This window comes from Grus americana, chromosome Z (assembly GCF_028858705.1).
Source record: "Grus americana isolate bGruAme1 chromosome Z, bGruAme1.mat, whole genome shotgun sequence".
Lineage (NCBI taxonomy): Eukaryota > Metazoa > Chordata > Aves > Gruiformes > Gruidae > Grus > Grus americana.
Window position 1 is genome coordinate 34,818,615 of NC_072891.1, and position 144,179 is coordinate 34,962,793.

Here is a 144,179-nt window from a genome sequence, read left to right on the forward strand (position 1 = left end):
TAGAGTATTAAAATTCTAAATATGTCTATTGCCAAGTCTCACATGACGAGAACAGTTATCTACTGAAGAGCCTTTCCCTTGAGCATTATTCCACCTTGTTTCTCTCTGTGAAACTGCATTCAGCTTTTGTGGTTAATTGATTTCTACTAAAGAGAGAAGAAACAAAACATAAACTTGCTGATTGCATCAGAGTGGTTTAACTTCCTTGGCTGAGACATCTCAAGTACAGAAATAAAACTGCTCCCTATGATAGTTCTCTTGCATGAGCATACTCTGATTTAGCTAGCTCTTTTACTTCTTTTCTGGTATCAATTTTCCTATCATAGACAAGTCTTCATAGTTTCTATTAAAGTACAAAACTTGATCAGTATTTCACAGAGGTAGTGAAGCTAGCCTGCTGGTTTTTTACTTAAAAGATGACAGTAACCCATTTGTGTAGTCATTTCAAACTACTCTAAAGGCTTCCCTGTGAAAATTTCAATTTCTATAAAAATTTCTTATTAAGTTCAAATAAGTATCCTCTGATGTGCAGATATTTTCCATATTCTTTTTTTTAGGGTAAAAAAGAAGATGTTGAGGCAGAAGTGTGACAGGGAAGAAAATGAGACAGATTCATCTTAGAACAACATAAAATATTTTAGAATTCATCAACACATTAAATTTCTGAATCATTCCATTTCAATGATTAATCTTGAAATTTAAGTTATTCTTTTTGCCATATTTTCCTATTATATTTCAGAATTCAATGTTAGCTTGTATAGTCTTCTGTCGAATTTCTTCAAGACAGGATAACAGTTTTCAAAGGGTGTTTTTTCTGTCTAACAATATCTTTACTGTCTCTCCCTAAGTCATGGAGGTTTTAATATCCCTATTTTATTTCAACACTTCTCACTAGTATGCAAACCACTCATTTCTTGAAGAAGGTGTCCAAGAATAGTCTGAAGTCTGTATCTACTGTGTCTGAGGTTTTCTGCTTTGCTCCACAGCCTTTTTTAAAGAGAATTTTCTCATAGATTTAAAAGCTACCCTTTTAAATTTCAGCATCTCTTTCCTGTATCCTTGAGTAGTCACAATCCATTGAGGTTTTTTATGTTTTTAAGAGAAGATGATTATAGTACCATAAAACAATGACATCTATTGAATGTTGCTCCTGAATACACCCAAAATTTTTCCAGCTCATAATTTGCAGCATACACATTTATGTGTTCTCTCTCCTTACATATTTCTATTCACTTCCTGTATTTTGTTTCTCCACTGGAGCTCTCTATCAAATTTGCATTGGCCTCTTGGGTAAAATGCTAACTCTTTTAAAGCCATTTCATTTTAGGGACCAAACACTTTAACAGCCTGTGATGAGCCGGTTCAGCTGTTTGTGTGAGTGCTCCTTGTGCTGTTTCCGTCAAAATAGGCTTAATTAGCAAAGATCTACTATTTCAAATTTTAAGGTTAAGCCAGTTTGCTTTGACAGGCATGGGTTAGTAAGTGATACATAAGCAGCACAGACAGGCAGATTGGCAACTTCTGCCACAGGACAGTGACCAGACCCTGAGGGAGAACTGGGGCAGCAGTTGTGTCAAATGAGGATGTTTGGTTTTAGAAAACAGCATCATCCAGTGCCAGAGAGAAATACCCATATTTTTTTAAAAGCATTGCTCTTGGTGACAACTCCTCCTATATCTTCCACATGCTTTCCGCTATATACCCATTAGAAATTCTTCCTTCTAAGCAGTTTTTGCTAAGTTTTCTTCATCCAGACTAAGGTTTTTCAGCCACAATTGCTTCTTTCAACACAGCATTGGAAATGGGAGCACAGCCTCAGTCCGCCTGCCTAAACGTACAGGAGCATGAGGCCAGGCCTGCCAAAGGCTGCCCCACCACACAGCAAGCAGGGACAGACCAGCCCGCAGCCACCCCAGGCAGGTCCAAGGTCTGACCAGGATGCCTGGTGCACAGCTGGGCAATGGCTTGGTACCAGCTGCAGCACAGCTCTGGCCAGGACATCAGGCAAGGGTCTGAGCCAAAAAGCAGCTCTCAAGACCCAGAGAAGGCTCTTCATACAGCTCTGTCTCACAGCTTCACTGTTTTGAACAGAAGTCTCGTCCAAAATTAACCCAGCTTTGCTGTATCAGAGCTGACCTTAAGTTTAAGTAGTTACACCCTTGGGGTGTGGAGGGCATTGTGGAGCTTGCTAGTGTAAACAAGGCTCTAACACAGATAATTTCAAAACAACCCCATACTCTTCTTAAGAGCTGCCTGTATTCTGGTGTCCTTGCCTCTGTGCTTTCTGGGGTATTTATACTACTTACATTCATGGACTATGGCATGAGAATAACTTCCCTATTTTTCCACCTCACAAATAAATTTGAAGACTTAAAACACTGCTAAGAAATAAAAATGGAAAAAATATGACTTTGATATATGCAAAAAGTAGGTTATTAGGGAAAGCTATACCTGCAAGACATTTTATAAAAATAAATAATATCTTAATGCACTGGTCTATTCTCTTCATATTTTCCTAAAGGTTAGTCCATTTTTCCATAATACACATTTTTCTTACACAAAAAAATATTGTAGTGATCCACATGTATTGTTCCTTGACAGCCATGATGGCATTTTCTACATCAAATACCAAAACGTCTGGCTTAGCAATGAAAGTAGGTTAGACAAGTTATACCTTAGGGTCACTTTGGTAAGAAACCTGAAGATGCAATTTATGGACAAGAAATGACAAGATACAGTGAACATCTACAGTTAGGTGTAACAATTCCTGTTTCATAAATGCTTAATTGTCACACAGAATATATTAAGCCTAGACAAATTTACTGAAGCATCTTAATTGAAGTTAAAAAAAAAAGTTTTTATGTACATTCACTCAGAGATCATCAGCTGAAAATATATTTACACACAAGCGATACAAATGAGAGAAGGCATATATAGGACACAAATACTAAACTCCTCCTCATTAGGTGGTTTTCACTGTCACAATAAAGCGGAACCAATGGATACTGCCTTGTATTTTTCTGAAGGCATGAAAGCTTCAATTATAATGCAAAAACCTTCGACCAAAAGTGCATCTTAATGAATGGCCTTTGATCTGATAAAAGGGTGGCTTATAAATGCTTAATACAAAAGTTATTAACACAAGATTTCAATACAAAGTCTTAATTATACCTGAGTGGCATTCACAACATTGTTGGGAATTCACACCATTTTTTCAGAGTATTTTATGCATTGGCATAAGTGTAGAAATACCATTGACAGCTTTGGTGCTATACTACAGTACATCTAAAAATTTCTAGCTCAGATGATACATTATTTTCCTGTCAGGCCTTTCCTCCACATCAGGAACCAATAATAGGTTTATACCAGCCACAACCATTTTTAGCCACAGAATCAACTTCTGTGATTATATACATGAGTGTATATAAACATATTGCAGCGTGTATATATATATATATTGCAGACATTACAAAGACATTTCCTCAGAAACATATGACTGTAACACCTAATAATAGTTTGATTAATAAAAATTACTACACTGTCTCCTTTGCAGATGGTGTTGAAGAAAACAAGACATGATTGGACTGAAAGCACAGTCCATAAGCAGTTAAAATGGTTGTGTGCAAAACTGATGTTTGTGTTACATCTATCATTTTTTCAGCATTTAAACATAATGGGTTATAGGAGAACCAGCTGAAGGTGTAATCATTTGTTGGTTACTGCTGGTTTTAACAAATATGTCTTCTTGTCGTGATAAATGTTATAGCTTCCACCTGAGCAAAGCACGCACTATAAACTTTTTCTAAATTATTGTAGATAAAAAAGACAGAAGAATACTCCTGAAATAATATGTTATAGTTCCTGTCCATTTGATGCCTAGCTCACTCCAGATTGATTGTGTACAAGGATTAATTTTAACATTCATCTTTGCAAATCTGTATTCCTCATCATGCAATTAGAAAGGAAAAAAATATATGTATTACAGTAAACTCTTTATTGTGAAGTATAATTACAGCCCCAAAGGTTGACTGCTGAGACATATTTCTGGAAGTAAACTACCTCCCTCTAGATCTGCCTGAGGTGTGCCAAAGCTAGGCAATGAGCTGATCTATTGAGAAGTTAGTTCAGCAATAGCATTTCCTTTTAACTAGTCCCTATTCGGCTTACATCACTGCTGTTAACCATCTCATACAAAAGAATGTCTGTTGCCTCAGAATGTTTAAGTAGGTTATTTCAACTGCACGTTAAATTCCAACAAGCATAAATCATGGCAAAGTGTTGACCTCTTTTGAGAGAAAAAAATATTTATGTTCATAGGGTCTGATTCTGTTTACTTCAATCACAGAAACACACCAACACGCACGAGGCTAAAGCAGGTTTCTCAGCATTCGAGTTTTGATGTCTCACCCAATCCTCCACAGCACTGTCAGGCTATTCCTTCAGTAAGTGTTGGGGGAAAGTGAGAAGACCGTGGGGAATGTGCATGTACAAATACTTGGGGGCGGGGGGGAAGTAACCATAACTTGTGCATTAGCATAAATAAGCTTAGAAGAAATACGTGACACTCTTCTCTCACTCCTGCCAGCATGGGCTAGGAGCTGTCACTCAGGGGAGCCATGAAGAACCTCGAGCTGCTGACAGGGTGGAATAACTCACACCAGCAGCTGAGGTCTGGGTGTCTTCAAGGACCTGATGTGGGCTTCTGACTTTTGCAAAAGAGTCAGTAAATCTCAGCCACCCACCAAGGAGTATTTGGAAGTAAAGGTTGTTTGAATTAATTAAGCACTGTTTTAGTGTAATTTGCTATTGTTGCAGAAGAGTACTGTAGTGACAGAGAAGCTTTAAAGCAGCAGGTCGTAATTCTAGAGCAGAAACTTAACTGAATTGTGGTGATTAATCTTAGATGAGGTCCTTTTCTATGTTGACTTCAATGGACCTCGAACCATAACCTGCTTTTCAATATTATTTAGACATATTCTACTTGAAGTAGATTTTTTAAAGATTAAAAGAGTCAAAAGTCAGGCCACTACACTCCTAGATAGTCAAATCAAAGCTAGGCTTAATTTTGGTGCAGCATATGTATTCGTAATTCCAACACATCTTTACAATATAGATGACAAGCATACTCTGTTATTCCAAGTGAAGCCATATGCAATGCAGACTTATTGTAAAACTCCCAATATACTATCTTCAAATGTCATTTTGAGCTTGGAACCACAAAACACTTTGCATTTAAATTAAATATTATTGCACAGGGACAAAACATATATTGAATATTTCTGGTTTATCATAGTAAAACTGTTAGGTTATGTGATAAAATAGCTTATTTGCACACAAAGAGAGGAACACAGAGGAAAAAAGACAGGTCAGGGAACCCAGATAACACCCCCACCCCCATGAAGAACCTCAGAGGCACCATGGGGGTATTGATACCCCAGCCAGAATACTCAGCCGCTTCCTGACACCTCCCAAGGGGTTCCAGGGAGCCTCTGCCCCAGAGACTGTGAGACACCCAGCACCGTGAGTCTGTGGGACGTCCACCACTGTGAGTGTGTGGAGGATCTCAGGGTCTCAACACAATCTGAGGGGTCACTGCCTGGGTGTGCTGGACACTTTGTGGAGTGCTGGAGGTGGCACAAGGCTTATTGTGGGATGTGTAGGGGAGGAACCGGAAGCAGAAGAGGTGGTCATCAGGGTAGTTTGAGGAGAAGCAAGCATGGGAAAAGAGAGGTGAAAGGGGATACAAGGGGCTGGAGGGGTGCGAGCAGGGGCTGGCCAGTGTGCTCATGGGGCCATGCCCTGCACCTGACTGACGCGGTCCGCCCTGTCTTCTGTCTGATCTCCATTTCTGTTTCCTGGTCGAGGGGCCCTGTGTGTGCGGAGGGGTGGGTGGTGGCTGCACGGGGGGGACCGTGGGTCAGGGTCTGTGCAGCCATGGGAGCCAGCACGGGCCCATGTGCCGGTGCGTGATCAGCAGCGAAGGTGCAGCCCGACCAGACTGGGAGTGGGGCGAGCGGCCCAGAGCGGCTGCGGGTGTTCCTGAGGGTGAGGCCCCCCGAGGGTTTGGGTGCGGAAGGGAATGGGGTCCAAGCCTAGTGCTGGAGGGGCTGTGGGGATGGGGGTCAGCTAAGAGACCTGCTGGTGGGTGTGCGGGGATGTGTGTGTGCATGCGAGTGTGCATGCGAGTGTGCATGCGAGTGAGAGAGACAGGAAGATCCAGGGGAAGTTACTGGACAGACTGCGTGTCTAAGCTCAGCTGCCAGGGCATTCACGCTCACACGTGTGTATGCGTGTGGCTGTTCAAGGAGCTCCGTAGCAGTGGCAAGGGTGGGTCTGTGTCCCCTGTGTTTGCATGTCCAGGAACCAGCATCTGGGGAGACTGGAATCCACGGGCAGCTATGGGGCAGACTGGGTTTCTGAGCCCCACTGCTGGAGAGATCCACCTTGTCCTTTATACGCACATGTATATACTCCTCCTAAATGACCCTGAGGGAAACAGGATGAGACCATAAGTGCTATTTGTGTGTGTCCGCAAGAGTGCTGTGGCTTCCAGCTGTGCTGGTCGGTCTATGTGTATATATGTATTGTATACATATGTTTCTGTGTGTGCTTACTGGGAGTACGTGGTCAGGCTCACCTCCAGCTGTCTGCCAGATTTGGCAAGGCCTAACAAAAACCACAGGCATGCAGAGTCTGTTGGTAGAATATTACATCTGAGACTTACATAAAATTGTATGACTAACTAATGTTTTGAATTTACATTTGTTTATAGCAGATGAAGAATTTTCTGATAGATTTCTTTTCAACAAGTTACATCAAATCTTAGACTGCCAAACTCCTTGACTAGCACAAGCCTTACAGTGCCCCCAGTTCCACAAGTGCCATTGTGGCTGTATGAAAACCAGAAAGTGCAGTTGCACTTAGGAGCTTCAGATGCAAATGCAAATGATTGTCATATCCTAACGTCACTTTAGGACAAAGTAAGGGTATGCACTGATGTGAAGGCCATGATTTTCAGGGAAAGGGGATTTGACTGTATGTTGCAGATGGAAGGAAACACGAACCGCAGACGCTCAGAGTCAGGATCCACACCCCGCTGTGATATACACCTACAACAGTGCTACATTCAAATTACAGCAGCAGCTTTCTTTCAAGAGTGCAAACTACCTAAATTTAAAGTATAGAGGAAAAAAATCCATTTTTTTCAGAAAAAGAATACCACTGGACCCCATTTTTTTTTCTTTTAAATGCCCTTTTTGATGAAGAAGAAACAGAATTATAGAAAGAAATGAAAGAACACATTCTTAAATACTCCAGTTTCCTTTGTGAAAGCATTGAGAAGCAGGGGGAAAAAAAACCACTAGAACAGCAGCAGCAGCTTCTTTTTCTCACTTGAACAGTCTTAACATCTATGTTAGTAGAAAGTGGATGAATAAATGTTAAAGCATAGGCATTCAACCTATGGGGAACAGCATATGTGGTACCACTAGGTATCAGGATATTGCATCACCTAAATGATCCTTTAGATGGAAAAGTGCCCACAAAGTCAAATTATTTAACAAGCAGAAAGATGAAGCCAAAAAGTAGAGAAATAATGGTGCATCTGCTAGGAAGCAAATGCAGTACCAGGGATGATATTGATGATGACTCCCCTAATTTATTTTGTAGAAAAAAATTTAAACTAAGAATGGAAAATTAGAATAGGATATGTCTATTTTTACCATATCACCCACCAACAAAATGTTGCCCTAGGCAGAGAGCATGCAGTTAGTAATTTTAGCCTGTTTGCTCATGGTTCAACCCAACTCATAGTCAGAGTTCACTTAAGGGTTGTAACTTCTATATATAATATATGTATGTATGTATATTTATAGATATGTATGTATATAAGCATATGCATGCATATGCACAAATATGTATATATAGATATATATATATACAGTGCACATATTACATAGATGTATATGTGTATTACCCACAGTGCTGTGTGGTTTATATATATAAATATGTATGCTTGTGCATAATGTTTTTTGTACACATCTATGGACACAATCATAAGAGAGACAAGCTGAGACAGATTCTTTTAAGAGAAATCCTACTGAAATGTCGGAAACTCCATACATTTTACCCTATACCACATGACTCAATCCTCATGTGACAATGGAAACAATTGTGCCTTTGTACATCCATTGCCAAAATCTAGCTGAGTCCACCAGTCCTGCAGTTATCATCCAAGAAGCCATACAATGTTGCACAAGGTAATGCATACAATGTTTAGTCTGCATTGGGTTGGACTATAGTACAATTTGTATTAAGTTCTTCCCCTAGTGATCATATGCTCTGTAGTCTTCCATTAGAAGCACGACAGAACTCTAGAAGAATTTTGCAGTATTTCCTCTGTAACATTTATGTTACCTACAGCTCTAGCAACTGGACCTATGATTGTTGCCTCATTTGAGGTTACAGTCATTATGCCTCCATGCTGATTTTGTGCATTTTCCTTACATTGATCACAGCAGCTTTCACAACTCTGGTTCCTTTAAAAGACAGTTTTCAAATGTAGGCAGTTGAGAACTAAATTACTAATTCAGTCTAAATCTGGACTAGTTTCCACTACAATTGTCCACAGAGCTGGTGTTAGAGGGTTTACAAAACCAAGTACCCCAACAGTATGGTTAGAATGTCCTTTTTTGTTGTATAGGCAGAAAGTGTGTGTTACACCAAATAAATTTGCAATGGTGTCTATCCCAAGGAACTCAGATTTTGAAAGCAGCAGGCTTGTGAAGAGGTAAACAGAAGTCATTTCAGTACAGATTAAAACAGTTTATCACAGGCAGCACAGCAGAGTTCCACATTCTATAAATGGTGTAGTATAATATTTTATAATACAAACATGTCTGGGACAGAAAAAAACCATCAGTTTCCTACCTACCTTCCCTATTAGATACTGTTACCATCTGCCTTGGACTCTGCTCTTCTTGATATATGGCAAGTATATGTAAGTCTTCTGTCCTAGTAGCTACCTAACCAAATACTTACTGACCTATATATCAATAAGATTCAACATTATTATCAGTAAAAGTCTACACTTACAGCAGAGGTCTATTGGATTTAACACTTAGAAGCTTTAATCTAATGAATTGTGTAATGTGAAACAGATTTTAAATCCTAAATACTTGCCAATATCTTCCACATTCTACATATTTTTATATGTATAGAGGATCTAAAAATGTATGAGTCAGTATGTGATTGTTAATGCCAAAATGCACTGGAAGCTAAGAGTTGGCCTATAAAACTTACTCATGTAAGTTAGCACTTACTTGAAAGGAGGGGCTTTAATGGAACTGCTTGCGTCAGTAAGAGCTTATCAGCGTGAGCTAGGGCTCCACAATCTGGCCTTTTAAAGAAAATTGCTTCTTTGAGTTTCAGGTGGCACATTATGCAAGCCTGTACTGCAGCACCTGCAGTGCATGATATAGAACAACATATGCTTGTCTTATGGCACCATTTATTTAGAAATAGCACACAACACATCTGATGCTAAAAAGAACAAAACAAATCAACACATTTGTTTTCAGAAAAAAGACAACTATACTAAGCCTGTGATTTTTTGGCTGAGGTTTTTGGGTTTTGATTTGGGTTTGGGGGTTTTTGGGGGTTGTTTGGGGTTTTTTTTGTTGGGGTTTTTTTTTTGGGGGGGGGGGGGCGGCAGCAGCAGGAGGGAGAGAATATGCTCCTTAAGTTTTTTTAGAACATTTGCTACAAAGCAATGCTTTAATCAAATCAAATAAAACATTTGGGTAAAATAAGATTATCTGAAAACTTTCAGCACATAATTAATGGTTATAAAACCAGATCTCTATGCTTCCCTGAGGTGTTAACATCAAAATTAGCAGCAGAAAATACTGTGTGCCTCTGCTTGAAACGCTGATTGTGACTGTCTTCTTTTTTCTGAAGTTAATTGTGGATGAAACCCAATCCATTTTATTTTGTGATCTCTAATGATGTCCTGTGATAAACATGGAAAGACCCAAAATCTTACAAAATCAGTATACAGACTCTTTAGAACTACTAGGCATATTGCCAGTGTGTAATTCAAGAAAGGGTAAAAAAGTATGTATGTGAATTATTCAGAACCAGGAGGAGAGAGGCCAGAAGTTATCTCTATTGCTGTTCATGAACCAAATCCTACAGCAATGTAAAGGCCAGCTGAGTTGGCAGAAGAAGGACCTAATATCCTAACACTGAAAGGTCTTTGGCATAAATGAACTGCGAAAAAAAAAAGCAGTCTGTATGTAGCAGTGAAACTGGCAACTTACAATACCTGACTCTTCTGGACATAAACCATCATTCATATATGTAGTGAAATGAAGCAAGGTAGTACTACCATGCAATTCAATAATCAATGAAACAACTTCATCAATTCTCATCTGGAAATACTGTAAGAAGCAGATTAAGGCTGAAGCAGGAGGGTTTGGAGACCCAACTGTGGCCTTGGTAGCTAATTATTAAGAGGTGAGAGCAAAGGGGACAGCCTAAAGGGCCAGGGGTGAAGATCTGCAGGGAGGGTTACATTCCCTTTGTTCTGTCTGGACTACATCCTTGGAAAGTCTAGCTGACTGCAGCCAACTCATATATTTGATTGCTTTCCCACATTTGATTTTCTTTAGAGTTCTTGACTCCAGGGTTCAGATGCCAGGACATAAAAGCTAGTTTTGTAAAGCACAGCCATAGCACCTCAGTTCAGCTTTACTTTAAGATAATTTTGGTGAGCTTTGGGCGAGTATCAGAGTTAAGACTATGCAACATCAGAAAAGAAGAAACAAAGGACTGGAGCTACTGAGTCAGCTGTAAGTCATAGCTCCAAGACTAAAGAGAAAAATACTGACATGAAAAGGTAAAAACACTGGAAAATGCAAAGCTGGAAGGGAGCAACACAGCAAGGTACAGATAAAGCTTATTTTGTCATCAAGAGGTCATAACTTCTCCAGCTGACTTGTAAATTCCTGACCAACAGGTCATGTCACTGAGTGCCTGCATGAGCGGTTATAAGCTTTCTAAGGCTTAATCCAATAGTAAGTCAGACCTTGTGAGCAATTAAAAAAAAAAAAGTGTGCTCCTGCATGCTCACTGACTTCAGTGTCATATAATTAAAGGTATCCAAACACAATCAGCTGGTACAGAAAAGGTTGACTCTACTGCCAACAAGATTAGCACCAAAAATTATTCGATGCATATATAGTGCAATATCTAATACATGTAAACAATTTACGGGCAGGGTTCATTTGGAGTTGCTTTGGGGTGCAAAATGTTTACCTCCATTGTTTTTTTTGCAAGAAATGTGTAATCTATGAAATCTATCATGTCATGGTCACTCAGCTGCGCTACTATTTTTAGGAAAGAAGGCCATCCTACCTTCCTTCCATCCTACCTTGTCTACCTTGTTCTGCAGTGTCAGAGCGTCTCAACTATATAGTACATCCATCTAAGCTAATATCCTTGCATATGCATGGCCTTGCAAAATGATTGTACTTTGTGACAATTGTTTCCCCACTTCAGCTATATACTTCACAATTTTCATGAATGGTAGCTGCTAGAAATTTCAAATACTTTTTTCTTCCCCTTGATAACTTTCATAGTTGTATTTCATGTTACATTACATACTTGTCAATGTCCTTCTGTTAGCAGCTATAATTCCAGCATCATCTTCACAAAGACGTTAAGACAGGTACATTATCTAGGAAATTTACCTGTGTCCTAGCATATCAAAGAGAGAATGAGCACACATTGGTGGTAGTTAACATTTTCAAAGTACATTTAAAAATTCCTAAGTTCTCATGAAGCTGAAGTTAAAGATTTGATAATTTTAACATACACACTCTGCTGTGGTAAGACTTTCAGAGAAAAAACATGAAAAGAATGTGTTATTTTTTTTTTTAAAGAGAAAGAGCAAAATATGTAAATTATATTAGGCATATTCCTCAAATATGCAGAATAATGCTTTGATTTATATGCACTCTTCAGACCTTTGAGTCTTCAGCTTTAACAGAAATGTGTTTTGTGTTTTATCTTTTTCAGAATGTTCTTAATGAAGAATCAAAGTCTTCACCTAAGAGCTTACCTGTAATAGTGCCCTTTCCACCAAAACCAGAATTATGTGTGTAAACAGCAGAATCTAAGAGCCTGATCCTCCACACTAAAATCAGTTGGCAAGTTGTTTTTTTGTTTCTGATAGTCTTTACATAATTCCAACTAGTAGGCCCCCACAATCAAAAGGAAGTATTGTAAATTGAAAGTCCTGCCCAAATATACACTCCAGACTGGACTGATCAGTAATCCAGTGTCCAAATACTGGGTTCAGAAACAGTCTTACTGTAGCTCACACAGACAATACAGCCATAATGAAGAGATGGAGAACTTTGCGTTACAGGAAGTGCTTTACCACTAATCAGTCCTGGCCCACAGATCAAAAGTGTGGAATACACTAATTAAGGAGAGTCTTTTCTGTTTCTTTTTCATGGTATTTAAATCACTTAAATACCATGTTAAAATTCATGATATTTAAACATTTATATTTCATGATATTTAAAACCTGGCATTTAGACCAGGTATAAAAACAAAATTAAGATATACTTGAATGTTTAAAGGCTCAGAAGTTTTCTAGGAAGTAAGAGAACAATGATCAATCTTGTATGAAATTTAATTCTCTTACTTTCATTAAGAGAGGCTCACAATGATTTGACATTTCAACCATAATATTGTATGAAATATAATATGAAGAAACTAACAGATGTAATCTCCTGCATATCTAAGGGAACAGGCATGAAAATGCTCTGATACAAAACATTTTTATTCTTATTTTCTTTCACTACCACAGGAAGGGTGAAGATCAAGGATTTAGCAAACAAATCAGATTTGGACTTTAGGAATGAATTTTACCTCTAAAGAGATGAAATTTCATACCAAAACCCCTTTACACTACATTTTCAGCAGTTTGGGGGACTTCTGAGAAGTATATCGAGATTACAGAACTCACCATTTTTAATTAATATGGTATTTAGCCACTGGAGATGGGAGCTGATACCACTGCAGAAGATCTTTGATCTCTTAAAGCATTGTATCACAGCTCAGCTTTTTAGTTCTTGTGAACTGTCTAAGCTAACAGTTTAGATGATCAATGTGATGAATAATGCTTTCCTATCATGTATTTAACTGTCTTTAATGAGAAAGAAAAAGGATCTTAATTTCTCATATTCAGAACTTTCATGACTCTTGACAGCAATGGTCAAGCTATCTGGCATCATTAATTCTACAGGTCTCTCTGTGGCACTAGCACTGAATTCAGATGTTCTCAGTATAGGGAAAAAAGGCATGGCTACAGTTTGGCAGGTGAGATCATATTTTGACATACAATTGTGTAAGTGCTGGAACAGTTCAATAACACCTAATGATGTGGTCAGTCTGAATTGGTGTCCCCTGTAATACACTGACAAATAACATTGGTCCTTACAGTAATGTCTTGTAGTAGTTGCTTATACCTGTTTCTAAAGCTTCATAAAATGAACAAATAGATATAGATTCTTATCTGAACCTGACAGATGAAGTTCTCTTTTAATGCTAACTGTGTGCAGCCTGCCACCAGGTGATGGATTAGCTGAGGTTCAGAAGCAGTATGCCATATCAGAGTTCCCAGTGCAGTGCAGTGTGAGATGACCTCTTGTAGAATTTAAAGTATGTAATAGTGAATGGTAAATTACAGTCTTTCTTTTCTCCTGTCCTTCCAGTTTAAGAAGAAGCCCCTGAAAAGAAACAGGTAGCAAACTATATGTGCAAATTTATACAATAATTGGAAAACAACAATCTTTACATTATTTTTATACCCTTCTGAAGCTCCTCAGCATTTCCCAAAAGAGCGAATGGATCATAGTATAAATAAGAACCAGACCTTAGGCATATCAAATTAACTTTTAATTTGTAAGGAACCCTGAAAGTAATGCTAATATGGCAGAAAATGAGAAAAAGAGCTGGACAATAATTGAGGAGGGTGTTTTGAACTGTCAGAAGGCAGATCCCTGCTGAATAACTTGCTAGTATAAGGGGGAGTGGGGAGGAAGGAGGTTGCTAATGCTTTGCTACTAATCCATTGACTTTTCTCTGAGATGGTGACTGCAGAGATTCACCTCTGTAAATTAAGAAAAGCTTTACAATCAGAAAACATCTTTGCATTGTTCTCTTCTTTCTCTGGACCCAATTGCTGTCAAATTTAATTATTATTTTTTCTATGCCATACTACATATTTTATAATATCCAAATCTTTCTGGGCTGCTCACAGCAAATGGAGGAGACAAGGCCACATAATATATTTCATTTTTAGTCTGAGGCATTGTAGGATTTACTTCTTGGGATTTGACACTCTGACAACGTCTTTCTGCAGCTTGGTTCAGATTTGAGATGCCCTCTTCAGTGGCTAAAATTCCGAAACCTGAATTTAACCAGTGCAGAGCAACACTGAACAGCCAGAGCCGGGGGGGGGGGGGGGGGGAGCGGAAGTTATGGCATTGTCTCCTGAAACTGAGTTATCCTGGAATATCTTGTTCTCAGATTTGCCTTGGTTTTTTTTTTTTAAATTAAAAAAAAAAAGAAAAAAAAGAAGCCACAATCCTGTGATGTCTTAAATGAAGCCCAAAGGAAGTCAGACAAACAGAACCCTCAACCATTTGCCTCTGCTGAGCATCGGAAGTCAGTCCCTAGAGAAGAACACTATAGTATCTTAATAAAGCTTGTGCCTCCAAAACTAGCAGTATGGCAAAACACTATTGCATTATTACAATGACCTCTTTATTTCCTGCCTGTTAACTGGAGCATGCATTTTGAAAAGAGCAACCAGAAGTCTTCTTTCCTTGCATTCTGTTTCCAGAAACTAATAATCCATGCTACATGGACACCACCAGTTCCCTTATACTCATTTGATGGTACCTTTTGTCTGCCATCTGTATAACACTAGAGTTCTTAAGAAATAGTTTATAGGGCACATATTTTTCTTCCACAACAGAAATATCACTAGCCTACATATCCTCTGTGGTGTCTAAGTACTTACTTTATGCTTCTGTGTGCTCCTCAGCTGTCAGCTAGATTCATAGCCCTTGCTAAACTTTGTCTAAAATCTTGTTCTAGCTTTCTTCAATATAAAAGCAAAAACCCTGTAGAAAAGCAGTCATTTGATGAGATGATGGTCACCTGATCATAAAAAAAAAAAAACAAACCAACAACAATTTGGGGGATTTCTTGGGGGTTTCTTTTTGGAAGTGGAGGTTCTCAGTTGCATGAACAATAAGGTATTTTCTTCTGAAATATATCATTTGGTGTGTGCTGCTCTGAAAATTTTGAGTTTTGTGTATTTAACTTTTTTGATTAATTTAGTGCTGTTGCAGCTTTTACATAGCACCCGTATACCTCAGAAGTGACCACGAGCATAGACCACGCACACACATACAGGCACAATCACACAATGCATTTTAATAGATCCCTGGCAACTGTTAGAAAATGGAAATCAGCCCAAAGTTTGACTGTAATGGACGGCAACATAGAGAATGGGATTATGTACCTCTGAGCACTGTAGCAATGTAAATGAACTAGATGCATATAATTTACAAGAAACACTGTCACAAATATCTCAGACCTTCCAGACTCCAGTCATTAAGCAGGGTTGGCTTGCTTTAGTTACCCAAAGAGAGACTCCTAGAAAGTCACAGTAGCTTGTAGTGTATGGTGCTAGTAGTGGAATGGTTCCCTCAGATTCAGCCTTCTTCTAGCCTTAGGTCTAATGTGCTACTTGTGATAAAGTCGTCATCTTCATGCAGAGAATCCATGAATATTTTTAATAAGAAGACCAGATCTCTTCATTATGTACATTAATCAGAAACACTTGACTAAATTCCAGTCCAAAAAAGTGGTTAAATATGGAAATGCAATATATTCCGGGCATACCATACGCAGGGTAGAAAATATGCAGAGAGTACTTGACAGTACAACTTGGAAGTCTGCATACCTAATACTATCAAATAAACCTTGAGTAAGGCACAGTATTAATTTCTGATCATTCTAATGTACTTTAATATCCCTATACATCAGTAAGTGTGCAAATAAACTTGATTTATAAATAGAAGTCAAGGCATTTGAAGCCAAAAAAGTATAAAACTTTATACATTGCCGAATATCCTAAAGTCAGCTTTACTGAATTTTCTTCATTGTCAAATGAACACACTCAGCCTACTATCAGTAAATGCAATAAAGCATTCCATTTTATCAGATAAGCAGTTCTTCTCACACTTCTTGCCAGAAACAGCTTTGCTTTAGTAACTGATTAAGTGATCTTCTGTGTACATTTGTAATGGACTTTGGGTGCTTTAAACTGAAGTATGATTCAAAATATATTATTTACATAATACAGGAAAATGGAGTGTTTTTCATCTTATTCTAGTACCTACTGAAGTGTTACACAAATTCCTGTTTTAGCATTTTATTTCCAAGCTGTTACTCATATTTCCTGTAGTTCCTCACCGTTTATCACGTGTATCGTATAAGTGGTTTTTTATTTGTTTGTTTGTTTGATTCTGAATACTGTCACTTGCTGTATACTTGAGAGGATTAAAAATGTTTACAGTTTATGTAGAGAAGAATCCACTCTTCTCTTAGAGTCATGTATTATAAGCATTGTTTTATCTAAATGCAACAGGTTTTTAATTAGTGTGATTACTACAGTTAATAAGGGGGTACAACCCCTCTCTTCAATCTATCTACTTGGGAAAAAACAATCCATTTGTGGTGTGTTACCTGATTCGTTGCTGTTATTTTCCACTTTATTGGGAGATAAAACAATCTCTTTGAGGCCAGACAAGTTGTCACTTCCAGTTACTGTGGGTGAGTATGATATGGCATGCAAAATTGCACACCATGTTGTTACAGCCAGAAAAATAATGGGTGTCACCACTGTAATTGCTGATAAAAATTCGGTGTGTGATACTTAAATCAATTACCTACCAAAGATGTCTTATGCCAGAGTACTATCGAGGAAGAATCTAATATAGCCTATTGACCCATAGTCAATCAACAGATATAAAGAATGATGAGACTTTAAGGAAATATATTATACAATCACAGTATATATTTGTGTGTTTAAATCCATACAATGACTTTTGAGGAGTGAAAATGGTGTTCGAAATTCATAGTAAATAGTAAAGGTGAAAAATGTCTTTCACTACATATGTGGTGATTACTTATTGCAATGATAACTTCAGTCATTGCAAGAAGAGGAAGATAATGCTACTTGTAAAAATGGAAATGGGTGGAAAAATCAGTGTGTGTGAGAGAAAAATATTTAAAATCCTGTAAAAAAATAATTTATGTGATTTTTAATGTTAAAAATCCAGAAGGTCATAATCAGCTCAAATGCTGAGAACACTGAAGAGAAAATAGAACAAGAAAGCAATCGGCTATAGGGGCCATTAACTGTGAGAAGAGAAGAAACTAACCCAAGAATGACTTAGTACATTTAGGGCAGCACAGAGCTCTGTGTGGGAAGCTGAGTGAAATGGCACAAAACTGTTACAGCAGATGAGATCACAAGGATGCTTTTTATTTATTTCTTACCCTTCTTTTCAGCCAAACCCTGAAAAGCTGGTTCAGGATGGAATCTGCACATGGTAGCAATAATGAAGACATAATCATATAGTGAACGGCAATCAGCAAGGGCCCAGATCAGATATGATTAAGTCAACAAATTTAATGTTATGATTGTGAAATGATGGGTACAAGGAGAGGAAAAGTAGTGGCTATTTGGCCCTTCTGAAGCAAGTGTTGAACTTGCTTTTGAACCAATGCATAAAAAGTAATCAGTCAGTCAGAGTGAGTGGCACAGTCTCCATTGACTACCAAGCTTCTGTACCTGGCATGGAGATGGGGAAGAAATAGGACAAAGATTTTTGAGATTGCTCCCTGGAAGGTTTGTGTAGTTCATATCAGCCCCTACCCTGGAGGAAAGTCTTAGTTTTGAGGCCTGAGATCAGACCCCTAAATTTCCATCATGTCCAGCTGAGGGGTCTATTCAACAGATTATGATAACGGTCCTTCTTGATGGCTTTCTGTCTCACCTCATCCTCATGAAGCGATCTACATAGACTGCTTAACCCTGAATTACAATGGAGCATTATATGGAAAATAGACACTTGCCTCACCACTGTGGACACTTCCATATGGAGGCAGTGCTGAGACTTAGCAGACTTCACCTCACACAAGATTTTTTTTGTAGTTAATAGCTCTCCTCAAATAAACTTCTTAACATGTGTTGAGATTACCACTCTTGACTTACAGAGTCACCTACAGGCAAAATATGTGGAGCCTCTTCAAAAAGCATTTACCTTCTTTCATCCATGTTCTTCAAAATGCTTGTAGTAGACACAAATCAAGGTGTTAGATTAAGCTGAATAAAAGGTTTTAATCCATGACTTTGAAAAGCCAGCTGAAAATAGATCATCGCTGAGCAGATTCAAAAACACTTCTACTCCTGATTTAATTCTATTCAGTGTTTTTTCACCAAAGCCATAGCAAAAGTTCTTGAATATGTGCAGATTGAGTTACCAGTTAATTTTGATATAGGTGCAATGGCAAACAGGAATGAAGACCAGTCAATTATTTATACAAATCTGATCACACTATAAATGAACAACAGTTTTTGAAAACAATGGATACAGAATACATACAGAAATGAAGAAATGCAGGTCACAACTATTGTATGGGAGAATATATTATGACAGAATATTGAAGAGCAGCTATTTGAAGGTATAGGTAAGATTAAATTCAATTTGCTAAGTGTACCTCACTAATCTTTAATATTTTGTGATCTTTTCATGCTATGGAATTATTTATTAAGTAAAATGAGTACACTTGTAAATGAAGAACATCTTTAAATCATTTTTTTGACCTGATATAAACCATCAGGTAATTTCAATTTTCCAGTATAGTTTTCTTTTTGACAGTCATACTTTCACTGTATTTGAAGCTAACTAGCATTGTTTCCTTTTGCTTTTCATTTGGAATAAGTTATTTCAGGATTACACTAATTTCCCAAATGGAATATCATACAAATGTCTACCCTACCTCACACAGAAGAAAACAAACAAACAAAAAACAAATAAACAAGCAAAAATTCCAATTTGGGGGTCATTATAAAGTTTCTTCTCCTGCACTGTCATACAATAAGTGCTAGAGAAAGAAAGACCAATAAATCACTGGTACCTATATTTCTAACATATATACTCAGCCAGCTGTCAGTACAGTAGGGAACCTCAGCTGAATTGACCTATTTCTTGCCTAGTGTAAAATTCCTGTCTCCTTTTCCACTAATTATACCTTTAGAGACTATTCATGTTTGCTAAATATATATATGTGTGTGTGCATTTATAACTCATCTTTTTTTTTTTTTGACCTTGTTACTGATACTGCACTTTTTTTTTTCTCATTTCTTTCTTTGTTTCTGTATAGACAAGTCTTTAGGCATCATTCAGAAAGTTCAGGATTCTATGAAAAAGAAGCAAGCAATTTGTGCCCCAATAGTTTAATACTTGTCAAATATGACATTTTTATTTCAGTTCATAATAACAGGATGTGTGTTTTTGATACAGTTCAGAGCACAAAGAAGAGCTAATATGTAACTACCAGAATCTAAGATTATAAATTAGATTCCTTTGTTATAATCTTAGTGTTTTCACTGATTTCAGTCTTACAACTGTTCATCCATAGTGTTGTATCTCACAAGGACAGAATAAGCTCATTTTTGAAAAATGCTTTGTGAGGCATTCACAGTCTAGCCCAGAATGAAAAGTCTTTAATGGTTATTTTAGTTTCAGAATAGCTGCATTTGAACACAATGCACCACAGAGGTGAAATGGAGGAGAAAGAGAATGAGCAGGAAATATGGTATGCTCTATAAAAGTGTGTGTTCTCAGGTCACAGTGTCTCTGTTTTTGTATAGAAGCATTTGTTTCTTCTTTCTTTTTTTCTTGTCCCATTTTAGAGATAAAATCTGTGTGGGACACAGTGCAGCAAGAGGGGAAGTAATTTTTTTTTCTTTTTCTTTTTTTTTTTTTTTTTTGAGAATGACAGTATATTTGTACCTGGTTCTGTAAGGAGGATGTGGGTGTGGGTTCAAACAGGCCCAATCTCATTTTTAAATAGGATCTGGGACAATGATATTCTCTATACTCCCCTTGGTATAAAAGTCATTCTTTTTGTCAGAAGATGCCTTTTCAAGGGAAACAGATGGCATGAGCTGAACTGCGTGGAAAAAGTGTTTGTGCTTTCTCACCGCACCTAGAAGCATTGCACCTAAGGTACAATGCTGCTGTAATTTGTGAGGGGGCAGAGCCCAAAGTAACCTCCTAAAGAGGGCCATGATTCTGCTTACTCGGCATGACAAATACCAACTGAAATTTCTACTGCAGCTCCTCTGCTGCTGCATGTTATTGGAACAATTTTTTTAGCAGTCATTTCTTTTATATAAGTGATTTTATAAATATCTTTCAACTCCTCTGGTGGTTTTTAAGTTCCTCAGAAGCCTACAAGAAACATATCTAAGTTCAACCAAAGAGGGACCTTCACAGGCCTTCCTGTACCTGATGCCTTCCACCAGACTCAATGGAAAGAGCACAGGGACCGAGACTACACACAGAAAAAATGTTTTATTGTCTTTAAGTCTCCCTCCAGCAGTGTCTGTATTTACTGAGCAGGTATGGAAACTGAGCCCTTGCCTCGATGCCAGCATTGGTACCAAGGTTGGCACCAAGTGAATTCTTGCAACTTCTGTGACAGAAACTGCATATGACATTTGCTTGCATTTGACTGCAGACTACGTGATGTGTTTGGAAAAAGGAAAATCTTTTGCCCTAGCGTTCACTGCTGCTCACTGAGTCAGGTGGAAATTTCTGCCAGGAAGCGAAGACTACATCTTTTCAGGTAGGACAGTGAGGCAGGCAGAGGGGAAGAAAGGGAAAGTGGGAAGGAGCTTCAGGCATGAATAAAGACAGTGAAACCCACTGTGCACCCAGGGTGACAGAAGAAGGAGGTTTTCCTGAGGACTTTCCTTCAACCCATGAGGATGCTATAAGGTGTTGGACTGGAAAGCATGACTAGAGGCAAAGACCAACCCCAGACGAATTTGGCAAGGGCAGATTTTTATCATCTACTTGTTTTATTTTCGTATATGTTAGCCAGTAATCTTATCTTCTTTGTTTGAAAGGTTATCCTGTTCTTGCCTTTGTCCTAATAATACATATCTTCAAGGCCTGAAAGCCATTTCTGTGCTTTTGGAGTGCTCATTTTCAGGAAAAAGTATCATAGAATCATAGAACAGTTTGGGTTGGAAGGGACCTTAAAGACCATGTCGTTCCAACCCCCCTGCCACGGGCAGGGACACCCTCCACTAGACCAGGTTGCCCAAAGCCCCATCCAACCTGGCCTTGAACGCCTCCAGGGAAGTGTAAGCAAATGTACTGCAAAGCTTTGCCTGTTAGGGTCCCATCTGCACTTGTAAATGCCATTTGCCTCTAAAAGTTTTCTATGTATATATGTGTTTACCTTTTTCTCTGAGCTGACAAGTTTCCTGTATTAGTGACCTACATAAGCAGTATCAATAACACTGTCACGTAGAAAAGCGGGTTTGACTCCATTGCCAAGCCTGGTTATTTGATACTCACACAGTAAAGTCTAGTCTTCTGTAAAATAATAGTTGAGAAACAACCATTATGCATTTCAAGGAGACCAGTAAAATTAATCCTGCTTGCAAAAATATATGGGTGTTGTCATGGAAAAACAAATGCCACAAGTAACACAATGAATGCCTTTCTTCTTCATCACACTTACTGGGTATAGTTCCATTTAGTCATGAGAACAAAAATTAACTTAAAACTAGAGGAATTTGGTTAACTTACTTTATTAGATCAAGAGCATCTCAGATTTTTCTGCGTCTCCAAAGAGAATTAGAAAGAAGCCAAAACAACAACAAAAAAATCTAGTTGTGGTCACCACAGTGGCAGTAAGTTCGCAAGGTCTCGTGGAAGGTTATGCTGTGCCTCATGAAAATGCCTACACACTTTTCCTTAAGATTGATTTTCTGTTAAAATGAGGAAGTATGATTTGAAGTGATTCATACATTAACTTGGGCCCTTAGTTTATTTAATCCAAATGAGCATTTTGACCTGGACCTTACTAGGATGCTGAAAGTTCTCCAGGCCTGACTAAGCAGTTCTGCCTATTGTAATAGTAAGTAATTTACATATTGAAACTACAGAGAAGGTTGTCTAGAATACAATGTCTTTTCATCTCTAAAGTGACAGTCTTAATAAGAAGTACATTCCATTGTCAATATTTTAATGTTTATCTGCCTTAATGTAAAATCAATACTTTTACATAAGCTAATTACTCTCAGTGTTAAGTTACAAATGTACTTCTCTATTGGCCTGGAAACAAAAGAAAACACAAGATAAAGCAGCTTGTTTACTAACATGAATTTTATCGAAGCTCCCCTCCAAGTAAAAAAATCCTCTAACATTGTTTGTATAGATATCTAGACACTTCTAGGAAAGGAGACAAATTAAATAGTTATCATAGTAATGATTTAAACTTATGTAAAGCCCGTCATCTAATGAGTTAACACAAGTCCATCTCTCTTGTTTGAGTTTATGAATACACGTTATTTTATTATCATCCAGTAACCATTAGGATATGTGCAATCATTCCTGTTGTTATAGCTGAGCTTCAAATAATTCATGTTGCTTTAAATCTAGTCACGTGTTCCTAGCTTACATATGCGATGTATGCACATATCATTTTGCATGATACTGAAATAAAACAATATCTACTATGAAGTTCCAACTTTTTCAGAGTAAATGAAATAAGATTAATTGTACACAATGCTAAATTTCTATTTAGGTTAAACCAGATTAAGAGAGTTCTGGGGTTTATTTCCAAATATCCATTTTTTCTTTAAATTAGCATAGACTGACCAGATGAAATTATAAGAGAAACTATGTGTAGGCAATAAAAAAATTCCCTTCAACAAATTTTGAACCAGTGGATGATAAAAATTATTTTTATTTTTAATACCAAATGGAAAGATCTTAGAAGTGAAGAAAAAAATGTTTTCTCTAGCTGCCACTATCTTATTTCTTTTTGCTAAACAACATTAATAGGATGCCCTTTACTGGTCACCGTTAGAAGCAATTACAACAAGGAAGCTAAAGAACACTGCCAAATGAAAAACTTGTCATTTTCAGATAATGAGATAGTATTTTATTTTTAATTTGTGCTACAGCACATCTTACAATCTCCAACCAAGATGGAAATTGAATTGTGCTAGGAATGTACAAGCACAAAGAAGATGCAGTCAGTGCCCTAGAAAGCCTAACAGCCTAAGCAGAGAAGTCAGACAAAGAGAAAGATAGAAAATCTACGTACTTAGGTGCTTCTTCTTGTGCATTTTTATTGCCCACCCCCCTTCTTTTTTAAACAGAAACAGGATTGATGTTGACAGTATGCCTTTCAAATACAGCAGTGTGATGAAACACTGAACCACTCATAACAGTGTGAAGTGAAAGAAAGACAGGATTGCCACTTACCATGGCAATAAGCAGGCAGTGTCACAGCAAAATAATATTTCTTCACTTACATACAGCATTTTTTTATTTGGTTATACGAAAATCAGGATGCACGTATGTTCAAAGGCTAAGAGCACAGACTTCAGTTAGTACAGAAGAAAAGATGATCCTTCTCCCTTAAGGATTTTCTCCCACCTGCAAGTACGGTTTCACCTCTACATATTGCTTTTTTCCTTCATGTATAAGTCCCAGCATTCCTGAAGAAAATAAACTTAATAGTGCTCCCTGTTTCTTTTTCTCTTCTTTTTTCTTCTTCTTCTTCCCTCTCCCCATCCCCCCACCCCCACCCCCCCAATATGGGTTATTTCAAAGCTCTGAGACATCTACAACAGATCTTTCTGGTAGTATCTACTTCATTATAGAAAGTGTATATGTCTTTCCTACATTTATTTTGAGGAAAGGCTGAAAATATCGACCCCCTCCATTCCGCTAGTGAGTTGTTAATCACAGGAATACTCCTGAATGCATGACTGAGTGGCTACTAATGGGAATAAAGGATTCACTGTCTGGCTGTATAAAAGTAGTATTACTATAGATTACTAGGAATGCATGGGAGCAAGTTGTTCATGAATCTTGTGCAGATATTTTACAAATTATTTACAAAGTAGTTTTCAATTAGTATATTTTGTGTGACACCCTGGTAATGCTACAGGAGCACAGGGTCAAATGCTTCTCTCTTACAGTGGTGTAAGTCAAGAGTAACTGGCATTGAATTCTGAGCGAAATCAACATATAGAAGAGCAAAATGAGGCCACATCATTACTAAAGCACCCTATAAAATGATCCTATTCTATTCACATGCAGAATGTGTACTTGTGAAACAAAAGATACAAAGGATATGTCTGCCTGTTGTGGGTAACATTGCAGGGCTGAGCACTGTGAGTTACTCTGGTGATTTAGATCATGGTAAATATACTCTCAAAAATATCAAGCTTAAATTATATAAGGTGTCTAACTGGACTGATTAAATGTGTTTTATACCCCTACAAAAGCTGGGGAATTTAAATCAATCACTAGGAAAAGCAAATAGATCAAGTGAGTGCCTTCCCATTAGCTCTGCAATGCTTGACAGAAATAGGACAGCAGAGAACAGTTTTTTCTTGGTGCACATGGGGTTCTGTTGATGTCATCTGAATTTTATTCTGCACTGCTTATGCACTGTTGCCTGGAGGAGCCCTGCAGTCTTGAGGTAAATACAGTAACTTATAGCTTTATCACTGAACATATTCCTGCCAGTCTATTATCAAGATAATGGGCTCTTTTCCAGGCAGTGGAGTAAGTTCCATCCGGATACTACCACAAAATTAACAGAATAAATAAAAAATGGGCAATGGGACTGTTGAGTTCACCCAGTATAGAATCATAGAATATCTCAAGTTGGAAGGGACCCGTAAAGATCATCAAGTGCAACTCCCTGCTCCTCGCAGGACTACCTAAAACTAAACTGTATGATGCTTCTTGAACTCTGACAGGCTTGGTGATGTGACCACTTCCCTGGGGAGCCTGTTTCAGTGACTGACCACCCGCTCAGTGAAGAACTTTTTCCCAATGTCCAATCTGAACTTCCTCTGATGCAGCTTCATTCCCTTTCTTTGTGTCCTGTTACTGGTCACCAGAGAGAGGAAATCCACATCTCCCTCTCTGCTGCCCCCCATTGAGGAAGTTGTAGGTGGTGATGAGGTCACTCAGCCTTCTCTTCTCCAAGGTGAACAAACCAAGTGACCTCAGCCACTCCTCATAAGTCTTGCCCTCGAGGCCTTTCATCTTCTTGGTCACCCTTCTCTGGGCACACTCCAATAGTACAGTGTAGAGTGGGACAATCATCTCCCTTGACCAGCTGGCAATGCTGTGCTTGATGCACCCCAGGACACAGTTGGTCCTTTTGGCTGCCAGGGCACACTGTTGACTCATATTCAACTTGCCATCAACTCAAACCCTCAAATATCTTTCCGTGGGGCTGCTCTACAGCCTCTTGTCCCCCAGTTTGTACGTATAACCAGGACTGACCCGGCCCAGGTGGAGAATCTGGCACTTATTGTTGTTAAATTTCATATGGCTGGTGATTGCCCAGCTCTCTAGTCTATCCAGATCTCTCTGTAAGGCCTCTCTACCCTCAAGGGAGTCCACAGCTACTCCTAATTTAGTATGTATTTCCAAACTATTAAAATTTCATTATAATAAAATAACAGCAAAGAAGAAAAGTATTTCAGTTTTCACGTTCGTGTTACATACCTCATTAATAGCTCTATGACATTTATAACCAGAGCTTACCTCATGCTAAACTGAATTACTGCCTACTAAACAGTCTTGCTTACATGCAATACAGTTCCTTGCTAGAAGCAGTTAGCAAAGAATTACAATATTTGCAGTTCTGTTTGAAGCAGCACTAAATTCACCTTACTGTATATGATTATATGTTCATATGTTTAAATCTGTGCTTGGTGCTATTGTTGTGGTTTAACCCCAGCCAGTAACTGAGCACCACGCAGCTGCTCACTCCCCCCCTTTCCCCCACAAGGGGATGGGGAGGAGAATGGAAAAAAAACTTGTGGGTTGAGATAAAGACAGTTTAATAGGATAACAAAGGAAGATAATAATAATAATGACAACAATAATAACAATAAGAATAACACAAGTGATACACAAATGCAATTGCACACCACATGTGAAAGAAAAAAACAGACAACCCACTTCCCAGTCTGTTTCCAAGCAGCAAATCTGGATCCCGGCTAGCTCCCCCAGTTCTATACGGAGCCTGACGTTCTATGGCAGGGAATGTCCCTTGGGCCAGCCTGGCTCAGCTGTCCTGGCTGTGCTCTCCCAGCTTCTTGTGCACCTGGCAGGGCGTGAGAAGCTGAAAAGTCCTTGACTTAGTGTAGACACTACAACTACCCAGCAACAACTAAACCATCAGTGTGTTATCAACATTATTCTCATCCTAAATCAAAACCACCAGCTACTAGAAAGAATATTAAATCTATCTCAGCTGAAACCAGGACAGCTATTTTGATGGTTTTCTAGATTTCTTTTCCTATTGTTGTCTTCCATACCTTCTGGTCTTTTAGCTGGATACCTAACTATTAGCCTTGCAAAATGTATTAGCTGGATGTCACTGGCCTGTGTAAATGTGGGTGTAGTAGCAGATTTGATCAGTCTGAGTTTACTTATTTGTGAAGTCAAAATATATACACAGCTTTTTTTTTGTGCTAGGCTCATACACTAAGAGCTGATCAGAAGCTCTGGATTTTTATTTTTATTCTGGTGAGAAGCAAAAAGTCAGTGAATTCTGAAGTCCAGGTATAAATTTTCAGAAGTATAATGAAGAAATTGCTGAGAAATCAGATCTCTTGGTCTCACATGTCTTTCCTAAACAATTTGCCGAACGCAATACTACACTTTCATAGTGGGTTCTTATATCTGTTTATTCTGGGATGCATTTTAAGCTCTCACCAGCTTTTTTCTCCAGTTCCTGATAGCCTTCAATCTCCACGAATCATTCCCTTTGGCCAAACTTCGTTATTGTTAGCTAGCCTCATTTGGAAAGTATACCCTGGCTGGGTGTAAGCAGCTGTGCTAGAGAATGTTTACTTTTTTTCTTTTTCTTTTTTTTTAATACAAAATGTCCCAAAAGGGATCCAGAATATGTCCAGAGCGAGTGATGACCTAACCACCAAAAGAAACACATAAAGTCATTTATCGTTATTCTGCTCAAATTAAACAAGTTGTCTTTTTAGCTGCCTTTTTCTTTGTTTTTTTTTAATTTTAATTTTTATTTTAAATTTTAAATCTGATTGAAAAATATGTCAGTGCCAGTGCAGCTTTTTCTCTCTTTCTATGCCTTATTTAGCTGACTCGTACCAAGCCCAAATCCCCTTCTCTTTAAACAATTTGAAGAGTATGTGGCTGAAATGAGAACAGTGTAAAGAAAACTGTGTTTCATTTTGCTATATGTGACAAAGTCAGAAATAGTTTTATTTATCTTTTTGTATGTGATATCACTATGAAGAAGAAATAGAAAGCCTTAGCAGCCACACAGAGAACACTTGATGACTTTACTTCACAGCTTCAGGATGGTAAAATTCAAACATTCAGTAGCTGAACCCATTCATAAAGGACGTTTTTAGCCAAAAAATTCATATAAATGTTTCCCTCTACCTTCATCAGCGTGTGCTTCAAAGTCATGTCTGGCACAGCAATAAAGCAGTACCTCTTTTGAATCTTAGAAATCAGAGCTTTTCTTCAAAATTATAACTAAATAAACATTGTCCACTTTGGCAAAAAGCAAATGGATGCTTTCCCCCCAATTAGTCTATTTCATGAAGAATAATTAGTAAAAGAGTTAGCACAGTGTGCAAAGTTTCAATTGCCTAAATATCAAACAATAAATAAGTTCGCCTGTTTAAAGCTCCACATCATTTCAAAACTTTTCTAGAAAGCTCCTTGGCTCTGAACTTTCTTCAGAGTCAGTCTCAGTGCCGGGAGGTGCTCGGCTTTCTGTTTCTTCTCTAATTTTTTCAGTGATGCTTCCATCCACAATTCCTCTCTCTTTCTCACATGCATACATACACCTATCTACTGGGGAAAAAAAAAACAAACAACAAACCACAAAAAACAACCCAAAACAACAAAAAACCCCACAACTAACAATAAAAAACCAAACACCCCTCCCTCCAGAGCCTAGCAAAGTCTTATGACCCACATACAAGTTTATTTTAGAAAGTGGCATGTGCCTGTGCTTTCAGTGATGGCTGCAACTTTTTGTAGAGGAATTCATAACTGGCTTGGTACAGCTATCTTCAAGGAAGGGTGATGGTTACTTTTACCTACTGCAGTGAGATTTTATCCAGCCTGCAATTTTACATATATCTAATATTCACTGTCAAGGTACTGTGCCATACTTCCCCACCCCATCCCCCCCGCAGATACTTCCACAGGTAATGTTAGAAGGCTTTTTTGGGTTGGTGGTTTGGTTTGGTTTTAAACATACATATATTTATAAGAATTTGTACTCAAGAAAATTATGACATGTACCATACTTGATTTATTACATTTATTCAAAAAATCAGAAAGAACAGGTAGCACCTACAAGCTCTCCAGACAGGGACAAATTTGAAAAATTGACACTTAGGCTGTGCTAGGTAAATATTAGTGACAGACACATAGAGACATGTGTTATGTAAAATATGCACTGACACAACAGAGCTAAGAAAAAAAAGGAAGTTAAGAAAATACAACCTTTTCTCTCTATCCACACATTTAAGAACAAAGTACAAAGAGAACACAAACTTGTATATACAAAATAAGCAGCTAGTCAAGTAACTTACCTCCTTTCACAGATACACTAAGAAAGAAACTTGCATACTTGGGTATAAAGTATAGCCCATATTCTTCTTTAAGGATTATTATTATTATTATTATTATTATTATTACAGGAGAATGCAACTAAAATAACTAAGATTCCCACTGCCATAAATACTAAACATAGGTAAACATTCCCAGCTCTGATACACATATAGCACAGGGAAAAGCATTCTCTGTCCTAATGAGTTTAGGCTGTAAAGCAATGGGGAAGTCAGTGGAGACAACAGGAGCATTATCCACATTTTACAGTCAGTAAATCAGAGCAGAAAGATTTGCAGACATTTGTCTACTCTGCACCCAGATGCTGCTGCCTTTGACATGGGGATTCAGGGTGAAAAATCTCATAATAAAGTAAGAAAGCTTGTTTCCCAACTGACAGCCAGGGCTTGAAACAGAGCATTCATTTAGTTTGCTAGGCTTCTATTGGATGTTGTTTAATAATGAGGATTTTGTACCACAGATGCTCTGTGAAACAGAACAGGAACAAAAACTACAGCATTTTCTTCATAAACTCTTTCTAACTACCATCAAAGAGCAATGATTCAAGCCCTGCCAGCCATGGCTGCACTTGAACTAATGACTTGGAAGTGAAAATACTCTGCAGTCTATTACTAATCTCCTGAGTCATCTGGGCTTTCAACCCTTTTTTTTAAAGCTATATTTACTGGGATCAGAACAGTTGCCCTTCTCAGAATAGATTTTATGCTGCAGCCCATAGTCCAGAGTTCAAGAGTCTTCCATTTATAAAAGAATAAGTCATAGTGTCCCTCTACCGTCACTGTCTGACAGCAGGGCAAAAAATTGTCTATCCAAATAACAGAATATAATTACAATTTCATTCTCCCATGTTAGATATCTCAGCTTTCTATGAATTCATGCATAAATACAAGTGCTTTCTATTTTATCTCTCTCTCCTTTTTTCACTGTTTAGTTACCTTTAAAAAAATATACAAGGCTTAGCTAAAAAAAAAAAAAAAAAAAAGTGCTAATTTTATATTACCATGTTAGTTACTGGAAGAAATGAAAAAATGAGTTATGAGAGAAATAAAGGCATACAAGAGAGGAAAAGACTATTTACATCAATAAATTGTGTTCATCACAGTTACCACCCATTTTAGGAAGTTAGTGTCAATTTATTTCACAGGACATATGGAATATGCTTTTCCATTTTCTGTCTTCTGCAATTCAGAACTATTATTTTTTCTCCCAGAGTATTTGAAATTGAGCATAACTGTGATATGCAGATTTAAAAGGCCCTCCTTATATCATGGTCTTCATGTCTGTTTTGAAAGTCATGCTGCACATTTTAAAGTGCACGGATGCGTGCTTGCGAAGTGTGCATGCGCGTGAGTGGTAACACACAAGCAAATTTCTGAATTCTGGTGCTGAAATTCAGCACTGAACTCAGAGTGGAATGGGGCACAGGTGCAGGGGTCACTTGCATATGTTCAGACAGCTTTTCTGTAGCAGAGAAGCAGTGAACAGAAGAAGTTTTGCTGCACTGTGCTTCACACAGCATATGCCAGATTCAGATTTTAATGCTAATGCAGAAAGAGGAATGCATTCTAGTCTCTAATAGTTATAATGGAGAATATGCTGTCATACTGAAAAGTTCCATGAAGAGGAAAAATAACATTGCCTACTCACAGCATGAACAGTCTGCTTGGCATGAGCCTGCCCCTGCTTCTAGAAATATCCAATTCTTACTAGGCACGTAGCAGACTCTGTAGTCTTAGCTCAGGCAACAGCAGTCTTGTATCATACTAACATGCTGTCATTTTATTTGTACATTTTTTTCCATGGTCATAACTGATATTTATCCTTACATAAGTTTGACAGGCACCTAGAAAAAAGCTGCACAGTTGCTAAGTGTTATCACAGCAATTGCTCTTCTCTTCTAGTAAGTACACTAACATATTGTGTTGGAGCACTGCTCCTTTGAGGGTTGGAGAAAGTTGCTAAAATCCAGAAATTGCAAAGACAGAGGAAAAAGTTTCTTTGTGTTTGTGTTTCCCAATGTTTCCAACTTTCACAGTATTACCACACTAGCAGTTGGTATATCTTAGATTGTCACTCAACTCTGAGTACTCGCACTATCATAACCTCAGTGCAAGTATTTCCTGGGCATATGTGAGCTGTTGTTTCTTTCTGTCTCTGGGTAGGTACAGCAGATATGGGTCTTTTTATTGAGAAGGTGTAGGACTCTCCCCCAGTTTTCTGTCACAGGTTTTGTCTGTTCTTCACAGAGAATAATGAAAAGGAGCTGGAGAATATTGAGCACACAAGTTACTTCACTTATATTTTCTCCCTCATGTACCAAACTGAGTCTTAATGGAGCCTTATGTTCCAACCTAGGCCTTCATCTTGGTAAACCAGATAAGATTTAAAGCACTTTTAAATACTGCTCAGAGTTTCTTTGTTCGGATGAAAAGGGGTAATAGATAAATAAGAGCTAGAATTAACTATGCAGTAAAGATATACGCTGTCTAGGAAAATCTACAGAAAGTGAGTTATTGTGTTAACTGAACCCCTAAGTGGTTTAAAAAATGCTTTTTCTATAAATATCTGTTAGTATAAACAAAGATTACTGTATCTTTTTTTCCTGACTTATTTTCAGCCTCAGGATATTTTAGTCATTTATAAAGCAGGTTAGAGCTCTAACTTTTATGTATGAATGCCTATTCAGCTGGAAAAAAATCTATTTGCAACTGAATTTTTTCCAAGAGTCACAACAATAATTTCCAGTGCATGAACATCATCATATCATGAGTGTAGTGACTCTCTAGCAATTAGAATTTTTTTAGAGAGACCGTATTCCTATGAAATTAAAAATTCCATTCAATGGAGTGGGAGGAAGGAAAAGGAAATTATGGTACAGTCTAGTATTTTGCAAATTTTCTGATAACCAAATTATGGCTCTTAATTTCTGTGGGGTCATTCTTTTAAGAACTTTATACTCGTAGACTGAATGGTAGCTTCTGTTTCTTGAAAAATGGATGTGACCAGGAGAACTGCTGTCATGTTTTGAAAGATCTGTACTTGAAAACCATTTAGATGTAAAGACTAGAAATTCCCCAAAGACTTTTAAAAGACTGAATGCAGATCTAATACGCCATCTCACAACGTTGAGCTCTTCTGGGGCCTTGAAAACATGCTATCCTGCAGGAACACGGCACGATATACAAAAATCAATGTAGAAAAAAGCCTTCTATATCTAGGAATATTTAGAGCAGGCAGTCCATACATACCTAATTAGAAGGAGACAAGGAGACATAAATGCATTCAGAGACACATCTACACTAGCTAAATCCTCTTTATTTTAAGTTACAGTTCAAACATTCTTACCTTATTTATTCACGCAATTACTCTGAATCTAAGCCTGGAATACAGTAATAAAAGAGAGTACATGGGTCGGTATAATTTATTGAGTCAGTTCTCAAGGTGTCTGGGAAGTCAGAAGCCTCATTCCAGTTAGCTTTTTCCCAGTCTTTCCTGTTACTCAAAGCAGTTTCATTTTTGGCAGCTGATTTTAAACTCCTTTTTAAGGCTGATTTTGTAAAACTTCTTCGATATTTTGTGGAGCTGCAATTTTATGAGAGACACAAATGCCACAAATGACAGATAGGGTATAATATTTTGACGGAAAGTATTGCTGGTACTAGGGTAAAACTTGTGTTACTGGATATTGAAACATATTCATATTTCCATTTCTCCTTAAACTACACCAAGTTCCTTAACAGTTTAATTAGATTAGTAAAACGTTATCCAGAGTATCCAAAATTATATACTTTGATTCCTTAAATACTTTTGTGCTCTTTTCTTCAGCTGTCTTACGATTTATATGCTGCACAGCATTTCTGGTGATTTGTCAGCTAAACTAAACCAAAGAAATCTTTACACAGACTCAGGACAGGCCTACAGGTCTTCTTCAAAAGCTTCTAATAATGAAAGCAGCAGGGAATGAAAAAGGACGGAGAAAGAAGATACATCGTTCTGTCCCAAATACCCAAGGAGACTTTCAAATAAAATCTTTTCATTTTGATGTTTGAAAAGAAGTTGGAAACTGTAACTACACAAGGCCAAACAGTAGAACAAAGATTGAAGTGTTTAAAGGTGGCATGTGCAATTCTGTGAGATGCTGCTGACAACTGACACAGTGCAAAGCAATGCAAGAAAAACACTATCAGTCAATCCTTTAGCAAGAGACTAATTTCTATGTTGATTCCTAACAAAATTGGGTTGGTGCTTCCTTTTACCACCTTCTTTAGCCAATTTTTTTTTCTTTAAAAATAGTAAACAGACCCTTAATAATAATAATAAAAAAAATAATCTTCTTGTAGTATCTTTTCTTAGAGTACACTTTCAAAGCTACCTTTAAAAACATTTCTGCTAATTTGGGAATATTGCATATTTTCAGCAGAAATGGATATTATGGATGTGGCATCCACTGGAGACCTGTTTCATTTGGAGATTTGGGGAAAGTTATATTTTGCTTTAATTTTTATATAATTTTTTGAGGTAAAATTGTTTTTCACTCTGTCCAACTTTCCTGTATAATCTCAAGTGCATGTTATTCTCACTGACTTCAACATACTGAATTCTCAAAAGAATCTGCCCTAGTGCACCAGAGCCAGGGGTTGTTATAATGTTATATATGGTGCACAGCCAGGAAGAAGGACATCTGCTGTCCAGGTAAGCAGTGTGTGCTCAAGAGGAATGAAAGAGCATTAATATATCTCCTACGATTATATGTCGCATGAAAATTATACACCCGTATCAAATTAATTCATGCAGATCTTCTGGGCAGATCATTTGCCTTTGGTAATAATATTCATTATAAATTAATTCCTGCTGATTTTTTCAAATGAGCCAATATTTAATTTAGTGTAAATGTTTGCATTTTATCTTAATATTGAAATTCATCCCTTAGAACTATCCTGCCTGATTTGTGCTCTTGGCTATATCTACCGTTATGATTATAGTGTGCAGCATGCTTAACAAGCAGTGCCACCTTTCTTACTACGGCTTTCTAGTGTAGCAAGGTGACCACTCGTTGTTTTCTTGGTAATTTAGCAAAAGTTTGGCATCCATGCTCCTGAAGAAGCATTGCAAGACTCACTTTTGAAACTTAAATATATGGCAGATTCCTTTTGTTTTTAATGGAGACATATTGCTACATGTAACTGAAATTCTAAACATGAGTGGAGAGCTGCATACTCTAAAGATATTTTCTCAGGAAAAAGGGGATTTAAGCCTTTTACCTGAACACTGATGATGTAATTATTAACAATTAGCAATCTGTCAATAAAGTTGCTATCATCAGGTTTCAGAAATAACTTTATTTAAGTGAATGACAGAAGACCACATGGTTTTTTTTTTTTGTCTGAAGACTCAGTATGGCAAATCTGTATCCATGTACGGCTGACATTTAGAGATTCTGAAACAAGAGTTTAATGGAACTGTGGCTTATGTTGCACAAGTAAATTGCAAGAATTGTGTGTATGGGGAGGGAAATAAAATGGTTCTTTTCCTGTAAAATACTTTGTATTCCAGTACTTTCAGAACATGTCTGGCATAAAATATTTCCTTCTGTAACTACGATAATAGATTTCATTTACTGTTGTTATTGTTGTAGGAAGATCTCAAACAGAACTAAGATGGAGAATATTAAATTACTTGAAATTTTGGTCCAAAATAGGACTTTGACATATGCATAACACAGCAGGATTTAAATGAATGTTTGAGCAAAATGCTGGTCTGAGAATTGCATGATATATAAATTGTCCTTTAAATCAGTGTTTTGAGTTACATGTTTTGAATACAACAAACTGGGATCATGACAGAAAATATAGGCTACAGTTTTCGTATATTGAAGAGTCCTAAGGAGCTCATGTACTCTATACCCTTCCCATAATAAATTTTGACTAGCCACTTATTTACAGCCTGAAGAGACCATACAGATCCATCAGCCTTCCTAGTCAGCTTGTCCAGTTTCTCTATCTGCTGCACTAAATAGCTTTCCTGGTATCTAATGGGAACTTATGTCGTTGCCTTTTAAGATCGTTAGTTCCTGTTCTTTTTTTTTTTCATGGATGTGAAACGATTGTGTTTTTATTTTATAAACTTGAAGACTTCTGTCCTCATCCCTCCCAGTCCTTTTTTAGACTAAAGCATTAGTTATTCTCACAGATCACATGTTCTTTCTAATGCTTTTCTCTGTACTCTTTCCAATTACTCTCTTGAAGTGCAGTGTCAGATGGGAAAAAAAAAATTCCATCTAATGCCTTACCAAAACTCAGTTGTGTTTTACAGGCTGTTCTGTCCTTCTCTAGTTTTGGTGGGGGTTTTTTCTGGTAACTGCATCTTTTCACTGAAATAATTATTCTGTGACTTTCCTGTTAGTGTATTAGCATCTTATCAACTTTACAGTGAATAAACTTTCAAATGTTTTGTTTAGATTCAGTAACATTCAGGAATTTGGGGGGGGAGGACCTATTGGAAACTTCATATAAAACCTCAAATCCAAGTGATTAAACTGGTTCAGTAAAGTTCACTGTAGATCCATTAATGTTACCCCAACAGAAATATAAATAGTCTGTATTTGTCTAGGCAGTATGTGTTAAAATAAACCTAGAATTTGTGTACCGGAGAATGACAATGCAGTAAATTAAAACTTTTTTTTTTTTTTTAGCCAAGGATATTGTAGTGAAAGAAGACCAATTTTCCTCATATAGGTAAGAAAAAATTCCATATAGTGTAATGTAACTGAAAATTATTTAGTTTTTTAAAAAATAATTTTAAAAATGTCATAAATTTTCATCTCTATGCCTGAATTCCAGTCAGAAAAACACTCAGCAAATGTTGTTGGTCTTAAATAAATTCTGACATGTTCATAAAAGAGATGAAACTGTGTTGTATCAATGGCTCCCAGCTACGAAACAACCTGTTACTTCATCTGAACAATACAATTGGGCTTCATTGAATTAATTTACTTTACTCCAGAGTACTGCTCACTTGTTTGACAACATTGAGTGAATCCAGGCTGCTGACTCATTTGTAAAATCTTCTGCTACTTTATTTAATCTTACTGCAATATTTGAGGGAAATTCAGCACTGTAATAAAGAGGAGCCTCTCCAGCAATGATGTGCACTGCTCATAGTCTTCTGACTTTTTCGTTTTCCAGAACAGACATGAAGGTGTGCATTTTCCCTTGGGGAACTGAGGGCCTTTGTATAATGGAGCAATAACAACATCCTCTCTTCCAAAGGGGGAAACTGGAATGTACTGCAGTGCTCAGGGGCAAATGAATCCCACTTAGCAACCAGTTTCAAACCATTTGGTTGTAGGGAGACAGAGGAAAAGGAGGAGGAACGAGTTGTACTGGTGTACAGGGCAGCACTTGCTGCCCATGGCTAATTCAATCAGCAAATTTATCTTTGGCACAAATCTGGACAGCAGGTATATAATACATGTCCCAGCCAGACCCTGGAAACAAGTAGATTTTACGATCCTTACTGTAACCCAGTGGATAATATTTGCCCCACAGCTATTTTTTTTTGCCTAATATAACATCTCACTTGATCTCAGCTGCTGTGATCAGTGTTGATGAAAATGAAATATATGTTGTTACTTTAATGAACGTAGAGGGAGCATGTGAACATAGCAGGAATAGTAGTTTGCTTACGACTCCAGGAGAAATTACTTTAATGGTATGGCCCAGAATACAGATGGCTAATCAATGAGCCAGAAAAACTAGTCTCCATTTCTGAATATGATACCTGTTTAGAGGTGAAAAATGGCCAGGCTGCCTTTCAAAGTTTTTTTTTGTTTGTTTGTTTTGGGACATTTCTGACACAGCTTCTATTGAAAGCAAAATGCCATCAAAAGTCATAATTTTAACACAGAAAACAGGGTAAAAAATGATGGTGGTGTCCTTCTAAAATGTTACTTTTCACTGAGGTAGTATTAAAGCATCTTTTTATATGGAAGTGTACTCATCCAGGCAGCATCAAGTGATGTGTTGAAATGAACCTGGAATCCATGTACTATAGAATTTCAGTATATTAAATAATTAAATATTAAATGTGGTAAAGTACTTCCAGTGTATGCAAACAGGGTCTCCCACTACGCACACAAGTGTACAGCTCCTTGGTTTTGGTTTTGGATTTTTTTTCTTTCTTTTTTTTTAATATGAGTGAACTTAAAGAACATGGTAAAAGATATGGTAAATAATTCTTAGTTTATGCAGTATCCTGGAAGCTGGTTTTGGTCATTAGAATGATGATGTAAAAGCATCTGATAAACACTCTACATTCAAGATTCCTGCTAGTGCACTATCAAGCTGTAAATTTTATGACTGAATTCTCTGAACTCTGATTCGCATCTCCTCTCTAGAGGGATTAACAAAACAACCTAGCAAAAGCTGGCCCAGCATCTTTTCCTGGACAATCTCAATATTATTGCAGTTTCTCAAGTCAATTCTTCATTCTAAGATGAGACTGACTTTCCTAGAGCGTCTCCATTGAAGGGCAGGGTTATGTGGAGGGTACTCAGTCACTTCCTTGATAAAGAACAGTTAAAATTGATCATTTTTTCACTCCCTTCTTTACTGACAAGTGCCATAAGAAAGTGAAGACATGTAGTTTATAGGAATATCTTTGCAGTGTGTAGTGCAGTCAGTGAGAACACTGATTCTCTCATTTTGCAATACAGGAAAGCATGATCAAAGAGCTGCTACTAGCAACAGGCCCAGTATCGTCTTTACCAAACATCTGAAATTACAGGAAATTTATACATATATTGAACTAGATGGTTTTTGCCAGCCATAGTCAGTAGTGTCTTGCAGCATTGTTACTTCTGTGATTAGCACTTTATTCCTATTCTTTCCATGTGAGAAGTTCCCTTCCCTCCCCTCCCCTTCCCTTCCCAGTGCCCTTTGAGGAGACTTTTTCCCCTTTTCTTAAAAATATCATGAAGATCTCCTGGCTCTTATGTTTTACTATAAAATCAGCTTTATCCACTCAGCTGCTACTGAGTAAAAAACTCTTGCTTCTTCTGCAGGTTATGTGTGTTAACAATTTGCAACATCCTTCTGTTTACAAATTACTTCCTGAAAGCTAAGAGAAATGAGAAAGAAATAAGTAAACAAGAAGGAAATAAGCTTATTTTGATGTAAAATATTAATGGAACAGATTATGTTTGTGGTACCTGTGGAAACAGTGTCTTGCTAGAAATAAAAGCATTTTCAATGCTTTCATCCTGCAGTCAAGCAAATGGGAGAACAAAAGTCTACACCAACAAATGGTATTCTGTAACTGAAGCATAGAAACACAGAGTCTTATAAAATACTCTGAAATTTGGAGTCTCTATTAGGGTCTGATTAGGCAATGAAGTAGAAAACATACATGGGCACAATCTGAATACAACTGAAAACCAAACCAAAAAAACAAGAAAGGGATTGAGTTACACTAACGTAGAGACAAAGTCACAAAGTTCTTTACTTTTTTTGTAATATACATTTGTACATATATATATATGTATAAGTTCATACATAAGGTTATACAAATATATGTACATATACGTGTGTGTACATACACATATATATGTGTGTATACAGATATATAGATATATATACTTGCACAGTTCTGAATTTGCCTGCCAGCAAGAAAGACCTCTGCTTGAAAAAACCACCATAATTGGGATAATAATTTTGTGTGTGTGTGTGTTAATGTGTGTGGTTTATATTTGCATCCATGGGGAAATATGATAGAACACATCAGAATCATATCATGGATGATGAATCATACACATTTTCATCTGATACATAATGCAATTCAATCTTTATTACCATTGTCACTATAATCAATACACACCAACTGCAAGTGACATATAGAGAGAGATCATTAGTATAATGAAGTGGATTTTGATCAGCAAAGCCACAGCAAGTGTCTCTCCATGCAGAGAAACTTCTTTAAAGTATCCAAGCAGGAAGAAAAAACATAACATCCAGGCAGTCAAATGGACAGATTGTTCATTCCAAGATATGAGTTTCTCTTCTCTACTTTGTCCATGTCCTCCTGGACTTCATAATAACCTTGAGAAATCAACCACATCATGCTGTGAAAGCCCCACTTCTGTTGTCTTACATCAGCTGTGAAATATTGATTTTTCTTGCAAAATAATGGTATTTTTGTAATTTTATACAAATTGGTCCTCTGCCACAGAAAATGTTCGTTTACCTAATAATATTGAAATTGTTGTAATAGATTCTCAATATTAAAAAAAAATAAATTATAATCTTATGAAAAATATTGAACAGCTTGAATAATAATTGTGCTATTAAGACAAGTCTACTCAGGTGACAACCAATTAACCAAGAATCTATAATTACAAAACAGCTCAAGTTTTCCTAGAGCTGTCAGTGCCCTGAGTGAAACTGCGCTTTGTAGGGTTTTGGCTGCATGTGCTCCAAGCCAACTCTTTGATATGATGCAGCCAATTCTCTTCACCTTATTCAGGTACTGTGGGGTACCAAAAGGTTGTGACTGGGGCTTCTGGTTCACCTTCTCTTCTGGAGCAGGACAATTTCGCTGTTTCCTGAAAAAGTCAATAAATCTTATAGCCTTTTTCATTTACAGACTTTAAAGTATTTTATGAAGAGCGTAATCCTCATTCCCTTTTTCATCTGGGCAAATAAAGGCAGATGAAATAACTTAGTCAAGGACAAAACTTGAACTAGTGGAAGAGAACTTTTTTCTCCCAAGTCCTCCTTTACATCTGTTAATATCTGTGGCATGGAGCTAATGACAGTTTGAGTAAATTTCAGAGGAGCGGTAATGGTCTTTCCTATTCTGCATCCTTGCATAGTGTTCTGAAGGAAAAAACTTCAGGAATGGCCCCTGAAGTATGCATAATATCTTTGATGTCACCCACAAATGTTGGTTGTTTGGCCCAATTCAAGTTGGAAAGAGAGAACGCTAACAGCAAATTAGGTTTTCTCTCTGTTTCTGTTACACTTCTTCACTACCTCAAGAGTATCCCATCAGGAGGCCAGGGTACCCCTTGTGAATGCTGTTGTGAAGGAGGATCTTATGAAGACCTACACAAATAGTCAGCCAGACCAACAAGACACTATATTGTCTTTAAATCTCTTTGAAGGCAAAAGCAATAAACTCACCAGAAAGAATCACTCAGAATAAAGTAATAACTAAGCTGTACTTTGATTACTGCTTTAATGCTTTTAAGTTCAGAGAATAGATAGCTTTAAATATTAATAGTGTACCTGACACTTTTCTAGTTTGCTATGCAGTTCCATTGTCTGCATATATCAATCATTTGTCTTGGGGTAACTATAACTTTGATTTATACAGTGTCAGCAGAACAAAATGGCTTACTTAATTTTTGCCGCCTTCTCGTTATTTTTCATAACCAAGAGAATTTTCCTTGACTGGAGTTCAACCTATATATTAGTCAGCAAGAGGATTAATTTCCCAAACTCTGCTAGGAATTTTGCCTCTCTTTATTATGTTATTTGAAATTCTTTTCTATAATTTTAAATGCAAACATTTGTAGCTAGACGGTGCTCTTAGTCATATGGTCTTGATTTACATAGTCCTGCAAGGAACAGTGAGCCGAGCTCAGTGATCCTTGTGATTGTCTTCCAACTCAAGATATTCTATGATTCAGTGGTATATGATAGAACAGTCCTAAAACTGCTAAATCAGACACTCAGAAGTTAGACATCCCAATTCCAGATTTGCCTTTGTAGCTCTTCTGCATATATATATCTAATGAGAATCTCTAACTACAACATACCCTTTACACCATAGGACTCTTGATATAAGTGTCTAAGACAGCTATTTATATATTTAGTCTGTTTTTATTGTTTAGCCCCATGCCTTGCCTATTGAACACTATTCAGTCTATGTTCTAAAATGCAGAATTATTCATATGGGGGTTTTGGCTGTGTTATGAGTTCAACACAATCAATGATGAGATTTTTTAATCTGTTCTCTGAGGAACAGATATGGCTGTAGGCATAAGCAGTCTAAAAAGCTAGTCAGGATGCTAAGGAATGTGTTGGGTTTTTTTCCTGGCCTCTTTTTTCTCTCTCCTCGCCATTCCCAGTTTCTGAGATATCCATCGTGTCTGTGCATGTTCTTACTCTAAAATGATTGCAAGCTCATTAGTTAATTGCTGTTCATGTAGGAGTAAAAGAGCCTGAATGTTCTTACAGCATCAAGGTATAGTGACAGGGTTTGGAGTGTAAGGAGAGAAAATATGTTTAGGAAAATAAGAATAGTGAAGGGATTGGACTGGTTAAAGGTATTTGATAATTCAATGTGAAATCTTTTAGAGGGAGTAAGAAGACAGATTTACTCATTTTAAACTCTGCATTTAGTTTAAATTCAGGAATTTTTATCATTTAATCTGCCTGTTAAAGTGAGTACATGATTAACCTCATAATATGGATGGAGACTAGAGGCACAGAAATCTTAAATTTAAAAACATTGCCAACTAAGTCTCTTATCCACGACACAGGAATTTTTTTTTCAAAATTTTTATATCTGTATAAAACCAGCTTATCTGTTTAGCTTTGCAATTTGTTTATATCAGATTCCATATATTTCAAATTTAAAATACTGGAAACTTACTCTAAGTAAGAAGTGGAAAATATGACAGAGACAGGGATAAAATCCAAGCTCAATGAGAGATGTCAAACACTAATTTTTTTGTAAGGAGGTCATTAACATGATTAACAGCAATATCATTGCAGTATATACTGAGTTGCTCCTCACATTGTATATCTGGTTTATTCTTCATTAATACACTAACTAGATGTTTTGGAAATTTTTTGGTTACTTGGGGTAGGGACTAGATACTTCTGAAAATCTAAGCTAGTCCCAAATTAGCTTTGATGTTCCAGGGGAAACAAATCTTTAAATGTGGGTATACATGAAGAATGATCTATTTTACGAGTGAAACAGACGTTTGTAGGGAGGTACCACTGGTAATCAACTGTGCCAAATTTGAACTAAATGCAAGCTGCAGTTATTGAGACACAAGCTTCTGAAAAGCAGTGCTACATAGATCTCACAGTTCAGTCATATCACAGAGCAAGTTCTGTCACCTTATAATGTGACATAGATGATCCTTGATTGAGTAGAAGTGTGTAATTCAATTGAAGAGTTCTGCTGACACAAGAGCAGTCTTCAGGTGATTTATGAATGGAAGTAGAGAACCTAACCTGAATTACAATCTTGGTATTCAGCTTGGAACGGGTTTGAAATATACATCATTATCTTTATTCTGGGGTGAGGGGAGGAGGGGAAGTGAGGGAAGTGAAGAAAACAGAATAAAATCTGTGAATTGGGAACGTACGCAAGGAAATAGTTTCATCTCTGATTTTTAAAACATTGTTTATAATATTAATTTTGGTCTTTGTAGAATTTTGAAAATTGAAATCTTTGGACACAATTTTATGTTTCCCCAAAGCAAAACATTGTGGAATCTTTGACATTTTCATAATATGTATCATCATTAACTGGCAAGTCTTTTCAATATAAAAGTGATTAATCGACGCTTTCCTTACCAACTCTAATTTAAGAGCACTGATACAATAAACTAATGCTTTCCTGAAGTAAAAAGAGGCAACAGTTCCTATGCAGACTTTGGAGACTATAAGTATGTGGAAAAAATAATCCTAATGAAAACAGATTTTCCTTTAATATAACTTGGTTGCAACATGTATATTCATGCGACTGGTGCTCAGGAGCAGGTGAAATGCTACAGGTTGCAGCTCGTTTCCCCTCTGTGTTTGCATTTATGCTCCCTGTACAGGGTTCAAGGCTTCTGAGTCAGTTAGATCCCATCTCACCTAAGTGCACAGATTTCCCAGCAGATGAGCGCCTCTGGAAGTGTCCATGCAGGTGACTCTGTGTTTTGCTGCAGTATAAATCAGAACACATCCAGCACATTCACAAGCACCCAAGAAGTCAGAGCGGATCTTGGGTCAAAAAATGCAGTGTGAGCCTGAGAGAACTGATGCATTACTGACATTCTGTAACCCCTTCTGGAACTTCCACAGAACACAGCAATTATTTAGTCGTGAATTATTCAATCATACACAACTACCACTAAATATTTGATAGATTCAACCATCAATGAGGCTCACCAAGTTCTTCTCATGTATTATGAATACTGCATGAGAACATGAACAGGTAATAACAGAGTCATTATGAATAGGCAAGAAACAACAAGCTGAGGTAGCAATGTTTGCCTTACAGGGAAGCAGTCAGGTACATGCTCCTCACAGGGGTGTTTAGTAAGAAAGTTCAGACTTAAAAGAGAAACAAGTTGGGAGTGTTGCTAGAAGCAACTGTGCAAAACAAAGTTGCACTAATTCCCTTACTGAAATGCAGTTCCTTCTCAGTTTCTTTTAGCACTGAGGGCACGGATTTTCTACTAGTATATATGATACCAAGTAATTACTTCTCCTATAACAAAGGTGGTGAGCCAACAAATGAATGGCGATTTGCAAAGTCGAAGTTTAGCCTAATTCCTACCTGTTCTCTGGCTACATATTATAAATAGAGCACATCAATGAGCTTTGCTTCCTGTTTCATCTATAACAGTTCATATTTGTATGGTGGTTGTTTGTGACAATGAGCAAGTGAGGGCACAATTTTGAAAACTACTATTGTTTTATCATTAATGCATGTTGCACCATGAATATCATACCAAATTTCTATCATAGCTCCACATGAAATCCAACAGGTTGTATTAAATTGTTAAGACAGAACATACTGCATAGAAGGTTTGAAATTAGAATGAAGAAAACTGCACAATGGGAGCAAAAGGAAATCTGCAGTTAGAGATTCAGGGCCCGCTGTCACTGTTTGTGCAACAAATCAGATGGCTTCATGAGGTGAATAGAGTTCAGCTGACATTGGAACACCAATGAGAGAATGAGAAACAGCAAGTAACGAAGAAGAAAAATTACAGATCCCAGGGGGTAAACCAGCATGAGACAAAAAAGAAGAAAATAGACTATTACATTCAAATGTTTAAAAATATTTTTATTGAAAACTACCGACAATAAACCAGCAAGATGTGATCATCAACTATATAAGCAGGCAGTTTTTAAACCACTGGCTTCATAGTGAGTATGGTAAGGCTTATATAACTTTACCAATAGTCTTCACATTTAAAAAAAAAAAATAGGAGGAGGACACGATAATAAAAAGATTAAGTTCTTGAAGTGCTGATATGTAATGAGTATGCTATCAAAGAAGTTGCTAAAGAAATCGCAGAACTATGGAGTGTCTGAGGCTGGGCAGCACCCATGGAGATCTTTTAGTCCCACGCTTGCTCAGAGCAGTGTTAGCAACAGCATGTTACTCAGGGTTTTGTCCAGGTGGGTATGAGTATCTCTAAAGATGGAGACTCCACAGCCTCTCTGGGTAGCCTATGCTAGGGTTTGACAAGCCTCAGACTAAAAAAGTTTTGGTTTAGTTTGCTTTGTTTTGTTTTGTTTTCTTCTTAATTTTAAATAGAATTTCCTTTATTTTCTTTTGTGTACATTGCCTCTTGTCCTGTCACTGGACACCTCTGAGAGGAGTTTAACTCTCTCTTCTTCATCCCTTCCCATCAGGTAGTTACACACATGGAGATGACCCTTCCCTTCCCTTCCCTTCCCTTCCCTTCCCTTCCCTTCCCTTCCCTTCCCTTCCCTTCCCAATCCCATCTTTGTAGCTTTTCTCTGGTCTCACTCCAGTATGCACATGCTTCTCCTGTACTGGGGAGCACAGAGTCGGACTCAGCACTCCAGATGTGTCTCACCAATGCTGAGTAGAGGGGAAAGATCCCTCGACCTGCTAGCAATGCTCTGCCTAATGAAGCCCAGGATGCTGTTGGTAGTATTTGCCACAAGGGCTCTTGTTCAACTTGGTGTTAACTAGGACGCCCAGGGACTCTTCTGCAAAGCTGCTTTCCAGCTGGTCATTGCACTGCTTTTGCTATTCCTCCTCAGGTGCAAGATGCTTGCACTTCCCTTTGTTGACATTAAAAAGATTCCTGTCAGCCCATTTCTACAGCCTGTTGAGGTCTTTCTGAATAATAGGACACCCATCTCTCTCAGCCTCTCCTCCCTGTTGTGTGTCATCTGCAAATTTGCTGAGGGTACACTTTGTCCATCATCCAGGTAATTCATGATGATGTTAAACAGTATTGGATTCAATATCAACCATGAGGGAAATTAAAAAATATTAGCATTCAGCCAACTTGGTGCTTCGGATCAAAATCCTTTGAGCCTGGCCATTCAGCCAGTTTTTAATCCAACTTATTGTCCACTTATCTGGCCTGTATTTCATCAGTTCTTGTAAAAGAGACACCACCTGGCTACCAAGCATTGGCCAACACCCTCTGAGCCATGTAGTCATGCTTGATGCACTCCCGGTCTCCCCTGGCCATATCCGTGGTGCCCATATGGAAGAGCAGCTGAGGGTAATAGTAGACTACTACCAGCCTCAGTAAGAGCCTATCCATGGTATTCAGGAGCCAAGCCCCTGGCAAGCAGAAAATCTTGCCAGGTGGCAGGTTGGGCTGGCAGAGGCACCTCTGTCCCAACAGCAGGGAGTTTCCCACCACTGTTCTTGCCCCATCCTGCTTTCACTGCCACTGTGCAGGCACAGCCAGCTTGGGCACAGCCAGCTTGGAGGCTGCATCGGGCAGAGCTCCCTGTCTTTGCCTGCTGCCAGGGCTCAGAACCTGCTCTGTAGATCAGAGCTGCAAGCGGAGCAGGAGCCGTCCTCCTGGTGCCGGAGCTCACAAGCTCCCAGACTTTGCCCGGCTCAGCATCTCCATGCCCAGCCTGACAAGCTAAGGCTCTGCCTGCACCTCCTTGGTGCAGTAGGGGTGCAGGAGCTGCAGGGTCTTGGAGGAGATGTGGTCCATCTCTTTGTCAGCATTCCTGGTGTTGTACGGTCTGCTCAGCTCCTCCCACAGTTCCTGGTGGCACAGAGCCTTCACCAGCACACACCTCTTGAAAGCACCAAGACCATTCTCCCTGGCCTCAGCAAGAAGTCCCAAACATTGCTGCAACTGCTTTCTGCAGAGGTACCTTCTCCCTCAGGAGCTTGGATCTCTGACGTTACAGAGTCTTTTATCGTACTCGTCTTTCAGGAATACCTTTGATGGCAGACACATACATAAGACATTACCTCAACCCAAGATTAAAGCTAACAAATGATTGTGACATAACCAGAAATAATTATAATCATATGATGAAAAATTTACTGCATGTGCTAAAGCATACACCTTGAGACATGTTTATCTATATGGTATGTGGGATCATGGAATTGAAAATAAGAGGCCAAAGGAGCCTTCCCCCAGTAAAATCTGTGGAAAACATTAACTCTTGAAATAATGTGATGCTTTTCCTGTGGAATTTTTCCACAGGTGCTTGGGAAAGGAGGGATGATCTGACTGCATAAGGTGACTTCACATGGAGGGAGAGAATTTACTTTTATTTTTTTAATCCTATACATGTACCTTCTGAGTGCTATCTTCCAAGTCAACATGGAGGTGAAATACTTACAACTCCAAGGGTATCCTTTCTGGCACATTAGGGCTCTGTCCATCAGAGCTCCAGTCTGCCCTGCCACAAAGCCCTATGTCTGGGGCTGAAGGAAAACAGAGAAATAAACTACCAATAAAGAATGAAGCCCAGCAGAGGCTGGGGTTGGTTTTCTGGAGTTTTCTTGTTGTTGTTGTTTTTTGGTTTCTTGGTTTGGGGTTCTTATTTTAAGTAGATACAGAGTGAAGGAACCTGACAATCTGAAATTCAAAAATGCTATTGATTTTTTAAAGGGCTTGAATCAAACTGATCATTTTGGATACATCCAGTCAGAAGATTTATCATGTGGAACGGGAGAGAGATCAAGAAGTCAGCAAAATTATATTTTAGTTTGAGCCCACACTGGTTAATTAGACTGATGTGGATTTCATCTCATCCAAGTTACATGTGAGTAAATATCAAATCCCATCTTTCTATCCGTGTTAAACTCAATACTATAAAATAAAATAGTAATTACATTTTCCAAAGTATACCTAGAAACCACAGATTCATATGGATTTCTTCATTTCCTGTTCTTAGCAACAAAATGGGACATGGAGTTTTAAATCCCAGCAGGGCTGCCATGTAGTTTCAGGGAGGAAATGTATTCTGGGAGCAGTGTGCTAATAAGATGCCACTTTCCTGACTCTTTTTCCAGTCTTCTTTACAGAAGGGGTTATTCTCAGAAGCTCTCTGAATAATGAGAAATAAATAATCTAAAGAACAAAAATACAACAGCTAAACCTGTGAAATAGATTAGGATGCTGCTCTCCTGGAGTACTTGCCTCTGCCTTAGTAGACATCATTAATGGTGCTCTAAGGACAAAGATGCCATCTTTTTTGTTGTCTGAGAGGTTTGTTTTTTCAAAAAAAACCCAACCCTAAGGTGATGCTGTTAACAAAAACAAGGCTCTTGACACCACTATCTTCACTCTCTTCTATTTAGTTTAATTCTTTTGTGTTTGGAGCTTCAGCCTGTAACTGCTTCTTCCACATTGCCTCTTTAACCCTTGTGTAATGCTGCTGCTAAACTCACTTGTTGCCATTGCACAAGGTTCCAGTTTGGGCGTGAAAAATGTCGTTCACTGACAGTGCAGAAGGTGATGTCAGCTCTGATGTATTTTGTCTCTCACTTGCTAATCAAGTAAATGAGTAGAGTCTAAGGAACATAATGGAGGAGTTTGCTTTGCTTCTTACTTTATTGAAGTCTAGTATCTTTCATTTTAGGATTAGCTTTGCCCCTGTCTTTGACATCAACATCCTCCTACTTAAAATGGACAGACACAGTTAATCTAAATCAAAAAGGCTGGGCAAGTCTGAGACTACCAGCTTGTATAAATGATTCTGCAGCTTTCTAGACATTAATGACAGTAAAACAGAGAAAGCAGATGTGGATGAAGCAAATTAAGTCAAACAATAATTTATAGAAGAACACTATTTGACCACCTCTGCTGCAGATGATTTTTTCTGATTGTAATGATTATATCAAGAAGACGAGATTTACAGGCTGACTGACTACAGAGTTAGATGGAGCCCCTAAAACTCCTCCAATTATGGCTGTAATGAGAATAAAATATACAGATGGGCAAGGGTAGACAGTCATCTAGAGATCTAGTAGGGGATTATGTCTAAAGGATTATTCCTTCCCTATGAATTATTTCCTTTTCCCAGCTAACACCACCAAAAAATAGTGTTTCCCCTACTCACACTGGGAAGTGGTCCAGAATTAATCTTCAGTGATTTAGAATTTTAGTTTTGTATCTAAGCCAAACTATCACATCTAATGTTTTACATTACTATGCCCAGAAGTTACCTGATGTATAATGAAACTGCAGAACTGATGAACTGTTTACTAAGCTAAAAAACGTAGCAGTAGCTTACACCAGTCTACAAAACCAAAGGATTGGATATGTGAAAACAGAGGATAAATTCTAAAAGAAAACATTCATGTAATAATTTATTAGTAATCAGAACTATCTATCAGAAAATGAAAGTGAACAGAAATAAATCTTCTGGTAATATTTTTCTTTTCTCTTTGTATATTTTTCCATTATAAGTACCATTTATCATTTAGTCAGTTTTCACATTGAAAGTTAAACTGATTGTGGATTTGCATCCTTGCTTGCTGATTGTTTATTTCATATAGCAAGCTTCGGGGGGTTTTATGGAGCATAAATGAAATGTCAATGGAACTGAGTTTTGTTTAAAAATTGTTTTACTCATCATTAATTGTTTTCTAGTTTATGGAGGTTAGTTATTGCATTCATGTAAAAATATGGCATTCTACACATTAAAAAAGAATAAAAAATAATTATTTTCAGTGATTATATGGGGGCAGATCTTTTAGTTATGAATATTCCTACTAAGCAAGACTATACCTTGTCTGCTACTGCTTCTCTAAACAAAAAACAAACAAACAAACAAACAAGGATGAATAAGGATTAATTATTTAAAGCTAATTCAAAATTAAAAGGTAAAAAAATCAGTGTTAATTTAACATTTGATAATGTGACCAGAACAGGAGCATTTTCAATAGCTTTTCTATATAACTCACCAGTTTTTGCATGTAGGGCAAATTCTTTGTGAGCATTCGTAGAGACTAAAGCATTACTTTGCAATAGTTTAAACTGCTTGTGGGAATGCCATGTGGAAAAGCCAGAGATGTATGCCAGGGAACAAATATTCGTGTCAAAAAGCTCAAAATAAAATCATGGCATAGTTCCTCAATGAACATTTTGTGCTTCTGAGTGGTTCCTCCAGATTGGCAGGCAAATACTGAGAAGAATGTTATACTAATTTTATACACCCTCTAGTGTTATCAGAAAAAGTACTAACCTCATGAGAGGTATTTCATAAAACAGTATGCCGCAGGTATGAACTCTATATGAATAGATAAAACATGGGTAGCTACAAAGTTCTTAAGCATTTTTTCCCCCTCATATACTCATCTTATCAGCTCTAGCATGTTAGGTCTCCCAACTTTCTTTTCCGTTCCATACTTTGTAGCATTTCCCCTTGGATATTAATTCATCACCATAGCTCACATAATTTTGGTGTGTGCCATTTGGAAATTGATGCAAATAACTAATAGAGATAAAAAAAGTACAGAAAAGTGCAGTGGCACAAATCATCTGCAGTGAGGCATTCTGCAGTACATTTCCAATTAAAAGCTCTCTAGATAATTGTGATGACTGACAACATCACAAAGAAAAGAAATCCGTTCACAGGGGTGAACTGAAAACTGGTCGAGTGGCCAGGCCCAGAGAGCTCTGGTCAGTGGAGCAAAGTCTAGTTGGAGGCCAGTAACTAGTGGTATATCTCGGAGGTCAATACTAGGTCTAATATTCTTTAACATCTTCATTAATGATTTGCATGATGGGGCAGAGTGTACTCTCAGCAGGTGTGCGGATGATACAAAACTGGGAGGATGATACATACCTGGCTGGTATGCCTGAGGGTTGTGCTGCCACTGAGAAAGACCTTGACAGGCCAGAGAAACGGGCTGTCAGGAACCTCATGAAGTTCAACAAGGCGAAGGGCAGAGACCTGCACCTGGGAAGGAGCAACCCCACGCGCCAGTACCTGTTGTGGAGGCCCTGGGAGTCCTGGGGGAACCCATGTTAAATATAAGCCAGAAACGTGCCCTTGTGGCAAAGAAAGCCAATAGCATTCTTGGCTGCATGAGACAAACTATTGCCAGCAGGTCAAGGGAAATTATCCTTCCCCTTTATTGCGTAGTTGTGATAGTGCTGGATTACTGGAGCACTGCGTCCTGTTCTGGACTCTCCAGTACAGAAGAGATATGGAGCTACTGGAATGACACCAGCAAAGGTCCACTAAGACGGTTAAGGGATTGGAGCATCTCATATATAAGAAAAGACTGAGGAACTGTCTAGCCTGGAGAAGAGACAGTTCAGAGGGAATCTCATCAATGTATACAAGTATCTGAAGCAAGGAAGACAGAGCCAGGCTGTTTTCAGTGATGCTCAGTGACAGGACAATAGGCAATCGGCACAGACTGAAGCACAGGAGGGCCCATATGACCATAAGGACATGCATTTTTTAAAATGAGAGTGACTGACCCCTGGCACAGGTTGCCCAGAGAAATTGTGGAGTCTTCATCTTTGGAAATATTCAAAAGCCATCTGGACACAGTCCTGGGCAACTGGGTCTTAGGTAACAATGCTTGAGCAGGAGGGTTGGACAAGATGACCTCCAGAGGTCCCTTCCAATCTCAACCAGTTCATGATTCTGTGATTCTGATGTATGCAGTCTTATTTCAAATCTGATTTTTAAAGGAAAGGACAAAGTATCACTCATGCAGAATTTCTTACCCTTTCTAACGTGCTTCAGTAGAGCATCTTTTTTAACATTTGAGGTTTTAGAATTATTTTTCCATTATTTTCCACTAAAGCTACACAGATCCTTCCATGTCTGTGCCAGAATCAGTCAGTAGCAGTGAAAATGCCCAGTCAGTGGGAAAATGCATTGAAGTTTTGAGACTAAATTGTAATAGTTTACCTGCTACATAAGGAAAACCCCTGTAAACTCTCATTGTGTTTTCTTGTCTGTTTTAAGACTGTGAAACTAGTCTATCATTCTCTGCCTTAATGTTTTTTTTTTCTTTGTTTTTGCAAGATAATTCAAGCATAATTATGGTGAAATAAAGAGAAGGGGAAATCTTGAAGACAATTTGAGGTCTGTAGAGGATGCAAACAGTGAATTCAGTATGTAAATTCATTAAGTTCCAGGCTGGCAGTTTTTCTATTCCTGTTTCAAACTTTAACATAAAGGGCTTCCATTTTCTGTTACCATTGTATACCTTTTCTTGAGAATAAGTCACCATGATTTTTGCTACTTCTATATAGCTTTCTAACTTCAACCTTTTAGTATTTTATACTTTGATTGGCAAACATTTAAATTCCATGCTCTATTTGCCCAGACAGTTTGTAAACAGGAAAAGAGTACAGGGACCAAACACTCTCAGGCAGACTATCGATCTAAAGGTCAAAGTGAAAGAGCATTTCAGTATTATGGTCTGAATACATGAGTTATTCAAATTATGACATCTAAGTATCATGTGAAAGAGTATAAATCAAAAAGAAATGGCAGAGCATTAATTTGTTCTTATGGCCTAGATGGTGGTAATATGAAGAATTAGAGCACAGTCTAATGTTTTCTGCTTTTTCTGTAGCTTCTGAGAATCTGATTACCAGCAAGTTAAGTGTAGCATTAAGTGATATCAACAGCTGTTCTTGTCACTATTATCCTTGTTCCCACTCTCCTCTGTTGTTTTGGTTTGTGTTTGGTTTGGTTTGGGTTTTTTTTTCCAGTTACCACCATTTGTCATGTCTTGTCTAAAATTGCACGGTAAGATTCTTGGAGAAACAATGCTTTCTTCTTCTGTTTTCAAAATTCATCACATCATGGGGCCCTGATACAGATTATGGCCTCTGGATGTTGTCAGGGCACAAGCAGCTATGAAATTACAGCACAAAGATATTTATCATAACTAGATCAGGTCAAAAGTGACCAACCCTACTGCAATCTCACACATGGTAACTTGCTTTCCTCTCAAAGAGATGGTACATATCTGCAATAAATTTCAAAAGCTAAAGAAGATAAAATCTTGTAGCTAGTGTTAATAGTAGGGCTGGGCTCTGTTCTGTGGACTCAAAAGGTGTAGTGTTACACTTTGCTGCTAAGACCCTAGTCCAAGGAAGTCAAGTCAGTCAAATGGGAACTACTGCAACATTAAATACATGTTTGTATATAAAAAATGACAATAACTTAAATCTTTCACTTTCAAGCAATTAAACTGGCCTTTCTTTTCAGCTTCTTCTACCTGATTATCTGTTTTCATAAAGCTAATTATCACATGATTTCCTTCTTAGTTCTCTGCACTCAGAGAATGTGGTTTCTGGATACTTGATCAGCCTAACTCATTTCATGTACAAAATGTCTCTTTTAGATGCGTCTAATGCTGTAGTCAGAGATAGTTCTTCGGATTTCAAAAGCTACAGTCCCCCCTACTCCTAGTACTTTTGTTCTCTTGCAACTGTATATTATACTTTTAGTTCTTTCAGTGTACATCTACTTTAAAATGATGGGAGGGTGGCCAGCTGCTCTGTAACAGATCATTAACCTGAGTGACAGCTTTGTGCTAACTGGCTTTCCTATCACAACATCATTCTCCCTTCTTCGGGTGACAGTGCCTGTGTCTTGTAAATAGTAGGATTCTTGTTGGTTATGCAGTTTTCAGCGAGGTGTAATGCAGCTACCCACACCATTACAAGGTTAGCAAGGTAAATAGAAGCCTAACTGTGAGGTGAAATGGTTGAAACCTGAATTCGATGAAAAAAAACGCCAATGTAATATTAACAAAGTTATTGCTAATTGTCAAGAAAGTAAGATTTATATAGATATAAATATGTATATAGAGCTGAAAGATTCACTTTATCTTCTGTTTATCTCCTCAATCTTTCATTCTCTTCCTAAGAGAGGAAAGGGAATGTATAACAGCAGTCTCCCCAAAATTCATATGTAGAGAATGACACCTCAAATTATCTGGCCAAGTATTTTATTTAACAAAAAAACATTTTTAGTTGAAATTATACTTTGATCGTTAGCTTTAGTCGAACAGCAAAGGCAAAAATCGTCTGTTAATGCATGCCAGAATATTATAGCAACACATGAAATTTTGCTGTGCATCTCAAGGCATCCTTACATGAATTTAATTTGTACAGAATTTAGTTACTGCAGAAGATAGTGAGGTAATAATCCTGAACACATCACAAAGAAATGTATAGGCTCAGGTACTGTTCTGAATAAACAAATAACTTAAATTATTGCTCCTGAAGCATTCCTCTGAAACATGATTTTTTTAACTACTCTGATTTTCGTGTCTCTCTAAAGTATGCAGAATTCCAGTAGGTACTGTTCTAAATACTATTTCTCCTGTGTTTTTTACAGCATTGTGTAAGTATAATGCTGACTGTTTAATTCAGCAAAAAGCTCACAGACTCCTAAAGGAATTTCATTGGAAAGACCTTAAAGACTCAGGACTTTAATTAAAGTCGTAGGTGAGGACTTCACCTAACTAGAGAATTATTTTTGTTCATTTGGTTTGTTGGGGTTTTTTTGTTTTAGTCTCAATTTTTCATTTAGTTTTGCTTCTATACCTTGCTAACGTCTCGGAGTTATTTTCTTATTAAGAAAATTGATTGGTTATATTTTAGGAATATATATTCACTTTTACTCCTCCATTTTATTCAGCTGGCACCTACTCTGAAAAGTACATTGTATCATTCAAAAAATATGCAAAGCCTTTCACTGGTAAAAAAAATGAGTAAATTATACATATATTAGAATACAAAATATATCTAGTGCTTCAAATTAGTTACAGAAGTTAAATCAACCAGTTACACTTTTTCATTAGCAATTATGTTGCAGATAAACAAACTATATGATACTGGCCCTGGCATTATTAGATATGCAATTTCATTTATAAGGAAAGATTTGTGTGTGAGGGGTTGTCTTTGTTTTTGTGAGGGTTTTTTCTCATTTTGTTTTTAAGCACGATGAACGATGAAAATATCCCTTCTAAGAGTTTCATTTTGTATTAATTCTTCCTTAGTATCTATGTCTATTGATTCTGCATGTTGAAAGTACAGATGCATCTAATTACTATTTCAGGATTATCTTAGAAACTGTTGGGCAATTGAAGGTTCCTAAATTGCTGTTTATTTACATAACAATCCCTGTATGCTAATATATCCAATATTAAAATTCTGAGGGTTACAAAAAATTTTCAGGGAATTTCTAGATTTACTCTACTTTGGTTATCTCCAACCTCATCATTAAATATAAACTATTTCTCTGTCTGACGTGCCTCGGAGCCTGATCTGGGTAGCATCTATAGCACAATTGACCTACTTGAAAGCATAACTGAGAAAGCACCAAGGAACCCTTTAACTTTCAGAAAGAGTTCTGTCTGCAAGGCTATAAATCCCTCGGTTTCCCACCATAATCACCATTTTTACACCACTGTGGCACAGGCATTCATGAGCACCAGTTAGATGAAACTGTTTTCTTTTCAATGAATAATATATTCACTGAACCATTAAGACCAAGAGACAAAGGGACCATTCCCTAATTGAATGAATCTTGATTTTTTTGTCAGAGTAGGATCGGAAACATGAATACCTGTTTAAATGAATGACTTATGTATGTGGTTGTACACATCTTTAATTCTAACTTCCTAGGGGTGCTTTATAGTCATTACAAGTGTAACACACAGGAGGGACTTACATGCCATTTCTAGAATAAATGTCATCTTTTTTTGAAAAAAAATAATCTTGATTATTCTTAAACTCATCCTGAATAAAATGTAGTTTATTTCTCAGTTCACAATATTTCTCTACTATTAGAAGCAAAAATAGCAGAAGAAGCACTAAAATAAGAAATAGCAGAAGAGTAAAGAAGTCCCTCAGAGAAATGTGATTAAGGCACACTACTTTCTGTAACAAACAGCACCACGGAAAATATCAAATCTAACCACACTAGGCTTCTTAGCCCAAACAGACATTACTGGCTAGATCAGTGCACAGCCTTTGGCTTAAATTGAGCACAGAATTTGTACTGATGGTCCCAGAATCACAGCTTGTGATAATGATATAACACCAGCCATAACGGTTAGACCTTGTTTGCAGTAGAGATCGAAACCTGATGGCTAAGGACAAGAATAGCCAATAGGAAAGGTGTATAATAGTGCCTGGAACACTTTGCTTTCTATTCATTGGGTACACTCTGTTGTATACAGCATAAGCAGTATTGGAGCACAGCTGATTTTGGTATTCTCTGTTGCTCTGGAAGGAAAGGAAGACTTGTTTCAGGTTAAAGGAATTGTAAGTTACTGGAACAGAGAGCATGTGAGAGAATTTTTCTAGAGAAAACATTACCCTGTTTAAGGCCAAGTTTTTCCCCTGCATAAAATTCTTCAAGGAAGCTTTGTGCTTTTAACATCTCTCAGATGTTTTTGTCCTCCTTTGCCATTAATGACAGGTTTTCTGGGGCCATTAGGACCACTGGATATTGTTCCATTTCAGAGGGTCTATTTGAGACCCATTGTGCCTTCTCATCCTTAACCTTCTAGCCCTCAAATTTCCAAATCAGCCAACTGTCTTCTTTTCCATCCTCCGCATTAGGTTCTGCTACACCATACAGGACCATGCAGAGCATTCTTGAAAATCCTTTACTGAACAGCTAAAATTAGTGTCTCAGGGTGTCTACCAGTGAACAAATATGAGCACCACTTATTAGCATGACTTGTGCCATGGAAACAGCCTGGCTACTGACCACCATTCCAGGAACCACATGTCTGATGTCATCCTTCCCCACCAATTTCACCATTCTCTGAGAGCCAGCTACTTGTTCCCAGTTGTCTGAAACATGACACTTGATCTTCACAAGCATTTCCCAGGTGAATCCATGCCAAAGAATGCACTGTTTAAAGCTGAGCTACTATCCAATGCTAAATATGTCTGTGGCTTTCTTTTTTTTTTTTTTTTTTTTTTTTTTTAAATAGAATGTGTCTCAGGCAATTTAGTTCATAACTCAAGAAAGAGCCTGAGGGGGAGGAGTTTAAAAAAGAAGAAAGAAAAAAAAAAAAGACATGTTATCCTCAATTAAGACATACTCTAAATGGAATCCTTACTGTGACTATTCTTCTTTCTGTGCCTAAATGGTTTACAAAACCCAAGTGAATTGAAACCTTATAATTAAATACATCTAGACTAGCCAAAGGCAAAGAAAAAACATAGAGTTAAACAATCCCTTATGTCTTGACTACTTTATAATCATAAATGCTGGGTATTAACTGTGTATATATGTGTTAGAAGCTATACAGGGAACTAATATTTAATCAGCCTATGCATTAAATATTAAAACTGAATCTGATATCACATAATATGCTCTAACCAATACTCCAAAAAGCCCAATGGATAGTAGTTTTCTGACTGAAATGGGGTCCTCATTTAAAGTATATTGTGATACAGATATCTGAATCAATATAAGATTTGTACATTTTTTATTAGACACCATGAGGATATAAAGAATGTGGGAAGGTTGGAGCTCATGACTTTATATTTCAGATAAACCCATTATAATTTGCTGAGCCTCTGTAGTGGAAAAGGATGATAATGCTGATGATGACAGCGAAATGAATGGGAAGCGAAGCTGAATGAGTTTGGTTAGGGCACTTATTACTGCCTGGTGAAAGGTTAGCATAATATTCAAAACCTTTATTTAAGTGTATAGCAATATTCTTTTTGCTAGGGAATAAATTCCAAGATAAATGGCCAGTGAATCAATAAATGCTCCAATTTGTGGCCTGAGAGTTCATTTATCATGAACCATTTATCTCCTCACATACTTTCCCATAAAAACCAGCTTAATTAAATTTCATGTAGACTCCTTAGGTTGTGGTATTATCAACATGCACTAACAAATCACAACACTGACAGAAAAGCATATCCTTAAGCTCACTTAAAGATAGTCAGAAAGGAGTCATTATTTTATTGTATCTATACTAACCTTCAGAAATAAACAGAATTAATAATGTATTAATAGACTGCAGTATAAACAACATGTATTGAGTAATTATATCAGAAAATACTCATAACAACATTTAGGCAGTGATTATTACTGCAATCATCATACAAATATTCAGCAGTATCTGTACTGCAATCAACTTAGTCTTCATAGAAGACTTTATTTAGGAGATTTAAGATGTTATTCCATCTAAAACCAAGTAAGATATTTCAGAAATTATTGTTCTTGTTCTTCACTAAAACATCACCAAATAAAGAAAAACAGAATCTTAACCAGCAAAGAATATCCTGCCTGTGTGTCTTTTAACATTGTTCAAAACACAGAAGTAAAATGACTAACAGTGCCTGTAGGAAAAATCTTTCGGAGACTGGAAAACAGAAGGCATTGAATTTTCATACCTATCTATACAGCAGTAGAGAACTGAGATGAAGGACTTCTATATTAGACTTTTTCTGCTCAAATTATCAACCATTAATGAGGTGATTGATAGGCATGATTATTAAAATATTGTATTTGCCAAAACAAAAGGACTTTTTATCAGCCTACATTGTCTTTAGTTGGTTTTAATGCAAAAAAAAAAAAAAAAAAAAAAAGCATTTCAGCCTGATGGTGGGGTAAAACTCGAAAAATGACTAACATGACTCAGAAAAGGTGTTTCCTTGCCTACCCATTTATGCAGTGATAAATGCACTTAGCAAATATGAAAAACTCAGGGTCAGTTCACTCCTCTTCCTAAAGAGATATGATTGACAACTCCTACCTCTAAGAAATGTGCTTTATATAGCAGACGACATGATGTTCTGGGAAGTGTGCTCATTCTCTCTTCCATACATGCCTCCAGACTGTCCTGTATTATATTTTTTCAGTACATCAAATTCTTTCTTCCATTTTTTCTTTTAAAAAAAAAACACATAAATGTTCACTTTTTCCAGTTTGCAAAGAACCAAATTTTCTGACAAACCTTCCACAACAATATATACAGTGCAGTTTTTCATCTGAGGTCAAAACATATTCTATCTAATCTTCTAGCTCTTTTTAGGAATATGAAATTGACACAGCTATGTGTATCACACATTTTTGTGGGTCCCAGTATTTAGTAACATTTTAGCTGATGTCATTGATTTGATCACTGCAAGTTGATTCATTTCCTACACGTTATAGAAATGATGGGGTTTACAAAATGGTGATTTGAAGAAGATTATAGTGGCCTTACTTTAATTTCATTTGCATGCTAGCATAAAGAAATGAGCTGCAGCACACAAAAGCATCTCAGTGCCATACATTTTTCTTCTGAAATGATAGCTCTTTTGTGAAAACATTCAATTCATTTTATTATGCCAAGAACTAGGACAAAGTTTCCTAGGGGGAAAGGTTCTCTCCAAAGAAATGTTAGTTCCTCAGAAAAGGTAAGGGAAATTACTAAGAAGCCTCAGAGGATCCCATATGTTTTACAATCTCCTTAGAAACATGAAGGAAACATTCTTCACCATGCTCAGGAGGTGGCTTGAAGGTTGAATGTGTTGTTGCATTGGTTAAATAAGCCCAGATGATACTAATGATGCAAATTTGGAGTCCCTTGGAATAAGAAAGAGTTCCCAACACAGAACTCCTCAGGGCTAGGTGATTCTAGTTACTCTTATGTAGGATAAAAGAATTTCAGCTTTCAAGTAATTTCACTGCTACCTTTGAACTCCTGTGCAGTGGTGTCAAACACATTGCACAGAAACAGTCTTCCAGGGTTTTTTGGACTGAGAGGAAAACAGTTTACACTGCTCACAGGTATTTTTCCTTATCAATTGATTGATGGATTGATTGAAGATTTAAATCATTTCTTCAGATTTAACCTTGTTTCAGTTCTTTGAAATACTTGCTTACTATGCTAGGGAAAACAAACAAACCAACAAACAAACTCTAAAGCAGTATTTCAAGTAAGGGCAGTTAACTTCTCAAAAAAATCACGGTTTTTTATAGTGGGATACATGTTTGCCCAGAGTCTTACCCAGTTTCACTGTCTCAGTGGTACAGCTCTAGTTAGCAAGTTGTGAGATATTCGATAAAAGAAGTGTGGCTTTCTCATTTAAAATGTATTAAGGCAGCCACTTGGCCTGAGGCTTTGGGAGCACAGTGTGCATGTGCGCACTATAGAACCAAGAAGCAGATTTTCTTAGAACAAAAGGAGTGACGCACTTAGGTAGTAATGTCACTGCTGGTGTCTGAGCTATCTCACTGGATATCTCTGTGCCACTTTTGTTATGCCAGGGAGACATACCCACTGCACTGCATTGTCGATAAACTTCTTGACCAGTCATTTAAATAGCCAAATTTCACCTATTTAACAAAAAGTTTTCAATTTAATTATTGATCTCTTACAGTTATCTGCCACCTGTCACCATATACTACCAAGCAGAAATAAATCCAGTTTTGAAGTGCAAGTATGAAATCCTAGCAGCAGAAGGTATTTCTGGATTTTTGTAACCCTTGTATCATGGGATTACAAAGATTATTGGAAACTTCACCATAATGTTCTATTGCTATTAAACAGTGTTCTCTGACAACGTGATAATGAAGGTTATTTGTTTTACTTTAATGGTTTCTGATTTCCTTTCATCCATCATAATTTCTGACAGACTGACATAGAAAGATCTAGTATGCATGGTTCTAGTGAGAAAAGCGTTGTCCAAAAGATTTGGAAAACATCACATAAGCCTGCCATTCTGTTATTTTGTTAATTAAGTATGTTCTGCCTCTAACTTCCTTTAGTTATGACTAGAACACACCATCACTTACACTAACAGGCAAGAAATTTCTATTTCTTTAAATTTTTAGAATTAAGAAAATACTAAAAGGAGATCGTCTATTATTGTAATACAGGAAGGAAGAAAAACATGATAAAAAGTATTAATGGGCTTTTTGGAGGAGACCACAGAATAGGCAAAAAGAATACCTATAAATGAAATCAGCACAATTGTCTCATTTAATTGAGATTACATGCTTTTCTTCTTTTTTCCCTTTTATTTTAATATCACTTTGACTTTGCTTAGTTGGTAGGTGTAGATCACAAGGCAGGGAGTTTTCAGCGAATACCACCCTCAGGAGTCCACATCAAGTACACAAACAACAAAGAGCCCAAGCAATCTTTAATCTAGCAGACAAAGGCAGAAAAACAAGTTAAACAAGCAAAATCTTGAGCAATGCAAAGTGGAAATAAAGTGCAAATTTTAACAGTGAGAATAATTAGTCGTTAAAATAGCTCACCATGAAAGAGTAGGATCACCACCGCTTAAACTCTTTGAAGGGGTGTTTCTCTGAAAGAGATCTTACTCAAACAAAAATTGTTAGACTCAGTGAAGGGATTACTTGGGATTTTTATGCACAATGTTAGACTAAATGAACATAATCTTTAGCCTTATTGATAATATGAAAGTAAGTGTCCCTTTTATCTAGTACTGGAGTATGATGGAAGCAAGGTCAATTAGATTTATCTCGTCAATGTCTATATGCTTTGAGAGGAGGAAGAGTGGTAAATGTAGTGTTTAGCTGGTTATACACCTGATAGATAACGAATTTGACCTACCAACTGGGAGTTCTATTCAGCAAGTCACAAGATTTCTATCCTGTTAAAAACAATCACTGGAAATGTTGACATATTCTTTATTTTAATGTGGTATTGGGTGGTTCTTTTAGTATTTGTGAAAACAGGTACTTTTGAAAATCCAATTTCCAGTTCCTTTTTCCCTTTTCTACTCTTTTGCTTTTGCCACCAATCTGGCAGAATGAAACCTACATTGATGGCTATGTTTCACTCCCATTAATCCTTTCTCTATTTTTCATTTGCTGTTTTTCCACTCCAGAAACTTTCAAAATTTCCTAGCCTCTGAAAAGTGATGTTCTGAAATCTATAGGGTGTTACAGATCTAAAGGGGAAGAATGGAGGTTACAAAATATAACATTTCAGAAAAAAACTCAGGACATAATTAGTTGCCTGTATATATTGGCAAATGGAAAAACAAACAAAATAAAAACCTAAACAAAAATAGGACAGAAATTTTAACCTGTGAAATTTAAAAATCTTGAAAAATTGAAATCTACCACAAAGCTATTTTGCAAAGAATACAGATATGTGCCTTCTCAGTGCCACAGAATGGAAACATATTGATGTTTCCAATATAATTACTTTTTTTCACCCTTTAATGTCTGTACTGTTTTAATTGTCGACATTGGTGTATGTAACACCTATATTTGATGAATGCTGTGTATTCCATTGAACAACAACTTCCTAATGCCTTCAGCAGCAAAGAGAAAGTCAGTTTGCTTGGCTCAGTGGATTCAATCATAACTTGTCCTTCAAAGAAAGAATCAGCTCAGGGAGAGGTTTTGACATGATACACATCAGATGAGAAAGAAGATCTTTTGCCTTTGCTTTTATTGGCACAGTAGTCTGCTATTTATTATAGATGCCTTATTTAACAGTGTTTCCCTCTGTGTTGAGTGAGATGCATTTTATCTATTGCCCATCCAGCTTATGGTTACTGGAGAGGCAATTAAAGCATGTTATCAATAACTTTTGGAGAACACCATACTGGGAGTTTAAGATATGCATCTCAGTCTATGCATAAAGATTTGCTCGTTGTGCCCTTTCCCTACCTGTGTGGAAGAACACAACTGTCAAACTGACTGTGTACCTAAACAGTTTTTTAACAAACCAAAGCACACTGAAACGACCTCAGAGCTGTCTCACAAAGCATAGGACACGGCCTCGTATGCCAAGTTCTGGACTGATAGATGTGAATAAGAGATGCCTTTGCCAACATTTGATTTGTGCTCAAAATTTCAATAAATGCATGACAAGTCCCCTAATGGACATAAAAAGCCCCAGATCAACTATGCAATATTGAAAGAAAAAAATGGTGGGAAAAAAAGAAAGAAAAAAAAAAGAAGAAAAAAGAATATAGATGGTGTGAAAGCAAAGGCATTTAAGCTACCCTGTTAACTTTTTTTTAAACAAAGACTGGAAAAAAAGGAAGAGGTGAAAACAAGGGACTCTTCAAACTAAACAGAAGACCGAGCTCTGGAAAAAATTACTGTCTATTCAGAAGCTATTCTGAAGCACTACAAAATTGAAAAGAATATTAGAAACCTAATGAAATGGCGTACATATATCTGTTTCTAGGAGTAAACATAAAATATTTTGCAACCTGGGTCTGATATTCTGGACAACTCATGACATGTTTTTGTACTGTGTATTGCCCCTTACTAGGTATATTGCAATATGCTGGATATTTCAACCTGCAGCTGTGGAGCGTTTACTGGGTTATCCTGGCCTCCTATAAGAATTTTACATGGAAATCATGGATTAAACTTATACAAAAACATGGTGTTAGACAGTGCACATGTATCTTTTTTTTTGAAGCTATAGGCAGGAGAAAATGAAAGGCAGTTTAAAAAAATTAGCAATAACCCCTTTAAAATTCTGGATGTAATAGCAACTGGAAACCCTGCAGGCTGGCCTGGAAAACCTCTGAGAAAATACTACACAGATGAGACAAGATGAAAAAAGATAATGAGAAGGGGCAGGGAAAACAACATTTTACGCTGTATCTCTGTTGCCTGGCAAAACTGAAATGCTGGAGAACTTCTTTTGTATCTCGTAAATATATTTTCACTATATTTTGTATGTGAAATCTTAAACATAGTCCTGCAGTTGTGAAAGAAGCAAACTCTGCACTGATTTTTGTCTGCCACAGTGTTCCTTCTGATAAATAATTTATTAATTTGTGTATTTCAAGTCACTTCAAAAAGTCTTACTTCATTTAGCAAATATTTAGAGGAAAAGGATTTGGCCAGTAGAAAGGATGAACACGGAGAATATAGAGGGGCAGGGGCAGTAATTTTGTCCTCCAACAAGAGCATATTATGCTACTAGGTAAGAGTGTCAGAGAGAAGTCACCTGGTTTCTACACTATTGGAAAATGCAAGGAAAATTTTGACTACATGAACAAACAAATGTTATTTTTGAAGATTTAAAACACAGTAACTCACAAGGAAAGAAAGTTGAACTAAAAGCCCAGTTTGCATTGTTCATTGATGCTTGAAGGTTTTAATTGACCTTTGGTTAACCTTGAGCCTCGCTAACCCGAAGTTTGGATAATTGGGGTTGCTGAATGAAAGAAAACTCAAGACTCAAAAACTAACCTTAAGTTTTTGAATTAGCAAAGGTCAGTCTTTTCTTCTTTTCCCTACCATGAAATGAGTGGAGATTGTCAGGGTATCTTTATTATGGCAGATACATTCTGCTTTCAGAACTATAGGTTTCCAGATAAGACCTGTGTATCCATTCATATGCATAGAATTAGGGAGGTGAATGAAATGCAATAGCTACAGGACAGAAATTTTCACTGGTAACAGATGTACAAGTACTCCCCCCCCCCCCCCCCCCCGCAATTATCCCAATTATTTCAAGTTGAAAAAAGCTTACTAAAAGTGTATTGAAAAACATAAATTTTTTTAGCAAAGGGAGAAGCAATGGAACTGAGCTAACAATGCATTCAAGAGCCTTGTGATCTACAGTTTCTTTGACTTTAGAGAAATTTCAAAAGAGCTTCTTAGTGTTGCTGCATTCAGGACATTCCAACTACTATTGGTCACACCTACCTAGTTTCTCTGGTGGTGGTGTGACCATACAAAGGTCAGGCTTTATTCTTGCATTTTCTGAGATTTCTAAATTTTGTTTTGTCTCAGATTTTGAAAAAAATAGCAGCAGTACAATATATTGGTGGCTATTCAAGACCAAAGGAAATGCCACTCAGAGAACTACTAAAGCAATTTTCCCCAGTATATAATAAAGATTAACACCATAACATATGTTGTCCTTGTAAACTGGTTTCAAAAATTTAATTAATTTTAAAGAAATCCTGGATTTCATGTTCAATGAGTATACAGATAAACAATGAAAAGCAGTTTAAGTTTTAGGCGTTATAGCCATAGAGCATGGAGAGTTTGCACACTTTCGCAGGAAGATTTAATCACACCAAGCAGTGTTAGCTTATCATAGTACCATTTCTTCATCTATTTCTATGCCAGGGTATGCAATGCATTTATTTGTACCCACTGCTGTTTTATGCATCCAGACTCTGAAACAGATGCCATCTGTTGGAGAATAAGTAAGTACTAGGCCTATAATTTTGTGTTCAGCATCTCATATCCTAGTCCTGCAGACTCCTACCTTGCGCTGCTGTGGCTTTCATCTAGAGCATTTACAACTCTCAGTGTGCCATTTACTCCATCTTTTCTGTGTAATCTCCTCCTAGCTTTGCACTTAAACCTCTAACTCTCCCTGGATCCCTTGTCATATGAGCAGGGAGCTATGGGTAGAGATGAATAAATCACATGCATGCAGACCATCCCTTAGTTCTTCTGGGCTTTCCCAAAGAAAGTTTTTTCCTGAGTGTCAAAGTTCCATGCACCAGACTACACAGTAAGTATCTGACTTCCAGATGTGATGTTAGGTGTACTTAAGGACCATTAAGTACGCTGAAAGTCATCTTCTGAAAACAGGGATAGATTTGTATGTAATTTACTAGTTTTGAACGTCTAGTCTACAGGATTGTCAAGGCTGCAGCATGCAAATCCATACTCCTTCACCCCTGCAAATACTTTGTAATTTTCCACATATGTGATCTGCATTTTTGTTGACACATGTGGCTATTGTGAGAGAATTCATCCCTTACAGCACTCATTTTCAGAAAAGGAAACAGAGAATATTCACGAACCTAAATACACCAGCCAAGGCAGAAACCCATTTTAAGTAAGTAATAACTGTACAAGAACACTTGTTTTCAAAGGTGATCACTGAAATAAATACCAGTAGATTCTCTACCCTCCTAAATTAGGTTGGTTTTGAGATGTCTTAGTAAGAACACAACTGCTTAACTTTACGTTTTTTTCTGTTACTAGATCTCAGCAAAACTTAATGTTTGGCTTTGTAGGCTCTGAACAAATATTTTATTCAGTTTTATCCATGTAGATTTGTACCCTCCTCCTCAATTTTTGCTTTGAGTTTCAGGTTCAAACAAACTCAGACTCTCAAAGTAAAATTGCTGAGTATCACCTGGTTTAATGTTGAAACCTTGAAAATGTGCATATTTCACATCATGCAAAATCATAATGTGACCCACTTTCAATACAATTAATTAACCAAAAGGAAAATATTGTTTTTTTCCCCCCTTGCAATATGAAGATTATGCAGAAGCATATTCTTAATTAATCTTCAGAGCTCAGGAATGTTTGGGCCATCCTCTTTTCTGGACATCCTAACATTTTTCAGCATGCAGTTAGCCTTCCTCACTTTCAGTAAAGGACTTTCTTTTTCCATCCTATAAATTGAGGTTACAGTAGCTGAACAGTGGAAATGCTATGGGCCTCATTATTTCTTTTGACAAGCCTCATTGATTTCAATGCAACACGACCATTAATTGCTAGTAATATCTCCTAATCCAGGTGTAATTGATTAGCAGTTAGAGCTATTTTTCTGTTTGGTTTAAGAAACTACCTATCCTCATCAGAAAGCTGTGATATCATTAATTCTGCTCTGCTGCTTTAAAGGAAATTAATAATCAATTTTGCTTCTGCTCTCTTTAATTTATACTGTAATAAGGACAAAACAGTCTATTTCGCATGGCAGGGAAATTATGTTATAAAACAGATTCTTAAGCATTAACTGGAATCTTCTCATTCATGGCACTGAGTTTAAAAAAACAAGAAGTAAGGATCAGTGCACTTTAAATCAACTGGAGAATCAATTATGCAGAATACTGCAAGTGCCCTCCTCATTCCCAGCACAACTTCGTAACAACTGTATTGATCCTAGAGACACATCTATAAACAAAAGGCTTTTGGGATAATTATGTTCACTTTTGACCTTCGGGGGACCAATACTAAAGATAAATCTTCCCAATTGCCAGAAATACCTAGTACAAAAACATGTCTTCAGACTCAATGCCTTAACGATGTAACGGTCTTTAGGAAAACTGATTTCAGTGTGAGCATTTGGGCTGGAAACTGTACAACATAAAGACACTGGAACAGCTCTGCAAGCAGAGAATGGTGTCATTCTATCACTGTGTCAGCTTCCTGTCTGCACAACATCAAGGAGACTAGTAGTAATCGCATGTTTATTATCTAAAGCGCTTATGCTGTAATGGCTGAGGACTGATTAAAAAATGAGGTCTTAACCTACATTACATACCATAATCTTTGTGAATAATGATTTTTTTTTCTTCTTTGATACTTTACTGATGTATTGTATCTATGCCAAGTCGCACAGATCGTCCACAGAACTCACACTTCTGTGCCTGTTTTGATAGGAATGAAGTTTACACAACAGTCTGTAACCAGCAAAGCTCGGCGCTAATTAGCAAATCACATTGTTAATACCTTAAGCCTGGCTTCGAGTGGAAAACTGCATGCCATGCTGCCCCCTGCTGTAGCGTAACCAGCTCATCATCATTTATGGCTGAGATACCGCTTAAACGGGAAAAAAAAAAAAAACCAAAACCCACCCCACTCAGCAGTGGTACATATGAATTTACAATTCTAGTATTTGTTTGGCTTGTGCATTCTTAAATGCCTTATTAATACCTAACTTCTTAATTGCAGGGTTGGTCGATGGCGAACTATATCCTGGTTTCTGTAGCTGTGTGATGCAGGGTAATGTTGGAATCCAGATTTTAGCACTGAAATCATGTTCTTATTTTATTTTCTTCAATGAAATAAGAAAAACATTTCTTTTGTTTTCCCCACAGAAAACGAATTAGTTCTCACTACAGGGAAGAAAAAAAAAAAAAAAGAAGAACAAATCAGCATCCTGTTTCCAATGTTAATCAAAATAATGAATACTTAGTATACGATTCTATACATAGCATATATGATAGTGAATCATATACTGAAGATAGTTACTGTGCTATTGATTTTCTGAAGGCACAGATACCAAGTGATACTGGATAGAGATAATGATCTAAAATCAATTGCTGACTAAAATTTGACTTATTGCTCACATATTGAGTACTCCCAAATAAATACTATTCTTGGAAGAAAGGCATTATACTCTAAGAAAATGCTAATAGATTTAATTTTTTATTTCTTTAATTTCTTTTTTAACTTCTGCTTTAATAACATTCTGAAATCAAAACGTAATAATTATGACTTAACTTTGCCACACCTCTCACCAATGTAAAAAGTTTAATGTAAGGTTGGTGCAAATTTCTGCCATTCTAACTTGAGAGTAGGCTTTATGTCCATTTTAGAAAGAACAAGGATAGTGAAGAAGAAAGATAATCATTAAGTGGAACAGGCTGTGGTTTATCTCAATTTCCAAACGCTGCCAAAACCATCCTGAAAATGGCTGGAGTTAAACAATGATGCAGTATCTCCTGAGACAAGAGGATGGAAGAGAAATAAATGAGCAAAGACCACAAATCCGAACAATTGTTGGAAAATATACTTCACAGTAGTCTGATGTCAAGGTAGGGAGAGAGTGACTCGTGGCCCGTACCTGTTGTACACAGCTTTCCTGGCCACTTGCTGTCTCATCCGCACGCTCTCTGGCCTGTTCACCCAGTGCTGGTCTATGAGAATAGTCTCTGGGAACGCACTCTGGCGCAGCAGCTACCCATTTTCATTCAGCCAGTGCTCTTCTGTTCAGAGCTAACACACCTTGAAGTTTCAGTTAGATCTTAAGAGGCAACACATTGATTCCAGCTCATTCCTAAAGGCTCACCACTTTGACACACACCAAAGCGTGACTTCGCTGCTTTTGCCTTCTGGGTGGACTATGCCAGCCCTTTGTGCCTCACTTTAACTTGTGCCCATCTGCTTCCCTCCACTCTGCTTAGTGGAGGGGAACATATGGCCCTAAGTGCCTAACTCTGATTTCTTGCCACACCTTCAATTACATTGCCATATGTTCTAGTATCATACTGTAATTGCTGATAGTTAGTGCTAGAAATACAAAAGGGGCATTTCACAAGCCAACAGGTTTACTTCTGCTATATAATAAAGCAGAAACAGCTGTCACTGTACCATCGTCAGATTATCTCCTGACTTGTTCTGCACACAATGCTTTCATAATTTTATGTATTTAAAATCATGCAATCATTCCTTGCTCATTATTTCTCTCTTCATCACTTTAAAACAAGCAAAGAGAAAGCATATTTTCACATTGTTCTGTTACTTCAGATTATCTCTGTACCCCACTACTCTTCATGAGGTCCCTGTTACTAGGGAGAATATAGATCAGAGGCATCAGAAAACAATGAAACTATTTAATTTTACAAGGATTTTATATTCTGGGGAATACTTTGCTGATTTAACTACATTACATTGCTGCCTAACTGAGAAGAGCTAAAACCCACTGTTTTTGCTGTAATAAGTAGGACAGTACTCCCTGTGATATTTTTGCATTGCAAGCATATGGTTGCAGTTTAGAAAATCTACTGGAAGAACATTTGTGCAATGTGCAGGCACTCTGGATTTCTATTATTCATGGTGACAGTATAAAAGCTTCCACCTCCCCTAACTCATGTTTAGTGCTGTCTGGCTTTTTTTTTTCTTTTTCTTTTCTTTTTTTTATTTTGTCTTTTTTTTTTTTTTTTAGCATGAATTTTAACAATTGCAAGAACAACTTAATTAAACATGGAAAATGAAGAGGTTTTAAAATTAAATTATAACCCTAGGGAAAACTCTACGTATGGATACCAGAGCACAAGCTCAGTTGCTGGATACAGTGAGCACACAAAACAGGTGACAATCCAAAAAGGAGCCACTTAGGGCACAAGCTAAGCAACATGCAACCAGCAACACATTAGATTATTTTAAAATGGTGGTTTGCCCAAAATGAGGCTTTCCACAGGAACATATATACCAGTTTCAACAGTAATCTGTCTTACATCCAAGGTGGAAACCAGTATAAAAGGAAAGGGCAATCTCCTTCTCAATAGGCTTTGCTTTCTAGAGTCCTATTTATCTGTGTGTTTACACCTATACTTAATTGCTTCCTGAAAGATATGAGTCTGACATTGTCAGGCTAGTTGGTAGTCACTTGACTTTCCAGTTTTTAATCTTACAATAAGATTATTATACAGCCATTTCTTTCACTGTCCTAACGTGTAATTCACAGTTATGGCAGCTTTAAGTGTTTTCTTTTGCCACTTCTTTGTAAGGTTATTTGCTGGTTCAGTCCAGAAATATTCATTTGTTGTAGCATCCTGTCACTTAAATTAGAAAATTGACTGCTTACTCGTTTGACTCTCTGAGTTGCTGCCCTCTGCTGCTCTTCCTTCATAAGTTTAAGCAAATTGTCCTTTACGTTGGAAAGATGAGGGCTATTTCTTCAGCCCACCAGCTCTTGCATGGGCCACAAAAGCTGTATAATATCTGGGACTGTCTATTACAATGGGCTGACATGGCAGGTAGGAATGTCTTACAGATTGTCTTGCCTCTATTGTTGATTTCTTTATTATTTCTTTTAATGGTTTTGGTTAATGATTGCTTTGTGAGTATGCATTTAAGAAGTTTTTGATTCCAGTTCCCAAAAGGAGATGAATCACTGGAATTTTGTAGCATATTCTCTGACTGTACATGCCACCTGTAAGATGCACCTTCAATCTCCAGATCTCAGTTCCCGTGACTTCCAGAAAGCCCTCCTTCACTGATACCATACTACAAAAGTACAGCAGAAAAATATTTCCTGCCAGTGGAAGTTAGCTGCAGGAGACTTCACTGTTCTATTTTATTTTTTATTACTATACTCTTTCATACTTCACTTGTTACTCTGAGCTTGATCTCTTCTCTTTTTCAAGAGGCATAGCTCCTAGCTGTACTTTCCCATGCCCCTTCTCCTAGGTTTGAAGCATGAATCACAATTGTGATGTTAACTCTTAACTCTATCAGTATTATTATCTGGTCTCCTGTAAACAAAACCCATTTTGCACATACAGCTCATTTCTCAGTAGGTAGTAAACTCTTGTGGCACACACTCTTTGCAATCTGGCCATCCCTGGAGAATGAAGTGTTTTACTGTCTACAGCATGCCTCCTGCTCAGTGATTTGCTGGATTGCCTGGCACCTTTTATTAGAGATGTGAAAATATCGTAACATGTTGATAGACTCTAGTCCCAATCGACACGGCCATCTGTGATGTACTCTGGGAGGCCTGCCTTGCTTACAGTATCTTGCAGCATCACTGGCATACCTGGGCAGCATCCACTCCTCAAAACAGATCACTAACAGTCCAATAGTGTGCATTATAGTGATTCAGATTTCATTTCTTCATGTTTTTTAAGAGCTTTTGGTGAGACTGGCCACCTCTGGGTGCCACAGCAACTGATGAAACCGTGCAGTTTCAAAGAGCCTTTCATGAGGCTTCTTCTCTTGACACAAGTGAAACAATTTTTTTCCAGAACTCAGTGCTACTGCTTTATGCATAGGATTTCATTAATATATTTTCACTTATGCCTGGATGAAGATGGATGGGGAAAAAAGATTTTTATGCCAGCTGAGAAACTCCATTCTTAATGGGGATGGCTACATTTTTCCAATGGCTTAAGTAGTATGTATTTGATTGGATATTGCCTAAGAAACTTTTCTGTATATATGTAAGACCAAGAGCAAACACAACTCAGTGTGAGCAGGGAGGAGACATGGAAGTAATACAAATTCATCCTCAGATCTGTACCTTATGGATACTGTATATCCTAAATTACAGTGAAGCTTCCTTACCAGAAGGTTCTAGGAGTAGTGAAGGCAGTGCTGCTGTGATGGTGGTGAAGAAGCAGGTCTCAATACCCTGGGGACCGCAGGTTTGCTCTGGCCCATCACAGCTGGGAGAGGATGAATCAGTCTTCCTCATCAAGCATCAAGGTGGAATGTCAAATTTGGCTTGCAAATGTTTCCAGTGCTACAAACAGATGATGAATTCTAGAAGCAAAATCATTATTTTCCAATACACTTAAATAAATGCAGTGCTCAGTTTGCACCCAGTAGATGGACATGGTAATACCTGAAAGAAAGAGACTTGGAAGACTGCTGAAAGGGAAATCTATGAACAACATGGACAAGAAAATGTAAAACATAACTCACACAGTCTTTTGCCCAGTAAAGTAGGCTGATAGATTTTCTTTTTAGACAGGTCTTGTGGTTCTCTTGATCCTCAGATTTGCTCCAGGCAATCCTGGAGTAAATGATCCTCTGACCACATTTGATTAAACATGCAACCAATATGTAATGTCTCCTTGAGGTTTTTTTTGTTGTTTTTTTTTTTTTTTTAAGACTAAAATTAAATGAAGTAAAAATAAAAACAAAATGCTTTGGTTAATTCAGCTCAGAGCAACATCCTTAGTGTCCTTTTTTCATCTTCACAGAACAACGTTTTTATGCGATTGGGTTTGCTTCTATTTCTTTCAGATCTATTTAGACTAGATGTCTCGCATTATACTTTGTCATTTCTAGTGAATTGCTTGATTAACCTTTTGTTTTGCAAGACAGAGTCTTACTATAACCATTTACCCTAATTTGGGTAACTTGTAAATTCAGCTTCTATATTCACAGTAGCTTATGTGTGGAGTCTGAAGCTCATGCCACTTGCTTTATTTCATAAATTTCAGTGCAAGTTTTGTATAAATAAAATAAAAAGCTGAGGGCCTTTTAACCTGTTGTTCTAAAATCAGTGCTTCTTGGCTGCAAAATTACTTTCCTTTAGGGATTCAAAATATAGTGTCTTTTACAGTGTTGAAAATTAAACTAAATCTTATTTAATTATTAAAATCACATTTAATTAACTTGTACTCTTTCCTATGCTGTTAGTTTTGGTGAGGGATTGTGGAGAGTAGTACTGCTTATGGTGCTCTGGAGTGCCTGTACTGAGGAAATATTTGAAGCAAAGCAGTGATTTACTACTCTTTATCTACTAAATTCCACAACATGGCAAGAAAACACTGGAAGAGACAGAGGAATGGGAAATGCCTTAAAGAACACAAACACAAGCACGTACTGGAGACAGACATATCCTCTGCTATACAGAACTGTGCTTCGGACAAAAGGTTTGCCTTATTTTCCCAAATGGAAATTGGAATATTGAAAGAAACCGCAAGAGTGACAGCAAATCTGTGACCACATTAGTCATTCTGTCAAGAATGGAAAAATCCAGAAATAAAAATAATAATTGCCAAAGAAAACAAACTCAGGCCTCAGCAGTTATAAATTGGCAGTGCTGTTTACTCCATGCACTCCACTCAATGTGTCCCAGCTGTGCACGTGTCATTCAACTGTCCAACTCGGTCTATGCAGACTTTTCTTACTGAGCCACCTACCTAATCAGTTTGTGGAAGCACAGTACTCCATTTGTTCAGTTTGCCTGCACAGAGGAAGGCATGACAGATGTATTCGAAGTAATGCTAAAAGTATCATCAATGGGGAAGATACCAATCTTGGCTAACAAGTGGGTACTGTGAGAAATTCTAATGCAGCAGTAGCACATAATCATTCACATTTATATCCTGCTGTTTAATGGTGACATATATCAAGGCTTCATCTACAAGAAGCTCATACAGTCAGTCAGAAGTCAGGTGACAGAAGATAATGTGGGATAGGGAACAGAGCTCTAATCAGTTGTAGTTCGTATGTTGTTTTTAAAAGATCCAGATTGCTTTCTGTGGCCTTCCTACTATGTTTTGATTGTGCATTACAGAGGAATAGTAGCATTCTGTTTTATTTACATTCATCCTGTACTGATGATGATGTGATATGATGAAGGTATAACATAAAACAGTTCCTGAAAAAAGCACTGTACTTTAATTTAGTGTAACCTCTAAATCATCTGCAAAGCAGCTTTGCAATTCAGCAACAGTAATAGTTCCATACGTGTGAGTAGTGCAAAGGAAGTTTACCCGACAATGTCTTCATGCCCTTCATCTCTTTTGTTTCTCATTCCTCTTGCAGAATCCAAATTTATATGTGAGTTATCCAGGGACTTCTTTTCAGAAAAGACCATGTTTTAAAAGGAATAGCTTGCTCCTTTTACAGGGAAATACAGAAGATGCATGGAAAAATACAGTGTTTGGCTTGACACGATCCTACCTAGAGGAAACAAAAACTACACCAGCACTCCAGTATTTCCTGAATACTCAATTTGCTGTGAATACACACAGGCACGTACCAAGGGGAAATTTGCTATCAAGAGTAAAACAATCATATACTTTGGATCAGTCTGAAATATTAAGTAGAGGTTTGCTTTCATAAGAGCAATGTTTTCCATAATCACATACACCTCTTATGACAACTTGGTATTTGAAATATATAAATTTTAGCTGTAACCGAAAATATATGTACTTTAACAGTATAAGACATTTTACAAAATATAGATTAATAACAATAATGGACAGTAAATTACTATTCATGGTCACTCAAGGTCTTATATCATAAGTACCTGAAATAGATTAATTGAAGTGGAAAAATTAAGATATGAGATGATTGTGCTTTGGGAAAGGCAGGGACATGAAAAGGAAAGATCTTGCTTTCACACCAAGCTCCTGCTGAGCATAGAATTCAATATGACCTGTGAGCCGGGGGCCACTTTCTCACAGAGATGACATCAATCATTCAATCAACCCATTTTTGTCAGGCTTTTGCCAAATTTCAGTGGAATTATGCATGTGGTTACTCCCACACACAACAAAGCAAGATGTTGACATTTGGAAGAAACACAAAGAAAAAAAACCCACCTAGCTTATGGCATGCTTCTCTTCCCCACTTGCACCACCACATACAGACAAAAGATAGAAGGTGCCTGTTCCTTCCGAACTCTGGCTTTTGAGTGCTCATCCTGCCTTGTCTTGGTACAGGCTTTTCACTGAGATTCAGCACAGGTTCAAAACAGAACTAATTGTCAGACAACTTCATCAGGCCGGCAAGCATGAATATTATGTCAGCCTTGTGCTCCAGGAAGTCAGTGCTGGCTTTCCCAGCAAGTAGCAACCCCTGCGTCAGTGTTGGCATCAAACTCCCTCGCCTCAAGGGAAGCTTCAGGAATCACCCTGCCACACGGAGGCACGTGCTGCATCCTTGGGCTCCCATGAGGAAAGAGGGTACATGTCCGTAACTGCGTGGTTTTAGTGGGTGCAGCTTTTCCCCATGCTCATGCCATCCTTTCACATACGTTCACAGTCTTGTAGGCATTGGAAGGCATTGGTACAGAGAAAAAATGTGTTGCCTGAACCTAAATTCTGCCTGTTTTCTGCAACAGTGACCCAACAGAAGGTTAGTTCCAGCTATCTTTCTGCTGCTTGGATGGACAGAGGCTCAGGCCTTTTGATTTATATAATATTATTAATTAATGGATATTTCTAAAATAGTTACAGGTTGTTTCCTTTAACGATGTTTTAAAGCATTCTGTTGTCATACTTGTAGTCATCTACTAATCATTGTTCTTGTATCTACAACATGCTTATATTTATTCCTTGTATTTAATGTGACTCAAACCAGTTTGCTGAAACGGGCATTTTCTTATACTATTATCAAATACCTTTTTTTTTTTCAAGATAATGTTTCTTTTTCATGTGACGTCAAACCATTGCTTCTACGTTTGTGAACACCCCATGATAAAGGACCATATTCTCTGTTGGCTGGCTCTGATGTACTCTGGGACTGACTACCTCTGACTGTAAAGGGGATTCTTAGGCCTCAGTACAGGGTCTTAACTAACCTTATATTTGTTTCCTTCTCTAAATGAAATTTTTAACATGTTTGCATTTTGGTTCTGCTTTGTTTTTTTATAGAGGAAGATTGCTTAACAAATTGCTCCACTTTGTTTCACACCCTCTGCAGGGGACTAAATGAACAAGATTGATATTAAACTAAAGAACAAATAGTAGAAAAAAGAACAAAGTAAAAACCTGCTTTCTGAAATACAAACTTATGCGTTAGTAAAACAGCTACATATATAACCATAAGTAAAGTAAACGTGTTACAGCAATAAAACACAATTTATCTGTGAAAAACAAAACGTGTAAAATGCAAGAACTTCCAAAAAATATTTGTTTATAGCAAATTTTTGTAACAATGACTTCAGAAATTATTTTGCCTAGTTCTTGAATAGACATTTATGGTAAAATCAATGATTTCTTCTTCCCCTTCCTCCTCCATACTACAAGAGTGGAATAATTTATTTGATTGGTCAGTATAAAAGACACTAACAGAAAATTCATGCCTTAGTATGATGAACTGTCAAAAATTGCCTGAAGTTCAGGAATTTTTTTGCTTTATAACTTAGGTATCATCTTGCATAAATCATTGAAAAAGTATACCAACGACCAATGAAAAAAATTTAAAAGATGAGAAGAGAGACTAGAAAGGAGATATAAAGGTCACTGAAATTTAGTTAGTTACATTGCCCTGAATAGTATTTCTAAGCTGCACAGTTGCTCTGTAAAGAAGCTGGAACAGAAGGACAAAGATATAAAACCCCATACTGATCTGACTAAAGTCTGAAAGAGCCATAAAAAAAGTTTTTCATAGCAATAACAAAATAGTCTTGGAAGGATTTATAGCAAAATGAAAATCTCTTTTTGGACTACAGCATTTATATACAACTGTAAATACCAAGTCAGCAGTGAATAACCTGATGGCACTCCACTGATCAGAAAAGAATCAGTAGGAGTCAGGTACATTGGCAGTTACACAATTAGCATCTAATAGGCACATTGTGTCTCCTAGAAATCTTTAGAGTCGTTTCGCACAGTGAAACTGGGACACAGAAAGACAGCAATTGACCATTTTAAAATGAGGTAATGAGCCTGCAGCTTGCAAATCCTGGCACAGTGTCTAATTTTCCTATGCCAAAGCTTGGATAAGAGTTAAGACAAGATTCATTGTAAGAATTTTCAGTTCTTCTACATGGCTTTCTCCATCAGATGCACACAGTGCATTACACCTACTTTTATGAAAGAACAAAAAGTAATTAGAAAATAAATACTGCTCTGAGGTTCTCTGATATATGCTTTTTGCCAGTTAAGAAAACAATTAGCCTTTAAATAATGTATTACTTACCTCATAATAATTTAATTATGGAAATAATGGAAACAAATTACTTAAAATCTGAAAAAGAAAAGCCTTCTAGGAAACTCAAGAAAATTACTCTTACTGAGAATTGCTTAGAATAATAATACTTGATTAGACACTTTGAACCTCAATTTTTTTCTTTACTGTTACTTCTTTTAAGAAAGTAAATGTGCAGCTAATAATACATTTGTCACTCTTTTTGGTAGACAGCAATTAAGACATCATTATAAAACAGCATGTCCCATATCAATAAATCACTGCCTTCATAGTAAAAGTGCCACTAAGTAGCCATAACCGTCAATAAATATAGCATGGGTTAATTGGAAACAAATCCATAAACTGAAGAAGTATATAGCGAGGGACATCTCACAAGGAAGACGTATAAGTTTGCAAAGAAATGGAATCATGTTAATCCCAGACAGACAAATCATTGTGTCAATGTAAATTTACAGAGTTTCTGCAAAAGACATGAGACCCTGAACAAGGCAACCCAAGGAACCTATAAGGAGCACTAGAAAAAGCAGACCACACAGAAATTAATAGATACAGCTGTGGAGACTGGAAATAAATAAAAGAACATTTTGTGTCTTGTATAAGCCACTGTTTCAAAAACTGGGAAATCAAATAGCATGAGGATATGGTTACTGATTTTCACAGATTGAATAGCAATGAAAACAAATAACATGTGATAAGAACTAACACATCATTAAATTCACTTTGCCTGTTTTCTGCTGCTCATTTGCACACAATGATTATAGTCCCAGGGTAACAACAACTCCTTTCATCCATGTATATGTTGGTTTCTCATCAATGGAGTGGCACAAAATCCTCAGAACATATCAATGAACATGAGCTGCGCTGTTAAGGAAATCGACCTAATAAGAATCTTTCTGAAACAAAAAGGCAAAACAAGAACAACCTTCTTCTCTACCAAGGCCAAAAAAAAAGGCAAAAAGAGCAATCTGGGTAACAGGATGTTTAACAATTAAATGAAGCGTTTCCAACCCAAGTGGCTGCAGAAAAATCTGAAAGTACCCCAAATTAAATGTGCTTCTGAAGGGCTCATAAGTTTGCAAAATGAAACTGAGAGAACAAAATTCTTCAGCCAGGGTAAATCAGGACAATCCTACCACCTCTGTGGCAGCTCTGCCCATTCACCCCACCTGCATATTAATTTCTGCACTTGCACACCTAAGCTGCAGAAAACGAGCATCAGGATACATCACTGTGCACAAAAGACACTGTGTGGACGTGGGGTGTATTTATTTGTGCCCAAAATACTTCATCCTGCTCACTTCAGTTTCACCATACAAACATATTACTTCACAGTTGCACCAGCTTCATATCTCGTATTGTAATGTAAACATTAGTTTAGTTGAGTCTTTTCCCATTCTTTTTAGTATTTTTCTCTCAGTTTTGACTAAGAGGACATTTCTGTGACAAACCCTTCAATTTCCAGTGAAAATATGACATTACCAGTGCATTAGGTTAAATTGTTCCGTACCTTTCTTTCTAATAAATGCATACATGCATAAAGTCACTTGGTAATTCATTTGCTTCTGGGGTTCTTGAAGGACCATTCTTTTAGTGGTTGCAGCATTATTAGAACCCAAGTTACTATATATTTTGGACAAGACAGAAAGCTAATGTAACTCAGTACGGCTCCATTAGTACAAAAAGGACAGCACTGCCATTTTTCAATGTATTTGAGTAGTGCTGAACAGGAACAGGATAGGACTGCATGTTACCATATGAAAACAACTTTTCACATCCTAGGTAACAGCATAACCATCTCTCTATTATTTTTTTCCTTAATCTCTTAGGGCTGGGCATGCCTTGTCCCAACCACACTCGTGACTTTGCATCTGTCTCCTGTGACCACTGTGTTTGATTTGGTGTTTAGATTGCCAGATTTGATTTGTGCACCTATTTTATAGTAGGAGCCAGTAAAAAGAAATGTCTGCTCATCTTTACCTCTCTTGTTGCAACAAATTACTGGCTTTGTGCAGACTCCTCTTCATTCCTTATGTGCTCTGTTCTTGAAACTGGAATGAAATTCACTTTGTCATAAGCAAAGGCTGTCTCCGCTACATGCCTGTCACTCAGCTGGGCTGATATCCTTCCTTGGGAGAAGTGCATTTTTTTCCAACACGGTATACTCGGTCACTTAAATATGCACTGAGGAAAGATTTCTCTGTGTTTCTTTTGAGTGACTTGAATTGGGCTTCCTAACCCCTTGCATCTGAAGGACACATAGAATTACATCACCACAAGTAGCACAGTAAGCAGCTCTTTTTCAGGGTGAAAATATCCCTTTTTCTGGGTCGCCATGATTCGCAATATAAATATGGGTTGTTGTCTTTCACCTGTGCTGGCCATTCTCCTGAGGCACTATTGTAGCTTGAGCTGCTCCCAAGGTTGAGAGACTTTAGATATAGTGCTTCACTTGCGATTCCTTTCACCCTTTCAAATGCTTGATCTTAGATCTCTGACTGTTACAATGCCACAATAGCTCAAAAAGACTGCTAGCTAGCCTATAAATCAGCTGGGTTCTTTCTCATTCTTTGATTTGGCATTTCTCAGGGTCCAGCTGGAGTACCTGAAAAATCAAAAGCTTCACTGGAAAATATTTTCTTTCCAAATCTGCATGTAGGTCACCATTTTTTCCTCATTATGTGTTATTATCTGTTGGGTTTTTTTGCTGTTTCTTTTATCTGAGGTGACGATAACTATTTCTTTATAGTCTTTTCTTAGTACTCATGCAAATCAGTTGTAGAAAAGGTCTAACATTCACTTTTCATTTTTAAACTAGATTTTTTAACAAAATAAGGCTTATTTAATCATGCTATCAGACTATTAGTCCCTCTGCGTAAATAATTTTGAATCTTGGCCAATTTCAACCACATAAAAAATGGATAGGTACAATCTAAAAAAATAGCAATATTCTATAGTTGTGAAGAGCGGTGGCTGCTTAAGAATGAAGGACAGTTATTAATATCCTCAAGAGGATAAAAGGCCGCAATATGAAATCAAGAGATTATTTGGCCTGACAACTGGCCATTCAGCTCACTTACTAATCAGCCAAACAGCACGTATGTAGGTCCAAATCAGCTGTAATACTTGCTGCCTCTTGGCCATCTAGTACTTAGAAAAATAGGTGGAAATTACTTGTACACTGCAGGAAAGAAGTAGGGAATGAGGAAAACTAAAAATGAATAGTGGGGAGATGGTGGTATAAAATAATGATTTCCTAAGATTATAAAGTGTACATAAGGTTGTTGGTGCAAAGCTTGTAGGTTGTTTGATTGCACAATCTATATTTTTGGTGGAGGCTGGATTATTTTTCCCCTCACTTTTACCCCTTGTGGCCTGCTCTGATGAAGAGGTCCCATTCATTTCCACTTTATTTCCAGTTTTCCCATGCTTTTTGATGTGGAAATACAGCATGCCTTGCCTGAGGTCCTTCCTAATTCCTGCCTGCTTTGTTTCTAGGAGCTGTCTTGTTTCCATACCACCACAGGTATGCACCATGCTGGAGTGATGGCTGTTACCACATTTCATTTGTTATAATACACTCGACAATACAAAGAACTTGATGTTCCTAATCCAAGTGGCCAGCTTAGCAAGGACACGTCAGGAAGCAGCAGGCAGGGCTACTTGGCAGGGGCAGCTGGGCTGAGGGAGACCCAGAGCGGGGCAGGGCAGGGCTCTGGATGTGCCAAGCAGGCAAGGTCCCCGACAGCAGCCAGGGCCAGCCAACAGTCCTCCTGCAAATCTGAGAAAGTGAGAGGTCCAGCTAGGAAGCCCATCAAGCCCTATGAGGTCAGGACCGGCGAGGCCAGGCATGTTGACAGCACAGCCCAGGCCATGGGGCTCCTGAGCTGAAGCAGGGAGGACCTGGGCCAAGCTCCCAGCACAGCTGGTCCTCACAGTTGGCACCACTGGAAAGACGGCCCAGCACAGAGGAAGCCCAACACCTTGTTGGTGGCTATGGACTGTCTAAACAACTGTGCTTCAAATGAGAAGTAGTTCCTTTGAGGCATATATTTTTGACATGTTGATGGAGCCATAAGAAAACAACACCTACTTCTGAGCCTTGCAAACATTTGTATGAGAAAATGAAGTCTTCTCTCCCAAAGATGACAATGAATGTCTCGCCCATTTCATAAATCCACCAAACACACCCATGGTTTGCTTTTTTATTTTAGTTTATTTTGGCAGTGATAGGTGTGCCCTGAAACCTTGAAGGGGGGAGTGGGGCAATGTGACTCTGTTCCCAGGGTTAGTTACAAAGCTCTGTAACCCAACTGCATTTACCAATGGACTTGAAATGCTGGTTAAAATTACAATAAAGCTAATTAATGAAGATAGAATAAAAAGATGTAGAGCTGACAGCAGTGCTCAGGCAATCCCAAGAATGGGGATGAGACAATTAGGAAAAGTGAAGAATTCTGATAAAGGATAATGTTCTATTGAGATATATGAATTAAGCAGGTGTTGAAATCCCAGAGGTGATAAAGACTTTCCTAGGGCTTTAACTATATGTAGAAATCTTTACAATATGCCCTTCGGTTAACTGATTGGAAGACAACATTAGTTGTAAGACTAACAGGTATCGCAAGTTAAAAATATCACTTCTCATTTTGGCCCACATTTTCAAGGGCAGTAATTTCCATCGTAAATGGTGACATCTGACATTCCTTATTTCCCATAAATGTAGGATGTTAGTATAAGATGGTGAAAAATGGTCCTGTAAGGGTGATAATAGCTCTGTAGTTTATTGATAACCTTGAATGAGTGAGATAACTGCGTATCTGAAGAGAGATTTCTTTTTACCCTCTTTGATCTGTTTTGGTTTTTTCCATGTTAAAGTTCTCAGACTGTAGAAAATTTCAAAGTACAAATAAATATGTTACCAAGGAATCTTCAGGAGCTCTTTTTTGTAATTAAAAATCACCTATGATATCATGAGTTTGGGGGGGCTTTTTTATTTTTGTATCTATGAAACATTGCTTTAAACAGTATTAATTAAGATTGAATGCGTTTCACGAAATTCGTTGTCTGATTGGGAAAAAACCCCTAACCACTATTAATTTAAGACAGAGGTAACATTTGCATCTGTGCTTTAGTTTGAGGTTCATCTATTATGATACTATTTGCATGTGTACACAGTCTTTCACCTGAGTAGCATTACAGAAAAGTTCACAAACACTTAATTCATTTGCACAGTGTTTGTCTGTTTTCATGCATATACATGGATGGTAAATGATCAGGAGGAAAGTTACAGCAACAATATAAGCTATTCCAGTATAATTTTTAAGGTGAACAGGGGGTTAATAGAAATCTTACTCTCAAACATTTTCACTATTCCATATAAAAACATTTTTGTAGTCACATATTCTGTAATGTGTAATTTCCTTTAAGTATAAATGTATTTCTGAGCAATCACGCAGAAATAAAAGAGACTTACTTTGATAATCTTCCTAATAGACTGTGGTGGACAATTTGAAGTAGCCTGAGACTGTCACAGTGTTTTAAAATCTCTGGTACTCTTTTTCATTGTGAAAAGCTTGTGGATCAAAGAAAACTCGGTGCCCCAGACTAAAGATGATGAAAACATGCACCTTTTTTTTTTTTTTTTTATTTCAGCAGATTTAGAAACTATGAAAAGACCTTATTATTGAAGGAAAGTCAAAGTCAGCACAACTCCTTGAACAAGGCAATTTAATACTACATAAAATTATAGATGAACAAAAAGAAGAGAGAAGTTGAAGTAAATATATACCTTCTGTTCAGATGGCTGGGAGGGACATTTTTCCCTTTTGCTTTTTGTGGAAAAATTCAGAACAGTATGAAAGTGCTTTGAAAGGGAGACAGAAAGGAAAAATAGCACCAAATACATTCTGAAAAATCCTGCTATTTACAAAAGCAATTGCTAATGCATTTGTGTGTGTGTGTATTGTCAAAAGGGAAAAATATCAGGATTCAGTCCAGCCCACTCTGTCTTCTAATTCAGCTGTTCCATCAGCTGATGAATTAAACCTGCTGTTTTTCTGAGAAAATATCATTGTCAGCCTACCCTAGTCTGTGGATAAAAAAGCTTTCAATAAAAGCCTAACATCCTCTTCAATGGTCTACTCATATATTACTTAAGTATGTAACGGAAACATTTGCAACATTAATGTATTCACTGTTCAATCTTCCTGGTTTTAATTAGCTGCCCTGAAGATTGGGCATTACTCTTTGATTAAAAGGCATTTCCTGAAATGGGGGAGGGAAGGAAAAATCCTCTGGGTAACCCTGTTTCCGTACTCATAATTTCTTCTTATGTTAATCAGGTCTTTGCAGTATGTGTTGACTGCACTAAAGATAAAAGATACTAAAACAGGCCAAACAGAAGGCAACATTAAAAAAGAAAATAAAATCTGTTTAATTAGCATCTATTTTTTGCAAGACTGTATGATATCTCCATCTAGATACTACCATCACTTTAAATCTATTGCATCTCAGTTGAGTCTGCACAAAAGCTGTCAGCTAAACTGATTTATTCTTTACTTGCTTAAATTTAACAATTATTTTGCTAAATATGAGAATTTATTTGTGAGCACTGGTTTTGTTTGAAGTCCAAGTCCCATACATTAATTAAGTTTGCAGCCAAGGAGACATTCCTTATTATACAGTATAAAAAGAACACTCTTCAGTAGCCAATTATCATGTTACCTATTTTGAAACAGAACTCTTTAGAGGAATATATCATTGAAACTACTCTGTGTGCTTATTAATAGCCATGGTCCTCAAATGAACAAAAATGAACAAATCAAAAGCCATTCTAGAACCTTTGAAATTAATGGGAGGCTTTCATAGACTAAAATAAGGAAGGTGTTTCACCCATGATACCAAATTCATGCTCAAGTAAGTGTCTGTTCTCCAGTGTATCAAAGAAATTTACTGAATTTATCACTTAAAGGAACTACAAAAGTGAATAGGTATTCGAGACCTCTCAGCATTAGAGAGCACTGTCCCTGACTAAGCTTCTGAAGAGATGAAAAGGCAGAACTGAAATGTGGTTTGCATCAGTGGTTCCAAATTTACTGGCCATGGATGTTTTGAGGTCATAAACACAGAGTCAGTGATCACTGAATCTCACTTTTCAAAAAAAGGAAGACCTAGACTCTGGAAAATGAGTCGTTAGTTGACTGTGTCCTCAGACATACATGTGTACAAAGAGTTCCTGCACCCCTGCAGGACACAGCTCCTTAGGGCAGTGAACTCAGCCATTCAACACATTGCATTTCTCTTCAGGCCTTAGCACTCCTGGTTGATGTCAGCCAATCTGGATGATGATTTAGCTGTTTTTGTAAAATGATGTGGCCACCACAGGTAACCTGGAGTATCACAACAAAAAGCAGCAGTACAGAAATGGGAACACAGCTAGTTTCCAGGTCTGAAGGAACAAAATGATTAAATTCCTGTGTTTATCGGTCTAGAAGATGCAGAACAAGCAGAATGTTGTGCTCGGAATTCCAATTAGATTTCAAGCTTGATGGGATGAGAAGTGCAGAGAGTACATTCCCGTCCCTGCACTCCAAAAAAACCCTTTCTCCTTCTTAGTAAATGTAAATCATATAGTATCATTCAGAGTAATTTTCATCTTCCAAGTCCTTACTGCTGATTATAAATAATACTATGACAATTATTGTTTGTAGGCCTAAATTTCATAGTCTCAAAGTACTAGTGTGCTTTTCATAGGATGTGTCAAAAACAATGTGAAAACACCATAATTCAAATACCTTGCTACTGTTCATGGTAACCAGAAAAGACACACGTTCTTTCAAATGATAGAGCCTCTATCACATGAACTCAAAACAAAATAAATTAATTTCCTTAATTAATTTCTCTTAATACCCAGAGATGTCTAAGGAGCAAAATCCAGAACACATCTTGAAAGATCTCCTTTGGAAAAGGAATATAGCAGTTTGTGTTCTGCTTTCTGCTGGCCTTTATTCTGAATAGCTTAACAAAATAAATGATCTTTTTCATGTTAAGGATCTTGCATGTCAGTATAGGACAGATTCACATTGCGCTCAAAATCAATTTGTATTTGTGAACTGCTAAAATACATTTTTAACCAGTTATTAAACAACTTCTCTTATAAATTTGAATCAATGCTAATGGATATGTGGTGACATCAAACAGATAAAATTAAACCAGTGAGCCAAATCTCCTACTGCCTTCCACTGTTTGCAGGTATTTGGCAAAGTAGGATGCTTTCAAATCATATTAATTGCTACACTTACATCAGAAATAGAAGTTGTTTATACCTGAACAAAAGAAGGAAATAAAATTTTACCTGTGTTGTAAAATAAGTGGGATAACTGATGGCATCTTTGTGCTTCCTCAGCATGCATGTAAATCACTACACAAAACACCATGGAGAGACTAACTGGAGTTCAGCCATGAATCCCTGCTACACTAATATAGTTCAGGCAGCACAATTAGTCTTCAGGTGGTAGACCATTTGCATCCTTCTGAAAGACCTGCTGAAAGCTTTTATCATCCTATTTCAAACTTCCACAAATAAAATGGAGGCCTAAATATTCTATAGGATCCATTATTTACCTAAAATAAAATCCAAGGCACTTTCACTGTATCTTCCAGTTGTCAGATATTGAAAGACTTGTTTGTATTCTCTCATTTGATACTTAGTGTTAATTCAACCTTCGCATGATAGCAAAACTTGTAAAATAGCATTGCAAATATTTCATTATACCTTTCTAGCTTGCTCAGGTACTTTAGTGACTGCCTGGAGCACATACTTTTCCCTGAGGTTGCATAGAATGATAGTAGCAGAATTTTCTGGGGTTTATGAAATGATATATTTTATATAGGAAAAGAAAATGTAGTTTCAAGCCTAGAAAGCTGAATTTTCACAATGTCATATTGTAAGACAGAACCTGATCATCATTGTATCAAAACCGTACCTAACAGACGAAAGCTTTAGAACAACTGGGCCTAACTGGTGCTTATTGGTAAGTAGAACAGTGATATTATGCTCAGATAATGAAACACTAAACAAAATCCACAGTAAAAAGTAATTTTTTTCAGTCTTTGAGCAGTGTTAGTCTCTTTAGACAATTGTTATCCCCCTCTTATGTAGGACCAGATAGTAATGTCTAAAGCATTGAGTACTAAGCACTACAAACTAAATTTGAGTAAGTTTTTAAAAGGAATGTTACCACATTTAGCATCTTATTTGCTCATGAAATATATACAGTTTTCCTTCTCGGCTGTTCAGTCGTTTTTTTACATTTTGTCTCTGAATTGTTTATAAATTAACTCTTTTGTTTATATGTTCTGATACTAATGATGCTTGCATTAGGTACCACTGTCTGTAATGTTTTTTCATGTGCATTTATTATTCAACAAGTGACATTTATGCAGATTAATAATGACTGGTCAGATCACTCATATTACAGTTTATCTATTCCCTATTGGACCATTTTCGCATTTTTAGCAGCATGTTTCAAATCTTAAATAGGCACTTTAATAAACATGAGTTTAAATGTGATTTTTACATGCAACTTTCGAATCAGCCTTTGGGGAAAAGAAAGAAGTCATCCAAATAACATGCAACTGGAGTGAGCATTGGGTAGAATCCTTTAGCAGCTGAAGAAAAAAACAACTCACTCCTGATTCTGGAATAAGCCACACAGGGGCAGATGTTGGAACCTACACAGATCTCCAAAGGTGATCTGCTCCAGCAGTGGTTGTAGCAGCATTGTCAGCATAATCCATAATTTCATGATGTTTGCTTAAGTCTCATATCAATTCAGAGCTCCTTAAATATTTCATGGAAAAGATTATTTGCCCATTATAATCTTCAGAAAGAAAACGGGCTGACTTAGTATTCTGTATGAAGCATACTGAAAACAAACAAACAGAAAATCAAACTGTTTTTTTGAATAGAGCTGGCAAATTTTTGTTCATATTGACTTTCAAGGACCATATTTCTCTTTATTTGCAATTATTTAAACACCTGCTGAGAAGAGCTGGTTGCAACATGAAATATGTTGAAGTTGGTTTTAATTCACATGGTTGAAAAAAGCAATGTTTTTTCATATGAGGAAACGTAACTTATCTTTTTCCAAAAAATGCTATTTTCTTCAAACTTGAAAATTTCCTTTTCATTTCCCCTATTTTGCCAATAAATACAATAACATGACCAGTGTCACACAGTTTATTTGTTTAAGCTTTTTTAAAATATTTTTTTCTCTTTTTTTCTCCTTTATTGCATTTTAAATTTATATACGGAAATATTTTGAGACAAGTAAGGAAATGAACAGTCAAACTTCAAATCTATCAGGTTTAAACATTTCAAACTGATCAGAGTTAAAGGTATAGAGTTTAACTTGTCCTTTTTCTATCCTATTTTCTAAAAACGGAAAGTTTCTTTTTTTCATTTTCCTGATCTTTCATTTTCCAACATTTCAAGAAAAAATATTTAAGGTACCTTATTGTTTCTTCCCTTCTATGGATCTAAACATCAATTTTTCTTTATTAATTCAAAAAGCTTGACTTGCAAGGATACAGAGGTTCTTATTCAAGAAACACTCAAAATATGGTATTATACAATTCCTTTTTTCAAAACTTCCTTTGACATCTGCCTGAGATGTTAAACTTATATTGCATATTTCCAGGGTGAAGAGAGTGGATGGTTTCGGACAAAGAAGAAGGATGAAACTGCCAGTGCTTTTCGGAAGGGGTGTGGGAGGTTGGGTTTTTTGTTTTGTTGGGTTTTGTTTGTTTTTTTTTTTCCTCACAGCAGCACTTATTATTATAATAATTTGGGAATTCCCAATCTCCTACATTGGAGGAACAGTGATGATTAAACAGTGATCCAAAGAGATTTTTACAATCATTCACAACTGTCTTTTGGACCCATTCTTGGTTATGCTCTACTAAAGAGAATCATGACACAGACTCTAAAGAAAAAACAATGAAACACTATTATTTCTACTTATCTAGATACAGAAACCTCCAATGAAATTTAACTACATCTAGGAACGGATGTGGATCTGTGGCATTGTGCTCCACATCCCCCACCCCCTGCTGAAGCAATAACCACCCTTGGTGGTGAAGATAGCTGTATCCAGTTTAAGTTGGAATTTGGGGAGACGGATGGCAACACAGGAGCCAAAGGCTGTCTGGTGCAGTGATCCAGATGTCTTGCTGGTATGCAAATATGACTATAGGTCAATCATCTTACTCCATAAGTAGTGGACAGCCCAGGGCCTGTTGAGCTCTCCTGCACGGCAGTGGTCTGCATGCCAGGATCTCCCCTTGGACAGGGGCACCTGTCAAGGTCACTTCTCAAGGTTGAGAGAATCCTTATCACATCAGATGCTCAGTAAATGAATTGGGAATAAGTGTGCTGAAGTTTTTTAATCTCTGCTAAGTGATATAAAGGACTGATTGTGCACATATAATCATTTAGACATAAACTGTTGACCAAGTCTGGGACTAAGTCTGGATCTCGCTGGACCTAGACCCCTCTTTGAGAAGGGCTTTAGAGCATAAGGGGATTCTGTCTGAATCTCATGGCTCAACAGGAGGCCCTCCCTAACAGTTTTGTCTGGCCCTGTTCTCTATGCAGTCATTAATCAAGTGTATCTTGCCACTGAATCTTGTTAAACCACTGTTGCATTTACCATTGAACTTGTGTTAACTCACTGTTGTATCAATTAAATATCTTGTTGCTTCTCTTGTGAGTGAAGTGAATCACTCTTTTTGCAAAAGGATCAAAAGTGATCTGAACTAGTAGTTCTCATCTACAGTATTTGGCACATTTAATCAACTGAAATATAGGTAAGTGCATTGTGATTTATAGAGGCTATGGAAATGGCTTACTACCACCTCCCTGGAATGGCATATGTGTTATGACATTGCAAACGGTTTGTAAAAACTGGTGAGCTACTGTAGATATTTATTCGTTACACTCCATGTTTCCTTGCATCTAATGAGAAGGAAGTGAAGATTCCTTGTGTCTTGCACCAAGGTAATTTTTTAAACTTTTTTTCTGATTCAATTAAATTTTTTAAAGGAAAATGTTTGAGTGAGCACACTGCAGGGAGCTCCATACATCTTATCCCATTTACTTACTAATCACACAAAATGGAGGTGCAGAGCTGTCATATTTACTTAGTAATCAGACAGCAAGTGTCAGACCATGATTCGGATCTAGTCTGAATATTTTCTATTATTCACCTTATTTAATAAACTGTCACTTGAAAGAGGGAATGATAAGCTTCCACACAATGAATCAAAGCAATGCTGTGCCTTCTTCCTTTATTATGCATGCTACATTTGAAGCTAATGAAGCATAACCTCTGAGCTGATATTTTTATAGATGAAAGAGACATCATGTTACATATTCTATTTATTTCATCAGCTTCTCTGTAGCCAACACAAAACACAATGATTGCCTTGCGCTTCATATCTGACAAGTGATGGGCATTCTTGCTGATGTCTTGTCTAATAGCATTTTGCTCTGCATATTTAAGGTTCTAACGGAATGAAAGAGCAAGGGTGAAAGGGATGGGGGATAATGGTCTATTTTAATTAAAAACTTATTGTGGAAATAGTCCTGACTAATCTTTTTTTACACATTTTCTTTTTTTTCCCCCCTCCATATCATATGCTGTTTAGATATTAGTCTCCTCACTTTTTTTTTTTTGTGTGGTTTTTTTTTTTTTTTTTAAGAACTGTATCATCAGCTAACTTTGTTTCCATGGGGATTTTATGACTGTGAACAAAAAACCCACCCAGATAATAACTTCAGGTAAAACTTCACAGTCTTCACAGCATACAAGACTGTTATATCTATTAAAATAAATCAAAAAGAATAATTCATGACATAACGAGAACAACAAAATACTGATCGCTATGCTAGTATGAGGCCAAGAACATGGTTTAAGCAAACTGTACCTTAGGACATGTATTTTAGTAGGGGAATGCTGTGTTATCATATTATCTCCTATTTGTGGAGAAAAAAAACATAATTACAAATGTTCATTCTTTACCAATAAAAGATAGTGTATTTTTATAACCTACTTCATTAATTTCTTAACAATATACATTTTGCAGGACAGAAATGTGTGAGCATTATAAACCAGTCTTAATTAATAGAGCTTCCACAATTCTGAAAAAATCAAAGAAGTACTTTGCATATTTTTAGAGAATTTTCTGATTCTTAGCTGGAGTGCCCTGGGATCTCCACACGCATTTGCTGAAGTTCTGATTTCTTGGATTGATAGTGAGAGTGTTCTCCCCACAAACAATACACATTAATTGAGTCAAATCAAATAGTGAGTGCAGGATGAAGTGCCAAACTGCACAATTCACCAGTAGCAGCTGTAAAAGGTGAAGGGAGAATACCATTCGGCTAATTTTCCTGTCCAAACAGTGGACCTCCTGTTACAGGATTTTACAGATAATGACTGTTTTAATGTTTTCAAAAGTTAATGAACAAATTCAAGGGTGAGGAATCCACTGTGTGTGTGTATTTGTTTGTTTTATTATTATTCATTTTCCAAATTAAAAGGTAACATGTCTCATTTGGTAACTCCTGGACAGGCTGTTGGAGCCTGGGAAAGTATCCTGGAGACATACTACTGCAGGCATCTGCCTTTGGCCACTGTTCTATTGTTCTTCCCAATCAGGGAAAGACAATTAAAATGCTTCATGCTGGTTTGCCTTCCTAGAAGACTAATGACAAAATGATCACAGAAGAGAAAAAAAAAAAAAAATAAAAAGCGAGGAAGAAGGGAGGGCCAAAGGGCCAGGACTGTAAAAACAAGACACTGGCAGAGGCACTGAACAAAGCACTCTTGTCAGTGACCACTTCTTCTGGAAGCTGTTTAAAGCTGCACAGCAATACCTCTACTCACAGGCAAGACAGGAATAGAAATAGATTCCAGAGTCACCGGGATCCCCTGCCATGCTTCCTCCTTCTAATGCTTGGTCATGGATCAGAGGTGGCCAAGATAGATGTCAAGGATGTCTATCAATTAGATGGGTGATGGTAATAACCTACATGTGAGGAGGTGGGTCAGGAATGGACTGCTCCCTGGTACATGTGCGTCAGGGTCTTCTGGTCAGCATCCCAGAGCCAAGGGTGCTTCAGGATACCATTTTAAATAGGTCATTGTGAAGAGATTAGCATTGTCTCATGAAAGAGCTCCAGAAGTTCCTGTTGCTATGGACAATAGAACCTGCCCACTAAATACCAAAAAATAGGCAGGTTTGATTCCACTTAGAATAATAGAATCATAGAATGGTTTGGGTTGCAAGGGACCTATTGGATGCTGCTAGCGGGACAACAGTGGAGAGGTGGACCTTTGAACTGAGCTGATATGGTCATTCTCGGGAACTTAAGACGAATTCTGCCATGGAAAATGTGAACTTAACCAGGCATCAAAGAACATTTTCAGTGAACGAAATATACTGTCATTTGTAGAGCTGGGTCAAACAGTGTTTCATTCATATTTTCTAATAGCATATCTCTTTTTAGGGCATATATATTGAAAGTGGGAAAGAGACTTGGTGCTCAGTCTCACAGGTGAACCACAGGTGCTGACTCTCCAACTGTTTGATGTTGAATGAGATCTTAAGGTTTCCAGAAATTTCAGATAAAACACTTTACTCCCACCCACCCCCCACCCCCGCCACCCCCACAAGCAAGCACGGCTGAAACATTCAGAAGATTTCTAAAGCCACACATCACAGAAATTAAATATGAGGAAGGTAACCTTTCAAACAGGGGAAAATTCAGATCTGGTGAGTGAGACAGACTGGAAGTAAAAGTCAGAAAATAAGTCTCCTCTCTGCCACTTGCGTGCTTGCAATGTTGATTTTACCTTGATCTTGCTTCTAGCAAGTCTAACTATAATGAAATTTTTCTTGGCTTGCAGAAAACTTCACACATTCTGCCCATTCCCCTTTCCTTACTGTATCTGTTTGCTACACTGTTTACTGGAGTCCCGCAAGATCTATTGATACAGACTCTATACATTTGCTTGATCTATGCCCTTTGTATTCCCCTATCCTCTTCCCAGGAGCTTATTCCAGATGAATTTACTGAGGTATTTTTAAAGAAAACACCTCTCAAGATCCACTTGACTTAGTGGGAAGCATCACATGTGGTGCACACAGAGCAAATGGTACACAAACAGGCCAACAAATTCTCTAGCACAAGATGAAAAAGAAAATTCAGTCTTTGCAATGCCATTCTTCTCTTACGCTGATGGCGATTTTGTGTGTCCACTTAGCAAATTTACCTTCCTGCTTATAAGCCATGCTAAAGTTACAAGGGCAAGAGAAATGAGGGGGTTTTGTGTAAAAAGCACCAGACTGAAGATCAGGCAAAACAAAACTTTCTTTATTCTGCCTGAGACCTCACGTGTCCTTGAAGATGTTTAAGTACCATTCTAGCTGCCTTGACTTCAATATATACTCAGAAATATAATCTTTAATGCAATGAAATTACTGCAGATGCTGTTAATAGCAAGACTCTATGGATATTAATAGTAGTGAAGAATATAAACAACCTTTGAGAAAAACAGCCTGCTAATAAAAAAGATTGAAGCTGTACACATAAATCCAAGAAAAAATTTTAGTAGTTGCAAGTGCAACCAGCACACTTCCTCTAGTGTGTATTTCTATGTCATTTATATCTACATGTTTTCATTAGTAAGAATCTACTTTTCCTATAGTCAAACATAAAATAATGTACAGTGTGATGCTTTGCATCAAAAAACAGCGTGACCAGCAGGTCAAGGAAGATGATTCTGCCCCTCTACTCCACTCTCGCGAGACCCCACCTGGAGTACTGCGTCCAGCTCTGGGGTCCCCAGTACAAGAAGGACATGGAGCTGTTGGAGAGAGTCCAGAGGAGGGCTGCAGAGTTGATCAGAGGGCTGAAGCTCCTCTCCTATGAAGACAGGCTGAGAGAGTTGGGATTGTTCAGCTTCAAGAAAAGAAGGCTCCAGGGAGAACTTATTGCAGCCTTTCAGTACCTAAAGGGGGCCTATAGGAAGGATGAAGGGGCTATTTACATGGACGTGTAGTGGCAGGACAAGGGGTGATGGCCTTAAGCTGAAGGAGCGTAGATTTAGATTAGATATTAGGAAGAAATTCTTTACTGTGAGGGTGGTGAGGCACTGGCACAGGTTGCCCAGAGAAGCTGTGGCTGCCCCCTCCCTGGAAGTGTTTAAGGCCAGGTGGGATGGGGTTTTGGGCAACCTGGTCTAGTGGAGGGGTTGGAACTAGATGGTCTTTGAGATCCCTTCAAACCCAAACCATTCTATAATTCTATAATTATTTTTTATTTTTAATTTTTCATACTCTGAACTGACAACATGAGAGAGAAAAAACCCACATATAAAGGAATGCATTGACTAATACAATGATAGGCCTTATCAAATGAAAACATAGTCATTTTATGGTTTGGAGATGCCAGTTGTACTTACTTGATACTCTTAACAGTTTCATTTTATTTTGCTCTATTTTCTCTCTCCTGTTGCCTAGCACTCCTAAAGTTTTTGATTCTGAGAAGTTTTCCTTTGGTTTTGTCTGCTTTGTTTCTTTTTCTCTTTTACAAAAAAAAAAAGTCTCTATAACTTCTATGTTGACTGAAGAGGGATTCAGAAGTTCAGAAGCTCATCAGTTTACAAGTTCAGTAATTACATTCATATGCCTATACATATGCATACATAGATTTTATATTCACTTTCTGTCATATGAAGAGTGAGAGATGTATGTCTACTTTTTCTCCCGTCTTACTCATATACAAATTTACTGTGCACGGCTGCTGGGCCTATCTGCCACAGAACCAGAATTATAATGCTGGTTAAAACAACATCAAGCAACGAGCTACAAGTTTAATAAAACCAAATTGCATAGAGATGCTGCAAGCCATGTAAATTTGAATTTCAGTTCATGAGCCAACCAATTCAAAAACTTTTAATAATAATAATAATTTATTTTTATTTTTCTGGCAGAATGGAACAGTTTGTAAGACTCTATACATGGATCTGGATATATGGTATCTCCATGGTTACACATAATTTTAACTCTCTATCCACATCTCTCTCTTACCACTGATAAATGTCCCGACAAAGAGACTGAGAGAAAAATAGAGGGATGCTGCATTTGACTGGCAAGCAAAAATGTCATTCTTCTTAATTTTATTGTCCTTCCTTCATAGTAGTCACAAAAATATTATTTTGATTTTTGGAAATGAATACAAACACCAGAGAGTACAGATAGGAGCAACAGTAAAGCCATCAAGTTCACGGTAGCGCTCTATCTTTCTGCAACATACATAAATTCTGGATAGTTTTGTTAATCTGATTTTAACAAGTAATTTCTTGCTAAAGCCTCAAGGCTCTGAACTGTGGTCTATTACATATGTAAATAAATATTCTGCACAAATAATAATGTAAAGAAACACATTTGTTTTACTATTGGCATTTGTGGAATTGTTATAGGTGAGTCATCACTACTTTAGACACTTTTCTAGAAAAAATTATGATTTTTCTGTCCAGTCCACTAGATGAGACTGGTTATAAAATGCAAGGCTGACTGAAAAAGAAAGTGTTGAGCTAAAATTATTACTTAATATTTTGCTGTATGCTATATGCTAAATCATAGGTTATAGTAAAGATACACAAACTATTGAATTCTGAATGTGGGAAGTAAAGACAATGACTGACACAACAAGCAGAAACGGATATTTCACAGAAGTGGACTGTGAGCATGGTCTGATGGATATACGTCATTGGATAGAGATGCCTGGTGACTCAGAGTACAGAGCTTCCTGACCTTATGATGGTCTATGAAGCCCAGAGTTCAGGCTAAAAATCCTACACTTGAATATTGCTAAACTAGGGTCACAGGGAAGGATATATAGCGATAGCAGTATTTTTTCCCCTTTACATTTTCTTTTAATAAATAAATTAGTCAATCTACCATAATGTGATTTCTGACACTATTTTGGCAATTTTTAGGAAACCATATTTTATAAAGATACTTTTCCGAAGACTTTTTGATGCTCTGTTTCTAAATCAAGAAAAAGTCTGAGGGCTCACAGATCACCTAGTGCCATTCCTCCAGATCCTCCTGGAAACTATGCTCAGGCACATGGAAAACAAGGAGGTGACTAATGACAGTCAACACGGCTTCACTAAGGGCAAATTGTGCCTAACAAATTTGGTGGCCTTCTATGATGGGGTTACAGTGTCCGTGGATAAGGGAAGGGCAACTGATGTCATCTGGACTTGTGCAAAGCATTTGATACCATCCTGCACGACATCCTTGTCTCTAAAGTGGAGAGACATGGATTCGATGGATGGACCACGCGGTGGATAAGGAATTGGCTGGATGGTCACCCTCAAAGAGTTGTGGTCAATGGCTCAATGTCCAAGTGGAGAACAGTGACAAGTGGTGTTCCTCAGGGGTCAGTACTGGGACCGGTGCTGTTCAACATCTTTGTCAGCAACATGGACAGCAAGATCGAGTGCACCTTCAGCAAGTTTGCTGATGACACCAAGCTGTGTGGTGTGGTCGACACGCTGGAGGGAAGGGATGCCATCCAGAGGGACCTTGACAGGCTGGAGAGGTGGGCCTGTGCGAACCGCATGAAGTTCAACAAGGCCAAGTGCAAGGTCCTTCACGTGGGTCGGTGCAATCCCAAGCACAACTACAGGCTGGGCGGGGAATGGATTGAGAGCAGCCCTGAGGAGAAGGACTTGGGGGTACTGATTGACGAAAAGCTCAACATGAGCTGGCAGTGTGTGCTGGCAGCCCGGAGAGTTGGGCTTGTTCAGCCTGGAGAAGAGAAGGCTCTGGGGAGGCATCATAGCAGCCTTTGAATACCTAAAGGGGGCCTACAGGAAAGATGAGGGTAGATTTAGATTAGATGTTAGAAAGAAATTCTTTACTGTTAGAGTGGTGACGCACTGGAGCAGGTTTCCCATAGAGGTTGTGGGTGCCCTTTCCCTGGAAGTGTTCAAAGCCAGGTTGGACGGGGCTTTGTGCAACCTGGTCTAGTGGAAGGTGTCCCTGCTCATGGCAGGGGAGTTGGAAATAGATGATCTTTGAGGTCAATTCCAACCCAAACCGTTCTGTGATTCTATGACTCTATGATTCTATGATTATCTCTTTAATTCTAGCTGACATCAGGGAAATACTTTTTTGAGATCACTGAAATATTTCATACCAGATTCCATGAGTTTATGTTTAAAATTCTTATTACACACTGAGTATCAATATAACCTACAGAAAGTGGCAAGCAACAGACATTAGATGGATTCCCCACCTTCTGATGAACACATTACCATTTTAATGTAAATAAATGTATAGATTTGCAAGCATTGCTGGTTTAAACTTTCTGTGCCACAAATCCTACCAATCTTGTAGCAGATTTGTAAGAAACTTGTAACTGCGTGGTTACTTAGACACAGCAGCATTCAGATGCCCACCAAGGTGCAACTCCTCCCCCTCCTGCTTCTCTGGCCTTGGTGTTCCCTCTGCTGTTTTTCACTTTCTCACTCCTTTTTTACCCTCCTCCTCTCTGTGTCCTCCATTTCTATCCTTTCCCAAATAAATTTTCCCTGAGAGGTTGCCATCTTGGTTGAGGGGCTCAGCTGTGCCCTGCAGTGGGTCTGTTAGAGCCAGCTGGAAGTGACTGTGTCTGGCACAGGGCAGCCCTGGTCCCTCCTCACAGAGGCCACCCCTGCAGCCACCTCCTCTGCTACCAAAAACTTGACTCCTATGCCAAATATAAGCCACTGTTCAGAATTTATAAGATATAAATTAATGGTATTCAGAATTCATCGATGTGGTCATTTTTTTGCATAAATCGAATATAAGGTTCAACTAAATTTAGGAATATAAACTTATTTTTGAATTCAGTGTTTTTGGATGTTGGACTTAGAAGATTTATAGATCAGAGCCAGGTTAGTTATTTACAAGCTCATGTAGATTAACACAGTGACAAAAATATAAGCTGTTCACATTTATTGGACTAAGTGATACCCCACCGAATTTTGTGTAGACAACATTATTTCTCTATAATAAGAGATAAAATGGCAAATTTATGAGCAATATAGCTAAGTCACTTTGCATATTATCCATTACAATAAAAACATTTATTTTTCTCATAAATCATGAGTGGAATAACAGTAAGTGCAAATGTAAAGCTGTTTACATGCTGGAGAGGGACATTTACAAGTGCATGTAGTAACAGGATGAGGGGTAATGGTTTTAAACTGAAAGAGGATAGGTTTAGATTAGGTATTAGGAAGAAATTTTTTACTGTGAGGGTGGTGAGACACTAGAAGATGTTGCCGAGGGAGGTGTTCAAGGCCACATTGGATGGGCCTTTGAGCAACATGGTCTAGTGAAGGGCGTTCCTGCCCATGGCAAGGATGTTGGAACTAGATGATCTTCGAGGACCCTTCCAAACCAAAGCATTCTATGATTCTATGATTCTGTGATTTTTTTAAAGCTAGGTTTGCATGAGAATGGCTACAATGAAATCAGACCTTTCCCCCTTATAACAGAGTGAGGAGAGGCACAGAGAAAGAAAACAATAATGTGATGGAAATGGGAAAGATGAATGAATTTGTCTAATCTTCCAAATCTGCTTCTCTGCAGATGAGTTTATCATACATAGGCAAGACTCTAGGCTAGATGTACATCAGCCAGTGCTTCCCCATTCCGAACTACAACTGTGCACCACAGCCACATTCCTGCTCCACCACGTGGTGAGGTCTGGGTCACACTAGCTCTAGTTTTCCTCTCCTGGGCACCTCTCTCTGCAGAGTGGGAACATGGAAAGTGAACAGGGATCAATTCCTGTTATGACTTGGTGCTGTCATCGAAACTAAAAGTAAACACACTTCCCACTTACCTGGCAGGGGAGTGGGGTGGGGAGGAGAATGGGAAGACAAAGGAAAACCTCATGGGTTGGGATAAGGACAGGTTACTGGGACAGGAAAGGGGGAGGGAAATAACAACAACAGTATTTAGAATATACACAATGTGTGCTAACAAAAGGCAATTATCTATCAACTGAGCTGATGCTCAGCCCACACTCAGACCATCAGGAGCCATGCAAAGCCACCCCTCCTGACTAGCCCCCTTTTATGGTGAGCATGATGTCACATGGCATTGAATAGCCTCCCAGTCAGCTTGGCTCACTGTCCTGGCTCCTTGTGAAAGTTAACTCTATCCTAGCCAGAACCAGGAAAGTTCCATAACCTTCTGATAATGAAGGCTTTCCAGTTCAAACTGGTGTTCACATTCACAGCATTAACTTCTATATTGCACTAATGTTTACAGAACTCCCAGGACCAATACAGTCCCTGGGAAATCTGAAGGACTAGTGTGCATAGTAAAGGTGGGAAATACAGCAGCAGCAGCAGATCTAGGTTTCTCTATAGCTGCAGATTCTAGATCACCTCTTGTTCTAGAGTTCCCTTCCAATGTGTATAAACCTCTTTCTCAAAAAAAGAAGACATGAAATTTTAATAAGGGGGTTTTGGTTCTTTTAAATCTCCTGTTAACCAGAAAAACTGATAACCTCAGTCTGAAACCTCTGAGAGGCAGAAAACTAGTGACACAATTAGATAATGTATTTCCTTCTCCCCTACTCTTTCTGCTTCCTTTATCCCTTTTCCCTTCCCTTCCCTCTTTCCCTCTTTCCATCTTTTTTTACAAACTGTATGATACATGCAGGAACAATACCATACACAAGCAACCTCCCAGAGGGAATCTTCATACTAAGCCTTCTAGCCTAAAAAATAGCCCTTTTACTTCTGCTTCTCCCCAGGATACACAGAGATGCTCTAAAACTTCCTCACATATTATATGATTCTATTCCAGTGTGTACACTGTGAATTTCAAACACAAAAACTTGGCTAGCTCCATGCTGTCTTCCAGACCACGTAGTCCTGGGAGGTTTGAGCCTTACTTCTCTGTCTGCGGCTGATTTTAATATAGAAAAGGGCTTCAGTTAAATGCTTAATGCACCGAGAAAATGTAAAGTCTACTCTGAGGGTCATAGTGAGGTATCACTACTGTCTCTGACAATTCCTGTTCCACTGCTTGGGGGAACAGCAATTGAAATTTCACTTACCAAGAGAAACAGGTATGGCATTCTCCGCTCCTTCTTCAGATTGCTGTATAGTCTTGATATGGTTGTCCATGTCTCAAGAGAGCTTTGATTTCTATGAAAATGGAAAAAGTGATTTAATGAGCAAATGATCTAATTTGGAAAACATATTTAGTTCTTTGTATGAAAGAATACACTGTAGAAATATACATTATGTTACTAATCAAAATTTTCCTCATTGAGTATATCCTTCCTTTGGGCAGTAGATAAATGTGATGATACTATAGTGATGACATTCTTTTCACTTTTGATGAATGCAGAAGAAACCTCTACGGGCCTCTCTGTCCCAGTGATGAAAAATAAAAATCTCCCCCCCGCCCCAGTTGTTAACATTTTACCTTTGAGCAGGTTGCAAGTAAATAAGAAGTTCCACAGAAGGTCCAAACATCTGATCAGAATATCCCGAATCTACCATCTTCTGTCAATTGCCTGCGTTTGTCATGTGGTGAAGAAATGAGAAATGCCCCTTGTTCTCTGTGAATAGGATAATGTGATGTCCTGATATTAGATGAGTAACAGTGTAGAAGTCCGAAAATGTTGGAAAAGGAGGCAAAGCATTTTTACTTTGATTTGAAAACCAGTGGGTTTACATCTTTAAGAACAACTTAGAAAAAAATATTTTCTATACCTTTCTTCTCTCTAGACTCACTATTTACTTTCTGATGAAGATGGCTTTTTGTGAATAGTGGATAATAACAACAATAACAACAACAACTCATGAGATTGATAATCCCATAACATAAACAAACTATGAAGTTTTTCTAAAGAGAAACTATGTATTCCAGATGTTACAAGTCAGCATGTAATGACCATAGCCCTCTTCTAGGATTATATAGTTATTTTACATTTGAAATTAAAAGCTAAAATATCCTGACTATAACCTTATTGCTACCTTAGTAGGTGAACTTTGTATGATGACTTCTGAGCTGTCTTCGCTCTCCTGCTTGCCGTGGACTTTTGTGTGGGTTTGTTTCTTTAAGCAAAGGTTTTGATGTTTTCCATTCTATAAACCCCTGTTATACCCATAAGAGAATGACAACAGCCTGAGAGACTTTGAGATAACACACTAGGGAATGACTAAACAAGGAAAGCAAGACATAGTCAGGAAGGAGATTTCAGTGTTAAATTCACACAGAGTTATACAGACCAAAGAGGGACAAGCTCACATTCTGGAACTGAAAATTGAGTAAAACATGTTTCAGTTCCTTGTGCCAGGTACACAAACCATTATGTTGGTAAAATCATTTACAATGTTAGTATCCTATGCATCGAGACCTGAGTGACTCAGAATTCAGATCCTTTAAAGTAAAATTCAGTGAATTCCAGGCTAATACTGACCACATGTGGACGCATCTCATGTAAACTGGTAGCTTTTTATTTGAGTGGTTGTCAACAGCCCAGTTCCAAATTATAATCCCAATCCCACCACCCACTTCAGTGCGAGAAGACTACCTTTTAGCAGACTCAGCCAGGAGGCAAATTTTGAAGGGCTAGTTTTTCTAAATTCCTGGTTAGTCAGGTTTAAGCAGAGAAAACACTCACTTATTTTTGCCTAGGCAAAAGTTCACTACAAATTTAGCAAGTGTGGAAGCACAATCATAAAACAGAGTTGGGAAGTTCTGAATGTTGCTGACCAGGCCCTGTCCTAGTCTGTGAAAAAATGAAAAGGAGGAATGTGGTTTTCAAGACCACAAGTCCCATTGTACTGGAACAGACTGACAGATGATAACAAAAGTCTAAAATCTCAAATTTTTCTTAAATCTTGTTTGTTTGTCTGTTTGTTAGGTGTTGCCAAATCTGGTAGCCTAATAGCTGCAAATCTGTTGCAACTTCAGGTTTGCAAGTCCAGCCAGTAGCAAAGTTGAGCACGTAACCCTAATGAGCACACTCACACATTACACTTTAAATGTGTATGTATATAACTACATAGATCTATATAGGTATCATATATATATAAGTGGCCAGTCACTGTAATCGAAAGAGAAAGAAAACACAGTCACAAACATGAACAAGACTAACAACCTGATCCCCTCTCTGGCTGATCAGGATGAAAGCTCATTAATGGAAAACACATGTGCTCATCCATATACATATATGTATAGTGTGTGTATGTCTCTATATGTATGTGTATAGATATGTATATATACATATACACACACAGACACATATCTATATATATGGATGTGGAGTGTATAGGTGACAGGAATGAGACAGTTACCAGCAGCCGTGTGGGGCAATGATGGGCAGACCTGATAAGCAAAGGGCCTAGGCTGACAGAACAATATCATAAAATCAAAATGCAGGTCTTAAACAAAACCATCTCAAGTATTTCCATGCAAGCAAGGGCAAGCCTACAAGACATCTTTATGGGAAAAACACTCAGACCCTTTCTGGGACTTGCTCTCTGAAGTGCCCATACACCAATATGTGCAGCATTGGAAATAGAAGGAATTAATTAGAGATCTGTGTGGAGTTGCAGGGCTACTTTCTGCAACTTCCTGGGATCACAGAGATGTGGTGGGATGGCTCACATAACAAATGCTGCAAAGGAGAAATACAGGCTCTTTAGGAAGGACAAACCAGGAACACAAGGAGGGGCAGTTGCCCTTTATGAGAGAGCAGCTGGAGTACGTGTAGCTCTGCCTGGGGATAGATAAACCAATGAGAGTTTATGTGTAAGGATAAAACAGCAGACCAGTATGGGTGACGTTATAGTGAGTGTCTGCTGTAGGCTGCCTGATCAGAAAGAACAAGTAGGTGAGGCCTTCTTCAGACAGCTGGAAGCAACTTCACATTCACAGGCTCTGGTCCTCATGGAGCTCTTGAACTGCCCCAATATCTGCTAGAGGGACAGCACAACAGGACATATGAAACCCATGGGGTTCCTAGAGAGCATCAATAACATCTTTATGACACAAGTGACAGAAGAATGCACAGGTAGCAGCGCTCTGCTGGACATCATATGCACAAACAAGGAAGGACTTGTTAAGATTCTGAAGGTCAAAGGCTTTGCAATTTTTCTTCAAAGTATAGAATAGAGTATTTCACTTGGAAGGGACCTACAACGATCATCTAGTTCAACTGCCTGAGCCATTCAGGGCTGACCGAAAGTTAAACCGTGTTATTAAGGGTATTGTCCAAATGCTTCTTACACACTGATAGGCTTGGGGCATTGACCACCTCTCTAGGAAGACTTTTCCGGTGTTTGACCAACCTTTTGGCTGAGAGATACTTCCTAATGTCCAGTCTGAACCTTCCCTGGTGCAGCTTTGAACAATTCCCTGGATAACAGGCAGAAGAGATCTGCACCTTGCTCTTCACTTCCCCTCATCAGGAAGCTGTAGAGAGCAATGAAGTAAAGTGCTAGTCAATGCATTTTTCTCTTGATGTGATAGTGTTGATTTTTTTCAGCTGGGATTCACCTTTGGTGAAGCAACCACCTAAGTGGTTGCGAAATAGTCAAGACTTTGGGGAACAAAGTGATCCCCCCCTTTTTTTTTCTCTTTTTTTTAATTGTTTTTTTCTCTTTTTTTTCTCTTTTTTTTCTCTTTTTTTTCCTCTTTTTTTTTTTTAATTACATTTTTTGAGGCCTAAAATACAATGGAAGATTGTCGTCTTTTGGCAGTGATGATACAGCTGTTGGCAGTTTCCCCAAATTATCAGTGCACATCAGACAGATCACTCGCATTTCTAATTTTAAATCCCACCTTGGAAATCAGGAGTTGCAAAAGCTTTACAGTGAACTAGTCATAATTGTTCTGAATACAATGAAATGGAAGTTTTCCTCCCTCCTTCTGTACTGGAAATTAATGAACTATTTTCTCATGGAAGTCCGAAAGAAAGAATTTCCACACTTTACAGTTAGCTTGGTACTATTACAAGACACAGAAAAAAATGCTTTTCATCCTGAAAGAATTAGTTAACAAAAAGTGTTAGTTAACCTCTGCCACCTATGTCCAGAGTGTTTACAGGTGTTATGGACAAAGTAAAGTGCACAAAAAAAAAATTGAAATTTTCAATCAAATGATCTGCTAAGAAAGCTTTTCTTGAAGCAGCAGCTATTAGAAAACAAAACAAAACCAAACAAAACAAAACCAGACTGTCTGTTGTGTGTCATTATTACCCCCAGACTCACTGTAGGTAGCAGAAAAATAATGACTAGAAAATAAAACGACTGATTCACACATTGGAACTTTTTTTCCCCCCCACTTTTATTTTTAGAGCAATCATCCGATGCAGGTATGAAAACTTCCATTATGTTTTGTACATGGTTATCTTAAAAGACAAAAATAAAGAGGGTGGAGGTTTATTCTGCTTCCCATGAAATTTGTATTTATATATCATACAAAAAAAAAAGTGTAATTACCACCTTGTGAACAATAGTCTGAATATCCTGGGTAATATAAATTCTGAGATGCAAGAGTTTGCTGCATAACAGAAGGCCAGCAGATTCAGTGCATAGTTATCCTTTGTTTAAACGAAAATTTGTCCTACACTTACATCATTTTAAATACCTGGATATGCCACTAAGCAGCACGAAGTGCATGTTGTTAGTATTACAGAACATGATTAAAAAAAAAAATCAATGCATTCTATAAAAGGGTTGCTAATCTTGCTGAAGAATATCAGAGAAATAATGTGTTGTGGTTTTACCTCAGCCGACAGCTAAGCATCACGCAGCCATTCACTCACTCCCCACCCACCGCAGCTGGATGGGGGAGACAATTGGAAGAGTGAATGTGAGAAAACTTGTGGGTTGAGATAAAGACAGTTTAATAAGTAAAGTGAAAGCCACATGCTCAAACAAAGCAAGACAAGGAATTTATTCATCCCTTCCCATGGGCAGGCAGATGTTCAGCCATCTCCAGGAAAGCAGGGTTCCATCATGCATAATGGTTACTTGGGAAGACAAATGCCATCACTCTGAATGCTGCCACTGCTCCTGTCTTTCCTCTTCCCCAAGCCCCTAAGCTAAGCATGACGTCATATGGTATGGAATATCCCTTTGGTCAGTTGAAATCACCTGTCCCAGCTGCATGCCCTCCCAACTCCTTGTGCACCCCCAGCCTACTCGCTGGTGGGGTGGTATGAGAAGCAGAAAAGGCCTTGGCTCTGTGTAATCACTGCTTAGCAACAACAAAACCATCTCTATATAACCAAAACATGTCTATATTATCAACACTGTCTTCAGCACATATCCAAAACATAGCCCCCTAGTAGCTACTATGAAGAAAATTAACTCTGTCTCAGCTAAAACCAGGACAGCTAAAATACAGCTGAAGATAGTCTTTTTATAAATGTTTCAGGATTGGAGAAAAACAAATCAAACACATTATGTATGGAGAATAAACAAACTAAACACAACCTTATATTGGAAAAATATACCCAGCTCAGTGTACCAAGATGGCCTGAATTTTGAAGTGCTGAAATGATTAACAGATTATGCTAATACTAGTTGTAACACACACTAGATTGTGAAACTGTCTTGTATTTGTTTTAAATCTGGCTCCCTTTTTATCAAACAATATATACACTTATATTGATTTCAGTGAATGTTTCAATATTCATAAGCCAATATGTGTTTTGTGGTTTTCATTCAAGAAACCAACATTTGATATTTGTGGTCAATATACTGTCATTGCTGTGACTTGAGCAGGCCATTTAAAATTATTGAAAATTTGACTAAAGAATAATACAGTGTAAGACTGGAGCCAAATAGACTTTAAAATATGCCAAACATAAACTCTCACCAAAAAACCAACCAACCAAACAAAACAAAACAAAACAAAAAAAACCAAAAAAACCCCCAGTCTAAACAACAGTAACAAATGTCTTCATTCACAAGAATAAAGTAGACTCAGCACTTTCTTTCACATAATTTTGATATCTGCTGTATGGGGTTTTATGACCATTTGATCATTTCTTATATAAACTGTTTATGACAGGAATTTCAATTGGCCGATGCTTATTCCATCTTTTCTTCAGAATCACCACAATCAAAAGCCATCATGACAATTCAACTGAAAACATGTAGGTATGCATATAGGTTTAGATATACATCTACATGTCCGGGTACAGGTAAGTGTATGGGTACGGGTACATGTATGGGTATGTACATGCCCTTGTACATATGGCCTGATCCAGGATAACTTCTTAAATAAAAAAAAAAAAAAACAAAACAAAACAAACAAACCAACCTTCAGATCAGTTCAGAAAGGCAGATTAAAAAAAAAAAAATCTTTAAAGAAGTCTCCTTCACTTCTTGTCAACCTTGGTTTTCTCTAGAATGAAAGCAACTTTCGTTGACACAGCTTCCTCTGCATACTTGGTTGTATACACCTGGACAACTGGCTCATATTGCTAAAAGCCTGCATGAATGAAAGAATAGATATATTTTTATATGAACCTAAGTGTAGAAAGGAAAAATGGAGAAAGTTTCTGGCACCTTCATTTTCTCCTACACCATACTTCCATACTGAAAGTGAGCCAAGAACCTGTACAAAACCCATCCACTGCGTCCAAATTACAGATTATTTTGTCAAACTCATTCTTACCTTCAACAAGGGCAGTGATCTGCCCTTCCTTCCTAAACCATTTGAGCTTGTTAACCTGGCCCACATAGTTCATGCTTAACAGGCAGAAGACTCGCCTTAGCATTTCTCTTTTCCCTTTGTAACAGTGTTGAAAATAGGAAGTTGCCTTTTACTCAGCCGAATCTGTGTCAAAGAAAGTTACCAGTTAGGTAACATCTTTATGTCAACAAAACTCTTCCTACTACCTCTACTAGTGCCCTAGGAAGTGACTGACTGCTACATCTACAACTAAGACATGAGGCTTAAGGGCCAAACCCTGTTAATATGGCAATAAATAGAAGTTTTATCATTCCCTGCAGGAGGAGGTGGTAGTTTCCAAGTTTATGTGGAGAAACTGTATTGTTGCTTAATTTAAAATTTATGCCTGTAGGTGGTCTGTTCTCATATACAGGTGATTTTTCACATTCTTACATTTTGCTATCAATAGATGAAAAAACTCACAAAATCACTTTGCTAACAAAGATTATGTTTCCCTGACCTCTGTTGCAATTTGTGCAGGACATTATATTCTGTCTTGTAATGTCAACTAACAGTTTTTTCCTTATTTTGCTGATACTAAATGTACATATTTCATATGTTATATTTGCAGCAGTTAGACTTTGAAAATAATAGGTATTCTTTATCAAAGAATGGAAATAATCCTCAAAAAGTCCATTTTCACTTTTTAATTTTGCACTGACATTGTCTCTGCTATTATTGATCAGGATTACTCCTCTGATGGAAAAACAGGCTGATCAAAACCTTATTCCCTGTCCTAGGCTTATAGTAATACATTGAAACACGAGTTAAGACCTCAAGTGTTAGAATACCTTAAATTCTACCCTCACAGAAGTTAGACTACATAATGTCAGAGGGATGGTTTTTGCTCAGCTTTTAGGGAATGAAATATAGTCTATGTGTGCAATCTCCTGCAGTTTCTATGAAAAAAAAAGAAAAAATAGAGAGAGAAATTGTATTTGCTGGTGTTATTCTTATTCAATTACTTGTCTTCTGACAAATAGAAGAAAATTGTGCAAGGATACAACTATGAAAAAGTCCAACTTAGGAGGAAAAACCCCTAAGGCACGGAAAAAGAAAATACAAGGCTATAGCTATAGTGATTCAAAGTGTTGCTGAAGCTTCAGCCATTGTGAGTTTCCCAGACAAAATCCCATTTTTAAATTCCCTTGTCCTTTGGTTGCAAATACTTAGTAAGGCAATTTTGTTCTTGAAGAACATATACTCATCATGGAGTCGCTGACAGGAGCTGCTGTCGCTGAGGGGAGCTGCTCTGGAGCTGGCCTGGCACGCAACGGAGTGGCAGACCTTGTCACAGGGGGTTTTCCTGAGGCAGGGAAACGCCAGGGGAACGGAGATACCTGCCAGGAGCCGGCAGCTCTCATGGGAGACATTGTCATGACCTGGTCATTGCCAGAGCCACGGCAGCCACCTCCACACCTATGCAAGGCAGCCCAGGGAGCACGAGAGGCCAGGACTGCTGTGACCAGAGCAGGAAAACAGGGCCTGGCATGTCAGCCAGGGCACGGCGTGGCAGTTTGTGTCGGAGGGCACGCAGGGAGGACGCTTCTTCGAAGGAGGGACATTCCACTGACCGACTGCGGACCTGAAGTACACATAACCCAGCAACTGGCACCGTTCCGTGACAGGTCAAGGTCACCCATCCTACCTGACCCTCAAGGCAGAATGGTGGGCACTTATCTGAGAGCAAAGGCCGCAGCTCCAGCTGGGAGGTCTGCACCATCTACCGCAGCAGTGGCCGATGCCTCTGCCCAGACAGAGCTGCTGAAGGGAGAGGCTGCGGTGCAGACCTCAGGCTGCAAGTTGTGCCCAGACCTTTCTCCTGGGGCACAGATGGGCAGCAGACCTGCCTGCAAAAGGTGTGCCCAGGTAGAGGACCTGCTGCAGCAGGTAGCTGAGTTGTAGGAGGAGGTGAGAAAGCTGTGTAACATCAGAGAGGCTGAGAAGGATTTAGATAGCTGGTCCAAGTGAAGTCTGCAATGAACCCACAGCCCACAGCCAAACAGCCCAAAACTCCCACACTGGCACACGCAGGAGGGAGGGGGCCCAGTAATGTAGAAGAATGGAATCCTGTGAGCAGCAGGAACAAGACACTTTCTCCAGAGCCTGAGGTGCTCTTGCAGAACTGCTTCACAACTCTGCAGACTGAAGAGGAAATACCCAGCACATCTGGAGAGACGCTGGAGCTGAGTAAGGAAGCTCGATCTACTCCTTGTTTAACAACCAGCACAGCTAAGGAAAGGTGACAGGTGATGGTAGTAGGCCACCCTTCTGAGCGGTACTGAGGCACCCATTTGCTGACCTGATGCACCCTCTAGAGAGGCGTGCTGCTTACTGGGGGCTCAGATCAGGGATGTCACAGAGAGACTACCAAGCCTCATACAGTCTGCTGACTATTCTCCACTGCTGTTGTTTCACGTTGCCACCAGTGATACCGCCAGGAGCAGTCTGAGGAGTATCAAGAGGGATTACACCACCCTGGGAGCAGTGGTAAGGGACTCTGGAGTCCACGCAGTTTTTTCATCAATCCTCCCAGTCAAAGGGAAGAGTTTTGAAAGGGCCAGTCGAATCTGGTGAGTCAACAAATGGTTACAGGACTGGTGCCACAGTTAGGGGTTTGGCTGCTTAGATCATGGGACTCGCTTTGAGAAACCTGGTCTACTAGGGGCTGATGGGGGTCCATCTGTCAGAGAAGGGGAAGAGCATCTTCAATCATAGAATCATAGAATCATAGAATGGTTTGGGTTGGAAGGGACCTTAAGGATCATATATTTCCAACCCCCCTGCTGCGGGCAGGGACACCCTCCACTAGACCAGGTTGCCCAAAGCCCCATCCAACCTGGTCTTAAACACTTCCAGGGATGGGGCATCCACAGCCTCTCTGGGCAACCTGTTCCAGTACCTCACCACTCTAACAGTAAAGAAATTCTTTCTAACACCTAATCTAAATCGACCCTCCTTCAGCTTAAACCCATTACCCCTTGTCCTGTCACTACATTCCCTGATAAACAGTTCAGTGACGATGAAATGGTGGAGTTCAAGATCCTCAGGGCAGCAAGGAAGGTGCATAGAAAGCTCACTACCCTGGACTTCAGGAGAGTGAACTTTGGCCTCTTCAGGGACCTTCTTGGTGGAGAAGGATGGGAGAAAGACCTGGAGGGAAGAGGGACCCAAGAAAGCTGGTTAATATTCAAGGATCACCTCCTCCAAGATCAGGAGCAATTGTCCTGGTTTTGGGTGAGATAGAGTTAATTTTCCTTCTAGTAGCTGGTATAGTGCTGTGTTTTGGATTTAGTATGAGAATAATGTTGATAACACACTGACATTTTCAGTTGTTGCTAGGTAGTTGTTGTGTCTACACTAAGTCAAGGAATTTTCAGCTTCTCATGCCATGCCAGGTGCACAAGAAGCTAGGAGGGCACAGCCCGAACAGCAGACCCAGACTGGCCAAAGAGACATTCCCTACCATATAAAAATCATGCTCCATATATAGCTGGGGAGGTTAGCCAGGAGGTGGAATTGCTGCTCAGAAACAGGCTGGGCATTGGGTTTTTCGGGGTTTTTTTTTTTTTTTCCCTTTCTTATGTGTTGAGCAATTGCATTTGGACATCACTTGTTTGTTTAGGTTTTATTACTGTTGTTGTTGTGTTGTTCTTGTTCTTGTTCTTGTTCTTGTTCTTGTTCTTGTTGTTCTTGCTGGTTTAACATCCTTTGTTATCCTATTGAACTGACGTTATCTCAACCTACAAGGTTTTTTTTCTATTCTCATCCCCATCCCCTTGCAGGGCAGGAGGGGTCAGCGACTGGGTGCATGGTGGTTAGTAACCAGCTGGGGTTAAACCATGACAATGATGCATCCCAAAAAAAGAGAAAGTCAGGCAAAAACACCCAGAGGCCTGCATGGAAGAACAAGGAGCTCCTGAACAAACTCAAACACAGAAAGGAAGCCTACAGAGGGTAGAAGCAAGGGCAGGTAGCCTGGAAGGAATACAGAGAAACTGTCCAAGCTGTGAGGGATCAGATTAGGAAAGCTAAAGCCCCGATAGAGTTAAATCTGGCCAGGGATGTCAAGGGCAACAAGAAAAACTTCTATAGGTGTGTCAGTGACAAAAGGAGGACTATGGAAAATGTGGGCCCTCTCCAGAAGGCAATGGGTGACCTGGTTACCTAGGATATGGAGAAGGCTGAAGTACTCAATGACTTTTTTGCCTCAGTCTTCACCGGCAAGTGCTCAAGCCACACCACCCAAGTCACAGAATGCAAAGGCAGGCACTGGAAGAAGATCAGGTTTGAGACCATCAATGGAACCTGAAGGTGCATAAGTCCATGGGGCCTGATGAGATGCATCCACAGGTCCTGAGGGAACTGGCAAATGAAGTTACTAAGCCACTGTTCATCATATTGAGAAGTTGTGGCAGTCCAATGAAGTTCCCACTGACTGGAAAAGGGGAAACATAACCCCCATTTTTAAAAAGGGAAAAAAGGAAGACCTGGGGAACTACAGGCTGGTCAGTCTCACCTCTATGCCTGGCAAGATCCTGGAGCAGATCCTCCTGGAAACTATGCTCAGGCAAATGGAAAATAAGGAGGTGATTGGTGACAGCCAACATGGCTTCACTAAGGAGAAATCGTGCCTGAAAATTTGGTGGCCTTTTATGACGGGGTTACAGCATTGGTGGAGGGAAGAGCAACTGATGTCATCTACCTGGACTTGTGGAAAGCATTTGACACTGTCCTGCATGACATTCTTGCCTCTAAATTGGAGAGGCATGGATTTGGCAGATAGACCACTCACTGGACAAGGAATTGGTTGGATGATTGCACTGCTCGATGTCCAAGTGGAGACCAGTGACAAGTGGCGTTCCTCAGGTGTTGGTACCGGGACTGGCACTGTTTAACATCTTTGTCAGTGGCATACACAGTGGGATTGAGTACATCCTCAGCAATTTTGCTGATGACACCAAGCTCTGTGGTGTGGTCGACACACTGGAAGGAAGGGATTGCCATCCAGAGGGAGTTTGACAGGCTGGAGAGGTGGGCCTGTGTGAACCTCATGAAGTTCAACAAGGCCAAGTGCAAGGTCCTGCACATGAGTCGGCGCAATCCCAAGCACAGCTACAGTCTGGGTGGAGAATGGATTGAGAGCAGCCCTGAGGAGAAGGACTTTGGGGTTTTAGTTGATGAGAAGCTCAACATGAGCTGACAATGTGCACCTGTACCCCAGAAAGCCAACCGTGTCCTGGGCTGCATCAAAAACAGCATGACCAGCAGGTTGAAGGAGGTGATTCTCCCCCTCTACTCTGCACTCGTGAGACCCTACCTGGAGTACTGCATCCAGCTCTGGGGACCCCAGTACAAGAAGGACATGGACATGTTGGAACGATCTAGAGGAGACCCACGAAGATGATCAGTGGGCCTTCTTATGAAAACGGGCTGAGAGAGTTGGGGTTGTTCAGCCTGGAGAAGAGAAGGCTCTGGGGAGACCTTATAGCAGCCTTCCAGTACCTGAAGGGGCCTACAGGAAAGCTGGAGAGGGACTGTTTATGAGGGAGTGTCGTGACAGGACAAGGGGTAATGGGTTTAAGCTGAAGGAGGGTCGATTTAGATTAGATATAAAGAAGAAATTCTTTACTGTGAGACTGTTGAGGCACTGGCACAGGTTGCCCAGAGAGGCTGTGGCAGCCCATCCCTGGAAGTGTTCAAGGCCAGGCTGGATGAGACTTTGGACAACCTGGTGTAGTGGAGGGTGTCTCTGCCCATGGCAGGGGGGTTGGAACTAAATGATCTTTAAAAGTTCCTTTCAACCCAAAGCATTCTATGATTATATTAATATTTTACAACTATGGAACTGAGCCACAGAAACATGAAATTATATATGAACAGTACACACAAAACCATGGACAGAAATTAATCTGTTGTACTGTTTTCACAAACTTAAAAATGTACCTTTTAATCATAACGCTGTAAGATTTCACTAAACCAAGCAGTCCCAGCTTATTCTTTCATGCTGATAAAATTTAATGAAAAATGGGAGTGTTTTAAAATTAAATGTCACTAATACTTTCTTCTGTTAAATTTGGGAGCATCTGTATAGTGATCAAAAGCAAGTCTGTTGCTGTGGAAATATAGGGAGTAGTTTTGTACACTAATAACTTAGTTGGAAGCTGTTTTCTCTTTCTTCTATGCAGCCAGGAATCTAAAAGTTTTAGGCAAAGTCAGCCCCAAGGCTGTGGACTTGCCTCAGAAAGACTGATACCAGAGCACTACCCCTGAAGAACAGAATTCGTCTCGCTCTGTGCCAAGTTTAATGCCTTCTTTGAAACAGTTTGGGTAGCCAAAGGATTTACGCAGTATATAGAAAAACACTATAAAGAGGAGTAAGAACTTGTACAAAGTGGCTTACATCAGATGATGAAGAGATGCTAAAAGAGAGAATAAGAGTTTGTTCTACTGAGGCTTAATCTGATATCGCTGTGATACTGTGCAAAACAGTCTACCAGAGAAAAGGGAGCTAGGATGGCTGAGAGCGATAAAAAACATAACATGATTTTACACTCCTAAGTGGGCAATAGACCCAGCAGGGAAGCACCATAAAAGTGCAGTACAAGGTTCAGTTACTGATTAGACAGTAGTAAACAGGCAGGTATGTTACCATATGATAGGAAGCTATTATGGGAGATGATTCTATTTAATTTCATTTCATGTTTTATTAAAATGTTCCATAGGCAATAAAGCAGACATTATTACATGAGAGACTTTAAAGTGCTCTGATCTCACAGGTAAACATGTGTTTGAGTCAGTGTGGTTTTAGGCATTTTAAATCATATCTTCTTTTTCTGATTACGGTTTTAGGTAGAACCATAATTATTTTCTCTCTTCATTAAATGCTTTTTAGATATTCATCATAAAAGTAGGAAGCTAGCTCTGCCAGCTAACTCCCAAGCTCCTGTGGAAAGGAATTTTCCCTTATGTTATGCCTTGTATTTAAAGAAAGACATTGGTGCAGTGTAGTAAACAGTAATATTTTGGATAACATGATAAGTATCATATTTTTTCAACCCAAGCATGTTTCTCAGCTCATCGAATTTCAGCAACAAGAATATACTTTGAGCAAAATGGCAAAGTTAAGAATGCTGAGTGATCCAAAGCTTTGACAGATTCAACTCAAGCTACTTTTAAAGATATTATTAAAAATGTAGTTTAATTTAAAATCTGTGTTGGTTTAAAACACAGTTTCTTTAATTTCTTTGGGCTGGGGAACAATGATATAAATACAATTAACAGGCAATACAATTAACAGGGAATAAATTTAACAGTAAATAAAGTTATCTAGTATGAGGAGGCAAAGATGATTCAGGAAGAGTCCTGCTCACCTGGTATTTCCAGCTTAGCCTCTGGGGTTTTTTACTAATATAATTTATATAATGTATATCACATCTTTTATTTCACATGTATAAGAAAGTCTTAAATGGCCCAAAGCAGAGTGTAGTGCAGTCTCATGACAATCTAGTCTCTCTCTTGCATTGGTTTATGGAAGCACAGACAATGGAAGAAGCAGCTAGCCCTACACTAGATTGCATTTAAAGGAAGAATAAATCCCTTGTTAGTGTCTGGCTCTCTATGATATAAGAGATGGAATGGCTAAATGTTTACATAGTCATCTTGATTATTCCCAAAAGCATTAACTGAGAGCCGGTTTTGTGACTATTACCTTCTTTACATTGCAGCTTCCCAAAATCAATACCTAAAAATACAAAATCTTAACTCCATGGGAGAGAAATCAAGCCTTGGATGTTAACCATGGTGGCTTTGTGGCTTCCACAGCATTAAAATTTGTTTCTTGTATTCACACTACATAATTACAAAAATCTTTCTTTATATTTTTCAGATTTAAAAGAAATATGATAATACTGGACTATCTGTCCCATTAAGGAAAATATAGAGAATAACTGTTTACATTTTCTGAACAAACAATAAGAAATAGTGGTTGGCAGTGTCATTCTTGCTCGTTGAAAAGAAGAGAGACCTATTACTAGGGCAATATCAATTTTTATTCTGAATGGTACAGTGAAGAACATTCTAGATGAGAAACCGTGGGGTGAATTTGTCTCTTTGCCACCTATTTCTGCCAAGACGCTTTACCATGAATCAGTGCTTGTCTTCAGAACTACCAAAAAGACATGGAGTATTTTGAGGTTATGCTCATACAAGGTGATCATTCTTTTTACAGAAAATTAGAGGTTTAGAAAAAGCAGTAGGCTTTTCTCTGAACCTTTGCACATTTCTGAAAATTAAATCCAAATCCAAGCTTCCAAAAGATCTGAAACATTTGGTAAACTGCCCCTCACCTGTCCTTCAGATGTTTCAAGATTTTTGTGCCAGAAATGCAGTGTGACTAGTTCTCAAGAACTACAAGAGCCAAAAGTGTTCAAGGCAAATTATACCAGACTCCTGTGATTCAATTAGAGTTATAAACTAGCTATGAAAAATCATGTTCAAAATAAATGGAAAATGGAGTCTCTTGATTTGTGTAAAAATGTCCGAACAATTGTGGGTTGCTTACTGTAATGATGGACTAATCAGGCAGCTGCATATACAAAAGATTTCCTTGCCTTTCTTACATGTGCAAGAAAGAGTATTTGGAGAACTTTTATGTGATCTCCCATACCTCACCAAACACAGTATTTTCCCCTGTACAAATAATAAGTCTTGAGACAAATTAATTCAGTTATTTCACTGGTATATATGAAGTTGTTTGAAGTTTATTTTTACATTTAAATACAGTTATCTAGGAGATAACTACATATAGTCTCATCTGAGACACAAGATGACCCATAAAAAAAAGAGAAACAGAAATAATTTCTCATTAAATTTCCAAACATGTCGTCATAAAAATAGCATATCAGATTTTCAAAGGTAGGTATCAGCATGGTCAAAGGAGTCTTGGGAATCTTCATGAACAGATCTGACCTATCCTGTTTCTAATGAACTTCAAAGGATGAAATTTCATTTATACCCCAAAACAGCATTAATACATTCAAAGCATGCCGATAACTATTATATTTACAGTGATTTCTAAGAAAGTCTTCCATAGATGGAAACAATCACAGCAAAAGACGATTTATAAAGAGGCATGTGTAAACAGCAGAATAATTTATGTGTGGTTTTAATCCTAACTTTAGTTTCTGTTCCTTTTACTTTCCCCTGTTTCTTTCATACTAATGGCTTGTTTTCTGTTATTGCCCTTCAGACATTTTCACCTACTCTCAATTTTTTCTTCAGACCTCCTTTTGTCACTTTTCAATGGTCTCCTCTTCCCCTTGTTCTACTCACTACAAAATACAAGCTGAGGGATGAAAAGGCACGAGAAGAATGTTGCCCTACATTTCATCTTAGTTTGGGCTGCTTAGAGGTTAACTAAGGTAGTGGTTCAAGATCAATAAAATTAAGACCTTATATGGGAGGCTAAGACATTAAAAATTCAGAGATAAAAGGAAATATAACTGGGTTACTGAAAGTATCATTAGTTTATGAGAAAAAAGAGTAGACACCTCATTACATAGGCACACACACAGAGAACTAAAAGGGCGTTCACCTACAATCATTTTATGATTATTAATTAGATGTATAAGCCAGTATTTTCCCTGCATTTCTTTCCCTTTAAAATGGTTCCAGCATGAGCTGCTACTAAGCAGGACATTATTCACTCTGTTGATGCCACCAGTAATACTGGGGATAAGCTACAAAGATATTCTCACTGGGGAGCAATTCCGGGAGGTAAAAATCAATTTTTATCAGCCTAAGCTGTAGCTGATTTCTCCCATTCTCCACTACAGAAAAAGTCCTTCTCTTGTTTGGTTTTTCATCATAAAACCAAGCAAGGTTTCTGTCATACAGAGAGATAAAAAAGATTTTCGGCTGCTAATGCCTGTGTCATGTGAAAGGAAAGGGTTTGTTGTAATGCATATACTCTTACACAGGCTGAATGTGCCTGAAATGAGGCTCAGCTTCAGTGTTGTGACTGCTTATGACTGAAAAGTAAGTGCAGAAGGATGGGTACAAATTGGGAAAATGGAAAGACACAGAGGAAAGCTTCACTGACAGAACTGGTATTTTGTCCCACCCAAATTTTGAAAGCTCTGCATTGTACTGCTAGTGGCAAAATAATTTATAATTTCAGATAGTCATATTCAGGGGTTGATCCAGATCTTGAGCTGGATCAATTTCATATCCATTCACATTGTGAAAATGCAAGGCTGTCTTTTAACCATATCGATATGCTTCATCAAGTGCTCAGTCCAAGAACACTTTACCTTTTATTCTTCTGCTTACTATTGAGTGCTTAGTGCAGTTTTGACAGGTAAGATTCATTAGTGCAGAGACAGACATTTACCAAAGCCTGAGGTGTTGATCTGTACTGAAGACACAATCAAGCCATACAGAAATCCTGCACTTAGGTAGAGAGAATCTTGACTTGCCATTGAAATTGTTTTTAAGGCCACCTTGTATTAGGAGGCTTACCAAAGCTGAGGATGCATTCTGAAAAGAGCAGATACACTGATTGCTTTCCATTTTCTCCATTCCTCTAGGCTTGCTCCCTGAGAAATCAATAACAGAGCTATCCATAACTGTGACCATGGTGCATTCAGTTTCAATATGGAAGAGGTAACTGAGTGAATTATTTCATGTTGGCTATCTAATTTTGTACTCACATTTTCCAGGCTGATCAGGTTCTGATTTCACAGCCACCCTTGTTTCGTCTTTTCTTGTTTCTCTTTATTATTAAGACCATTCGCTCCAGCACTTTTGAAAAGATGAGTTAGGAATATTGATTTCTCTCTTTTCTACCTTGAAGGATCTGTCATTACGCAGAGGTGACCAAGCTACTGCACACTCAGTAGATGTTTATATGACCAGGCTGCAGAAGCAGGACAAAGTAAAAGGACTGTTTTAAGTCTTAATAGAAAGATTGTTTTTTGTAGCAACATAGCACCAGCCCTTTCCCGCCAGATCTGCTAGGTATGGCAGGTAACAAATAGCTCACACTGCAGATCCCCCTGATGACAGGTGTCTGGAAAAAAGCATTTTCTGCTTACGGCTTCCAGTTCCCTCTGGGTGCCAGAATTAGTCCATGTGCCTATGCACCACAGCACAAGCAAAGCAAGCCACTGCTTTTGCCTTGTTGCACTTTCAAATAGCCTCGCCAAAGGCTACTGAAGCTTTGGTGTTCAGCAACATAAGGCAGGTCTTACCAATAATCCTAAGTGTGGACACCTTCAAATGTGTTTGTTTTTTTCCCTGACAGGTCTTCTCTTCTAGCCCACATATGAGCATGTCTACTCCCCATATTTTTAATGGCTACATTAGAGAGCAGAGATGGCCAGAAGAAAGCAGGAGAACCCATTCAGTATCACTTAGGACTGTTTGCTATGTAACTGCTCATGAACTTTGTTGCAAAAGATTACTGAAGTAAAGAACATGGAACTTGGATCTTATCAGAGATGTACTATTATAACTTCCAAAAAAGTTCTGTTTGGGAAATTCAGACACAGTATACAAAATTACTGTTTCCTGAAAACTTAGTTTTGTATTAAAAGTTCTGATGGATGATTTTTCATTAAACACACCTTTACTTCACTGTACAGGAGCTTCAGTCAATCCTTTTGGGTAATAAACTTTATCATCCCTACATGCATTTTCTTTTCCCTTTCTAAAAGTTTCATTCCTTTCCTTATCCACTCTGATGAAAATAGATTTTTTTTCAACCCTCTCAAGCACATGGAATAGATTTAATAGGTTTAACTGAAAGGATTACTATGTGTCTTCCACTAACATAAGCTAGACATAAAAAATCTAAATCAAACTACTACCGTGTCACACAACATTCATGGGAAACCAAATAATGGAGAAAAATTACTGTTGTCAATTTCAATGCAGATTTTCCAAATGAGGGGAAAAAAATGTATAATACAGAATGTTTGTGGGTTTGCAACACATATGATATCAAGTAAACAGCAAGTACAAATATTTTTAATTTTCCACAAAGCACTGTGTGTAATATGTATATATACGTATATATATAAGTTATATAAATAGCTAGCTCATTGTACTCCATAGTAGGGGAATGCATAATCTAGACAACATTTCCTAATGGAGCTTTTTTTTCAGATAAGTGATAAACAAGAAAGCAGTCATAACAGCTGCCATCAGATTCACCACAAATTTGGGGGGAGGGAGAAGAAAGGAAGGTATGCAGCAGGCCAGAATAAAGTGTCTGTAGATTTTGCTACAGAGCTATAATGTAGTTAATATTGCATCTTTACTAAGGCACTTAAGATGGAACCATCCTGTAAAACATGGTTAGAAATAAAGAAACACAGTTTAGAATGACATAAAAATCATGAATCATTGTAAAAACCACCATTATACTGCTGGTCAACAAAGTGGCACATTTGTATGATAAAGGCAGGAAATGTCAAAAGATTGTAGGCAAACTCTGCCTGCCAGATTAGGCTACTGATAATTTTTGGCATCTGGCACTGTAAATATCAGATTTTAGTAATGATAATATGAAGCCAAGGGGTGGGGAGTGTTTACTTTCTGGCCCATTCAGGGAGATCAAATTTATTAGATTACACAGTCCATTTTACCCTTAACTTTTGATACCAAGCTCAGGATTAGTTTTTCTCCTGTCTGCTACCATAACACGCTGATTTGTGTTCCATCTTCTATCAGCCTTCATCTCCTGCCAGAAAATTCACTAGCAAGAAGCCCTCGAAGCCCCGGAGAACCCCATGTCCTGGTGGGAAGCTCAATGTCATCCTCATCCTGATGATCAGAGGAGCCCTGAGCAGAGCCAAATTGTGGCAACAGCAGACAACAGAAGACAAGTCTTGGCATGGTTTGCTGACTTCTCTGTAACCTGTCTCTTCTTCGGCAGATTAGAGTCCATATGTTTAATGTGTGCTTCCCGTGTGCCGGGCTGCAGCCACTACTTTTGGTTCTAAGAGACCTGCTGCAGCATCTTGGGGTACAATTTGTCCAGTACTAGTGATTGTCTTTGTAATGTTCTCTACAGCTTTTTGTGGACAACCCCAAAAGCAAAGTAGAAGGTCACTGCATTTGGTAACCTATGCAGTAAATGCAGACAAGATGTATGTTTTTATCCCTCCTTGAGGGGCAAGTACCATGTTTCTAATAAATACACAGACAATTGTAAAAGATTTAGAATTTGTATAATATCAAACAGCATTGAAAAATCCATTTACTGATGAAAAAAATACTTATTTTGCTTGGCATTTTCTACTTTTCCATTTTGCTTTGGAGGCTTTCATTTGTGATAACATATAGAGAAGTGAAGACCACAGACACATGATAGTCCCATAGATTCTGCTAGCATTGCAATATCACATTTATTATGGAAAGGTGTCTCAATATCTTATTTATTGCTGTTATGATCCTACAGACTGCCAGAACTTTGGGGTTTTTTCTTCTACAGAAGAAGTTTTACCTTTTTAAAGAAATAACTCAGGAATGGACTTCTCAAACTCATATACAAATTTTCTAGGAGCTTCTCAAATTTGCTTACAGACAGCAACTCCATACTGACTGCCATCAGTGCCCATACATGAGCAAATGTAGGATGGAAATTGTGCTACAGAGCTTTTTGATGTTAGCTTTATGTAAACAATGTTTTCCAAGACTAAAGTGAACAGTTTTCAAATATGACTCACAGTCTTTAGGGAAGTGAAAACATCACATTCTTTCTGAATTGGAACCAATGCAAAGCTACATTTCCCTGTAACATATTTATTATGGCCTTTGTCAATTGCAAAGCAGAAAATACAGGTTTAGCTGCAATTCACATTAATCAATGAAGAAATACCTATGAAGCTATCTGTCACACTGAAGATATCTTACACAGCTCTGGCAGTACAGAACTTCTCTGTAAATGAAAATCAGGCACTGTGTCATTAAGTCACTGTAAAATGTTTAGTTTAAGTGCACCGTAACTGTCTCCAAAGGTGTATAAGGGGTTTGGGTAATGCCCCTCCTATTAACTACAAGAGAAAAAGGAAGACTAGAAACTAATCTTCTAGCAAAACCAACAGACATTGTGATGTCTAATCTGGCTGAACTAACCTGGAGCTGGAAAAAAATTCTAAGTGGGCATATCAGACCTGAAAAAAAAAGTGGGACACAGACAAGAACACATTCATCCCATCCATCCTTCCATTTGTCTTAACATATTCTTTGTCCTTCACAGAATATAGTAAAACTTTTTAGACAGGAAAAAGGTAATAGCTAGCAGGTTGTATAGTAATTGATAAATGTAGTCTCTATCAATTAGCTTCTGTATATGTATTTCACTGTTATAAACCCCTATTTTTTTCTTTCTGTTCCCCAACTGTACACTCAGCTTCTATCATTTGTTAAGAATACTGAAGGTTGTGTGAGAGAACAAATACTTTTTTTCTCTTTAAACCATGCTTTTCAGGGCTTTTTTTTTCCGCACCAAATAAAATGTAGAGATTGTAATGCCACACATACCCTCTGGAACTCAGGCAACTCTTCATTACCCAGAACATTTTACAGTTATTTGAAGGAGTTTATGTCCAGAAAGTCACTCCTCGTGTGAAGGGTGGGGAAAAAAGGAAAAAAAAAGAAAAAAAAAAGTGGTTTTTGGGGTTTTGGGGTTTTTTAAGTTTAGTATGCACTGGTTATTAGTGACATAGTTCCTGAGTATGATTTATCACTTCTCGAAATTAATGACCCAAGAATGTTTTTATATTATGTTACGAGACTGACACCTACCAAGAACTGTGGAAGAATATGCTTTTTAAAGACTTGTTAATTTAAATTATGTAAATTAACTGGCTGAGGTTTCAGAATAGATTGCAAAATTCTATCATTTGGACTCCTTTATTAATAGAAAAGTCAGGTGTTGAAATTCTTTTAAAGCTGTGTTATTCTGTTCTCTGCTGGTGTAGCGTGGGCAGATTCTCACTTGTTAATTATACTAAGAGCACAGAAAAGGATGAAAAACTCTTCAACAGAAGAAAAGAATAAAATACTTTTCACTGGCATATACTTAAGTTTCTGTCAACACATATATATGAGATCAACATCTTAAAGAACTGTAATAGAATCAAAGAATGAATCTTAGGATGGTTTACATTGGGAAGGACCTTTAAAGGGACCTTCCTGTGACTAGAGACTTTGCCTGACTGCCATGACTTTTCAAATGTGATAGAGAACAGCTCTGTGGAAATGAATACTTGAAAAGCTGAATACAAAGCAAGAAAGAGTATGACATTCGTACTTGTGAATTGCACAGTTGATAATCAGGTCATAATTTGTGTTCATTTAGTACTGTTCTCTTCACTTCCATGACTGACATACTCATGTGGACCTACTCCCATATGGAGACAGAGTCATCCCACAGAACAGATTACAAATCTTGGGAAAATTTTACATTTTAAACTAACAGAATCATCATCATCATCATCATCATCATCATCATCTTTTAAAAAGTCCTTTTTTTGCATTACTTAATTTTTGTAAGCTGTTCAGACTGCATCCAAATTTAGTTACAACCACATTTATTTCTATACTCATGAACGAAGTAAGGCAGACTAGTAACACAGTTGAATTTGGATCATTTCTGTGTAGATTAAAAACCTATTTGCACTGAAGTAGTGTTAAAAAAATTGTATGAACAGCTATCAATCAATATTCATTTAAAAAAAAAATATTAAACCACTTCAGTGTGACTCCTTCAGGCTGCAGATTAACTTGAGTAGGTGATCAAGGAACTGGAATAGATGAATGTGCGTGTTCATCATCATACTAAACCCAGGAATGCTATGAGCAGCTATAAGAGAAATTTCTAATACCAATATTTGTAAGGGAAGAATTGCCTATTATATAGAAAAAAAATGAGTAAATAGCTACTGGACAAAATGGCCAGATACTGGGCACACTCACCAGTGAAGTGAATTGTAGGCATTGTGCATGGGGTTTAAAATGCATTTAATATCTCCCTAACAATGCTCCTATGAAAGTTAGTAAGAGATTTAATAGGAAGATGCATTGAAGTGATGGGATTGAGCCAAAACTCATCTTTTTATGTCTTACCATTCCAGCCCTATTGTGCAAGGAAAGCTTATTTTAACTGAAAACAGAAACATGTCTAAAGAGATTCCTGTTACTTAGCAGGACTCTGTAAACTGATCTGTTCACATCCTAAACACCAGCTAGGAGTGAAATAAGCTACCAATTTTTCCCCAGGAGAGAAAGTGGTGAAAGTGAAGCTCTCAGAAGAACCAGGTAAAGACCTGTTCAAAAACAGCAGGAAGAAAATAAATAATTTTGATGCCAAAAATAAGTAAATAAGCAAACAGAAAAGTCTAGAAAGAAGAAAAAAAAGACATACTAGTGGCAGAAAGTACCAGGTCTACAAAACCAGACAACAATAAAGAAGATTAGGAAACATGATGGAAATGAGTAAAAATGCACTCATGGTATTTTCCAATACCTGTTGAATAGGCAAGCTGAGTTTTAAAACAAAGCTAAACATTCAACACAAATGTTTTGTCAGCTTTCTCCTAGGCATTTGGAAGATGGCCATGCCAGGAAAATAGAATATTCAAGACCAAATGTTCCCATTGCCTACCCTGAATCAAATAGCAAAACCACATGACTAATTGAGCAAGATCCCAATAGTTGTCCTGACCAGATAAAACACTGGCAACAGAATGCTTGTTAGTTTTTCATAGATGACAGAAAGGAGACTGCAGGACATTTTCACATACCTCATTAAATCCTTTTGATGTAGCACCTTCAGTACACCTGCTGCAATTTTAATCAATTAAATTATTAGGATATGGACATATCTACCATGTACAGCACCATCATCAGCAGGTGGTTTTTTGCTTGGACATACCTTACAATTTTGGCTGAAGTTGAAAGATTAATAATAGTTACTAGCATGTAAATTCACAAAGCAATCAGTTATTGCTCTGAGCTATGGTGAAATCAAGTTAATTTTAAGAAACAGATATTTACAAATGGGAAGAATTCTGGTGTACCTCTGATTAGGTACATAAATTATTGTGAGAATATGCAACATTTTTCAAGTTAATCAAATATGTTCAATTGTAAATAAAATTGCATGTTCTGAGTAATCTATTTCCAACACACAGTAGGCAAACAGAAATGGTATTCTTTCAGTTTGCACGGTTCAGTATCTATAATATATTTCATTTGTAAAAATGTAAGCAGAGAGACTTCATTCTCACTACTAGCCCATCCTACACAAACCAGTACACTGTGCATTCTTGTAAAACTTAGGCAAGCACCAGATAAAATAATCCGAATTATAAATTGCTAGAAAAGAAGCTAACACTATGCAAGGTCCTTCTGGTTTTTCTTTGTTTGTTTGTTTCCCCCAAGGCTTAGTTCATTTTGGAGGTGTCACAGAAATCCAGGACCATTCAGGCTGGCAGGGACCTGGGGAGGCCATGGTCCCAGCCCCTGCCCCCAGCAGGCTCAGCTGGGGCTCAGACCAGGCTGCTCAGGGCTTCACCCAGTCGGGATGTGAAACAACAAGGGATGGAGACACCCCAACCTCCCTGGGACCCTGCTCCACTGCTGGGCTGTCCTCATGTGGAAAAAGCTTCTCCTTATCTGCAGCCTGAGCCTCCTGTGTTTCAGCTTGTGCTGCTGCTTCCCTCCCTCCCACCACACATCGCCGTGAAGTGCCCAACTGTGCCTCCTCCATCCTCTCCTGCTGGTGCCAGGGATGCTGCTCATGCAGCCATCCCTTCTCCCAGCAGAACGAGCCCTGGTCCCACAGCCTCTCCTCACAGAACAAGGGCTCCAGTTCCACCATCTCCAGGGCCTCCCCTGAAACTCAGTCATGTTTATCAATGTCCTTCCTGTTTCACAAACCCTGAAACAAGAAGCTACTGGACTGGAATGGCTCAAGTAATAAGAGGTGACAAGCAAGGTTATAGAATATAGAAGCTTTAAATTATAAATGCCCTATAGTAAGCTAATTAAATCCAAGTTCATTCCACAATGCTGAAATATAGGTCCCCCATGTCACTGCAGGATAACAGTATCCTTATTTCCACCAATGCAATGCTACTGGGAAAAGTTTACTCAAAATTATTCTTGCAAATGTGAAAAAAGAGCTCAGTTCACAGCCCTCATTTGGTTAAGTTGTTGCAGCAGCAACAGGGGTTATAAGTTTATCAGCTACAACTTGGTTAATGCAACGAAAGGAATCTAAATTAGATTTGACAGAAAGATCTTGTGTTGTAAGCTCCTTTTTAGTTGCCTTTTTTTCAAAGCTTTTTCTCTGTTCTAACTGTGCCTAGAGGGATGTACAGCATACACTTTCGGAAAAAAAATCTGTGTTTAAAATCCATACAAGAGAAGGTCAGAAGACAGGATTTTTGGTAAAATGTGGAAGTGGGAATACTGTGAAATATGCCTGAATAGAATTTCCATGAGAATAACTGCACTTACAACGTACCAGGCACAAGAAAACAGGACCAACTTTTCTGCTGGTCATTAATGTATACACAAGTGTTCTAAACAGCAGATGCCAATGGACATTTCTCTGCTGCCTCTTCAGTCCTATAGGACACATCTCTCTGTTGTCCAGGCTCATTGCAGACCACAGAGAGACAGTTAACGCCCAAGAAAATTATTTTCAGAACACTCTGAACTGAGAAGTGCTATGAATAAATTCATCAAAATTGACACAGAGAGAATTAGGTCTTTCTGTTCTTATATTCCTGTGACTCTGTAGGATTACAACAGGAGTAAGTATCTTCCCTTGTGCAAGTTCCACAATGTCAGAGGACACTCATTGATAACCATGGAAGTAACACATCTTGAACTGGTTATTTGGCTTATATAGTATACTATCTGAGAGTTTTCATTCCCAAAGGCAATTAGCTTGGACACCTAGTTCTCTGCTACGTTACTGCTTGAAGAGGCCACAGCGTAGTCTGTTACCGAGACTGCTGGATAATTTGAATGAGTAATAAACCACAGTTAGTGTATACATTTCTAGCTGGGAAAGACTCAAATGTGTTAACAGGTGAGAAGAATTTTTGAATCAAAATGCAGGGTGGGTAAAGAAACACTGGTCTAAGGCTGCGTACAAATCGGTAAATGGAGCAGAGGTATGAACTCAGGTTAAGACCCCCTGAAGACCAAAAATATTTTCTTCAAATAATACCTCACTGGTGCTTGCTGATCCTGTTTATGCATACACTTGTCTTGCTGGAGGAAAAATCTTGTAAAGGAAAAAAAGATGGAGGAAGAACTCAAACAGACAGGTCTCCTCTTCTACAAAAGCTAAAATTCTCAGGAAAGATAAACATCTAGGAGCTCCCACTGAGAACAATTTGCACCTATGAATCTGAACATTTACTGAGGCTGCTGGATGCTGAACCCACTGGAAAATCCAGTCCAAGAAGAATCCTTCTTTCTTTGAAAAACAACCATTCAAAAGGTTGCTGTTTAAAGTAGTGTTAGTAGGAGAAATTGACATATCCAGTCTGCATCGCCTGCAGGTGTCATTTAATTTGATTTTTCAAGTATCTTGATTTTAAAAAATAAAATTAAGTTTCAAATTTAGTTTTGTGAATTACTGGGTTTAGATTCTTTAATTTTTATTGAAATATTTTTATAAAAATTTAGTTCACTAAATGTGTCACTAATTTTATACTTGTAAGAAATAAGTATAAATATAATATATAAAAAAGCATTGCAAGGATCTGAACATTTTATGTAACTCTTTCTAGTTTAACAAAACTTTACTGGGTAGAATTTGAAAATATTTTATTCCTGTGGACTAAATCTATTTTCCAAAGTTACTCTGGTTTAAAAAAAAAAGAAAAATAGAGAATCATAGAGCTATTGTTCTTAGCCAAAGGAAATCTTTCACTATGTGCAAGATGGCAATATACAAAAAAGCTTGTTTATAATCCATGAGAGAGTTATTTAAGTATTATAAATAAGGGTATGGAATTTTAAATGTGAAGGCTTAAAATTTGGTTTATAAAACCATCTTTAGAAGTTTTTGATTAACTAAAAAAAGGTACTCAACAATAAACTGCTCATAAACACCTGAATAAATCTCAAAATCACTTAAACATATACTTCCATTTAAAAATCTATGTTCACGTTAAGCAGTTTTTCAATATTTGCTTAGCATTAGGCTATGGTTTAAGCATTACTGAGTGTTTAGCATTGTTTTGGCACAATCTCTTTTCTGGGGACAGAAAATTTTGCAGTGCCCAGAAACTGCATGGGGAGGATGCCATAAGTGGGACATCATATTCTCCTCTCCTCCACACTCAACAGAAAGCGTGCTCAGCTATACCAGGTACATTTGGAAATGACCTCCCCTAGTCTGGTTGCATGCCAACCTTGTGAGAATATAGCCAGAAGTAGTATTTTAATTAATTATATCATTTGTTTAAATAATTAATAATTTTTTTCTGCTTTTCCCATGCAAGGGAATAGATTTGTTATCCTCGCAGAACTGCTTACACTTTCTCCGCTTCTTCCTGCAGTGCCTTGTAGTAACAGCAATATTTCAACACAGAATCAGGGCCTAACCCTATATTCTGCAGTTTAAACAAGGAAGTAAAGAAAGCAAATACAATTTGGTCATGACTCAGAAATTTAAGGGGAGAAATACTCAGTTGTTATAATCCTAATTATATGTTTATGTTCAAATACTGGACCTAGATTCATTGTAATCTCTAAGGGGACTCCAAAATACTGAAACACACTGGGAAGCTACATCAACTGCTATTAAATATTTTTAGTGAAATAAAACAGATTCCAAGTCCTTTTTTTAGAACCACATATTTAAATCTTACTCTCATCGTCCCTTTGTTAGTGCGTGTTAGGATTCAACTTATTCTTCTACATACCAATAATGTATAGTCAAGAGTACTTGGTAAGGTATACACTATTAAATTAAAAACCCTCTGTCTTCCAGAAAACTGCAGACTTTTATATGTTTTAAACCATCTCTGACCTTGAGCATATTTTTATGAATCACTTCAGGGATGAAATTACAGCTGATCTTCCCTGTGACAAGCTCCTGCTTCTGTTACTGTGGGCACTGATCATAAACTATTTCCTTATGGTTAAAGCTGTTAATAAGTGTACTTATTGTAGTTATATAAAATGTTACTGTTGGTGTCTATGTCTAAAAATGCCACAGTTCAGCTCCTACTGGACAGCAGCCGTCATTAGAAAACCTGGTTTTATAAGTCAGTTTAATTGGCTGTTTTCTGTTGCTGATACTGGTAGCTCATAATTTTTTTCTATCACCCAGCTCTTAAGCATAACTTCAACATTATGCCTAATTTAATATTTTGCACATTTTTCATTCTGTGATGCTTTTTCAAATAAAATCATAATTTAGAACCTGCTTATGCATCTTTTACAACTCACAGTTAAAGATTTGTTGCTTTCCTAAATAAAAATTCAGACACTTTACCTGAGAAAATATTTGACTAACTAGAATTTAACTATGCTTCCTGTTTATAGAAAGTGATATTAACATATAAATTTAAATTGCTAGGGGTGAACAAAAAGGCCACATTCAATACATGTTAAGTGTTCATATGCAACCAGTGCAGTACTCAATATCAAGTGCAATATTGGAATTACAGAGATGTGGTGGTATAAAGAGTTAATATTCAAATCAATAGTGAAGAGCAATCATCTCATATACAGAAAACACAATCTTCAGATCTACTGTAAAACACAGAAACATATCCTTATTTAATCCCTGCTCCAAGAACATCACTGCAGAATTTGATCTACACTATCTTCTATCAAAAGTTTTTGGAGAGAGATATAGAGAATATAAGTACTGCAGTTCACCTGACATTAATCTAATTTCAGTCAAAACTCTTAAATCTCACTGCAAATCCCTTTAGAAAAATAAAAAATTCAGGATTGTCAAAGATTATTATTATTTTTTTTAGCTAAGAAATGATGAACTGCCTTCTCATCTCTAAGGTTAGAGAATTAATATAAGATATGGGAATTTTAAGTTATAAACAGCAAAAAGGATAATCATTTCACTTGAGAAATTGCTTAAATCCCTTAAAGCCTGTGAAGCTAGGTAGATTAAACCTTTCAGAGATTTAAGCCCAGATACTGGGTTCAATTCCTTGAAAATCTTGCGTGGGTTTTGGTTTTTTTGTTTGTTTTTTTTGTTTTAGTTAAATAGACTTGCATATTCTTGTCCCTAATTTTCTAGGTAAGGGCAGCTGCAAAGGATTAAGCAAAGGCGTAATTTTATATTTTTTAAAAAGAAACATTTATTCAGACTTTTCAGAATTTGTGTGGACTGTTGGACACTTTGATAGATTGACATGATTGGATTGCTTAGAACTGGATATATATATCAGTTATTCTAGAGCACAATAACAAACTATTTGTGGGAGATTTTTCTGTAGGTGTGTTTTTTCTAAAGAGGAAGTTTTCAATAATTCACACAGAAATCCAGTATTTTCTGTCTTAACGTTTACAACTCCATCGTTTTCATCACACGCAACTCTTCCCTCACTGCTCTGCCTCATCTGGCTAAAAACAGCCCTCGCTCCCACATTCACCTCCTCCTCCACCTTCTCCTTCTCCTCCTCTTCAGAAGACTTCAGTAACATCTGTCCTGGCACACTCCATCTCTCTCCTGGTTTGTATTCACACTCATGATGAGCCTTCCGCCTCTCTGAAATTCATTCCTAGTCTCAGCTGTTTCCCCTGTACTTTGCAGAACACCTACTGTTGTCTAAGACAGCCTCAGTCAACCATGACATCTTTCCTTCCTTACAGCTACTGATTTTTAGGGGTCCCTAAATCCCTTCCTCTGACATAGAACACTTTACTACAGACCCAGAGGCATTTAGCAAGCTAGCTCGTTTAGACTTTTCAGCATGTCACTCTCCTTCAGACAGAATAAAAATAAAAACCCCTGTGATAATACGAAGTAAGCAGCACTGCACCAGAGAAAGGTGTTAATACTGTATGGGTATATGTTATATGTATACTTTTTTGCTAATGTCAAAAATACTTGTAATTGTTCCCTCAGTAAATATATGAGAAAATCAGATGGATTATTTTGGTGGATTTCTGTTATATTGTAAGGAGATGCTAGTTCAATTTCATGTGCATTTACAAAATGAGGATTTAGCAAGCCAACTTTCGTATTTCAAAACAAGCTACAGAATTATGAATGCTTTTCAGAGTACACTGCAGGTAAGCATTCCCAATTTTACTGGCAGAAATACAAGCATCTGAGCCACTATACATAATACCCGTCACTAAAGGGACATTTGCCATAGTGCAATCAAACAGGATTATCACAATTTCTTTATTTTACTTGTCACTACAGTTATGTGAAGCTAATAAATTATTTAAAAGTTTGATTGAGATATTTTTCCCTGTACTTCATACTTTTATACATATAATGATACATGTGCATGATGAAGGAAATATTACCTTTTTGTTATAAAGAAAAGATTATTGGATATATTTCCTTTAATAAAAAGCAGCTTTTAAACAATTGTAAACTACAGCCATAATTAAACATTAGGAATATAGACATTTCATACAAGACTTAACTGAAAAGTCTACCTTTAAAAGTGGCATTCAGTAGCCTCTAACGAATAGCAAAGATAGCACAGTATGATGCATCAGTGAAGATCTAGCTGCTTGTAGTAGTGATACAATATTGAATAATATTCTACTACTGTTATTTTATTTCTAGACCAGAATAAGCTCTAAATAATATTTTAGACAAAATTATTGACTTTTAATTATTTTGCTTCCAGTCCTCACATCTATTTATCTGAATTTCTTGCACAGTTATGATAATGGGTGTGTAAAAAGACAACACTGATTCAAAAATACTTGTATAAAATAGGTTAGAAATAAAAAAATGCTATGAAACATGGCAAATATAACATAAAAATGTAATAAATAGATATTGCAATAGATGTTGATTCTGAAAAGGGTTTTTTCAATGCAGATTAGTTTTTGGTAGAGACTTTAGACAAGATATTTCATAAACATGAAGGTGTCCCAAAAAAATGTTAAAGAAAATCCATATTTCTACCATGCCGAGAAAGATAATCTTTTGGAAAGGAGTAAGGATATGAGAATTATTGTTTCAAAATTTAAAAGTGAAAAAGAAGGGGGGAGGAAGACCTGTCAGGAAAGATAGTGATTGTAAATTTCTCATGAGAAGAACTCCTTTTTTGTTTCCTAATGTATATAAATAATATTATGTAAATATATAAATGAAAATTAAAGAGCACATAAATGAATTAGATCTACAATACCTTTTAAAAGCACATGAATTATTACAAAAGAACCCCACAAGTGAATGAATTTTCCAATTTCCATTTTTTCCAACATTTTAAAGAGCAATTTAGCACTTTGACAATTTTAGTACAGTGCAATGGAGAATAGCAGCATCTGACTGAAACTTCTCAGAGCTAGGTTGCCCAGAGAAGCTGTGGCTGCCCCCTCCCTGGAAGTGTTCAAGGCCAGGTTGGATGGGGCTTTGGGCAACCTGGTGTAGTGGAGGGTGTCCCTGCCCATGGCAGGGGGGTTGGAACTAGATGGGCTTTGAGGTCCCTTCCAACCCAAACCATTCTGTGGTTCTGTGATTCTATGATTCTACGATTCTACCAGAACTAAGACAGTTAATATAAATAAAGCTTTAAATATCCTGAAGCCTGTGCACTTGTTACTTCAGAAGTCCTTTAAAGTAACCTTAATAGACATCAAATGCAATTGTAACTATGTAAGACTTTTTTTTTTTTTTTAATATATACAACACTTGGTTAACCCATTTGAATTAAAAAAAAAAAAAAAACAAAAATAAATCTGGAATTGTTTTCCTCTTTTTCTCTCATTGTTTAACAGTTAGCTTCAATTGTGATAAATTAACATTTTAAAGAAAATAGACTTCAAAGTACTTCTAGTTTCTGTGTAACAATTAATACTTATACATAGGAACTAATGTATTAGAAAAAAAGATTGCATTTGAGCAAACAATCATTAATGAACACTGTCAACACAATATAGTCCAAATCATTTCAGTTCAAAAAAGAAAGTGGACTCTTGATTAAATGCAATTTAAGGTGAACATGTATTTAAAATATTGTCATTCATCCACTTTTGCTTTTGAATTAAGTTTCACCTTAGAAAGAGTTGACAAGGTTAAGATTGGGGTTTTGTCAATTGATTTGAAGTTTAACACCAGGACACACAAAAAATCAGTATCAAAGAAAATTTATTCAGCTCTGCTTTTGAAATGTTCAGAAATTGATGTTAAATGGATGTAAGATGTCAATACCTCCATCAGTGCAAAAAATATATCAGTGTCTACTGACAACAGTCAGCTTTCTAGAAAATATGTAGTTTTCAATTACACTGACAAGTCATTATTTGTTCTAAATGTGAATTGCAGAAAACAGCATGGAAATTCACAGCTGTTCAAATCTTCTATTTGATCCTCAGAGCAATCTCAGCAAAGAGTAAGTCCCACTATACACTTTGCAAAACTCCCAGCTCACAGAAATGTTCTAAAACTCAGTCAAATAAATGGAAATATACTAATGAACTCTGTAGACCCTCAGAAGAGCACTATGAATCATCTTCATGAACATTTCAATAAAGAAAATACTTGATGATTTTCAAAGATAACTGATCTATCCTTGATTTAAAGTAAGACAGATGGAATGAAAAGGATGTGAGATCTTATCTTTAAGAATACCGTCTGATTTTTAGAGAGTGCTCATTTCTTCTCTATGTGGAAAGTCAGCCTTTTTCAATGCTCTCAATTTGATCACCGACAGGTTAAGGCACCTAAATAATTTGTCAGTTGGTTGCTAGTGAATAAATCACTAGTAACTGCAATTTCTAGTCTAATTTCTGACTTCACTATTAGTGAATAGTGATCCTTAATTGTAGATCGGTTATGTTCTGAAAATATTTTGTAAGAATTCTTGTCTTTACTCTGTCCAAATATGACAGGAGTGTTTTTGTGCCTAGGCCAATGCAGTTTACTTTATGTCTGATGATTTTGGTGAAGTTACATGTGACTGTGACAAAGGTATAAAAGAGGTTAATACTCTGCAATGAGTAAGTCTCCAGGTTTTCTAAGGTGTGGATTCTGGACATTGAGATGACAGTTTTCAGAAAAGATAAAATAGCAGGGGGAGATAGAAATAGATTTCCAGCATGAGGTGGATGTTGCTATGGCTTCAGGCACTCACAGCACGCAAAATGTACAAAGTTACCATCTGTTCTATTGATCTATTGAGGAATAGGATATGATTAGCTTTAATATCTCTTCAACTACCACTCTCCTCACATTTCTAGACTACAACTTCCCATTACAAATATAAATAATTTTGCTGTAGATGATGTTCTACCATATGCAGCTATGCAATATATGCCTACTCCAACGTAAGTATACTTCTGGCTCATCAGAGACAGGGGGCTCAGGGGCTGAGGAATACTTAGGCTTGATTTTCTTCTGGGTTTTTTCCCCCTCCTAAGCTTCTCCAGGGAATGTTTTACTTCAGGTGGCTGATTGGTCACACTGTTGAGGACAGGCTTATGAATCCCTGTTTTCTTTAAACAATAAAAAAAAGTCATGATTTCATTGTGGAAATTTAGTAGGAGCCCTGAAATGGAATCAGAGACAATTTGTGAAAGAGTGCAAGGGTGATACAAAGCCCTCTTGTTCCTGATTACCAGTCACAGCTCAAGGACAACTTATTTTTAAAATTACTGAGGACTGGCTCAAGTAGAAAAACAAATTCCAGCACTCTAGATGAGCAACAGGTTCTGAAAACCAAATCAATTGAGGACCAGTTCAGCTTTCTCTTGTATTTGATAGGGCTATAGGCTGAGGCTAAGATGCTGCTCTTTAACCTTATGAATTAAGAAACCACATTATATAATTCTGCATCCGTCATTTGGATGAACATTTTTTCCTCACAGTTCCTAGAGAAGAGTGAATGTGGAAAAGTTCATCACAGTCCTTTAAACTCCAGCAAAATACAACGACTTTGCGAACAAGCTTCATCATGAAACAACCTGGGACTGTACTGTTTATGGCAGGAGAGCCTATTGCATGTCACAGAGGATGCTAGCCAACAGATTTCAGGAATGAGAAATAATTACAAGGACTAGGCAAACTGAGGGAGACAGAGAAGCAACAAGAGAGGTTAGAAATGAGTCCTTTCTACCCTTCAAAAGGGAAAGATTTCTTCATCAGACATCCCAGTAAACAGCAGTTCTTGTGCCAAGCTCATGAGCTTCACTGGCAGCCTACATGTGGGTACAGTATTCATGGTAAGCTGAAAACAGGCAGACACATGCAGAGTAGCTAGCTGTATGGAGCAGATAACAAAAATGCTGCCACTATGTATTAGGAAATGTGCTTTAGGAGACAAGTCCCACATGCATGAGCTGAATGCTGATGACAAGAATGCATTCCTACATCTCCCAGTCATCAAAATGAGCCACTGCATGAAACTACTGGCAGTATCACAGAATCACAGAATGGTTAAGATCAGAAGGAACCTCTGGAGGTCATCCAATACAATCCCCTGCTCAAGCAGGGCCACTTAGAGCCAGTTGCCCAGGACTGTGTCCAGACAGCTTTCACATATCTCCAAGGTGGGAGACTCCAGAGCCTTTCTGGGATACCTGTGCCAGTGCTCAGTCATCCTCACTGTGAAAAAAATGTTTCCTGATGTTCAGAGGGCACGTCCTCTGTTTCAATCTGTGCTCATTGCCTCTGGTCCTGTCACTGGGCACCACTGCAAACTTCCTTCAGGTATTTATATACATTAATAAGATTCCACCTCAGTCTTCTCCAGGCTAAATAGTCCCAGCTCTCTCATCCTTTCTTCACAAGATGGATGCTCCAGTCCATCATCTTTTTGACCTTTCATTTGCTAGTCTCCAGTAGCTCTGTATCTCTTTTGTGCTGAGGAGTGCAGAAATGAACACAGTACTCTAGGTATGGCCTCATCAGTGCTGAATAAAGGTGATATACTCCTTTGACCTCCTGCCAATACCCTCTGCATCCCAGGATACTGTTAGCCTTCTTCATGGCAAAGTTAGATTGCTGACTCATATTCAACATGTTGTCTGTCAGAACCTTAAGGGCCTTTTCTATCAAGCTGCTTTCCAACCGGGTGGCCCTCGAGGGCTGTTCCTCCTGAGGTGCAGGACTTTGCACTTACCTTTGTTGATGTTCCTGACAGCCCATTTCTCCAGCCTGTTGAAGTCCCTCTGGATGGCAGCATGACCCTATCAGCCACAACTCCTAGTTTTGTATCATCAGCAAGCGTGCTAAGGGTACGCTCTCCCCCATCATGCAGATCATTAATGAAGACATTAAATAATATTAGACCTAGTAATGACCTCTGAGATATACTACTAGCTACTGGCTTCCAACTATACTTTGTACCACTGAGTACAACCCTCTGGGCCTGGCCATTCAGCCAGTTTTCAAACTACCTCACTGTCTGCTTATCCAGCCAATACATTAACAATTAGTCTATGAAGATCTTATGGGAGACAGTGTCAGAGGCCTTACTGAAGTCCAGGTAGACAATATACACTGCTCTCCCTTTGTCTTCCAGGCTAGTCATTTCATCGTAGATGTTTTTCAAGTTAGTCAAGCATGACTTCTCCTTGAATCCATTCTGACTACTCTTGGTCACCTTCTTGTCATTCATGTACCTGGAAATTGTTCCCATATTTAGTTGTTCTATCACCTTCCCAGTGATTGAGGTGAAGCTGACAGGTCTGTTATTCACTCATTCTTGCACTTCCTGAATATAGGAGTTACATTTGCTTTCCTCCAGTCTTCAGGCACTTCTCCCAGTTAAGTGATTGCCAGGATTGATCAAAGTGGCCTTGCAATTCCATCAGGCACCTCCCTCAGCTCTCATGGGTACATTCCATCATGGCCCATGGACTTACATATGTCCAGTTTGCTTAAGTATTCCCTGACCTGATCCTCATCCACCAAGGGCACATTTTTCTTGCTCCGGGCTTTGCCCCTGGTCGCTGGCACGGTCTTTCTAGTAAAGATTGACACAAAGAAGACATTGAGTGCCCCAGCCTTTTCCATGTCCTGCGTAACCAAGTCTCCCATATCACTGAGCAATGGGCCCCCATTTTCCCCAGTCTTCCTTTTATTGTCTGTGTACTTCTAGAAGCCCTTCTTGTTGTCTTTGACATCCCTGGCCAGATTCAACTCCATTTGGACTTCACCTTTCCTAACTTCATTTCTGGATGCTTGGACAATGTTTCTGCATTCCTTCCAGGTTACCTGACTTTGCTTCCACTCCCTGCATGCTTCTTTTTTGTGTCTGAGTTTGGAGCTCTTTGTTCATCCATCCTATCCTGCTATTTTTTCTTGACTTCATGTTTATTGAAATGGAACTCTCTTGAGCTTGAAGGAAGTTATCCTTGAATATTAACCGGCTTTCCTGAGCCTCCCTTCCCTCCAGGACCTTATCCCATGGGACTTTTCTGAGCAGACTTGGACAAGGCTAAAGTCTGCTCTTCTGAAGTTCAGGGTTGTGACCTTGCTTTTCACCCTCTTCCCTGCTCTAAAGATCCTAAACTACACCATCTCATGGTTACTTCAGCAAAGGCTGCCTTTCATCTTCACATCCCCAGTGAGTCCATCCCTGTTGCTGATTATGAGGTCCAGCAGACCACCTCTCCTTGTGAGCTCCTCTGTCTCTTGGAGGAGATCACCCTCAATGTACTCCAGGAAATTCCTGGATTGCTTATGTACTGCTGTGTTGTTCCTCCAGCAGATATTGGGGTGGTTCAAGTACCCCATGAGGATCAGAACCTGCAAACATGAGGCTGTTCCTATCTGTCTACAGAGGACTTCATCCACTTGTTCTTCCTTGTCAGGCAGCCTGCAGCAGACATACACTATAATGCCACCTTTAGCTGTCCTCTCTTTAATCCTAACCCTTAAACTCTCAGTTGGGTCCTCATGCATCCCCAGGTAGAGCTCCATGCACTCCAGCTGCTCTCTCAGATAAAGTGCAACTCCCCTTCCCTGTCTCCCCATCCTGTCCTTCCTAAAGAGCCTCAATCCCTCCATTGCAACACTCCAGTCATTATACTCAATTTCAAGACTGACACTGAAACAGATGTCAGAGAAAACCCAGGGCAGTTTTCAGGCATGACTGGTTTGTCTTGAATGCCAACAATTGATAAAACACCACTCAGACAAGAGCAGAGTTCCACACACACTATTGGAATGATGCATGAGCAGCTGCAGTGCAGGAAGACATCTATACAGGAAAATTTTATAAAATCAACATTCTTCAATGGTCTGTGCTGAGCCAAAAACAAAGAAAAGGACTAGAAATTCAGTGTGGTCAAGATAAGCCTAATTCAGGAAATCCCAGAGATATTCCTTATGCATTTCCCTCTCAATAATAATCATTGGAACAGGCTGCCCAGGGAAATGGTTGAGTCATCATCCCTGGAGGTATTTGAAAGACATGTGGATGTGGTGCTTAGAGACATGGTTTCCCTAGAACGTGGGAAAATATGAGTCTGTGAAGACAGCTACTGACTCCAATGCTATATCACGGGTGGTGGTATTCATCCTGGCAAAATTACAGGTGGAGCCATCTGGAGAATGGTGAGACCTACCAACATCTTAGTGCTGAACTGTCATCTAGGTGTGATAACTGGTTTAGGCCTGTTTGTACCCTGTATGGCTGACAACTCAGTACTTTTGCATATGTGTTTATACTAGAGGACAGTACACAGTGGGATGCACAAAAGAAAGCATTTAAAGACTTAATGGTATTCTTTCCTTCACTTCTAACTCAGTCATTTTCATTTTAGTGAAATCAACAATTGTCTTGGGCAATATGTCATTATAGAGTCTGGGAACTGTCCTGATCAAATAGGAGGTGAAATCCACTGCATAAGTGCAAGAGAGGGAAAAGGTACACTCATGTAGAAAAAGGATATGAGAGATCAATTATGTATATCAACTTTTTCAAGATTCCATTAACAGCCAGATACTGGTTGACAGATTTTCTTGCCAAAGTATCTTTCCTCCCTCATTGTACTAATATCAAATCAAAAGATTTGTATGACAGGATACTTTTAAAATTTTCCATGTACCTAGATGACCCATCAAGATACCTACTGCTCAGGAGAGGTGACCAGTAGCTAAGGAAATGGTGCTGTGTGCAGAACTGGTCATCATTTCACTAACTGCAATGGGTAAGAATTCAATTAAAATTTCTTCAGCTCAGCATACTTTCTAAACACTTCTGCAGCCTGCCAGGTTCTGCCAGAAGAGACAGCCTTTCAGTACTATACCTAATAACAGGTATAAATAGGAACACAGAGAAGACACTAGACTGCTGATAAAGGCTTGCATCTTGCTCAGCCTTATGATCATATAGGTTGCAGTTCCCCAAAGCCTGTAGTATTAGCACATCACTACACAGAACAATTTATTTTCTATGTCGTCTACTAGCCATATTTTCATCAGACAGCAAGAGTATGTCACAGTGACTGTTTTTACCGATGTGTGAACCTGCTGGTCCTAAACCACTTGACGTGAAATTATGAACAGGAATGGATATCTAATGAAACCTTATCAGGGACCAGATCTCCAAGCTGTTCCATTTTCTTAAAGCTGAAAGTTGGCTTCTCAAAAGAAGAAAATGGTTAACATAAGGGTATGTGGAAGGAGAGTTTCTGCACCTTGATGTGTATCTGGTCACGGTCTTTTTCAATGCAAAGACAGATAATGAGAAAAGGACGATGCCATAAACAAGAACATACAGACCTAAATCTGATGAACAAATTATAAGAGAGGCAGTGATGAGAACAAGCCCGGTCAGCCTCACTAATTGGTAAGGATATGTGAAGTGTGAGAATTTTCATTTTTCAATATGATTATCTGACTAAACACATTGTCAAATTGGGATCATAAGAAAAGAGAGGGAGACAACACACAGAGACATAAAACCTGACAAATTAGCATTAACAAAAACAATAACCAGAAATTAACCTGATGAGTCTCACTAATTGATGGGCTATCAAGAAATTGCAGGCAAACTGGGACTTTGCTACTGAAAGAGATATAACCCTGAGGCCCAGGATGTTGGAAGGGTGTCAGTGGGACTAAGCAAATGGACGATGATGAGGGGGAGCAGGTAAAAATAAAGCAGGGAGTAGACAGAAAGTGGTCCAAGAGGGTAGAGTGTAAAACATGGCCAGTCTGTACTCTTTTCTGGCTGACTGCTGGGCCTGATCGCCACCATCTGTCCTGTCTTCTTATATCTTCTCATTAAATCTTTTCTTAACCTTCTGTGTAGTCTCACTCTCCATCCTGTAGGAATGTGTGGACTAAGTGTCCATGAGACTTGTGTGTGTGTGAGAGAGAAATTTAGTGCCAACTACTGGAGTCAGACCAGGGTTGTAGGCACCCCTGGCCTTGTCTCAGCTACTGGAGTGAGCAGGAGCCTTTAACTTCCAGCCACTCAGGTGGGAATGGTGTGTGTGTCCCCTGAAAACCAGCTATCAGGGGACTAGTGTGAGTGACGTGAGTGAGGGCCTCAGGACTGGCAGCTGGAGCAGTACTGCAGGTGATAGCCCGTGTGTCTGGTGGTGGGTGCTGGGAAGGGTCCCACTGTCTGCATCTGCCCCAAGCCTGGTGTGCATGCGGAGTCTGTGTATTCACTGACAGATGCAAGCTGGGCTAGTCAATGACCTGGAGGGCCCTTGTGTCAGGCCAGGGTGTCAGGTGGAGGCTCAGAGCTGGTAATCCCAAGCACACCTACGAGTGCGGAGTGCCTGTGGGACAAGTGTGTGAGTGCCGTGTGTTTGTCAGCGAGCAGTGAGCTGGACCAGCCAATGAGAAGGGTACCCATGGCGTGGGGAGGAGGGACAAGGGGCCATACCAATACTTCAAGGGATCCGCAAATGTGTGTGCACTTGTGAAACAGGACAGTGTCGTGTGTGTGCTGCACTAGGACCTTCTGCCTCTGCCAGCCCAAGAGGAGGAGGGAACTCGCCTGTCTCTGTGTTTTACGTGAGTCCTGTCTGTGGGTGCTGTTGAAGGCAGCGCCTTGTCTGTGGCAGCCTGTGTGACCAGCCATGTCAGTGCCCTGCGTGTGCCTCTGTGTGTGTGTCCATGTCTATGTGTGTGTCTCTGGGATACACGCTCAGCTTCACAACCATCAAACGGGACAGTGGCAGCCACGTCCCTCAGCCCAGGCAGACACTCTGCATCCCTGCGTGCACCCAGCTGGGTCCAGCAGACTGGCAGGAGAGATCCTGAGCTGGGGCTGCTGGAGGCAGTGGCCACCCCTAACGTCTCTTAATAGATAATAGTGCTATTTTCCAGCCAGTTAAAGTGCAAGCCACTCCATGTGCAAGGGTAAACAGAGGACAAAGGAAAGAAATGTCTACAGGTTTCACCCTGGACTTCTACAGAAAGTGTGAAAGTCCATCTACTAGCTTCCTCAGGGCTTAGAAATATACCTTGCAGAGATCAGAAAAACACAGAAAGAGTTACCAAAACAACTAAAATAAAATGTATATTTTCTGGTTTTGGTATTTCTGCATGAGCTTAATCTTCTTTAGTCATCCCTGAATAATCAGTAACAGGAACAGCATAAAAAAAGGTACTTACAGAATAATATTTCCTCTGGTACACTGTTTCAAGATTTCCCAAGCCAAAGATAGTAACCATATGTTTGTGTTTAATAATGCTTAATTGATATTTTTCTATAAATTTCTATAAATCACTTTTTGAACATACTTTGCCTTTTGTCAAATAGAAGACCTTGAAACATTTTTATGAAAAAAATATTTCCTTTTGCCTGCTAATCCTGCTGTCTAATCCTTTTAGTTGCTGCTATCTAATTATTTATATATCTTTTCCATGTCATTCACGACTTCATGCATTTCACAATATTTTTCATCCACACTTTAAAATTTTGTCCAATATTGGATTCCGTCAGCCATTCTTGTTTTCCTTTTCTGCTCTTATGCTCTTTTTACTGCACTATCTGTGAGAGGCGGCTGACCAGAAATGCATGTATTTCTGAAGATGCAGGCACACAATGGCTTTATACAATGACAGAATTTTGTTTTCTAATCTTATCCTAGTAACTTCCAACATCCTTATAGCCTTTCTGACTATATCTGAAAGGCAAGGTGACATTTTTAGAGAATGTTTAATTCTAATATCTCTTTCTAAAGTAGTATTAGCTAGCTTAGATCCTTCTTTAATCCTGTTGGGTTTTTTTAAATATACCTCATGGATTGTCTGACACACCATAAACATAAGTGAAGTCTTGACGAACACTCTTATGCAGAGGGTGTTCAATTCCTAAGAATCCTTTTGTGTTAAGGGAAGCGCCTTTGCTGAGACTGAAATTATTCTCTACTTTCATCAGGGTTCATTTTCTTAGCTTGTCTCTTTGCAGCTTAAACAGCAGTGACAGAACTCCATAAACCTTTGCAATTGCTAAATCAGAACTAGGTAAAATAACTGGTTCTGAGCTGCAAAGTCATTTCCTTTGCTTCTTCCGGGTAGAAGTGCCCCCTATTATTCATTGACCAAAAAAAGGCATAAAGTTTCTAGGAAGAACTGTCTCAAAACAGTCAGCAACACCCATTCCCCATTCTCCTGCACCATTTGGGGTAAGTAGGTTGAAGGAAAGGGTGGGGCGAAGGTGGTTTTAGATTTTTCTTATTTCTCATTATCCTATTCTGTTTAATTTGCAATAAATTAATTTCCCCAAGTCAAGTTTGTTTTGTCCATGGCAGTAATTGCTGAGTTTTCTTCCTGACTTTATCTTTACCCACAAGCTTTTCACTGTATGTTCTTCCCCTGTCCTGTTGAGGAGGAGGAGTGATAGAGCGATTGGGTGGGCACCCGGCAGCTAGCCAAGGTCAACTCACCACACCGCCATTGCTGAGGCTGGAAGAGACCTTTGGAAATCCCCAGCTGAACCCACTGGTCATCAAGTTTGCATCACTCTCTGGATGTGTCAGGTTCTGTGTGTCTCCAAGAATGGAGACTCCACAGCCTCTCTGGGCTACTTGTTCCAGTGCTTGCCCACTGGGGAAAAAACAAAAAAAAAAGTGTTTTCTTCTGTTTAACTGGAATTTCAACTTGTGTCCATTGCTTCTTGTCCTGTCACTGGGCACCAGAGTCTGGGTCCCTCTTCATTCCTTCTTATCAGATATTTATACACATAGATAAGATCCTGAGCCTCCTCCAGTCTGAACGCTTCCAGCTTTCTCAACCTCTCCTCATGTAAGACATGCTTGAAGCCCTTAATAATGGTTCTGCCCCTTTGCTGGACACTCTTCATTATGTCCCTGCCTCTTTTGTACTGGGGAGCCCAGCAGTAGACACAGCACCCAGATGTGTCTCATCAGGGCTGAGTGGAGAGGACAGGATCTTGACCTGCTGGCAATGCCTTTCCTAATGCAGCTCAGGAGCCTATTGACCTTCTCTGCCACATAATGCATTGCTAGCTTGTAGTCAGTTTGCTATCCACCAGGACCTCAGGTCCTTTCCTGCGTGGTGTCCCTTTTCTGGAAGGAAAAAAGAAGGCCACAACAGTTTCACAACCCAGTGTAGACTGAAAAGGGGAGCAATAGAACTCGGTCATTCTGTTGATGCAAAAAGTATTCTCAGAGACTCACTATATAAACTGGAAATTAAAGGTGAATATTTTCATGGTGTCTTAAATTAAGCTATGCTCTATATTTTATGCCCTTATTTCTCCATTACTAGACTCACACTTAAGTATTATTTGCCAAGTAATTATTTGCCTCTTCAGGGATCTGCTTGGTAGAATACCATGGGACAAAGCCCTGGAAGGAAGAGGGGCCCAAGACAGCTGACTAATATTCAAGGGTCACCTCCTCCAAGCTCAGGAGCGATGCATCCCAACAAAGAGGAAGTCAGGCAAAAACACCAAGAGGCTCCCATGGATGAACAAGGAGCTCCCGGGCAAAGTCAAACAAAAAAAGGAAGCCTACAGAGAGTGGAAGCAAGGGCAGGTAGCCAGGGAAGAATACAGAGAAACTGTCCAAGCAGCCAGGGAGCAGGTTAGGAAAGCCAAAGCCCTGATAGAAATTAGTCTGGCCAGGGATGTCAAGGACAACAAGAAAAGCTTCTATAGGTATGTCAGTGGTAAGAGGAGCACAAGGAAAAATGTGGGTCCCCTCTGGAATGAAATGCATGAACTGGTTACTCAGGATATGGAGAAGGCTGAGGTACTCAATGACTTATTTACCTCAGTCTTCACTGGCAAATCCTTGAGCCACACTGCCCAGGGCACAGAAGGCAGGGACTGGGGGAATGCAGAACCGCCCGCTGTAGGAGAAGATCAGGTTCGAGAATATCTAAGGAACCTGAAGGTGCACAAGCCCATGGGACCTGATGAGTTGCATCCGCGGGTCTTGAGGGAACTGGCGGATGAAGTGGCCAGGCCACTCGCCATCATATTTGAGAAGTCCTGGCAGTCCGGTGAAGTTCCCACTGACTGGAAGAGGGGGAACAGAACCCCCATTTTTAAGAAGGGTAAAAAAGAAGACCCAGGGAACTACAGGCCGGTCAGTGTCACCTCCACGTCTGGCAAGATTATGGAGCAGACCCTCCTGGAGACTATGCTCAGGCACATGGAAAACAAGGAGGTGACTAGTGACAGCCAACACGGCTTCACTAGGGGCAAATCATGCCTGACAAACTTGGTGGCCTTCTATGATGGGGTTACAGCGCCCGTGGATAAGGGAAGGACAACTGACGTCATCTACCTGGACTTGTGCAAGGCATTTGACACCGTCCTGCACGACATCCTTGTCTCTAAATTGGAGAGACATGGATTCAATGGATGGACCACTTGGTGGATAAGGAATTGGCTGGCTGGTCACACTCAGACAGTTGCGGTCAACGGCTCAATGTCCAAGTGGAGAACGGTGATGAGTGGCTTTCCTCAGGGGTCGGTACTGGGACCGGCACTGTTCAACATCTTTGTCAGCAACATGGACAGCAGGATCGAGTGCACCCTCAGCAAGGTTGCTGATGACACCAAGCTGTGTGGTGTGGTCGACACGCTGGAGGGAAGGGATGCCATCCAGAGGGACCTTGACAGGCTGGAGAGGTGGGCCTGTGTGAACCGCATGAAGTTCAACAAGGCCAAGTGCAAGGTCCTGCATGTGGGTTGGCGCAATCCCAAGCACAACTACAGGCTGGGTGGAGAATGGATTGAGAGTAGCCCCAAGGAGAAGGACTTGGGGGTATTAATTGATGAGAAGCTCAACGTGAACAGTGTGCACTTGCAGCCCACAAAGCCAACCGTGTCCTGGGCTGCATCAAAAGCAGTGTGACCAGCAGGTCGAGGGAGGTGATCCTGCCCCTCTACTCTGCTCTTGTGAGACCCCACCTGGAGTACTGTGTACAGCTCTGGGGGCCCCAGTACGGGAGACACATGGAGCTGTTGGAGTGAGTCCAGAGGAGGGCCATGAAGCTGATCAGAGGGCTGGAGCACCTCTCCTATGAGGACAGGCTGAGAGAGTTGGGATTGTTCAGCCTGGAGAAAAGAAGGCTCCAGGGAGATCAGATTGAATGGGGCTTTGGGCAATGTGGTCTAGTGGAGGGTGTCCCTGCCCACCACAGGGGGGTTGGAACTAGATGATCTTTGAGGTCCCTTCCAACCCTAACCATTCTATGATTCAATGATTCTAAGTACCCACAAATATCTTACAGTAGGTTCTGTTAGATTAGAAAGCCAGAAAAAAACCTTATAGTATTATTTCTTCACAGAACAGTCAGTAGATTAAGCATTGCTGATAAATTTTCTGTAATTGAATATGGCTAAATCCATGAAGTGTACTCGCTTTCCCTTGCCGAACAGAACAAGAAGCCACACATAGTTACCATCCACAAGGAACACAAATTGTTTTATGGTAAGAAGAAGAGAGAGAAAAAAAAAATGGAAAAAAAAAAAAAAGCAGTATCAGAAAAATAACTTTCTTCATGAATCAATGATCTAAATTTGACAGAGGTCAAACTGTTTGTAACCTGCCAGAGGAAATTTAACAGCCCCACTCTCTCCTTTGCGACTTAATGGAAACTGATAGATACAGATGTGTCTGGGGTTTGATTCTCATGTCATTTACACCAGGACATTCCATAGAGGCTCTGCTTTAACCAAGGATTATAGTGTGACAATTTGAACACAGCCAAGATTCTGCTCTCTCTCAGGAAAGCAAAGAGGTGCAAAAGGGATCTTTCTCTTCCTCTTACTTTCCAAGGAAAAAGGAGACATTCTGTCAAGGAACATGAATAGGCTTCCAGGCCTACAGAAGCTGAAGAGATTGCTGCTTTTGAGCAGAAATCTGTCTTTTAAGGGTTCATATGTTATTGAGAGTGAGATGTGGCTGAATGAGTTTAGAGAGGAGAGTTAATATGTGGCAAAACTTACTAGGTCAGGCTATAGTGCATATAATGTTCTACTATATTCCCTTCAGCCAGCCAGAAACCTGAAGAAATAAAATGTCCAATATATTTCACATCCTCTCTTGGGAACATCATGCAAGAGATCACTGTGGTAGAATGGGAGAAGAAACTTAATTTGAAAGCTGCTCTCCTTTTCTCTTCTCGTCTTTGCACTGGCTGAAGATACGTTAAAGACATGCAAGTACTCTGTTATTATCTTTTGTATCAGTTCCTCCCCACAAACTCCATCCCACAGGATCTTTCTTTCAGGATGTTAATAGCCACAAGAACATACCTTTAGCTGATGAGCTTCCACTT